Source organism: Elaeis guineensis, chromosome 5, assembly GCF_000442705.2.
Source record: "Elaeis guineensis isolate ETL-2024a chromosome 5, EG11, whole genome shotgun sequence".
Classification (NCBI taxonomy): domain Eukaryota; kingdom Viridiplantae; phylum Streptophyta; class Magnoliopsida; order Arecales; family Arecaceae; genus Elaeis; species Elaeis guineensis.
Window position 1 is genome coordinate 82858243 of NC_025997.2, and position 144179 is coordinate 83002421.

Sequence of the window (144179 nt, forward strand, 5' to 3'; positions counted from 1 at the left end):
CGAGCTTTCCAATAGGTTAGTTAGACCCATTGAAAAGTGGAGGTCGGTTGGTAGATTGCCCCTCGGCTAGAGAAGTGCCGACGTGGGTTGCCATAGATCTTTGGCTCTTTGATTGTTAGATCAAAGAAGGGCTAGAGCACCGGGCTCTGATACCACTTGTTGCCCAGCTATGCAACCAAGAGGGGGGGGTGAATTGGGTTTTAAAAATTTTAGGCTTAACTAATTACTTGTAAAAAATTATATATCAAAAGCTTGATGAATGAAGAGAGAGACTTTGGTTTGAGATTAATTACTTAAAACAAGAATGCAAGGATATAATGGAGAATTAAGAGAAACAATAAGCATGCCACAAAACAATGATTTATAGTGGTTCGGTGCCAACCTTGCACCTACATCCACTCCCCAAGCTCCTACTTGGGAATTCCAATCCACTATACTTTGTATTCAACCCGAATACAACCGTCGGAAACTCCGACACTAGCTATCCCAAGCTAGTCCACTTGTTTTCCGGGTACAAGCCGACCCAATACACTTCCGATTTCAGGTTCGGATCAACCTTTCCTTGTTTTGGAAACCCTCCAAAACAAAAACAATTACTCACAAGATAAATCAGTTTAGAGCACAAATTAAGTACAAGAATAGCTCCTTAAGTGAGCAATATAACAATAAATACGCTTTACTCAAATGAAGAAGCCCTTCTTGGATTTCCTCAAAGTGGATGAGAGATGAAGTAAATGCTTGAGGAGTTGGTGAGCTTGATTGAAGGCTTCTTGAAGGCTGTAAATGAGCTCTTGAATGAGGTTGAGAAGTTGGCTTGAGAAACTCTCTCTTGAATGCACTTGAATGCCCTCTTGAATGCTCTTGATTTTCTCTTTTTAAATCACTTGAATGCCTCTTGGATATTTGGATCTCCTACTTTTTGTTTTCCACCTTTTGAAACCTTTATAGCCTTAAGAGACAAGGGAAAACTAACTAGGCAGAAAAAGAGCCGTTAGAGCACAAAAAGCAGCATTAAAAAGCAACCAAATCTGGCCAAAAACTAGCCGTTACAGGCAAATCCCGACATATGAGTCGACTCATGAGTCGACTCATGCCTCAGGGGTCGACTCATGAGTCGACCTCTGTTGCAAAGTCCAGAGATTGGGTTTCTGGATTTTCTTGGCCCAAAACAGCAGAGGTCGACTCATGAGTCGACTCATGCCTTGTGGGTCGACTCATGAGTCGACTCACAGGTCGTGCCAAGCCAGAAAACCAGCGTGCCATGGCTAATCTTTGCATGCCAATCAGCTCATAGTTTCATGAGTTGACTCATGAGTCGACTCATGAACTTCAAACCTTCATAACTCCAAAAATATAAGTCCAAAAACCATGAAACTTTCACCAATAGATTACATATCATTTGTTCTACACGATGATGCTATCAAATCAGAGTTTTGATGAAATTACGATTTTGCCCCTGTAGAGCATAAGGTCTTTTTCACATAAAATTATTTGTATCCCTTCCAACTGTTTTGTAGTCATCAAAATCAATCTAGGAGCAACACTGACAAGCCCACTGTTGTCGGGTGCCTTAGGTGCTGATGCTGCAAGCGGAAGTCATCTGCTGTAGAAGCTCGGACGGAAACTTTCTGTTGGTGAAGTCCGGCTTCATGAGGAATCCGACAGAGGGTGACCGACAATGGATTTCGGACGCGTTGCGAGGTCCATCCGCTGAAGGAGTCTGGCGGATCCTGTGGAAATCCGGTTGGCATTGTTGAAGTCCGACTGACACTATTGGAGGTTGATGGCTGGGGAGGTACGGCAAACATCAGAGGCCGTTGGCCGTTGTAGAAGTCTAGCTGCTGGAGCCATATGTTGTAGAAGTTCATCCGGAATCTATCCGCTACGGAAGTTCAGTCGGAGTTCGGTTCTTGTAGAAGTCCGGATAGGGACCACTTATTGAAGAAGCTCGGCTGAAGTCCGCCTGCAACAGAAGTCCAAAAGGAATTCGTTTACAATAGAAGCTCGATGAAATTCGCTTACAGTAGAGATCCGGCATGGACCGCTCGTAGTAGAAGTTCGAAGTAGACCGCTTGTAGTAGAAGTTCGGAGTAGACCGCTTGTAGTAGAAGTTCGGAGTAGACCGCTTGTAGTAGAAGTTCGGAGTAGACTGCTTGTAGTAAAGTTTGGAGTAGAAATCTGGCTCTCGTAGGAGCTCAGGTGAAATCCAGAAGGCGATCGACCGTCATAGAAACTTGGATGGAGTCCGATCGCTGTAGAAATCTGTTGTTGGGGAAGCTCGACCGTTGATGAAGTCCGTAGGAAGTTCGGATTAGAGTCGATCATGGCTGGAAGAAGTCTGGAAGAGATTCGAAGAACAGTCGATCACTACAGAAAATCGACCGATAGCGTAGTTCATAGAGCGTTTGGAACAGTCTGGTAGATGGATGGAGAAGCTCATGATTGGAGAAATTCGAAGAGTGCTATGGAAGCTCAGACGGTCGGAGAAGTTCAGAAAGATGCCGCACCAGGTTGGAAGCCGAAAAAGCCCTGGAAGGTCGGTCATTTGCAATCTTCGCTGGGGGTATTTTATACCCACAGGTACCCAAGCTTTCTTGGGTCCTTTTTGGTTAGTCACAATAGTTCCTTTTGGAACCCATATTTTCTTTGTTTTAGAATTTATGGATTTGTTAGAGAGACAAGTGTATGACTTGTGACCTATTCTATCACATTTGAAGCAAGTAATGTTTGAGAACTTATTGTTTGAAGAGTTTTACATAGATATTTTTTAGAACTTTTATTTCTTTAAGGGGTTGTAGCCAAGACTAGTCTTATCATAAACGGTCTTTTGATTTTCAAGAATCATATTAAGTTTATTAGAACTTAAGGTGAATTTTTCAAACTATTGATTTTAGCTTGGCAATTTCATTCTTTAATTCAAATTTTCTTGAAACAGAGTAGATTTTTCATTTGAAATGCTCTCATTTTATTTTAGTAAAGATTGATTCTTTGATTTTAACTCTTTGTTCTTTATCCCTAGCTTCTTTAGTTCATCAATTAAATCATAAAAGGCTTCATGAAATTCTTCAAAAGTAAAGTCAATAGGAGTTTCGAAATTTATCTCATTTTCATGTGCCATAAGGCATAAGTTGGCTTATTTAATTGAGTCTTCTTCTTCGAAGATTGACTCATCACTTCCACTTCAAGTAGCCATCATGATCTTTTCTTGTACTTCTTGGGACCCTTCTTGCATTCATAGCAAATAAGAGGTTGCTCTTTATCCTTCTCTTTGCTATGTTCTCCTTTTGTGGGTGGCCTCTTCCTCATTCCTTGTTTCTTTTTCCTCAAAATTTCTTAAACCTTCTAGTAATGAGAGCCATTTTTCATCATGCTCTTCATTTTTCGTATCATCAGTTTTTTCATCAAGTTGAGCCATGAATTTGAGGGCGATTGTCCTCTTCTTTTTGATTTCTTCTTCTTGATGTTGTTTCATGCTCAGCTCATATGTCATTAGTGATCCTAGAAGCTCTTCCAAGGATAGGATGTTCAGATCTTTGGCTTCTTAGATAGCGGTCACTTTGGCTTCCCAAGTTCTTGGTAAGGATCTGAGAATCTTTCTCACAAGATCACTGTTAGAATAAGACTTACCAAGACTATTTAGACCATTTATAATATCAGTAAAATATGTAAACATTTCAGTTATAGATTCATCATGCTGCACGAGCATGTTAATTTTGGATTTCTTTACTTGATTAGTTCCTTCATAAGTTACTTCTAATCTATCCCATATTTCTTAGCAGACATGCATGTTGAAATATGATTGAATTCATTAACATCTAGAGCACAGTACAAAACATTCATGGCTTTAGTATTTAGTTGAGCCATTTTCTTATCAACCTCATCCCATTCTTTTTGGATTTGGTTGATTCTACACCATCAATTATTTTAGTGGATGTGTGTGGTCCGTTTACTATGATACTCCACATATTATAGTCAAGTACTTGAATGAAGATTTTCATCCGAGCTTTTTCAATAGGTATAGTTTGACCCATTGAAAAGTGGAGGTCAGTTAGTGGACTGTCCCTTGGCTAGAGAAGTGCCAACTTGAGTTGTCATAGATCTTTGGCTCTTTGATGGTTAAATCAAAGTAGGGCTAGAGCATCGGACTCTAATACCACTTGTTGTCCAGCTATGGAACCCAAGAGGGGGTGAATTGGATTTTTAAAACTTTAAACTTAACTTACAACTATGAAGATTATTTAACAATGAACAGGATAAGTTAGGAGAGTGAAGTTTATGCAAGGGGTAGAAATTGGATGCAGGAATGCAAGAGAATAAAGAAGTTTAAAATGAGAGCAATTAAGCACAACACAAACAAGAAAATTTATAGTGGTTCGGTGCCAACCTTGCACCTACATCCACTCCTCAAGCTTCTACTTGGAAATTCAAATTCACTAAACTGTATTCAACCTGAATACAACATCGGAACCTCCGACTCTAGCTATCCCAAGCTAGAACACTTGTTTCTCGGATACAAGCCAACCCAATACAATCTGATTCAAGGTTCGGATCAACCTTTCCTCATTTTGAAATCCTTCCAAAATAAAAACAACAACTCAAAAGAGTATAGCAGTTAATTGCACAGAAATACAGATGTAGCTCCTTTAATAAGCAAGTAAAGCTTTAAATACACTTTACACAATTTAGAAGGAAGCTCTTTCTGATTTTCTCAAGGTGGTTGGAGACTTGAATGAGCTCTTGAGGAGTTGGTGAACTTGAAATAAAAATTTATTGAACTTCTTTAAGTGGGCTCTTGCTTAGGGTTGAAATGAATGCTTGAAGAACCTTTTTCAAATCTCTTTCTTATTTTCTTCACTTCTTTGAATCCCTCCTTTAAGTGTCTTTTTATAACTTCAAATAATGGTGGAGAGTAATCTGGGCTAAAATAGAACCATTAGACCATATTAAATGAGCATTAAATATAATTAAAATGGATAAAAAACTAACCGTTGTGGAAGTTTTCTGTCACAGGGGTCGACTCATGCTCATGGATCGATTTATGGGGTCGACCTCTGTGAAAAACAGCAGAAAACTACTGTTCTGTAATTTTGGCCTTCAGATCAGTAGAGGTCGACTCATAGGATCGACTCATGCCAAGGGATCGACCCATGGGGTCGACTCACAGAATGTGCCAGCCAAAAATTTTGCATGCTGTTCAGCCCTTTTAGCCATGAGTCGACTCATGGAGTCAACTCAAAAATATAAACCTGATTTTCTTACAAAATACACTTCCAAAATATTGAAATTATCTCCAATAGATTACACATCTTTTGTTCTTGCTCTTGAGGCTTCCGAATCAGATCTTGATAAAATTATAATTTTGCCCTTGAAATATAATAAGTCTTTTTTCAAGCCAAAATCATTAGTAACCCCCTCAAATGCTTTGTAATCATCAAAATTAATTCAAGGAGCAACAAAAACACACAACTACCTCAAGTAGAAATATGCTAAGTTACAGAGAGCAAACTCTACATAATATGTGGATAACCCACTGGTAAGTCACTTAGCTAGCCAAAGACTAAAGCCTATCTTATGAAGATGGGACTTGGTACATGGTAGATTGGCTTTAGTGTAAGTGGAAGATTGTTGGATGTATGTCCTAAAAATCAATCTTGACTAACGCATATCATATTTCTAAAATATGATTTTGTACTTAAAGGGTATTTAAATTACCATTCATGTTTTATGTGTCCATGAATCATCCAAGGAATTAACAAGATGATGACACATATTCTCAAAGAGTTGAGAATTTGAGACATGTGTCATTGATGGTTAATTCTTAAATTGCTTCTGATCATAGGATCATCATGAGGATGGTGATTGATCCGGATAGACTAGTGCACGGATCGCTTCCTTCGGATAAATGAGTCTCGAGTCTGCGGTGTAGTGATATCGGAGTGAGAATGCAGGTGGTTGTTAGAGAATAATTAGCACTGAGCGTGACCAACACGAGAAGTCACATGAATGCCTGCTCATTCGTTAGTGACTTTCTCGATGCTGCAGTTGTATGACTGGTCTTTTGACTTGCGATGCTCAGCTACTAACAGTGAGGTTCTAGAGTTTGACTACACATAAACATGGGTCTCAATGAGCCCTTGTAATGGATGTTGGCGATAGTTGGTCCACTGTAAGAGTAAGGTGTGTATCTAGATAGGATCTATTGACCCTAGCAGAAGGGAGTAGTCCTATGAAATTTAAGAAGCTGAATCTTTGAGTCTATGGCCATAGCAGTATGATTAATGAAAAAGAGTTTTCATAAGAATCACATATGGACTCGAGCTGATTGAATCTATCATATGACCGATGATGAGGTTTGATAATTCATCCATGATCTGTCATTTGGTCGGGACTCATGATAGAGAGACTGTATCATACGTTAACTGCACCTAAAGGTTCATCATCTTTTATTCTACTGGATTGCCACTACATACTACTAGGTATCATTGGTAGATTATAGACCCACGAGTATCATCTTGATGATCGATGATCTTTGGTTGGCAGAGTTGGAATGGTTCCAACCCATTGAAAAGAGTTTCAATGATATTGTGATAGGGATTACAATATATCTCACTACTAGACAGAATAGAACTTATAGGATCCCACATAAAGTGGCTTTTGACTGATTAGATGGTTGAATTATAATTATAAATCATGATAAGATTTGACTATCAATTTGATTGATGATTGATCCAATGTAAAAGTTATAATTAAGTAACTCGCTAAGGAGTTAGTGAGTTATAAGAGGATTAATTAGTAATTGGATTGCTAATTAGCTCAATTTGATGGAGCTATGGAGCTTACATTAAGTCTAATTAAATTAGATTTAATTTGATTTGACATAGGTTTGATTTGATCAAATCTGATTGGATTATGAGATAACCAAATTGCATTGGAGATTGATTTCTTATTGAATTAAGATTTGGATTGGACTTAATTTTTAATTAGACTAAGATCTAAATTAGAATGTTTGAGTTTCTATTTAGACTAGAAATTCTCATCTTCATGGATGCACCAAATCTTAATTGGATTATGATTAAATTGAGTTTGACTCAAGCACCAAGAGAAAGTCCAAAAGGACTAGGACTCCTTTTCTAATTAGGTGACACCTAATCTAAATAGTTTTGACTCCAAATCAGATTTAAATTTTAATTTATTTGAGTCTAATCAATTTTTAATATGATTAAAATTGATTAGAATTTAAATTGATTTAATTCAGCCACCTAAAGAAGAGTCCAATGTGCTTTAAACTCCTTCCTCTCCATGCGCCATAAAAGACCCCACGCCCAAACCAGATTTGGACGTTAAATAACCCACACCCTCTCCCTTTCTTTTGCATGTAATAAGTCATGGTTTCTCTCCTTCTTTTTATGAGATCTGTGGGCACAAAAATCTAGTGGTGGGCGGCACAAAAAAATCCTAGAGTCCTATGGAGTTTGGACTCTAATATCCTACTCAAAATCAAACTCCCTTCCTATTCAAACCAAGCACCATAAGGGGCATTAAAGGGGGCTGATATGGATCAGGTTGACATGCCCAAAAACTAAGGGTTGTGCATGGAGAAAAATCATGGAGAGAGGCGCAGCGTGAAGTTCTTGGGTATGAGGTATTATGCTCCTATCTCTTCTTTCTTATAACAACCAAAGATTGGTTGTTAGGACATCTACTCTCCTATCTATTATCTTAGTTTGGACATGAGTTTCTCCTCTTTTTTTTGTTTAAAAATTAGACAAAATTCTTACATCTCTAGTGTAGATATTTAGAGCATGGGTTTCAGAAAGAAAAGAGAAGAAATGATTCTTCTCATGATCTCTAGCTTAGAGATTAACATCCTCCTATTATCTTTTTTTTTTTCTAAGAGTATCTTGAGAGAAAAAGATTTTCAACCGTCAAGATGCGGTCTCTATAAGGAAACTAGCATCTTAATGAGATCAAGAAGTTTCTGATCAGATCCAATTCTCGTGTGAATATCCGTAGAGGTCGGACACATGTGCGGCTTCAGAGAACCTTCGGAAGACATCCATGATCATCAGTTCGCGATGAAGATCGACTCGTGCCAAGATATGAAGTCTATTTATTTTTTTCCATTTGATTTCTGTATTTGAAACCTATCTCACATATGTCGATCCTATTTTTGATTTTAAGATTTGATCTTATACATGCTTAGATTAAATTAGATTTAATCTAAATTTTTTAATTTTCACTGCATACTTATTTTGAAATTTTTTTTTTACATGCATAAAACTATGAAACTCTAACAGGATATCCCTATTAGAGTTATATCCTTCATACAGCTTACATAATGTTAAGGAAGGGTTGTATGGGGTACTTGGCCAATGTCTTAGATACTCAACAGAAAGAGTCAAAGTTGGAAAGTATTTAGATAGTGGGGGAGTTTTTGATGTATTTTCAGAGGATCTAGCATGATTGCCTATAGATAAAAAGATAGAGTTCTCTATTGATCTAGTACCAACTATCAGGTCTATTTCTAAAGCTCCCAACCGAATGACTCTTATTGAATTGAAGAAGCTTAAGGAGCAACTCCAGGAACTACTTGATAAGGGCTTTATTAGGCCCAGTGTCTCTCTATGGGGTGCTCCGATACTTTTTGTCAAGAAGAAGGATGGGAGTCTGAGATTATGCATCGACTATAGAGAGCTGAATAAATTGATAGTTCGGAATAAATATCATTTGTCAAGGCTTGATCATCTATTTGATCAGCTTTAGGATGCCCAAGTATTTTACAAAATTGATCTATGGTTTGCCAATCATCAATTAAAAATCAAGATTGATAATATACTCAAAACAACCTTTCAGACCAATATGGGCATTATGAATTTTTGGTCATGTCTTTTAGGTTAACAATGCTCCAATAGTTCTTATGATATGATGAACAGGGTATTTAGATCTTACTTGAATCAGTGTATGGTTGTATTTATAGATAATATTCTGGTGTCTTCTAAGGGTCAGAAGGAGCATAAAAGATATTTGAGGATAGTATTACAAATACTAAGGAAGTAGAGATTGTATGCAAAGTTGAAGAAGTGCCAATTCAGGCTAGAGAGTATCTTCTTTCTCGAACATATAATCTTTAAGAAGGCATATCTGTAGACCGATAAAGATAGAGGTAATTATAAATTGAAGCCAATCAACTAATTGATGGAGATCTGTAGCTCTTTGGACTAGCTAGATATTACAGGAGATTTGTGAAATAATTCTCTCGTATACCAGTGTCTCCATCCTAGTTGACTCACGAAGGAACCAAATTTGATTAGATGGAGGAATGTGAGAGGAGCTTCTAGAAATTGAAAAGGTGCTTAGCATCAGCTCCTATCCTTATCCTACCATCTAGGAGTAGAGATTTTACAATGTATAGTGATGTCTTTAGAAATGTGTTAGAATGCATTCTAATGCAAAATGGAAAAGTCATAACATATGCCTCTAGATAGCTTAAACTATATGAGTAGAACTATCCTACCCATGATTAGGAGCTGGCAACAGTAATTTTTGCCTTGAAGATATGGAGATACTATTTGTATCGAGTACCATGTGAAATTTTGCAAAATATGAAAGCTTCAAATATATATCTATACAAAAGAGCTGAATATGAAACAGAGAAGATGGTTAGAGCGGATTAAGGATCATGCTTTGACCATTCATTACCATTCTGAAAAAACGAATGTGATGGCAGTGATATAGCAACTTTAATCACTTCACATAGCACATTCTTCAGGATCTAGAAAGACCGGATATTGAGGTATGGCTGTACAATTCCAAAGCTTTGCTCACTACTCTTAGTGTACAACCTATCTTGATTGATAGAATTAAAATATCCCAAATGATGATTTGGAGTTACAAAGGAAGGTAGAGAAGGAGGTGGAGGTGGTTATCAGGCTTGATGAGATTGAAGGCATGATTCTGATGACCTATTTTCACTAAAATCTAAGGAAAAATTTGAAAAAAAAATCGTAAAATAAATGGTGATTTCTAGAGGAATTGATAATGATTCAAAGGAGGGGAAGAGGCTTTCTTATAGAGGGGGTTTTTATGAAATATAGCCAAATCCATCGCCTCGATCTCATGGGATTGGGAAGAGAAAAAGACTCTGATCGAGAGTCTTCTTTCTCCCTTCCACTCACGTGTTTAGTATGTGCTCTGTGTTCTGTTAGGCCTTGATTACTTCGGGCCTTGCCGAGGAGCCCAAAAGGTTGGGCTATTACATTTTAAATCTCATGAGGCTTGAAACCTAACCTTTTGCATGTGCTGTGTCAACCTAAACTCAACTCGATTAAGAAATTGCATAACCCAAACTTGAACCTTACTAAACCAAATGATGAATTTTCAACACAATTTAAGGTTAGCTGGATCTAATTAGAGGTCTTGCTTTAAAGAAACCTCAAGCTGGACGAGGTAGAGAGTTTTTTTTTTTTTTTGGTAATAGACGATGTTGAGAGTTTAATTGTGCAAATAGGGGTCATTTTTTGAATCCATGCGTTTGCCCGACCCGTCTCAAATTACAAGGTGCTTAGTGACCGGGTCTTTTTTTTTTTTTTGGTAACAAGTGACCGGGTCATTTAACTCGTAGTTCTAAACTAGGTTACGTGGTCAAACCGTGGTCCAACCGCTGTTGAACCGGTACTCGCCACCGGAGCATCAAAGCGGTTCGCTCCGGTCCGGTCCACCGGGTTGCGAACAATTTGACGCCACCAAGACCAAGGTAACCCTATTTGTCCTCCGGTTTCTCTCTCCCACGCTTCTTGGTCTGCAAAGCTGCCCCACATTCTCTCTCTTTCCTCCAAGAAGTAATCCATTATCTCGGGCGGAGGAGCCGAGCGTGGATGAAGAGGCTCCTTCTCCGCCCTCGAATCCATGCCTAAGAGCCTAAGAAAGATCTTCGCCTCCGTCGCGTCCAAGGTCTCCAAGAACTCCAGCTCCGGAGCTCCGCTCCCGGAGCTCGCCACTCTTAAGAAGCTCGCGGTCCCTCCCCGCTGCGTCCCCTCGCGTTCTCCTACCACCACCGGAGCTGCGGCAAAGCCCGCGAAGGCTTCTCCTACGGTCTCGTCGCAGGTGCTGGCCCGGCTCAAGGAAGCTGCTTCGAAGAACTCCAAAGCATCCCTTCCATCTGGTACCGCAACCTTCATTTCCTTCTCTCTTGTTTTTTTTTTTTTTTTTTGTTGTTTATTAGCCTCTTTTTGAGTTTTGGATGCTTGAGCTGGGTCTTGGTTGTTCTCCAGCAGAAGACTCTGCGGTAGAGATTTCGAGGGCGATATCATCCATATTACATGGTATGTTAAAGTCATTAGCTGATAATTCGTTTGTCTTATTTCCAATGACTTTTGGATGATGTTTTAATGCATTTTAACTGCCTATACTGAACCATAAATGTTTACAAGATGGGCTTTTGGACGTGTATCAAGCATTTTTGAAGTTATTTTCACCTGCCATAATTCATGCTATGAAAAATGAATTTACACATATGATTGTGGACATTAGATGGGCAGAAGTGAGCTATATAAGTTGCTGTAGACACTCCTTTGGCTGTGAAGATGAAGGAGGATGATGCTTTCCATTGATACGCAAATAGTAGAAAGTATCTGGTAGTAGGGAATGCTTTGTCAGTTTAATCTGGAGGTTAGTGAAGGATTTACAATCTATGAGTTAAAAGGCAAACCTTAATCTAACCCTCAGATGTCTTACCATATTGATAGAGAGGGCTTCAAAGACCAGGAACTCGGTAAATCTATGAATTTATTTATTCAAATGGCGCTTCAAGCTCAGTTCCTAAAAGTACAAGCTGCATAATGATGGTGTGAAAGCATGTTGCCGATCACTCATTATACAAGGGCACATTGTGTGCTTTAAGTCGATCTTGATCTGAAAACCAGAAGGCCCAAATTGACTGAAAGGAGAGAAAGCGTATCTGTACTAGTAAAGCATGTTACAACATCCACACTGGCAATCTCAACAGATTTTTCTGTTGTAGCGTTCTTAGTATGGTAGGTGAAGCAACAGTTATGTCGAATCAAAGTTGGAATCAAAATGTGCCCTTTCACCGATTTCTAATTTATGCTTTCGGTTCATTTTATAACACGGCATTCTCTTTTCCTTTGCCTTCCAAGTTTGTTTTGTGATCCATTTGAAAGATTATGTTCCCAAGTAATAAATAAAATTCACTTTAAATTCAAATCAAAAGGAATCAAAGATTTAGTGGAGAGACAATGCATGGCATAAAAGCGACATTATAATTGTCAAAAGCCTAGCTTTTACCTCTGCCTATTCATGTAGCTTATCACCTAGATGATTGCCTAGGCAACTACATTAGAATAAAACCAATCAAGCTTTGATTGAAATGCTTCAGTTCTCAATTGCTAGAATTGCAAGTGGGTGTATGAGCAGTTTGGTTTTGGGTGCAGGGAAGCGGATACTTTATAAACACTTTTAACAAAAAGGTGCTTAGAAAATGGGTGCAAGTTTGAGATTTTGAGAAGATTCATAAGCGGGTACATTATTTTTGGCAGAAGACTCCGGCTACTATGCTTCAAATTTACTATTATTAGCAAGTGAACATTTTGACATGGCTTAAGCTATATACGATACGGTTCACAATCTCGGTATCGGACCTTGTACCTTATCATCTTAGTACAATGTTAGGACACCCGTTATAGGGATCAATTTGGCATATTGATACTTGGTACACCTTCCATACTGTGTACTGGTTTGGTATTGATTCAATATGATATGCCTAGTGCCGACACAATGCACCTATGGTCCTATATAGTGAAAATAATATGCGACTACTTATTAGCAATAAAAAAAAAAGTAAGATGCATTCTAATTTGTAATGTCAATAGCTAGTTTTTACAACCTATGTTAATTCTATCAAGGTATATAATGTTGTTAGTAGAATAGAAGACATAATGACATTTTAATGTTGTCTTAGCTCAAATGGCAGAGATTGCCGAGGTTCCCTTGTTCCAACTTGCTCAAGATTGGAACTTGGGTCTAGGGATTTCAATGAAATATCTTTCAGAATAATTTATTTAGCACTTTAATTCTTAGTTATATATGTTCTTTTTCAATACAATTTGACCTTTTTTATGGGTGCAATCTGTAACAAAAAAATCTAGGACAAGTGTATAAAAAGAATTGATACAAACAACTAACTTTTCATCTACCTGTGAAATAGTCTCAAGGAACTAACACATAGAAAAGGTGAGAAAAAGTCCTAAATATTATTGTAAAAGGAACTTGATATAAAGTCGTCCTCCATGGCTCTTCATTTCAGTGGCTCCCACTTGCCTCCACCTGGCTCTGCCCTTGATCATAGTTAAAAAATTTCAAATCATGCTAATTTGGTTCTTCTCTTTGATGTGATATGATGGAAAAAACCCAAAAGAAAAGACATTTTGAAAAAGAAGAAGAAGAAGGCTATGTATTAATGTAGCTATTACAAAGCCAAATGCAATGAATTGTTGTTGGCCTGCTTAGTTGCTTCTAGACATTGTCCTCTTCTCTTTAACTTGAGAAACTAAAGGGGGAAAAGCAGTCATCAATTTACGGAACATGGAAGAAAACCAAAAAATCAAGGGGTGAAAATTCTGCATAACTGGTTGCTGGCTGGATGTTTGGTGACAAAAGAAAGCTTTCTTTTTCTCTTATTTAGATGTCCTATGAACTAGAAAACTAGAATTTCACTTCTTCCAACTCTTCTCCCTTTTTTAGGAAAAAGGTTTTGGTGAGTTGTTCTTCTTTAAGACCCGCTGTTATCTTCCAAAGGAGCTTCAAGGTGTTGTGGATGGGATGGGAGGTTTTTGATATGGGAGGAATTGGTCACTGTTGGTAGATGGATGGCTAAGATTAAGTGATATAACCTCAAATAAGACCTTCATTGTAGCTGTAAGAATTCTTCCAACAGAATAGTTAATTTTAGGAGATTATTGGCCGTGTAATTAGGGAGTGGGTGCTTGGGATTCTCACTGGACATGTCCAAGTGGGAGGGGAAGTCTTTGACTCTTCACAATTTTCAGATATTTCAACCAGCTGGGGTTTCTGAAGTCTGAACCGAGATGGAATCTTTGAAATTTTTTGAAATCTCAGGAGTGCAATTTCCCTAAATTGCCTCCACCTGGCTCTGCCCTTGCCTTACTCCCTTCGAGCATTCATAATCATAATTCATGGATCGAGGGAAAGCTACAATGAGTGGCCAATTTTAATAACCAAACAATTCTGTGATCAGTTAAGTTCAGAAGCTGATGAATTTAGCATAACATTTGCTTATGTTGTCCTTAAAGTAGAGGGAATCGAGGTATGAGTTGGCCAAGAAGTATTTGACCCATGACTTAAGATGGCTGGATTATTCCATCCTTGTAAGCTGGTCAAGTCCTGTCCAAGCCGGTAGGTACAGTGCACCAATCTAGTAAGTTGCCTATTCGACTTGCTTCCTTATGTTCATCAAGTTAGAGGCCCAGTTGCTAGGTTTTCCAACCTTACTGGATGCATCTGTAATTAGAAGAACTGCACTGTGAGAAACTTCTGAATGTTGAAAATACCTTGATGAGCAATAACTTCTGTGTGAGCTAGTACTGCTAGCCTATCCAATCTAAACATCACCTTGAAGGTAGTCTACGCAGCCTTCATGGAAGGAAACAGATTGTGGGTCCAACGTAAGAATAACATATTTAAGAAAGGTTATGACATATTGATCAATTGAATGCAATTTTTACATAGCTGTCATAATTCATGTAATGAATATCACCATTCTTAGAAGCAAGGTTTGCCATACCATATTGAACCGAATGGTACAAGGTGTACTGTACTGTGCCGGTTTACTGATAATACGGTATTGGGGGTGTATTAACACTCAATATTCTGAACTGGCCCGGCATCAACACAGTAGCAGGTTGGCGCCGGTATGGGGCTGATACTGAGACAGTGAACCTTGGCTAGAAGGATATGCACTGTCTATTGGGCCCCACATGTCCATCCCATTTAGTGCAGCATCATTGATGCACCTCAAATTGCTTGGTTACTCTCATCCTATCTAACATCTATTCAAATGGTTGCAATAAATGAACCAAAAGAGGTTATCTGAAGTATCAAAGTGGTAAAAAAAAGAAAAGATGAAACAAGGGGTGTAAATGAAGAATGCAATAATCAGAAGCAACAGAAGATTGAAATGAAGATTAAGAAATATATGTGAAAGAAAACTAGGGATGTTGAAATAAGAAAATAATGTGAAATGGACTTGAAAAAGCTTAAACAAACACATGAAAAAGAAGAAGGTGATGGCTGATTAGAAACAAAGTGGAAATAAAGTCATCTGGTAATCACCCAGTGCATAACCAATAGGAGCTGGAAAAAATGGAGTAGGGAGGGGGAGGCTTGGTCTAGAGGATGGTAAGGGATTTGAATTCATGTGGATAAATTGAAGTGCAGTAAGACAAACAGGAGGGGTTTGTGCATGGTCTGATGATGAGGCTTAGCAAATTCCCTAAAAAGACTGGAAAAAGTGAAAAAGGTGAATTGGTGAAGGTGTGGGAGGAAAAGCTAACTAATGTCAACCTCGAAGTGCATTGAAGGCCAAGAAAAATGTATTGGTAGTTGCAGCATCTCTCTTCTTAAGTTCATCCTTCCTGGATCACCTTTTCATCTAGAATGCTTGGTCAATTGCCAAAGCTCTTTCCCGGATATGGACCAGAAAATGTTACAGCCTTACTGTTGCCTTAAAAGTTATTCATCAAGCATATCATGGGCCACCGTACGACCATCCAGAAGCATATCACCCCTTTTATTTCATATGCATTCATATAATGCTGAATCACGACCACTGAATCAAAATAGTCAAGTCACTTCTTGTAAGGTTGATGATACCAGAAAGATTTCTTTTGGTTAAGTAACAAATCTAGTTTAACACATTTCTTATGATTAAGATGATATTCTTTCCACTGTTTACTGAATTTGACTTTTCTACATATACCTATGATGGTCATTAGTGGTAAATGGTGAAATCTACCTTCAGAATTCCAAATCAAAGTTTAGTACTCTTCAATATAAATTTCATCTGTCTAATATTGGGAGCACAGGCTTTCACTTGAATATCTTTGTCATCATATCCTCCTTGTTTCAGGTAACAATGATGCAGCAGGCCAATCTTCAGCAGAGCCCATGCTAAAGAAAATTTTAGATTTACCATGGTTCTCAAACATGTCTCATGCTGGCACAGCACAGTGGAGGAAGGATGTATCAAGAGGAAGGAAGCAGAAATATAAATTCAAGAATACAGAGTCTTATCATTTTACCAAACTGATGAGAATGTGTGCAAGCAAACTGGGTACTGAGTCCACTCTTGAATTCTTTGGTAAATTGGGGAGAGAAACAGGTATCAAGGAATACAATGCCTTGATAAAACTTTGCATAGGCAGGGCAAGATATAGTGCTGAAGAAGATTCATTGGTCCAAATTCATAGGGCCTATCAACTCTTTTTGTCCATGAGAGAAAGGGGTTTTCAAATTGATGAAGAAAGTTATGCTCCATTTCTTATGTATTTGATTGATATGAAAATGACACAAGAATTCGAACATTTCAGTAAATTCTTTAAAGATGAGAATCCAGGATCCTGCTTTAGAATAGGATACTTTGAGATGTTGCTTTGGATTAGAGTTGGTGATGAAGATAAAATTTGGGAGCTATGCAGTTCTCTTGGAATTGGTCGCAATGAAGAAAACTACAGCCTAGCAGGTACTGTAATTTGGCATTGTTGAGCAGTTTTTGCTTTATTTTTTTCCATTTTGCTTTCACTTAATCACTGTTCGCATTCTCTTTTCATTTTTCTGATGGGGCTTAAAATAGATATCTTGTCAAACATTTCTTTTTTGCTCTCATTTTTGCTTTTTTAACTTGATATTTTGCTAAAATGCAAGCATCAGATTTTTCTTTTTGATTATTCATGTTTTGTCTGTCTTTTTATTTTTTTACCTAATAACCTGAACCTTTATGCTGTATCCCTTGCATATGGATTCACTATATGGATCAGCTAACAACTTATCTTTGATTTCATTTCATTCTAATTTCTATCTGAGCTTTTTTCACTGGATGAGACTGCTTTAAGACTTTATCTTAGCCTTTTTACCCAATTTGAAATCATCAACTCACCTGTTTTCAGTTTGTTTAGTGTATCCACTTCTTGTGCCATTACAGCTACATGATTCAAGTTACAACTGTAGATGGTAAATGTCTGCTGACTTGAGACTTTCTTTACAGAATATTAATATAAAATAGTAAAATAGATGGTTTATTTAAGAAAGGTTGCAAGCATGAAGAGGTAGGTTTTTGCGCCCTTGCTATAATTACAAATCTGAACAGTTGCAGACATCAAATTTAGGTGGTTGGGGTGAAGTATTGGTGCTTTGCTAGTCTCTTGAAGAAGATTCTTATGTGAGATAGTGATAAGGGAACAGATGATCTATTGGTTTCTACAGTCTCTTAATTAGTTGCCATGGAACTGTGAGTAACTAACATAAAAAATGATATGTTGGTTTTATGGAGCCAGTGAGTTCCATATATATTACTCGCATTCACTTTTCGCATATTGCTTCACAAGTTCACATAACTGTTTCTATAGCCTGGCTTATGTCTAGCGTACATCCTGTTATTAAGTCTTCTCCTAAATTTTGTAATGATGAAGAGCCGACTGGCACTTAATTGATTGAGCTTGTTTTTTCATATGTAACAATGGCCAGGGTGAAAACAATGGAAACTCCCACTTTTGGGTATCTAAAAAAGTAGTATTAGGAGACTTGGGAGTTGGGAGGGTGCAGTAGAGTAATCATATGTGCATTGTGCATGAAACAATTAATTACAAACATCTGCAGAATTTACAAGTATGACTTGTATATGAGGCATGGCATAGGAAAATACTGAATGTTTTCATTTCATCAATTTCATCTCCAGTGACTTTGTAATTAATCTTAACTAGTTTGGAGCATAATGTGGTGTAATAAGTGGAAGATATGGCATCTGTATCTGTATTCCTGATCATTTCTTCGGTCCTTATAGCTTGTTATATGTAAGTGTAGTATGTATTTACAAAAGTATACATTGTTCCCCGTAGCTATTCCTTTTGGATAAGCACTTAAAATTTATTACTAATCTTGTAAACTACTATTATATAATTTATGTTATTAGTCTTATTGGATAAGTCACATGCTACTTTGTTTGACAGAGAGCTACTTGTTGGCATTTTGTGAAAGTGATCGGAAAGAGGAGCTCCTGAAGCTGTTAGAAGTGTTAGATATCAGCAAAATTTCATCTTTTAATCATGTGGCTACTATATTTAAGTCCTTAGGGAGGACACAGTTGCAGAAGTTCGCAGAAAAGTTCATTTTGGAACTGAAGACAACAGGTATACAATTGTGTGTTTCTATATACACAAGCACTCTCTTTTTAATGTTGTTGCACAACTCTGTTCGGTAGTCATAGTTGATATTTTGAAAGAAGATTGGGTGGTATTTTGTGAAGGAAAAGAAAGCCTGTTTCTTAGGGAGAACGCAGTGGATAGTCGGGGTGCATCTAAAAATTTTCTATAACAACTTGATAAAGATTAGATCTTTATCTGATATGCAGCAGAATTTGAATCAAATCCTAAAGATTTTGAATTCAAAACTTTGCATAGGTCTGAATCCACAAGCCCTCTACTTCGCGCGTACGTCAAACTTCACAGAAAAGTGGGATGAAGCCTCGGATTGAAGCATCTTCGCAAGGCAACAAAGGAGGGGAGAGAGGTTCTGTTGTGGCGCCTCACACCAGCAAGAGGGCATGCCCAAGAGGCCTTCACGTCGTGGGAAGGTGGGATGCCCAAAGGGATCACGCCAAGGGAGAAAGAACTCTTTCTTCTCTCTCATGCCTCCTCTCTCTCCTTCTCACCTTAGCACACAATCTAATTGTTATTTCATGATAGTTAGAGGTCCTCTCTATTTATAGATGATTTTTCATGATCCATAAGACTAGGATTCTTAATTCAAACAGACTTTGAATTAATCTATAACTTATCAAAAGAGTCCTAAGGTAGAAAGGATTGATGCCTAACTAGGCACCCACATTCACTCATGCCTACACCCAAGTGTGGGGTGGCAACAACTAGCACCCCACCACCTCTTGGTCAGCCATGAGGAGAGAAAATCCCAGTAAAAGTGGACTTTAAGGATCTAATCCAAATATGGATCAATTCGAATCCAATTTGAACTTGATTCGAACCAATTTCGAATAGATTGTCAATCTCAAACTATTTAAGATTTAGGATCAAGTTTAATTTAGATTTATGAACCCAATTAAGTCTAATTAAATCAGATCTAATCTGAAATTAATTAGCATTTAAATTCAATCTTTCATTGACTTCTTGGATCAAAGATCAAATCTTGTTCATCCCCAGAATTGAATCTGAACCTCATGTCTAGTGCCAGCTAGACATAGTCAACTGTTTAATCCCGTATGACCCATAACTTAATTCTCAATCAAGTTAATCTATTCGTTTAATCAAATCACGTACTTCCAAATTGAACATATAGACTTAGGTCAATTCTTTCCTACGTTGCTTGACTTTGTACGTAATTTCATAGGTTCGAATACTAAGCCGGTAGTACAGGAATCATTTTCTGTACTAATCGAAGTTACTATCTAGCAATGATTTCCGACGTTCGAATAGGTCGAATTATCGCAAGGCAATATTCAAGAACCTATGCATATGGTTACCACATAATTCATCCCTTTAACTCTGAATGCTCTAGGACGATCTAGGGTTAAACTATCAACACTGAAGGATTATTCACATTGTATTTCAACCTTTCAAATCCATCACATGGATTATCCTGGTCAAGGTTTTACTAAATTGAAATACAGTGATGCATCAGCTCCTATAATCCAGAGGGGTCAATTTTATCTTGATCCACACACAGACTTCGCAAGTATTTGACTGTACCCAGTAGCCTTCCGTCACTGCATTAAAAATGCAGATAATCCATTACCAAAGCACAGTGAGTTGCTTGCAAGTCATTATGATGATCTTAGGTCAGAGGAACATTTATGCCCGTATGCTTTGCGAGCTGCTCTCGACGGCAGAGCACTTAGTAGGTGAGTTACTTATTCAGTGACGATGTACTCCTATATCTCATCTATATGCCATATCAATGTCTCCACACTCTTTGGTTAAGAGGACAACCAACCCATATGGCACACAACGACCTTCACTTGATAAACATCATTATCTTTTAATGACGTATCATTTGATCGTGAACATGTATAAGAATTATACGATAAATCTTCCTTTATTGATTATTTCATAGTTCTAAGGACTTCATTGCAACAGAAGAGTTTTAGCAATGAAGATGTAACTTTGTGATGAATGATGTCAAAATAACTTTTATTCATTGATTAATAATTCATATACATATTATAAAATGAGCACAATCATTCAAACAATTGGTTTTAGGACATATTTTTCAATAACTCTCACTTGAACTAAAGCCAATTAGGGCAATATCTTATATCTATGTTCCACTTATAATTATCGAACTCTTTGATCCCGAGAGTTTTAATGAAGGGGTCGGCTATGTTCTTCTTTCTATCGATCTTCTGAAGCTCGACGTCATTTTGATACACGATCTCACGTACAAGATAATAGCGGCACAGAATGTGCTTGGTACGTTGGTGTAACTTTGGTTCTTTCACCTGAGTTATGGCTCCAGTGCTGCACAATACAGCAGAACAGAGCTATCAACAGAGGGTGTAACTCTAAGCTCGGTGATGAACTTTCGCAATCACACCGCCTCTTTTGCAGCATCGGATGCAGCAATATATTCTACTTCACATTCAGAATCGGTTATAGTATGTTGCTTGGAACTCTTCCAGCAAATTGCTTCTTTATTTAAGGTAAATACGTAGTCCGACACGCTACTGCTGTCATCATGGTCTGACTGAAAACTGAAATCAGTATATCTCACAAGTTTCAAGTCAGTGTCCCCATAGATAAGCCATTGGTTCTTAGTATTTCTCAAATACTTAAGGATTGTCTTCACAACCTTTCAATGGTTTTCATTCGGATCAAACTGATATCTACTCACTATCCCGAGTGAATAGATCACATCCGGTTTCGTACACATCATGACGTACATGATAGATTCCACTGTCGAAGCATATGGGATCCTACACATACGTACTCTCCTGAGTTGTCGGACAATCCTTTTTGAAGAAAGTAATTCCATGGCCTATCGAAAGATTGTCTTTTTTGGAATTCTCCATATTGAACTGTTTTAACATGGTATCGATGTACGTGGATTGGAACAATCCAAGCAACTTTCTAGATCTATCTCTATAGATCTTCATCCCTAAGAGTATAGGATGCTTCTCTCAAATTCTTCATGAAGAACTGTGATGAGAGCTACAGCTTTACACTTTGCAAAGCTGGGATGTCATTTTCTGTTAACAGTATGTCATCCATATATAGGACAAGGAAGATGACTACAAAATCATTAGCCCATTTGTAGATGCAAGGCTTTTCTCCATTCTTAACGAAGCCATACATTTTGATCACCTTATCAAAATGCATGTTCCAACTTCTAGATGCATGCTTCAGTCCATAAATGGACCTATTTAGTTTGCACACTTTAAATTCGTCTGTGGATGTGAATCCTTCATATACATCTCTTTTTTCAGCTTTCTGTTTAGGAAAGCGGTTTTGACATTTATTTTTCAGATCTCATAATTTAAGTGTGCTGCTATCGCAAGCATAATCCGGATGGACTTGAGCATTGCCACAGGAGAGAACGTCTCGTCATAGTCAATACCATAACGTTGACAGTAACCCTTAGCAATTAGATGGACTTTATAGGTCTCCATCTTTCCGTCCGCTCCTCTTTTTCTTTTGAAAATCCACTTGCATCCTATGAATTTTGCCCCTTCAGATGGATCAACTAGTGTCCATACACCATTGATCTCCATGGACTCCATCTCGGATTTCATGACCTCAAGCTACTTCTAGGAGTCGGGCCTTTGCATGGCTTCCATAAAGGTGATCGATCCTCATCGTTCTCATCTAGTTCGATAGAATCACCATCTCAGACTAAGAAACCGTAGTATCTGTCCGGTTGATGCGGTACTCTATCGGATTTTCTTAATGGTGCCTCTACAAGCTCCGGATTCGATTCTGTGTGTGCCGGTTCTTCTATCCCATGAACTTCACCAAGTTCAATTTTGCTGGCACTAGTTCCTTCTTAAAATTTTTTTTTTCAAAAAGACTACCCTATTGCTGACGGACACCTTTTATTCTTCGGCGAGGTAGAAGTAGTACCCTTTAGTTTCCTTTGGATACCCTACGAACAAGCATTTATCGGACTTTGGTCCAAGCTTATCTATCTTTAAACGCTTGACATAAGCTGGACACCCTCAAATCCGAAAATGTGAGAGTACCGGCCTACGTCCTGTCCATATCTCATATAGAGTTTTATCGACAGATTTGCTCGGAATGTTATTCAGAATATAGCAGGCAGTTTCAAGAGCGTATCTCCAAAAGGAGATTGGCAGATCTGCAAACCCCATCATGGACTGAACTATGTCTAATAGGGTTCGATTCCTCCTTTCAGATATCCTATTATGTTGTGGTGTTCCAAGAGTAATCCACTGAGAGAGAATTCCATTCTCCTCTAGATATGTCAGAAAATCATTGGTGAGGTATTCACCTCCTCGGTCTGATCGAAGAATTTCAATACTCTTTTCAATCTGTTTTTCTACTTTATTATGGAATCGTTTGAACATTTCAAATGATTCGGATTTGTGCTTCATAAGGTAGATGTACCTATACCTCGATAGATCATCTGTAAATGTAATAAAAAAATAGTATCCTCCTCTGGCAGCTATGTTTATGGGTCCACATACATTATTATGTATTAAATCTAAAACATCACTGGCTCGTTCATCTTTTTTCTTAAAAGGTGATTTAGTCATCTTACTAAATAGACAGGATTCATAGATCGATAATGATTTACAATCATTAATTTCAAGGATATCCTCCTTGATTAACCTGTCTATCCTGTTCTTGTTCACATGACCTAGCCTACAATGCCAAAGGAAGGAATCACTGACATTATTTATCCTAGGACGTTTGTTCGATGTGTATATTATACCAATAGACTGTGATAATATATATATATATATATATATATATATATATATATATATCATGTTTTAATTGTCTACGTATAATTGTAGTATCATTCACAATGATATCACAAAAATCATCCTTTATTAAAAACTTAAAATCAAGTTTGGCCAAATGACCTACAGAGATGACATTCATAAAAAAGGAAGGACAATAATAACACTCATCTAACATGACACTATTAGACTCGAAAACAAGCTGTATAGTTCCTAAAGCTAGAACTAGAACAATGTTTCCATCTCCAACGTTTAGGAACCGTTCGCTTTCTTTAAATTTCCTTTTGATCTGCAGTCCCTGCAACGAATTGCAAATATTAATCGGACTTTCGGTATCCAATATTCAGGTAGTAGTATCATAAACAGAGAAATTACAAGGAGTTATCATATAAGTATCTTGCAAAGCAATCGATTGCTTGATTCTCTTGTTTTTAGGCTTGTTTGGGTCAAGGGAAGCTATATAAGCCGAACAATTTCTTTTCCAATGACCCAGCTTCTTGCAAAAGAAGCATTCTGCTTGTTTCTTGTCGACTTTCGACTTTTTGCTCTGCTTTGGCTTGAGATTGGTGGTATGATTTTTCTGCATCTTCTTCTTTCCTCTCTTGGAGGATCGATGACTTGCAGATGAATCTCCCACTACATGCACTGGCTCTTTCTGAAGCTGATGGTCTTTCTCGAACGTCTGCGGCAATCCTAGCAAAACATGGTAGTTCACTGCAGGCTTGATCATTCTATAATGACTCAAAAAGGGTAGGTAGGATTTTGGTAGCGAATTGAGGATAGCATCTTTGCCTAACTGTTCATACAACGGAAGCCAAGTTTGCTTAAGCGTTCAATCTACTCAATCATGTACAATACATATCAGTGACTGACGTCCCTTCTCGCATCTGGGCGTTGAATACTACGTAGGAGGTTTTATGTTTCTCCGCATCCTCAGAAGTGCTGAAGGATTCATTCAACATTTGAATCATATCCTTTGGCTGCATATTCTCGAACTTACGACTAAGTTCGTTGTTCATGGCTGCCCTTATGATGCAACGCACTGTCGTGCGGTCACTAAGCCACTTCAAATAAATATCTCTTGTAGCATGGGATACATTGGCAGCAGATTCTTCGGGTGGTGGATTCATAAGCACGTACAGGATCCTCTCGTGCTCCAAAACGATCTTCAACTTTCAATACCAGCTATCAAATTTGCGTCCAGTAAGCTTGTCGCTGTCCGACAGCGAACGGAGCGATAATGTGTTGGTCGTAGCTGAAAAGAAGAAACATAAATCTATTAGTATATGAATTATTTTTAATCCTAAAGACATGAACTTTAGTCTAAAGGTTTTTTCACTATTTTATACGAATTAATAGTCTCTATCTTCAATTCGAGGAATTACATTAATACCTTAGCGGGTACTATAATCCACACAGACTGTATTCGGATCCGAGTGTGGCTCGGCCAACCCTAGTGCATCCATGGATAGGTTCATAATCAATTGTTTCTCTAAACAACTTCTATCTATTAGGTTTTGTCCCAGACCTCTTTTAAGCAGGTGCGTGGTGCCTCCACTAAAAAATCTGGTTAGGTCCAACCATTAACATGACTACACTAAGCACATCCAACAAACGAATGTTCAGGCATGAATGTGGCTCGGCCAACCTAAGCATTGATTTGAAGGGCACAATAAGATGATCATATGATGAATGACAATTTCAATTCCCAATAGACATCAGGTGTGTGGCGCCTCCAATGCTTATTTAGCACATTGGACTCATTATCACGCTTCTTAATAGGAGGCTATGAACAAGTTATCCGCATAACTGTATCATTTTAAGGACCAAATAATTTAGAAGATTTGATTTTATTGATTTGAGAATAAAAGAAGAAATTGACTTGCAAGTCGTAAATCCTCCCACTAACTTCACCAAGTCATGTAGAGGATTAAACACAAGCTGGTCTAAAGGCATCTGAATCAGTCATACTGATTTATCTTAATGGCATGGGTTAGTTCGAATCGACTAGTGACCTAATCAAAACATAATTTACCATGTTGGTCAGGTAAGTGAGATTAGTGGGAGCGATATGTCATTAACTCGCCGTAGACGCATCTAGGTGAGTAGCTCCGAATTAATAACCACTTGATCAAAACTGTCAAACTTACCTTAGACACCAACTGGTTAATTAGTTTTGATTTGGTCCACCAGAAGATTCGGGCTCAACCACTGAGCCATGATCATGGTCCATTTAGTAAGGTCAAAAACATGGACTTATCAAGCTTCATCCATTGAGGTTGATTTAGAAAAATTTTGACTTAATCTAATTCAACTCTTGATTAGATTTAACCAATCTCTATTCAGTCCATATTTATTTCTAATCCTAGGTCTAACCCATTAGAAGGATCTAATTCATGCTAACCCATTGCCCATCGATTTATGTAGTGTCTTAGTAATCTTTAATTCTTAAATCTAAATCGTTTAAACTTAATTCTAAATTAAGTGTGTGAAACGTGTGTTTCAGTTTGTAGAACTATTCTACTAAGATTTTAAATTAAGCATACCATATATTTCATATCATGAAAATAAATTTTCATATATATGTTTAACAATTAAATATGCGTAAGTGTGATCTAAACTTCATACATACATCATATATATCATGATTACTTTTAGATCACTACCGATTACATCTAATGTAATATGCTTTTCAGATTTTAAAATAATTTTTATATCTGAATCTATCTTATTATAATGAATTATAAATCGCTTTAGATCGAATCTAAACTTATTTATGATCAAAATAATTTATAAAAATTTGTTTGCTCTTCTTCTTCATGAAATCGGATCACAATGACACCTCTACATGTTATAAGAGAATCCGTCGAGTGGACAAGAGAGGGAGATTAATCCCTTCTATCTCTTATGATCGGATGGTCTGATGATCTCATCAATCCGAGTACTAGGTTATTAAGATCTGAAATCTTAATTCAAATAGGATTACATCAACATGCAATTTGACAAATGTTTTATGTCATGAACATGATTTTGATCTCATCAACCATGTTCTTCATCTAATCTAATCAGATTTGATGTATCACATACATCATATTAGATCTGAAACATATCTTATACTGAATATAAAACATCAAATTCAGATTTGAAATCTTATAAAAAATTAATTAGATGCACATATGAACACATAAAGATTAATTTTCTGGTTAGATCTGTTTTGACGTTGTGCAGAATTTTGTTAGAATTCAGATCTGAAAATCTGTTAAAATAGATTCAATTCAGATATGAAATAAGTCTAACTTCATAACCGAAATAACAACATTAAAATTCTGTTAAAACTTATTTAAAACAGATTTTAAAACAGGTTGTTATTTCAACAAAATTCAGCAACAAGAAAAATTCTGTTATAACAAACCTTAACCAACTATTGATTAGGTTCTTGTAATCTAATTAAAATCAGATCATAAATTTTATTTAAACAGATCTAAATCAGATTTAATGTCTAACATAAAATTCTAACTACATATAATATGTAAATAAATCAGAAAAAATCAATTATGCATCTATGTATCAAAGCCTGGCACTGATATCAATTGAAAGGAAAGAAAGCCATTTCTTAGGGAGAACGCAGCGGATAGCCAGAGTGCATCTAAAAATTTTCTATAACAACTTGATAAAGATTAGATCTTTACCTGATACGCAGCGGAATTTGAATCAAATCCCAAAGATTCTGAATCCAAAACCTCGCATAGGTCTGAATCCACAAACCTTCTACTTTGTGCGTACGTCCAACTTCGTAGGACAGCTGGATGAAGCCTCGGATTGAAGCACCTTCGCAAGGTGACAAAGGAGGGGAGAGAGGTTCTGGTGTGATGCCTCACACCAGCAAGAGGGGACGCGGCCTTCATGCCGTGGGAAGGTGGGACGCCCAAAGGGATCACGCCAAGAGAGAAGGAACTCTTTCTTCTCTCTTACGCCTCCTCTCTCTCTTTCTCACCTTAGTACACAATCTAATTGTTATTCCATGATAGTTAGAGGTCTTCCCTATTTATAGATGATTTTTCATGACCCATAAGACTAGGATTCTTAATTCAAAAAGGTTTTGAATTAATCCATAACTTATCAAAGGAGTCCTAAGGGAGAAAGGATTAGCGCCTAATTAGGCGCCCACATTCACCCACACCTACACCTAAGTATGGGGCGGCAATAACCAGCACCCCACCATCTCTTGATCGATCATGAGGAGAGAGAGTCCTAGTAAAAGTAGACTCTAAGGATCTAATCCAAATATGGATCAATTCGAATCCAATTCGAATCTGATTCGAATCAATTTCGAATATGCTGTCAATTCGAAACTGTTTAGGATTTAGGACCAAGTCTAATTTGGATTTATGAACCTAATTAAATCTAATTAAATCAGATCTAATCTGAAATTAATTAGTACTTAAATCTAATTTCTCATAGACTCCTTGGATCAAAGATCAAATTTTGTTCATCTCTGAAATTGAACCTGAACTTCATGTCTAGTGCTAGCTAGACATAGTCAACTGTTTAATCCTATATGATCTATAATTTAATTCTCAATCAAGTTAATCTATTCGTTCAATCAAGTCACGTACTTCCAAATTGAACATGTAGATTTAGGTCAATTCTTTCCTACATCGCTTGACTTTGTGCGTGACTTCATAGATTCGAACACTAAGTCGATAGCACAGGAACCATTTTCTGTACTAATCGAAGTGATCATCTAGCAATGATTTCCGACGTCCGGATAGGTCGAATTATCGCAAGGCAATATTCAAAAATCTATGCATATGGTTACCGCATTATTCATCCCTTTGATCCTGAATGCTTTAGGACGATCTAGGGTTAAACTGTCAACCCTGAAGGATCATCCACATTATATTCCAATCTTTCAAATCCATTACATGGATTACCCTGATCAAGGTTTTACTAAATTGAAATACAGTGATGCATTAGCTCCTATAATCCAGAGAGGTCAATTTCATCTTGATTCATACACAGACTTCGCAAGTACTTGACTGTATCTAGTAACCTTTCGTCACTGTATTAAAAATACAGATAGTCCGGCACCAAAGCATAGTGAGTTGCTTGCAAGTCATTATGATGATCTTAGGTCAGAGAGACACTTATGTCCATATGTTTCGCGAGCTGCTCTTGACAGCAGAGCGCTCAGCAGGTGAGTTATTTGTTCAGTGACGATGTACTCTGACATCTCATCTGTATGCCATATTAGTGTCTTTACATTTTTTGGTTAAGAGGACAACCAACTCATATGGCACACAATGACCTTCACTCGATAAACATCATCGTCCTTTAATGACGTATCATTTGGTCGCGATCATGTTTAAGAACTATACGATAAATCCTCCTTTATCGATTACTTCATAGTTCTAAGGACTTCATCACAACACAAGAGTTCTAGTAAGGAAGATGTAACTTTATGATGAATGATGCCAATATAATTTTTATTCATGGATTAATAATTTATATACATATTATAAAATGAGTATAATTATCCAAATGATTGGTTTTAGGACATATTTCCCAATATTTTGTATAGTGGTTATTTTGTTAGGATCTCTTATAGTACTACTTTTGTCTGTATGCTGTTGTTTTACTATTTTTGGATCTTCCTTTAGTGTGATCATGATTGATATTAGCAATCTATTTTTCGAGCATTCCCCAAAGTTGCTCCACATGAATGCTTTAACTGTTGTTTTTTAGACTTCTCATAATCTGCAAACTGAATATTCAGTGTGCATCCACATGAGTAGCCTTGTAAACTTCCTATCTGGCAAGCTCATCTGCCAAGATCTTTGCTTAAGATACAAGCACAAACCATCATTTTGGGGCCATCTTGCTATTCCCATGCCTTTGATCTGAGTTGGATCCATTCCTTTGTTTTCAAATCACCATTAACAACATTGGCTTTTCTATGATCTAATTTCTTGTCTTCCTAAGTATGAACCAAGGGCCTTGATTTTGCCTCTTGCATGAGCGAATCCCTTTATCTGATGTAAAATCAAATTTGTTTTTGTTTATATAATTTTCTCTTTGCCTTTCAAGAATTTCAGAAAAGTTTGATGGTATCCTGCTTCCTAGGGCCAAAGTTAGTGCAAAAAGGAAAAAAAAACCTCCATCATTATGCTTTGAAGGAGTGGAAGTAAATATAGATGGTCCTGATTCTCAGCAACATAACCTAAAAAATTGCAACCTTCAGGATACTTATACCTGCTCCTTGAAGGAATTTATGATGCTCGGTTGAAGGAATAGGTTTGAACTTTGAAGGGATGTCCTATCATGGGGTTGTTTGGTTGGTGAAGTAAGTTGAGTGCGTAGGTAGAATTTTATATGCTCTAGACAAAATTGCCCCTTATGAAAATTTAAAAAATGGCTAAGCATAAAAATTTTATCTCGTGGAAACATGAACAATCAGCATACTCATTGCACCTTTTGCTTGCTTGCCTTCCATCCTAATCATCAACATCCACATGCTACCACAGGCCCAAAGTAGTCATAGTTCTTTTTAAATTTTTAGTGAGTACAAAATTGTTCATTCCAATTTTGTGAAAAATGGTTGGGTATGCAATGATTTTCTTATGACAATGTGCAGTTGCCTTGATTGCCACACCCTTACACCACTTCACCTCGTCTTGCCCTCTTACCTTGCCCCGAGGCTCGATTAATGCTATGTAATTTTTTTGGGTTTCCAAAATTGCTCCTCTTAATTATTGTAAAATTTCTATGGATGGAGGATCAACATCATCATGTGGTGCAAGGATGGATATGTCGTCTTCCCTATCCCCTCCCCATTGCTCTGCTACTAGCCTTGGGCAAATTAATTTATTTATATGCGTATACAATGTCATCATCGTTGCTATAGACATACTAATATAGTACGATGTAGACATCATTTGAACTAGCCAAATAATATTTAACAACCATAATTACAAATAGTACAAGCGAGGAGATTTAACAAAAAGCGAACATGAGTCAATCCACTTTGGAATTTGTAGTGCTGTTTGATTGGAGAGAAGGAAAATTTCTCTCAACCCGCTTAACTCGAATCTCACAAAAGAAAACTAAAGAGAGAAGAATTTCAAAGGTAGCTTTAAGTCCCTTTTTCTTTCATTGATTGATTTAAAATTGAGATATACAATCTTTATTTATAATAACAAGGTCTGCCTTTGCATAATTTGGATCAGATTCCTCTTCTTAGTTCTAATGGGACTCTTTTACCTAAAAGAGATATAACTAGTAGAAATAATCTAGAAATAGCTAAAATTTTTTAGGAGGTAGATCTCAACTTTTATATCAACTTTGTCTTTTTATTGCTCTGCCAGATTTTTCTTAGATTTGGGAGATATGCTTGGTCAATGTCTCATCAAAAAAAAATTCATTTTGACTGGCCTGTTTCAGACCCTAAACGAAGAAATTTGAGTCTGATCACTAGGGCTGCCACCCCATAAAGGGTGGGGTGTCATGTCGTAGATCTTGAAAATTTTCGGATTTAGAGAAAGATTATCTTAACCAGATGCTGTTTGATCCAGTTATGGCCTCTAGAAATTTGGCTTGCTAGTCGACTTCCTGGTGGATCTTGCTCCCGAGCTTTGTCCAGTTTTACTTATAGCAGCTAAAGTGGTCAACATCAAGTCTGGTGGTCCTTCTGAATCAGAACTCTGCCTGTTCAGCAGATTTAGCTTCCGCTAAATTAGAACTGAAGATGGGGAAATGTCTTTTTCTCCATCTCACAGTTGAACCACCTAGCTTTGCTTAGAAATGGTTCTTGGCCTTGCTCTTCTTTGCTCTTGGGTATTAGCAGTCAGCGATCCACTTGCTTTGCTTCTGCATTTGGATTTCGTGGTAGGGATGCCTCTTTCAATCTTTTTTCATTGTTGACGAAGATGGTGACTTCTCAATCTGGATCTCGATTGATTGATTGGTGAAACCAAGGGGCGAGAGGATGGCCTCTTGTGAGTAGTATCAACTTCTCAAACCATCATCACAAACTTGTTGCAAGCATTAATGAGTTGTTTTGCTTGGGCAGCAGTTGTAAGGTCAATATTACTTTGTGTTATGGAGATTAGTTTGTGACCTTCAACGTGTCTTTGGTTATTTTCTCTTGCAGCATTAACCAAGCTTCATTGAACTGGTAATTTGACCCGTACCAATTGGCTACTGGCATGTATGATATGGGTCCATACTTTGTTGTGCCAGAGCATACCAAAATAGGAAGAGGGAGGGGGAGAGGAAGGGGAGAGAGAGAGAGAGGGGAGAGGGAGAAGGGGGAGAGGAAGAAGGAGAGGGAGGGAGGGGGGAGGGATCGATTGATCTTAGGAGTTATGAGCCCCACCTTCCTAGCCTTTGATGCTGGAACCCGCTACCTTAAAAACCCTAGACGACGATGATCATGAGGTCAATGCTGGCACCACGCAGATCCTGTTCATCCTCAACATCATCTGCCTTGAGCGATGCTCAACAATTGAGATTGTGCCTTGGGGATTGCGGATTTGGTGGAGGAGGTTGTGGATGATGGAGAACTTGTTGAAGGGGGAGTTGGGTGCAATGGAGAGCCTCTTTCTGTCTCTCCTTCACTTTCTTCCTTCTTTCCTGGGTGGGGTCATTGCTATAGAAGGCAGCGGGGGCGGGGGAGGGAGAGGATCAAGATCAGGATCATTAGGGGGGAGGGCTCATTGGTTTACTTAGGGCTGAACCATCCTGGCTGCCTGAACTGTTTCGATTCTTGCCAGTTTGATTTGGTATAGCTGAAACACCTGGTTCATGATAGTTCGGCTAACCTTGACACCAACCTTCTCTCTGTTTGTCGATACCCACAAGCATGAGGTCATTTTCAATATTGCCATCATCATCTTCGAGGAGCAGCAAGTTGAACCTCATATCAAAGTGCCCATCATTGCCTTGGTGTTGTTGAGTCAAGGACCGCAAGGGGTGGTTCAGAGTGTACCATTCCGAACCTGTGTGGCATCAGGTCAGTTTGCTGGTTTGGTACAGGAATTGGTCTGTACTAGTCTGCATTGAGAGAAACTGCCTGTCTGCTTTGTACCGACTTATACCACCTGAAGTCAGGTGGTGCTATGATGCAAAAAAGTGAGGCAAAAACAGGTTGGGCTTGTTGGTTTGGCATGGGAAATGGTCCAGTCTGGGCTGAGCATAACCATCTGATTCTGCTTTGTACCAACCTGTACTGCACAATTTCAAGCTATGGTACCATGATAAAAAGCGAGGCAAAGAGGGGCTGGGAGCTGTCTCACCCTCTTACCACCACTGCTTTTTCCCACTTAGCAAGGGACAGTGCTACCAGTTTTCCACGATGTTTGTCCTATGCTCAGCCTCTCTATACATGAGCTTGTTATACACGTGAAACTTATAGGTCATCATATTATTGATGCGTCAGTTGGGTTTTGGTGTAAGGTGTGCTGAATTCCTCATTAAAAGGACGTGAGCACACATACCTAGACCTCCCGACTCCTATGGCTGATGAGAGGGTGTCCTACATGTACCACATGGACAGTAGTTGCACAAGACAGCATCCTTTCTATGGCTTCACATGACTGCATGTGGGATTCATGTGCCATTGTCAATGCTGTAGATTTAGCATGCTAACACGTAAGGGTTAGCTGATAAGAACTGCAATGGTAATAGGTCATCCTTAATTGATATGCAAGTAGCAAGCTATGAATCTGGGCAAAAGGATTTCATGCTGTCATGAGGTTTTATGCGAGCTGATATTTTATTGTATAATAAACAGAAGGATTACATGCTATCAGGAGGTTTTGTGCAAGCTAATGTTGTATGATAAACGATTTTGAACCAAGTCATCTATCTGTTAGAAAATCGGGTAGGGTTGCATGCATAGATTTCAAAATCTTTTCGAAGTAGCAGCGAAAACCATCTAAATTAAATCCTTTAACCCCACATGCAATAGATCTAATCTATATCTATCCGAGTTCTAGATCTAAGACATGCATATAATCTGAAAATTAAAATAAAATTGAGATCGGATCTCAATACCTTATGCGGGTTGAAATTCACCGCAATCGATGATCTTAGATCTGAAGGTTCCAAAGCTGCACACGTGTTCGGCCTCTACAGGTATCCCCTGGGATCAACTTTGAACTTTTCTTCTCGTTGTAGATTCTTCTCTAAGTAGGATCTCAGTCTTTTGAACTTTTGATCAATTGTTGATCTCTGACTGCAGTGTCAACACTTGAATTGCAGCCTTTCTCCCTTTTTGCTTGATGTAGAAGAAAACACCCTTCACCTTGGGCGTGTGGGAAGATGGGATGCCCAATACTTGGGTGTTGGAAAGAGAGGAAGAAGGGGTGGTGTGGAGGAGACGAGGAGGGGATTTGAATTCTCAAAATTCTATTCATTCTAAACCCTAGGAGACCATCTGTTCTTTCCAATTAATCCTCATCTCATTAGGAAATAACAAGGGAGAAAATAAGAGGATTAGTTTGCCAACTCATTGACTTGATCCAATCCTTTTGGGCCCTCAAATAGGTGCCCAGCTAAATTCAAATCAGAATGGATTTAGATTAGGTTCAAGACTATGGACTTGATCCAATCCTTATCTAGTAAGGAATCGAAGTTCAGAGAAGAATTAGGTTTAAACATGTACTAGTATGGTTCTCATAAATCCAATAGGATTTCACTAAATCCTTATCCAATTAGAACTTCATAAGTCCAATTGGTTAATTCAAGATTAAATCCCTTAATGTGTGACTCCATAGGTTCCATTCTATCTAGTAGTGATATATATTGTGATCTTCATCATAATATCATCGAAACTCCTTTCGATGGGTTGGAACAGTTTCAGCTCCACCCTTCGAGGTCATCGATCATCAAGATGATGCCCGATGAGTCTCACAATCTATCAGTGACACCTAGCAGTATATAGTGGCAACCCAGTAGAATGAAAATGTGAACTCCTAGGTGTAGTTATCATATGATTCAGTTCTTCTATCGTGAGTCCCGATTTGATAAAGGTCATGGAGAACTCGTCAGACTCCATCGTCAGTCATATGCTAGATTGGCTCGACTTGAGTTCACTTGTGAATTCCATGGAAATTCTTTTTCAGTATTCATACTTGCTTTGGCCAAAGATTTTCTAAACTCAGTCTCGCAAATCGCATAGAACTTCTCCTTTTTTACCAAAGTCGATAGATTCTTTCTAAGTGCATCCTACTTCAAACAGTGAATCGGAACCTACTGTAGCCAACATACACAACAAGGATCCGAATGGCTAGAGATCAAGGGAACGTGTAGTCCAATTCAGTAGCCTCGCTGCGAATAGTCGATGACACCGCAGGTCAAAGGACTACACACACTATTGCAGTATCGAGACAACCATTGACGAGTGAGTAGATATCTAAGTGATTTCTCGTGTTGGTCACGCTTAGTGCAAGTTATTCTCTGACAACCATCTAAACTCTCACTCCAGTGTCCTTACACTGCATATCCGAGACTTATCTGCCTATAAGAGAGGTGAACAGTGCATCGATCTTAAATTGATAGATCACTGTCCTCCATGACGATCCTTTGATCGGGAGTATTTAGAAACTAACCACTAATTAATGTATGTCTCAAATTCTCAATACTTTGAGAATATACAAAAATCATCTTTGTTAATTTTTAGGACAAATTGTGGACACAAATACGATTGAAAAAAAACTCTTTATTAATATAAAAATATTACAAGTATAAAATTAAATCCTAGAATTACAAAATGTGTCAGCCAACAATTGACTTCTAGGATACTCATCTAACAAACTCCCACTGGATCTAAAGTCAATTAGCCATATATCTAAGACCCATCTTCTCAAGGTGAGCTTCGGTCTTCTATTGGGTGAGAGGCTTGGTCAACGGTTTCGTCATGTTTTACGCGGAGTTAACTCTCTACACCTCGACGAATTTCTTCTCGAGGTATTTGCATATGATGTGGAACCGCGGCTCTATATGCTTCGACTTTTGGTGAGATCTGGGCTCCTTAGCGAGGGCTATGGCGTCATTGTTGTCGTAATATAGTACAATGGCATCACATCCAACTCCGCAATGAACTTTTTGAACCAAAAAGCTTCCTTAGCAGCTTTAGAGACGGCAATGTACTCGGCTTCTATAGTTGAATTCGCAATGATCGGCTGTTTGGAACTCTTCCAGCTAACTGCACCACCATTACATAAGAAAATACATCCCGATGTAGATTTTCTATCATTGACATTAGTCATAAAATCTGAATCGGTGTATCCCTCCACTTTTAGCTCCGATCCTCCATCAAAGATCAATAACAAATTCTTAATTCTTTTCAAGTATTTAAGGATGTTTTTCATAGCAATCCAGTGTTCTTCATCTGGATTCGTCTGATATCTGTTCATGACACTCATGGCAAGGGCTATATCAGGTCGTGTACATAACATGGGATACATGAGGCTTCCTATTGCCGATGCATAAGGGATCTTACTCATGCATTGGATCTCCTCAGGTGTGTCAGGGCATATCTTCTTGGAGAGATGAATGCCATGTCTAAGAGATAAAAGTCATTTCTTAGAGTTTTCCATGCTGAACCTCTTTAGCACCTCCTCTATGTACATTCGCTGTGAGAGTCCTATCATTCTCATAGATCTATCCCTATAGACTTTTATACTAAGAATATAGGAAGCTTCTTTTAGATCTTTCATGGCGAATTCTTTTGACAACTATACTTTATCGATGTCAGCATGGGAATATCATTCTCAATCAGGAGGATGTCATTTACGTATAATACGAGAAATGTGACAGCGCTCCTATTGATCTTTTTATATACACACGGCTCCTCGTTTTTGATGAGATCAAACGTTTTGATCACATTATTAAAGCGAGTGTTCCAACTTCGAGATCCTTGCTTGAGTCCATATGTAGATCTTTGCAGCTTGCAAATCATGTGATCACTATCACTGGATGTGAAATCCAAAGATTGCTCCATGTAGATATCTTTCTCAAGATATCTATTTAGGAAGGCAGTTTTTACATCTATCTGTCAAATTTCATAATCATGAAAAGATGCAATTGCAAGCAAAGTGCGGATAGATTTCAGCATGGCCAGGGGCGAAAAGATTTAATGATAGTCAATGCCTTTGCGTTGACCATAACCTTTCGTGACTAGCCTTGTCTTATAGGTCTTTGCTTTCCCATTCGATCTAATTTTTCTTTTATAAATCTATTTACGCCCAATAGGTATAATACCTTTAGGTGGATCTACTAAGGACCAAACCTGGTTGAAATGTCTGGAGTCAATTTCTGACTTCATCGTTTCCATCTATTTCTCGAAGTCAATATCTAACATTGTCTCATCGTAGGTTTTGGGATCATTCCTAATGTTCCTATCTCCCATAAGGAACGCTTCCTCTAAATCCTCTGTAAGAATACCTAAATACCTTTCAAGAGGACGGAAGATCTTACTTGCTCTATGAGGTGGAAGAGGTACCACATCTACTGGCTCACTATTGGGTTCAGGTTTTTGGACTCGATGCTCTTCAGAGATCTTTTCTTCGAGCTCAATCTTCCTCCCACTGCCTCCATCTTGGATAAACTCTTTTTCTAAGAAGACGGCATGACGACTCACAATTACATTGTGATCCTCATGAAGATAGAAGTAGTATCCCATGATTTTCTTAGGATACCCAATAAAACGAGCCCTAAAAGATTTAGCCTCTAACTTGTCCACCTGTTGTCACTTGATATGGGCCGGATATTTTCAAATCTTAAGATACCCAAGAGCTGGCTTCTTACCATGCCATAACTCGTATGGAGTGGTAGGAACGGATTTAGAGAGACCTGATTTAAAAGATGAATTGCAGAAAGTAATGCATGTCCTTAGAAAAATACAGGAAGATCTGTGAAGCTCATTATGGATCGGATCATATCTAATAGAGTTCGATTCCTCATTTTGGATACCCTGTTGAGTTGAGGGATCCCTGGAGGTGTCCACTGTGAGACTATGCCGTTATTTTGAGATACGTCCGAAATCCTCCATTAAGGTATTCTTCTCCTCGATTTGATTGAAAAATCTTTGTGAGTTTTTTGTTTTGTTTTTCTACTTCATATTTGAATTCTATGAATTTTTCAAAGACTTCAGACTTTCGATGCATCAAATATACAAAATCATATCGTGAATAATTATCGGTAAAAGTTATGAAGTAGACATAGCCACCTCTGGCTTGTACATCGAATGGACCACATACGTCCGTATGTACCAGGGCTAATATCTCAGTGGTCCTTTCTCCTTGTCCCACAAAGGGCAATTTACCTTTTTTTTTTTTTTTTGAAGACAAGACTCACAAATCGGATGAGACTCGAAAGTCAATGGTCCAAGAAGACCATCTTTTTTTAGTTTGTTGAGTCTGTCCTCTCCTATGTGGCCTAGTACAGGTGCCATAGATACTTTTGACTAATTTTATCTCTAAGTCTCTTAGATCTTACGGTATTCACAGTTTGCTCATTAATATTAACACTTGCATCCATATGCAAATGATAAAGACCATCAATCAAGAAAGCACGTGTAACAACTTTATTTCGAAAATAAATTGCACACATATTTTTATTGAAATGAAAATTATAGTTATCCTGTGCCAGCACAGATATGGAAATTAAATTTCTACTGGCTACAGGTACATAATAGCAGTCTTTCAAAATTAAACTAATCCCTAATGATAATTGCAGAGGGTAGGTTCCGACGGCTACAGCAGCAACTCTTGCTCCATTGTCGATCCAAAGAGTGATCTCGTCTTCCCTCAGTCTTCTAACTTCTTCAAGACCCTGCATAGAAGTGTATAGATGAGCACTTGAACCAGAATCTAGAACCTAACTAGAAGAAGAGGAAACCATTAAATTAGTTTCAATTATGAATAAGTTAGATGTACCTTTAGAAGGCCCATTCTTCTTTCTGTTATTCACAATCGTTATGTAGGCCGGACAGTTCTTTCTCCAATGGCCTTCGACATTGCAATGGAAATACTTTCCCTTGTCGTCAACCTTCTTCGAAACCTGCTTCTTGGGCTTGGCCTCGTTCTTTTACTTCTTCGCAGGCTTCTTCTTTTTCTTGAAAGAAGACTTTCTCTTAGAGGAAGTCCGCTCCACAGTCAGAACCATATTCCTTGAACTTTTCAAGATGCTCTCAGCTGTCACCAACATATTCAGCAAGTCGAGCAAAATGCTATCAATCTTATTCATATGGTAGTTCATAATGAACTGCTTATACGAATTAGGAAGAGATTGGAGGATCAAATCCATCTGCAATTCTTTGTCCATGTTCATTTCGAACTCTTGAAGCTCTTCGATGTCCTTGATCATTGTCAAACAATGATCATTGACGGACTGCCCGTCACGCATTTTCGCTCTGAATAGTCTTCGAGAGATTTTAAAGTGAGCTGTGCGACTCTGCTCATCGTACAACTTTTGCAGATGAGTTAGCATCTCCTTGGCAGTCCTCATGTCTTTATGCTGTCGCTGAAGATCATTAGACATGGATGCTAAAATGTAACACTTCGTCATGTTGTCCTTATCCATCCACTTTTCAAGTGTGGCTCGTTGATTAGGGAATGGACGAGTTGGTAACACAGGCGCATTCTGATCTAAGACATGGGTTAGTTTCTCGAAACTGAGAACGATTTTCAAATTTCAGAGCCAGTCTTTATAGTTCGTTTCGGTCAACCTATGTGTGTCAAGGATACGGACTAAGGGGTTGGCACTCGACATAGTTATCTGCAGATAGAATAGTTTCTAGTGAGATGTTTGTATTTATTAAATGTTTGTTCTAGGGTTTTAAAAACAAACAAAGCCTCCTACTATTTCCTCGAATTTTCCACACTCGGATGGAGAAACGAAAATCTATATGCGATCGATTTCTAGTGGGTGCTGCGGTCTCACTGATCCGTACGCATCTCACCTAACAGTTATTGGTGAGCATAGACCAATTAGTGGACAACACCTTGTTCATTGCTTCACTAAGCAAGATGCAGCGGGTTTGGTCTCGAAGTCCTGTGGCCTCACCTAACAGTTATTGGCACATTTCTTAGTTAAGTCAGATCCATCGTTCACCAGCAGGTGCAAAGCCGTCATTGGGACCCTCACCTAACAGTTATTGGGTCCAACCCCATCTCTATCCCAGAGCATCAAATGCCAATAGAGTGGTTGTACTTTTTCGATGCAATCGAACCACTGTAACGAGCCAAGAATGATCAACATCAGAAAGGCATCTGCATCTCTACAATGATGGAAGACCTCTAGACTGAATATTTATTGAGGAGATTTAGATTTAGGTCTCTTTTAAATCAGCAGATATGACATCCGATTGATCAAGTTCAGGTTAGCACATCCATATGTCTGTCCTACCTAGTCGGTATGGGTGAACATGAGTCAACAAGTAACCTAACACGAAACTGAATCTCTCAAAATGGTCAGGCAAGTTAAGATGAGTAAGGGTCCCCCGTTGCTTTTCTTAGACACCAACGAATTGATCAGGTTAGATAACGGAACCAATTAAATAACCATCATCTAGATACTTGTCTTAGACACCAAATTGGTCGATTAGAATCGATCAGGTTAACCTATTGAAATGGGTCCGAACCACTGAGTCAAATTTGGCCTTGAGTCAATTAATTCACATTAAAATGTGAATCGATGCGACCAACTATAACTAAATTCGACTTTGAGCTCCTTTGACCTAATCCTAACCAACCATTGATTAGGTTCAATCAATTGATCAAAATCAACAACGGATTCTAGCATGATCTAATTAGTTGATCCTAATTGTAGTTTGATCACTAGACCTAATTTGTTCAACCCATACCCACGTACAATAACATAATTTTCAGATTCTAAAAATATTTTTTTAAGATTATGTTTAATTGCATGCATTAGTGGCTTATGATCTTGAAACAGTTTCAGATGTAAACCTAATGTTATACATCACATATATCAAGTTTTAAATCTAAATTTTAAACATATATCACATATATATTAAATTACAGATCTAAAACAAGAATTACACATATCAAATACATGTAAAATCAGATTTAAAACAATGATTAAAACATCTTGAAAACAATTTTCAAAAAATCGATTCGCATCAATATAGGGGGTAAACCCTATACCAGGACAATCTTATACCAGTTTGATGTGAACTTTTAATCATTCTAATTTCAGATCTAACATGAATAAAGACATATCATATACATCAATTTTCAGATCTAAAAGATTGATTTAAATATTTTGAAAATAGTTTTCAAAACTGATCAATCTTGTGCTAGGATAATTTTTTCAATATAGAGGGTAAACCCTATACTAGGACAATCTTATACTAGCACAAGATCAATTTTAAATCATCTTAACTTTCAGATCTAAGACTAAAAATCAGATTATACATGTCTTAAAAATCAGTAGCTCTGATACCACTGTTAGAAAATCGAGTAGGGTTGCATGCATAGATTTCATAACCTTTTTGAAGTAGCAGCGGAAACAATCTAGGTTAAACCCTTTAATCCCACATGCAATAGATCTAATCTATATCTACCCAAGCTCTGGATCTAAAACATGCGTATAATCTGAAAATTAAAATAAAATTGGGATCGGATCTCAATACCTTGCACCGGTTGAAATTCACCGCAATCGATGATCTTAGATCTGAAGGTTCTTGAGCCGCACACGTGTCCGGCCTTTACAAGTATCCATCGGGATCAACTTTGAACTTTTCTTCTCATTGTAGATCTTTTTTGTCCAAGTAGGATCTCAGCCTTTTGAATTTTTGACCAACTGTTGATCTCTGACTGCGGTGTTAACACTGGAACTGCAGTCTTTCTCCCTTTTTGCTTGATGTAGAAGAAAACATCCTTCACCTTGGGCGTGTGGAAAGATGGGACGCCCAACACTTGGGCGTTGGAAAGAGAGGAAGAAGGGGTGACTTGGAGAAGGAGAGGAGGAGGTGATTTGAATTCTCAAAATTCTATTCATTCTAAACCCTAGGAGACCATCTGTTCTTTCCAATTAATCCTCATCTCATTAGGAAATAACAAGGGAGAAAATAAGAGGATTAGTTTGCCAACTCATTGATTTGATCCAATCTTTTTGGGCCCACAAATAGGTGTCCAGCTTAACCCAAATCAGAATAGATTTAGATTAGGTTCAAGGTTATGGACTTGATCCAATCCTCATCTAATAAGGAATCGAAGTCCCGAGAAGAATTAGGTTTAACCATGTGCTAGCATGGTTCTCATAAACCCAATAGGATTTCACTAAATTTTTATTCAATTAGAACTTCATAAGTCCAATTGGTTAATTCAAGATTAAATCCCTTAATGTGTGACCCCATAGGTTCCATTCTATATGGTAGTGAGATATATTGTGATCTTCATCACAATATCATTGAAACTCCTTTCGATGGGTTGGAATAACTCCAGCTTTACCTTTCGAGGGTCATCGATTATCAAGATGACACCCGATGAGTCCCACAATCTACCAGTGATACCTAGCAGTATGTAGTGGTAATCCAATAGAATGAAAGTGTGAACCCCTAGGTGTAGTTATCATATAATTCAGTTCTTCTATCGTGAGTCCCGACTTGACGGAGGTCACGGAGAACTCGTCAGATCCTATCGTCAGTCATATGCTAGATTGACTCGACTCGAGTTTACGTGTGAATCTCGTGGAAATTTTTTTCCAGTATTTACGCTTACTTTGGCCAAAGACTTTTTGAACTCAGTCTTGCAAATCGCATAGAACTTCTCCTTTTCTACCAAGATCGATAGATTCCTTCTAGGTGCATCATATTCCAAACAACGAATCTGATCCTACTGTAGGTAACATATACAGCAAGGATCCGAATGGCTAGGGACTAAGGGAACGTGCAGTCAAACTCAGTAGCCTCACTGTGAATAGCCGATGACATCGCAGGTCAAAGGACCACACACACTACTGCAGCATCGGGATAACTACTAACGAGTGAGTAGACATTTAAGTGATTTCTCGTGTTGGTCACGTTCAGTACAAGTTGTTCTTTAACAACCACCCATACTCTCACCCTAGTATCCCTACACTGCAGATCCGAGACTCATCTACCCATAAGAGGGGTGAACAGTGCACCGATCTTAAATGGATTGATCATTGTCCTCCGTGACGATCTTTTGTTTGGGAGCATTTAGAAACTAACTACTAATTAAATAATGTCTCAAATTCTCAACATCTTGAGAATATACAAAAATCATCTTTATTAATTTCTAAGATAAATCACGAACACATAAATATGATTGGAAAAAGAAAGCCTTTTATTAATATAAAAATATTATAAATACACAATTAAGTCCTAGAATTACAAAATGTGTCAGCCAACAATTAGCTTCTAGGGCACTCATCTAATACTATCAAAGTCAACAGTTATTAGTCTATCTGATTAAGGTAGTGTGATAGATCCAAATATGCTTTTTTGTGTCCATAAATACATAAGCATCGAATGGGAAAACATCAGCTACGAAAGCAAGAAAAATTTGCTAGTTTTGAGAACAGCATCATAAATGAATATTTGATTTGCTTATACATTTTATATGGAGATAAAAGTAATCTTGTATGCACATCTCACGAATTTTAGTGAGACATCTAGTATGAAACATGAAACTTGGAGTGATAAAAGTGCACTTCTCATTAATCACAAAACAAATATTTAGTTACGAAAGTGTATTCATAGGACAGAACATCGAGCTTGCATGATCAAAACTTATGTATTATGGTCTCCATGCAACGCTGTGGTACTTTCTTTGCTCTCCAAAGATCTGAAGTTGATCATACAGCAACAGGTAACTAGAAGTAAAATTTAAAAATGACACCTCAAGAAGATAAATAATAGATTCAGGATGAGGTTGATTTTTGACTGAAGAGGGTTGGGTAAATTAACCTACTTGACTAATGGTGAAAAATGATAGTTGAAGTCAGCTGGAAGAGCAAGAACAATGGGCAAGTCATCAAGCGGCAATCAGTGGTACAAGGTATCCGTTAATGGATGATACACAGAAAGAAATACAAGCAAAGTAAGAGAACTAAATTAGAACAGTAGCACGGAGGATAGATAATCAAGAAGCAATTTCTTTGCACGGTTTGAATCTTACAAGATCTAACAACCATTGCATGTGCACCACAATAAGATTACCAAGTGCTAAAACTAGGTATGCTACAAGCAAGAAAACATGAAGCCAGAATGATTTGTTGAGCAAAGGAGAGAATGATCCAAATAATAGCAATCAGACAAATCAAAAGATGACATCAAAATAATCCAAGATGCACCCAAAAGTACCCTAACCAACATGGACATGGGTGTCCAGACTTCAGATAATGAGTCAAACAAATCAAAGTGAAAAAATGGTGAATGTAGTCTATTATCAAGATTGTGGGAATACAGATTGGTATTGTTAATTTAATTCAGAAGTCAATAAGAGGATTATGTCTGTAAAGCTGTGAAGTGGACACAGCTATATCAGGAGGCATGATGTTATTGAAGTGTGAAATATGAATTAGACAGAAAAGACCCAAGAGGCCATAGAATCAACTAAACCATGCCCTTCTAGTAAAGTGGTTCTCTGTTCTTATCCTCAACTCAGCCACATATATATCAAACTTTTGTTACATTTGCACTTGTTAAATTATAGAATTATCAACCACAAAAACAGACCCTCAAGCAAGTGGAACAGAACTCAAAGAAAAAAAAAAAAACCCCCTCAAATTTTAGGTGTTCCAACTTTTTGACAACAAATTGATCTGAACTAGGCTTTACTACACATGACACTCTTTTAGAAATAATAAACAATGCCAAGTGAAATAGGAGGCACAATCATATTAAAGTGCAGCAAATAAGCATAAATTTTTTTTCCCAGAAAACATAGAAATTCCACTCAGAAAATATTCAAAATTTACCTTACAAACCAAAACAGATCTTTGAAGTTTAAACACCATAACCAAGATCCATGTCAGGCTAACAGTATAACATTTGGGAACAGCTCATTAGCTCTAAGAACTCGAATAGAATCAAAATTTCTTAGTAAAAGACTAAGAATTATAGATCACGACACCTTGAAAATAGGGAAGATGATGCCATTGTGTTCTTAATGGTGAAGAGTAAAGAGATGGCGATTGCTGATGAGGGAGGTGTTGAGGTAGGGAACAAGGATGCTGTATGGAATTGGAAGCGTGAGATGCTGGAAGAGCCAAAGCAGAGGATGCTCAGGGGTGCTGCTTCTAGGCATGAAATGGCACCAGAGAAGAGGGAGATGAGGCGAAAGCCAACAATGGAGGTGCTAGGGTAGAGGATGCTTGGAGAAAGCCAGTAGCATGTTGACCACAATTTAGGATATCCTACTTCCTGCCTGGTATCAGCTTATGGTGCTTCGAGTCATGGAGATTAGGAGGAGAGGAAGACAGTGAGGAGAAAGGGAAAGGTGAAGCTGTACAAGTCTTTTATTCCACTGGGAGTAAAATGGCATTTGGACAGAACAAAATTATTGCCCAATTCTGTGGGATAGAGCTATCCAAGGGAAGTGGCAGAACAGCTTTATACTGTGGGGTGATGGGATATCCCATGACATGGGATAAACCAATTCTCTGACTGCCAAAATGGTATTTGTCTGAATAAGTGGGGGCAATGGGAGGATATCCCCCACTATTCTGGAACCAAACACTGCCCTCATGTTTCTTAGTCAAAAGATAATCAAGCAAATTGCAAGTCAGAAAGTAGCTAAACATGCAAGGATAAAGAAACATATGAACCTAAGATACACTTGAATTGCCATTGATGCTTTTGGAATAGAGGATTAATGTTTCGAAGCATTTGATCAACATGTTGAACCAAGGATGCATAACATATGATCTTAGTACATATGTTAGCATAAGTAAGCATATGTTTAACAGCAGGTAACATTATCTTTGATTTTTGTGATATTGAAAATGTAACTCGCTGGTCTGCTTGTTGAAATCAAACTCTTAACAATTCTTTAAAAACTCTTTCAGACTGTTTTAATAATTGTTTGTTATTTACTTTTTTCTTTTTCCAGGCAGCTCTTAAAATGCTCTTGCATTTCATAGTAATTGATATGATTGCTTTGATTATTCCAGGGGCTGGAGAAGAGAATATCTCGTCATTCATTTATGATTATGCTACTAGCATACCAAATTTACCGGTGAGGAACTACTTCTCATGATGAATGATGGTAATTCTCATGCTTCTTCAATTGGAAAAAAGTTAGTGTAACTATAATCCTTGTTGGAAGAATCAATGCTTGCATAGTGCCACCTAAATTTGTCTGCATATGTTGCTGCATTGAAAAAATCCTTTTGCCAACTATGATATGCAGTAAAAAACAGTTCTAATCAGCTCGTGGAGTCTGGGAAAATCCAATCATTGAGAAACTCTGATGCAAAATTTTAATGATAATCGAAGAACATATTTGCATAATGTTGAATCATGCTCCAAGGCAAGTACTGTCAGAGATTTGAAGAAATGTAAATATAATTTACTAAAACATTATCCGGTAAGTGATGAAATTACTGTTAACTGTTAAGGTAGGCCTGCATTACCTTGCCCTTCTTCAATCAGTCACTTCTGTTCCCATCATAAATTTCATGAGGACCTCAATGCACATAAGCTAAGATAGGATAAGATGAGAAGCTACCGGACATGTAATGTGGCATGACTCATGGCCTGTAGAAGCAAGCTGAAACCTAGAACTAACACTAGGTCTAGGCTAAATGTACATGGGTATGATGTATGACAAAACTTTGTGAATTGCATGCGGGCTCTGTGTGAATTGGATGACAGTTTATTTGAAGAGGAGACTCGGTCAGCTCATGCCATGTATGCCGTGTATTGGTGGCTCTCATCAACATGCATTTGTAGGTCTAATTTGCTCTTAAACATACTACATGTCAAGTCCCCTTAAAAATATTACATGCCTATTCTGACCTAAGCCCCCTTGATACCTTCCTTTACCCTGTGAATAAGGACAAAAAAGAAAAGAGGACATAGAAATAATAATCTACTTCAACAAAGAAGTTATAACTAATGGCTTGCAATTGTGATGAGAAAGATTCAAGCAAGTATTTTCACTGTAGCAGTATTGGCCACCATATCAGTACCATACTGATACATTACATTATGGTATGGCTGTTACTGGAAGTTATGCACATGGTACCGTCATAACATTTTTTTTTACTTTTCTTCATGCCTAGCAAAGGTGCAGCTTGAAATCAGGTGCCATGGGTTGCTACAACATGGAATTGAGTGGTACAGGATGGTTCTGCCCGATTTGAATCAATTTGGACTGGTTCTGCTCAGATATGGAACCAGATCTCAACATCGTATTGGTACCTTTTCCGTGTGCTATGGTACCAGTGCGGAGCGGTAAGGGTCACACAATAGCCCTTGATTGTGCCCATGTTGGTCAAAAGTCTACCAAGTAACCGTTCACCATACTATAGTGAAGCTTGACGCTGACATGCATCGATGTTGAAAGATAAACAAGCATGCCAAGAGATATTAGCATTAGAACATAAAATATGCAAGTAAGATGCTCTTTTTGCATTTTGGTTATCTTTAAATGTGTCTATTGGTAATGTTTTTACCAAAAAACAAGTTCAGGATCAAAGCAATATGAAACTATGAAAGACACATTGATTAGTTTTCCACGGTCGTGGGTGAAAATCAATTTCAAACTTGTATTCAAACATCTGATTCAACAGGAAGAACTGAAGGAGTTTAACAGATCATGTAGGAAAAATATAAAATATTTCATTTAAGTTGTATATTTAAGAGATATTACTTGCTAAAGTCTTTTTATATATATTTGCCATCTAAATTTCCAAATATATGGAACATGGCATCTCATGAATGTATTTTAATATGCAATACTTTACTGATTTTAGAAGCCTACAGCCTCAACCAATCTCTAAAAAGATAATGCTCCCTTCGGTTGTCATTGTGTTGGGCCGGACTTATTTTTGGGAAAATCAAATTCTTCACCAGTCTAAAAGCAGCAATTGAAGAGTATGACAAGTGACAACCATCTAAGTTTTGATGCAGTAGTTAAAGTTTGGGTAATTGGCTTGTATTGGTACCATGTTGGTGTGGTATCGGCCATTATTGGTATGGTATCATATTGACACACAGTATGCTTAGTGATACTGGCATAGCGAAATCGAGATGTACAACAATATGTCCGTATGGCATGGTACCAAGGAGCATGCTGGTACCACTATGATCAATATACTTAGATATTTGGAGTTTGTTCTGATGTATCTTGACTTGCTGATACATCTCCAAGATTAATTATTTGAGCTGGACATGAGCGTCCAGGTAATGTAGAGGCTGACTGCTAATAACAAATGTCTAGTAATATCTCCTGCACTAACTAGGGAAATAATGGATACTATGTTACTAACAATTGGCTAGGGAAGTAAGTAATGAATACTAACAATAAGCTAACACTAGATTAGTTCAACTGAATAACAAGAAGCTCAAATTTGAAAGTAAAAACTATAAAAATTTTATATTTGCTTATATGTATAAGGATAGAGCTTAAAGAAGTACCCTCATACATTTGTGACACTGATATGTTTAGATTCTTGGCTTTTTGTTCTCCACATCCTGAAATATATGAACTTCATAAAAATGCAAGTTAGTTTTATTATTAAACCAAACACAATAGTTTAAACTCATTCTTAGCATCTTCCAGTTGCCCCAATACCTCCCATTTTATTGAAGCTGTACTATCTTCTTCTTCTTCTTCTTTCTTTTTTTTTTTTTTTGAAAACTGACTTAAAGGATTGTGGTTTTAATTGAACATGTCCCTTAGAAGCTTTCACATTTGATTGAATAAATACCTTTTCGATTTCCTTTTGCTCCGATCAGGTTATGTAGTTTGAGCTCATACCATTGCTTAGGTTTAGTCTGAATATAGTCTGATTAGGGAGGAAGCCAGTAATTGATTCACTAGGGCTGGAACCGGGCTGGGCTACACGCTTGCTTGAGCTCAGCCTTGAATTTTTTGGGGCTTTGTTTTTTTTTTGCCAAATCCTAGCCCGAGGCCTACTTGGGCCTGACCTGAATGAGTCCATGTCGGCCAAAAGACTGGGCCTTGCCTGGATTGGCCTGATTGATCTGAAATTTTTAGCTCAATTGGTCCGATTTGCTCAGTCAAGCCAAAAAAGATCTAATAGAAGATCCTAGTAATGAATTTGGGCTTGAATCTTGCTGGGTTCCTGGTCGTGCTTTAGGCCAACAGTGGAGCTCAGGGTTGGGCTGGGCCAAGCATCTGCTTGAGCATGGCCTGAAATTTATTCGAGCACTATTTTTAGGTCCGAGCCCGATTCGAACACTCTTGAACTGGCCCAAGGCCTCATCCAAAGCTGGCCTAGTCAGGCCATTTCTAGCCCTAGATAAGTGATTTACATGGTTCATCACTTGGTGTCTTTCTTATGATATATATATATATATATATATATATATATATATACTTTTCCCATAAGAAATGTTAAGTAATTTCATTGTCTTGTATGCATATATCCATAATGTACATGTAGAACTATAAAACTTGTTACTGTAAGTTCCTTTAACTCATCAGATTCTATGTAGATTCTCTTGTGGCTAGTGTTTGTAACCCTCAATGATATATTGGTGTTGAGTTTTTCATTAGAATGTGAGCTAACCGCTTTTATCACTAGAAAAATCACAAATATTGTGTTGTTCTTCTTGTAAATAATTTGGTTGAGCATGAGGTCTACGTATTTTCAACAATTTTGCCAATAGCTGTAGCTGCATAATTCTTTCTCCTCTTCTTATTTGTCTTCTTAGCTTGTCCTTATGGGAGCACTATTTTGCTTTGAAGGTTGAAGACACTATATCAGAATTCAATAACTTACACCAGAAACTTGAAGTGATTCCCTCCACTGCATCATTTGACAAACTCATCACACTTTGCTGCAAATTATCTAAGGTATGCATCTGGTAAATCTCTGAAAAATCATTTTCTGTCTGGCTGTTGTATTTTATGTTCAGATACTCTGAGAAACTTTATGAGGTAGTAAAATTGGAGAATTCAGATGTATAACATTAGGATGAAATCCCTTTTTGTACCTCAAGATCATAATGACTTATACGGATGATATGTTATCTAAATCTTTATTTGTTTTTAGTAATTACCATTTTCATAATTTTAGAAATGGAGTTACTACGAATGATATACTATTAGGACTTGGCAAAAGAAATCCCAAAAGGCTGTGATCACCTCTCATATATTGAGGAACATATATATGACTTTGTCACTTCTGATTAATCTCTCTACTGAACGTCTGTTTCCAATGATAATTACCTTAAGCTCACTATTTTTTAAATAAGACACCTCCTACAAAATAAAAATGAATATACCTGCAAAAGTGTCCATATTTGGATGTTGAAGGACAAATAACCTTGAAAAACTTTCAAAGAAAATTGATAATGGAATGTGGGATGCAAAAGAGATTTGTGGGAAGGCTTCCTTCAGGGTGTGATAAACTATGTTGTAAAGATGAATGTACCTACAAAAGGAAGTCAAATTTCTAGTGAAGAACAATTAATCTTGAAGACTTTGAAAGAAACTTCTTGATGGAAGCTTAGACACTTAAGACATTTAAGGAGAAGAGGCTTCTTTTTTCTGGAATAACGGAGAACAAGCAATGTCAAAGTCTTTGACAGTTTAACTATCATAACAAGAATGGCAAATCTAGAGATGCTAAAATGCAGCTTATGATAATATATATGGTCAGTCATGTTCATAAGAATGTAGAAAAGGATTCTGTACTAGGATGTGAGAAAGGAATACTGTATATGTAGATTAAGTTCAACACACCAAGAATGAGGATAATAGGATATTAGTGAAAGATGAGAATATTAAAGATGGAATGCTACTTCAAGCAATTATCAAATGAGAAGTCTACTGAAAAAGTTCATTAAACAACACAAGATAAAAGTTTGCTAGTTGTTTCATTCATTTCATGAAAGTCGAATTAGAGATAACTTAGGGAAGGACGATATCTAGTAAAATGAGATACCTACATCTTTTTATCAGATATCAGAATAACACCTGTATTCAAGGATTCAAGACTCGAGTATGCTGTGCTTGAAACACAAACTACTGTATCAACCAGTGATTGGTATGGGGGCCTCTCCTATGGTTTGGTTTTTGTAAATTGGGCTCTAATTGTCCTGTATTGCACTATGTCGAGTTTATATTGTGATGTATTGAGACTGTATCAACCAGTGATTGGTATAGAGGACTCGCCTATGGTTTGATTTTTGTTAATTGGGCCCTAACTGGCCTGTATTGCACTATGTTGAGGCATGCTTCCTTATATTGTGATGTATTGAAGCATATCAGCCTTGTACTGATCCTGTACCACTTCATACCTATTTTTCTTTTTGAATTTTTTCTTATTTGTACCAAGGTGTATCGGTCTTGTACTTTGCCAGGCATGCTAGTAAAACAATTAGATGCTTAAAGCCTTGGTGGGTAGGACAACAGTGGATGTATTCCACTGATCGACATAATTAATTTTTAATCTTTTCACACTGAAGACTACTGCTTAAATGATATGATACTGAGATTCTTTTATAATATCATGAACTGTAATGTTTCTTTAAAAAAAAAAAAGCATGCTAGCTTACATTTTTACAATTCTCGACAATATCTATTGCCATAATAGAAAGAGAAATGTGTTCTTTTAGTTTCTGCTTTCAAGGCATTTATTAATTTTTTGTAACCATAATCATAGGCATTATGTCCCAACTATTTGGTGTTGACTTCAGGAGTCATCATTTGTGAAGTCTGTGTTGATGAAGTGTTTTATTGCACTACCTGATCAGGCATATGATATCATGTTAAGTGCTTATGCCATTGTATAAGACACAAGGAGTCTCTAGTATGTAGGGTTTAAAACTGTGTTAAAAGATAGTGGTGGCAGAGACCCAAGCTAAAATTGGAAGAAGTTAGAAATATCCATAAAGTCTGCAATAACACCACGGGCAGTGTGACGAGTAATAATTGCTGATCAAGTATTCTTATAGCTGACCATGGATAGTCAGGTCAATGCTTGATGATTATTGTTATGGATCATGGTTAGTACTGCTAAATGCTGATACGCATGCATGCATGTGTGCATGTTTGTGTCCACATGTTTGTTTGTGCATGTGTATGCTTGAATTTGTTCATGTGGTTGTTTTTGCTCCTTTTCATCTTAATGCTACATGTTTCTAATGACCAGAGTATAGAATATAGCTTATCGCCGTTACTACATCATGAAGCCTTTGATGTTTGGTGACTTTATCGATCATCTTACAAATTCACATGCACAAATCTTCATGTAGAAATATACTATTCATGTTTCTTGCACCTTTTTTTTCTCTGAAATTAATTTTTTCCTAAACCTTTGCTCCCTTCCTGTGTTTTTTTCTTTTTTTTCCCCTTTGTTTATTAGCTTATTGTTAACTCTTTAATGACTTATCACAGGTTGATGCGGCCCTTGATGTAGCCGACCGTATGTGTCAGTCTTGTTCAAATGTATCAATTGAATCTTTCCATCCGATATTGCATGCTTGCGAGCAATGTTGTGAACCTAACATGGTATGTTTTGACTCTTCCATTACATTAACAACTTAACATTATTCCCATTACTGGATGTTACCTTGACGTTGATTTCTAGTCTATAGCTATATTCATGAAAAATATAGATGTTTTTTGCTCAATATTCAAAGTTGTAGCTTGTTGGCTTATACATGTGATCATTGAAAATACACCATAGATTTCTATAGAAACAGAGTATGACATCAAGGATTGAGAAGCTCGTTCTGGCACCCCTGCCATTCACCGTTCAGCACAGCATTCTCCATGCTGCATGCAGGTGCTGACACATGGCATGTGTTCACACATGACTGGTGCGGCATAGCATAGCAGGGCCAGCACCTCAATCCTTGCCATGTAAATATCCATGGTATGATTCTGCTAGACATGTGGTGCCAACTGCTTGCAAATCTGGGTTTGTGTCCCATAGGAATGCGCCCACACCTTATAAGAAGTTCTAGGAAAGACAAGGCTTTTCTGGGAAATGTGATGATTGAGGACACTTCTTGCTACTAAAAACCTATATTTTTTTGCTCTTATTTAAAGTGACAGCTGTGTCAGTTAGGGTCTGTTTGGTTGCGAGGAAACTTGTGGAAAAGGAAGATCAAAAAGAAATACTTGAAAAGTTAGTTTTCAGTTGCTTGGTTGTTACAATTCTGGTGGTTGGGAAAAGGAAAAATTAAACTTCATACTTTCAGAAAAATGTTTATTTTTCAAGTTCTTTTTTTGGTAAATTAGAAGTTAATTTTTCCAACATATATTGAAAGGGTTTTGTCAAAGCAAACATTATCAAAGCAAGTTTTCTTAAAGAAGCAAAAACCCTTTTAGGCATGCTACTTTTTCCATGTTTTGATCCTGATTGGTAAGTAAGTAACTGCAGTTGAACTTTTGATGTCATATTTTCTTTTCTTTTCTTTTTCCTTTTCAATTGGCTTAATAGATTTCATGGTTTGACTCATACTAATTGTTGTTTATAATACTGTTTTGATCTGTACTTAAATGGAAGTTTACTAGTGCAGCAGTAAAATGCACACACTAGCACTCACAAGTCACAACTCATTTCTCATGTTTTATGAAGTTTGTTAATCTTGATTAATTCTGATTAAAGTGCTACTATGCCTGAGCTTAGGTCCATCCTATTTACTTGGTGATGTGGCGGCATAACTTGAAACCAAAAGGAGACACCTTCAAAAGCATGATAAGTTTGTGCATGAAGTTGAAAGATGTAAGTTCATTATTAATATTGCAACATGCCACATCTATTTTTGTTCCTCTGTGATTTGGTACCTTCTTTCTATCTTTACTTCAGCACAAATTATGCTCATTTTGATACATGAGTTGATTTCGTTTGGTGTGCCTAGATGAATATTATGCTGAAACTCAACTCAACTTAGCCCTAGTCACAGTATAATTGGGTCAGCTGCATGAATCCTTTTCTTCCTTAGTCACAGTATAATTGGGTCTGCTGCGTGAATCCTTTTCTTCATTTCTGCTTGATTTCATGTAGCTAGTAGGGAACATTCCAATGTTTTTTTTTTTCAGGATTCATGGTCGTAGGATGGGACTATTGTTTTATGCTGGCCATGAAACTACAGCAACACTCCTTTGTCCGGGTTTGGGACCAGCTATGTAGAAGGTATTATACATCAAGAACATGGGCGGGGTTGGACACATATTATGCTGATAAGTATAAAAAATGTGATGATGATAATAGAAAAGCTATTTATAGGACTGCTAACTACAAATGGCACCAGATTTGGCTTCTAATTGCTTTCTTTCCTTTATATGTCCACAAATGTTATTACTAATATAACCGGATGCAAGCCTTTTTCTCAACATGTTCTTGTGACCCTTTAGACCCATATTTCAGTTAGCATGGAAAGTCTATGGTGATAGCATTCTAAATCAGTATCCGGAATGAAGCAGGCGCAGAAAAAATTTTAGTCATGGATTTATTAATTTACGACCAAAATAAATGCAGATGCTATGCAATTTTGAGGCAACCAATTTGTCATCATATATTGTTTTGCCTTAGATGCAGTGTTCTTTTCTCTCTTGCCCTTATTAATCTAATTTAGAGAAAAAGGTAACAATAGCTGATGGATTAAACTGGCATAAGGCATTTAGGAATTTGATTGAAAATTAAATAAGGAAATAAATATAAAAACAATATGCTGAACCAAGAGTTAGTACTCTATTGTTTCTTTGCATGAAATTTGCCGCATGAATTCTTGAGGTTCACTTTCCTAGCCCTTGGAATCGACAACAAGATTTTCAGCATATTCTGTAGCATTTCATTGTACTATTTTATACGGCTGCACATTAGACAACATGATGCAGCAGGAAAAGGAAGCGGTGATTTGATTGACGAGGTTATGATTCGAAGAGAAAAACTGGATTGAAAAATCCTTCACTTGGTGAAAGAAATCCTTTTGAAAATAATTTTGTAAATATCTCAAAGGTTGCTCTTTACAATGTATTATGCACATATTTATAGGATATGATACCCTAATCCTAACATGGGCATTAAACATGACATAGAATCATGCCTGAAATGGAACGACAACAAGAAAACATGCTAGAGTTATTCTATTACAAATATGGGAACCTAGCTAAAATTTGATATTGTCCCTAATGGCAAATTTATAAGAAAATCTATTGAAAATCTTAATAGTATCTATGTCTAAGGTTTTAAATCTCCTAGGATGGGGCTGTTCCAATTTTCCCATGCAATAGGACATGTTGTCATTGTTGGAGTTCTAGGTGATTAAGCATGCAGAATTTTTCATCTCATGAAAGTATGTAGCGAAAAAGTAAAGATTAAAACGATTTTAATCTAATACATGCTTGGATCTAATCCTACAATCACCTAGGGATCTTTCTAAGCATATTATGAAATAAATCTACAGATTTGAAATCAAAATCAGAAGAGTTCAAAAACTCTTACCTCAGATCGCTTTCCTTCTTTGTTGTCGGATCGGATCTGGTGAATGCTCGGGATTTCTATCGTAGCCGCGCACGTGCCCAGCCTCTGCTGGTATCCACACGGAGATGATTTGATCGAAGCACTGAGGCCTCCGGAGTGCTAGTACCTTGCAGGCCTCGCTCCTCGCTTGGATCTGGATCCTCTTCTAGAACTCGAAGAAGAATGCTGCAGCACGAACCCTTCATGTAGATTTGACGGAATCTATTCAGGATGCCAAGAAGAGGAAGAACTCTTCTTCTCTTCCTCTCTCTCTAAATTCTCTCTCTATCAGATTTGATTTGAGAAGGTGGGGCGTGAAGAGGAAGAAGAAGAAGGGGCGTGGAGAACTTGAGGCAAGGAAGAGTCACTCTGAAGAATAATAGCGCACGCCCTTTTCTCCCTTTCTTATATTGTCGCACAAAACAAACCCCAACGCCCAATCCAGATAAGAACTAATCTTAATTAATTCAAATTCAAATTAAAGTTCAAATTAGAATTAGATCATGATTAAATCTTATCAACAAGCAAGGGGAGGCACCAACTTGCGCCTCCTCTCCCTTTCACGCGCACAAAGAGAAGGGGCGGGATTTTTAGTGCCCCTCCTCCCTCTTGGTCGGCCAAATAGGAGAAAGAAACCTAATCTATCATGGGCTTAGGCAACCGTTTCAATTTGGTTTCAAATTGGGTTCAATTTGAATTCAATTCGAACCCGATTCGAATCAAATTCGAAAAGACTGTCAATCCTAATCTATTTAGGATTGAAATTCAAGTTCAACTTGGATAATTAAACCCAATTAGCCTTAAATTAAGTCAAGCATAATTAAATTAAATCTGATTTAAATAAATTAAGACTTGATCCATAATTTAATTAGGCTCAATTACATTGCAACACTTGCAATTAAGTCCCTTACGCTAATAATTAGCAGTTACTAAATTTGTAATTTTTACAAATTGATCCAAATCATCAATCCATTTGATTATGATTCAAGCCATTGATCAGGTCGTGCTTCTTTTTTGTGTGACCTCTCAGATTCTATTATGTCTGATAGTGAGACATATCATGATCTTCATCATAGTATTATCGAAACCCCTTCTGATGGATTGGAACAATTCTAACTCATCCCAATAAAGATCGTTGATCCGAAAATGATCTTAGTGAGTTCTCATAATCCATCAGTGATGTCTAGCAGCATGTAGTGGCAACTCAGCAAAATAGAAAAATTTGAACTCCTAGGTGTAGTTACCGTGTAATCGAATTCTTTTATCGAGAGTTCCGACAGGATGCAGGTCATGGAAACTTGTCAAACCCTAAGCATCCATCATATGCAAGATTTAATTAGTTTGAGTCCAATCGTGAATCTCATGGAAACTTCTTTCTATTATCACGTTGCTGTGGCCACAAACTTAAGGATTCAGCCTTAGGTCGTATAGGACTACTCAACTACTAAGATCGATAGATTCTTTATAAGTGCATATCCTACTCCTACAGTGAACCTACTGTAGCCAACAAACACTGCGAGGCCCCGAATGGTTAGGGATCATGTTTATGTATTGTCAAACTACAGCAACCCTACTGTAAGCAATCGAGACACCACAGGTCTAAGAACTACTCACACAACTATAGCATCGAGATGGTCATTGACGAGTGAGTAGACATTCAAGTGACTTCTCATTGTTGGTCACGCTCAGTACCATTGTTTTCTAACAACCATTTGCACTCTCGCTCCAGTGGCCCTACACTGTAGACTCAAGATCCATCTATCCAAAGAGAAGCGATTCGTGCACCAATCTTGACGGATCAATCACTGTTCTCATGATGATTCAATGATCGAAAGTAATTCAGGAGTTAATCTATAATGACATGTCTTAAATTCTCAACTCTTGAGAATATGTCATTGACCATTAACTCCTTGGACGATTTTAGGACATATTACTTTAGGATGGAAATAATTGCCCATTTTATTAATTTCAATAAATCAAGTACAAAAATATGTTCTGGAATAAATACAATGTGTTAGCCAACAATTGGCTTTTTAGGTCATACATCCAACAACCATCCCACTCCATCTTGATATTTGGGACATTCTATCCCAAGACATTCCAATCGGGATACTGGAATGATGGTAGGATGATCCTGTCTTGACATATGGAATGGTACACCATCCCGGTGTCCCACAGGACATCCTACCGAGGCTTGAATCCTTGGCTATATCTGACCTTGCTGCAGTCTTCAGCCATGAATCCATTGGCTCTTTCAATGCTTTGTATAGTCTAGTTGGTCATGGTACTTGTTGGCTGCATCTTGTGCTGCATCACAAGAGAAGAAACTCACTTTAAATTCTCCATAAATTGTCATCCAATGCTGATATTTAAAACTTGAATGCAACTCATCTCAACTCAACTAAGTTTAGTCCTAAACTAGTTAGAGTGGGCTTCATGCATCCTTTTCCTCCATTTCACTTTATTTGGGGCCACAATTTCTGAACAATGAAATGATAGTCAGTTTTTCTTATTACTTCATCCCATATGATTTTCGGTCTAATTCTATTCTCTTTCCTTATACCTATGTCAAATCACTCCATATTGATGTATCCCTCGGCCTATGTTATATTTGTCCAAACCATCTAAATGGTCCTTTCAATTTGTCCTCAATTAGGACTCTCTATCTTTTTACGAATGACTTCATTTTTATTCCATCTTTTTTTGTATTACCATATCTATCTCCACATTCTCATTTTGACCACATTCTCATTTTGACCACATTCATCTTATGCATATGTTACTTCTTAATTGCCTAACATTTTGTAATATAAGGGCCCCTTTGGTTGGGGTAATCTGGCTTGAAAAATATTTTCCCAAGCCAGATTATCATGTGTGGTACAAAAAGTGGATGAGAAAGATGGTAAAATAAATAGCGGGTCTCATATCTATTTTTTTTTTAGAGAAAAGATAAAACAAATACCCCCAAGGGGTGGTTTTTGTTGTCCCATGCTAGATTACTGAGTGGCGGTAATCTAAAAATATCATTTCTTGATGAAAAAATCCTCACTTATATTATATTAACATTATATTAATTATATTAATATAATATAATTAATATTAAATTAATTAATATTAATTATACTAATATATATTATGCTAATATATTATAAATATATTAATTAGTAATATTTATAAATAATAATATATTTAATATATTAGTATCTTTATTAATAAATATTAATCATTAATAAACAATTAACAAATATTTATTAATTATCAATAAATCTAATGTAGGATTTATTAATAATTAATATATTTATTTACATACTAAAACATACTAGAATTTATTTATATTAAGAAATATATTGTCTAAAAATATGTAATTGACTTAAAAAAATTATTTACTCATGTAAATATAGTTCAATATTCCAAATAGGCAATATTGATGGTGTTTATGTAAGTGGGCCATAAATAGCCAACACATGGACTGAAAAAAATATTATTATCCGAATTGTTTATTTAAGGGCATTGTTAAAAAATTGACAATATTCCCATATAAGATCGTCTCAAACCAAATATAGTAATCTTTTTTGATGCTATTTTTTTGAGTAATTTTTCCACCAATCAAACATGGTAAAATTTATTTTCTTCTGCAATCATTTTTTCAGATAAATGATTCGTAGGAATCATCTTATTATTCTGTAATTTGACATACCCCAACCGAATGAACCTTAAAGTATAGCCGGTTATATTGCTATCTAATAAAATTTTTCTTTCAACTTGGTAGGAATTTGCACTTTGCTGTTCTATCTACCCTACTTTAGTCCTATAGATAACATCATTCAATCTCCCCTCATGAATAATTGATCCTAAATTCTGAAAATGATCGGGAACTTACCAATCCTCAAATCTCAATCAATCTTCATCTCTATTTCTAATTTAAGGGCATTGTTAGAAAATTGGCAATATGCCCATATAAGATCGCCTCCAACCAAATATACTAATCTTTTCCGATGCTATTTTTTTGATTAATTTTTCTACTAACCAAATATAGTAAAATTTATTTTCCTCCGTGATTATTTTTTTAGATCAATGATTCCTAGGAATCATCATATTATTTTGTAATTAGACATACCCCAACTGAACGAACCTTAAAGTATAGCTGGTTGTATTGTTGTCCTATAAAATTTTACCTTCAACTTGGTAGGAATTTGCACTTCGCGGATTTATCCACCCTACTTTAGTCCTATAGATAACATCTTTCAATCTCCCCTCATGAATAATGGATCCTAAATTCTAAAAATGATCAAGAACTAAACAATCCTCAAATTTCAATCTATCTTCATCTCTGTTTCTAATTTACTAAATTAGATTCCATATGTTCGTCTTGGTCTTACTTAACCGAAATCCTTAAATTATAATGTACTTCTCTATAATTCTAACTTATGATTAACTCCAACCTTAGTTCATCCTAGGTCCGTAATCTCGATACCGCGTACCATACCAATGCAATATGGGTCGATATCGTACAGTGCACACCTCATAACAAAACAACCATGGAACCACTTTTTCCACTTTTTATCTGGGTATACCTCATTATACACTTTGATACATCAATATGGGTTGATACGTACCTCGATAGGCCCTAATGTGCCTCAATACTCGGTACAGGTAGTATGGGGTCTATATTGATCCGGATATCAGTTCGTATCGGTTTTGACCCGATATGTGGTATGCCCCATGCTAGACAATTCGGGGCAGTATAATAGTCCATGATTTCATCCATCAAGACTATATCATCTACAAAAAATATGCTTCAGTGAATATTATGCTAAATATATCTAGTAAGGTCATCCATTATTAGTGCAAAAATGTAAGAACTTAGAGTAGATCCTTGGTGTAAACGTTTTTGGAAACTTACTACTATTACCATAGGTAGTTCTCACAATAGCGACCACTCTATCATGCATGTTCTTAATCCTATTAATATAATTAATAATTTTTTTCTTTTCTAACACCTGTCATGAGACTTCTCTTGGAAGGCTATCTTATGCTTTGATAAATCAAGAAACATCATATAAAGATCGTCTCTTTTCTCTATATTTCTTCTTTAACTTCTGAAGGAGAAAAATAGCTTTCATAGTGGACTTTCCTATCATGAAATCAAGTTAGTTCTTTGATATCTGTGTCCCACCTTAGTTTGTGCTCAACCACTCTCTCCCAAAGTTTTGTAGGATGGCTCATGAGTTCAATACCATGATAGTTAGAATAATTTTGAATATTACTTTTATAATTATAAATCGGTACTATGGTGCTCTTCATTCATCAGACATCTTTTTAATCTTTAAATCTTATTAAATAAATAAGTCAACCAAGTTACTTCCACAACTCCTATACTCTTCCAAACCTCAATATAGATTCTATTAAGCCTCATTGCTTTTCCTACTTTTATCTTTTTCATAGCATTTTTTACTGCAAATATTCTAATTCTATGTAATACTTATAATTTCTATTCTCAGCAAAACTAGTAAAGTATCCTAAATCTATTACATGACTTTCATTGAATAGCTTGTCGAATAATTTCTTCATTTGATGTCACCTTCCTTGACCAAAACATTTTGGTTTTCATCTTTGATTCATTTAACCTGAGTCAAGTCTCTAGTTTTCTTTTCTCTTAGGTATTATAGTTTTATAGGTATCTTTCTCACCATCATTAGCTTTTAATTTGTGATATTACTCTTTGTATGCTTTGAATTTAGCCTCTTGTATCATTTTTTTTGTCCCTCTTAAGCCATCTTGTAGCTTTCACATGCTTCTCTATTCCTACATTTTAAGTAGTTTTCTATAGTGCTCTCTTTTAGCCTTAATTGGCAGCCTAATTTCCTCATTCCATGACTAAGTTTGCTTTTTTTTTTCCCCTTTGATCTCCTAATACCTCTGTAACCACTTCTTAATATTATTTGCCATCTCTTCGCACATGGTATTGACTTCTCCATCTATAACCCATTTTCCCTCCTTCAATTTTCTATCTTTAAAAGCCCTTTATTTCTCTCCCTGCAAATTTCACCACTTAGTCTTTGTTTTCCTGTTTTCGTTAGTCCTCTTTCATTTTATAATGCACACATCTAAAACTACCAATCTATATTAAACTCTTACTCGATATAACGTTACAATCTTTACATAAAACTTAGTCAATCTAAATCTATTTGACTAGTATTATACCTATAGTTAAATGTTATCAAGTGAGAATCCTTTATTTTAAAGCAAGTCTGAGATAACAAGGGTCATATACCACTGTGAAGTCGAGAATGGCATCTCCATTCTCATCTATATCTCCAATACCATACCTTTCATGCTTTCTTTTTAGAAACCTATACTATATTTCCCACATTCCATTCAAATCTCCTCTGATAAATATCTTTTCTCTAGTAGATAACTCTTGAATTAATCCATCCACGCCCTCCTAAAAGCATTGCTTTGTAGCTTCATCCGATCCTATTTGAGGAGCATAAGTATTAATGATATTAATAGACTTCTAAGATCAATTTTATCAAGATTATTCTATCTCTTACCTTCTTAATATCAACAATCTTTTAAACTCTTATCTACAATAGTTCCTACTCTATTTTTATTTCTATATTTTCTTGTATACCAAAGTTTGTAACTTGTCTTACCAACTAACTTCACTTTTTCTTCCTTCCCATTTAGTCTCTTGCAGGTAAGCTATGTTAGCTCTCTTGGCCATTGTATCTACTAGTTCCATCAATTTCTTTGTCAACAACCTTATATTCCAAGTTGCTAAATATATCCTACTTTCTTGGACTAACTTCTTTACCCACACCCATCCATAATCTAATCAGACTCAAAATAAAAGTGTTACTTTCAGAACGATTCATAGAATCAGATGCTATGTAAGATCGCTTGGATCCTACAACATTATTGGGCTCGAAAAGTCATGACCTATGTTGGATTACAAAGAGGTTAAAACAGCTTTGTGTTGCATCAGATAGCTAGAAGCATATAACTTATCCAGTGAAGCTTGTATTACATTTTGGTTTTTGATTTGGTCCTCGTATTTTATTACAAGATGAGTCCTTATGTTCGGCTTTAGAGTGCATCACCAACTCAAATGTGTTAGTGATCTAACTGCTCTTGTTACCATTAAACACTTAAAACCATGGAATGTTGTATTGCCCTGAAATACCTAGTTTGGATACACGGAGCCGTACTGGCATAGTTTTGCCCTTTGGTTCGAGAAATCCGGTGAAACAGAAGAGAGGGAAAAGGAGGCGAAACAAGAAAGGGAGAAGGAGACTGAGGAAAAGAGAGAGGGAGGGAGCAGGAGAGGGAGGCTGAGAGATGCCAGGAGAGGGAAAGAGAGCCGGCTTGAAAACTCTCCTCTCCTTAGCTTCTTCACAAGGCCATAGGAGGCGCTACTGTTTCAAAACAAAATAGGGGCTTTGCCCTAATCTTTTTATGTGAAGCTAATCTAACTTCACTTAAAAGGTCACAAAAAAATTAAGAATGTAGACCTTTTTCATTTCGAAACAAGGGTGCACCCTGCAAAGGAGCTCAAGAGGAGAAGAGGGCTTTCGACTTTCGAGCCCTTCTCCCTCTCTCTTCGAGCATCTCCCTCCCTCTATCCCTCCTTTCCTCTCCTCTCCTCCCTCCATCTCTCATTTTGTCTCTCTCAATCTACTTTTCCTTCACTGGATTTCCTTTGTTGGTATGCATTGAAATGGCATGACATGGTACTAGATTGTACCATACTGCTGGCCAATTAGTATAGATGCCGGTACAGCTGTATAGCGGTATAGGTACTGCATACCATGGTTTTTCGAACCATCTCAAATCGGGCGGTTCAGGTTGTGCCAAACCGTACCACTGGAAATCGATCTGATTCCGGCATAGAAAACGGCATGATGGCCGTCTCGGAGGGAGGGAGAAGAAAGAGAGGAAAAGAGAGAGAGGAAGAGAGGGTGCCGTATTTTATTTTTTTTAAGATTTTGGTTGAAGTCGGCAACCGACCACCCTTGCCGCTCTCTCACCAGTTGTCGGAGATGTCGTGGCGGCGTCGTCGTCCGTCCGGAGACCTTCGACGGCCTCTGAACACTAGGTAAGGAGGACTCCCCCTTTCTATCCTTCGGTCCTTCCCTCACTCCACCCTTATCGAGCTCGATAAGAGCTTGGATGGCCTTCGGTGGCTGCCGGAGGTCCTCTCTCCCTCTCCCTCTCCTTCTCCCCCCTCTCTCTCTTCCTCTCTTTCTTCTCCCTCTCCTCTTCTCTGCCCTGTTGGTTCGGCCCGGCATGGGCTGGTATGGAATGGTAACGAACCATACCGCCGGTCGGCTAGCATGACGTCCGGTTCCGGTTCCACGGTCCTTGCTGCATACCTTTCTCGAAACAACATGACAAATAATTCTTTCACTCTTCTAGTATTCTTATGTTGATTTGTCTATCTCATTTCCTTACATAATTTATTTCTGCTCCTCCCTATGGTCTATAGTTGCTTAGGAAACTTGATTTGTGCACTAATTTTATAACATAGCTATTTGGCCATATGTATGTCTTGAAACCTCCCCCCCCCTCCCCCACATTGAGACTCACACGTCAATTTTGTATATATCCACGATGTTGCTACTTATGTTTTAGTATCATTCCTTCCAACACTCAGGCTTCTAAACTGTTCCATTTTATATTGTTTTCATAAATTCCACCTATGAAGCTCTAGATCATTGCTCTATTATCCACTCTTAAATGCCCAAGAAACTTGTTTCAAGTTTTCTGGACAAACTCATAACTAGTGCTTATATTGTTTCTAGGTCTGTTTCATTGTCCTGTGGAAATAGTAGCTTACCAGTTCATGTTTTGTTTTCTACCACCCTGGTTTATTATCTCCAGATATATTTGATATATTAAAAAAAATTATTCTGCAGGAATAGCTTTATATTGTGTACATTCAAAAAAACTTTATGGAGGCTAGTCAATTTTTTTATTGGCATGTTAAAGTTCTTGAGTGAATGTTTTTTATGTTATATATGGTACATATTTTTATAAATATTCTGCGTACTTGCCATTGAGGGGCGATATTTAGTTCAATTGAATTCTGTGCAGTTTGAAGGTGCATACAACCTGCTGACAGATGCAGAAGAGATGAATGAGATGCCTACAGCAGGCATGTATAATGCTATCATGGCTGGATATTTTAGACAGGCAAGTGTATTAGATTAATTTATTTTTTTATTTTGAAGTTTTCATTTTTAGTTGGAACATATTAGAGAGACCTTTTGTTTATCCATTCAAAAGTTTGCTCTTGACTGGATATCATGTTACATAGACATTCTACCTATAGAGTTATTACTGCTGACAGTCACATTGTGTTACTGCATATTGCAGATTCTTCATGTTTGATTCATAAGACTTTGGATATACATTTCTTGAATAGCGAAATTTCTAAATTTTTTTCTTATTTTCATGACTGGGCTCCATAAGGGTCTTTTTTTTTTTCTTTTTCTATGTTGGAAATGTGGGATCCCAAATTCCAAGAACTAGGGTCTGCTGTTTGTTTTGTCATGACTAGGTTTCATAAGATTTCAAGTTCCAAGATTTCTACATTTAAGTGTGAGATTCGAGTTCCGAGAACTAGAGTTCTGCTGTTTTTTGGCAGGAATTTGGGGCATAATAAGTGGGTTGGTGATGAACACTTAAATATTTGTGAGATGAGTGAATGGGAGAGCATTAAAGTAGCAATAAATGTTTTGCTATGGGAAACTTGACTTCAGAGCCTTCCCCTCTGAAGTCAAGTTTGGCCTTTTTGATTGAACTGGTGTTACCATGTTCATGCTTATTTAGGGGGAAACAAACACTTGGAAGTTGGAAGTGTACTCTTTTGACTGAACTTGAGTTTGATCTCTGCAGTTATGAGGGAGCAAATAGGTCCAAAAAGTTATGCTCCAAATTGCGGCATACTGGAATTACAATTGTAGTTATTCTTGAACTTCTACATCTCTTGCATTGTTCAAACTTAAAAATGCTGAGATGCTTTTCTTGATTTTAACTGTGTTTCTCAAACCACTACTCCCAAGGGTGGCATGAGGAATAGCAAGTTTTATTATTCTTGCCTAAGTATACACTTAGGCACCATTTGGTTCATCGTTGAGATGGAGCAAGTCCTTTTGATATTTATGCCATTTCCCAGCTAGTTAGCAACTTTTTACATTGGGATAGAGCACTTTTAAATCTTAATGATGGGTAAAATAGGAATTTCAGAAAATATGACAACACTGAACCCCTTTAACTAGCTTACCCATTTAACCACAAGGCAAAATTACTGCCTGAAATGGTGGAATAACTTTAACTTGCAACTTAATTGATTTAATCCTATTTTGCTATCCCTGAACCAAATGGGGCCTTATAAAATAGAGAACATGCTTCTTGGCAGAACAAGGAAAGCTGGATTATGATTCTTATCCAAGGACCGCCGAATCAAAACTGGATCCTGTGCCAACCGGCTGATGGTATAGTTCGGTATGGATTTGTACCGATCCGTGCTGGGCCGAACCGATAGGGTAGAGAAGGAGAGAGGGAGAAGAAAGAGAGGAAGAGAGAAAGAGGGGGCGAAGGGGAGGGAGAGGAAGAGAGGGCCTCTAGAGGCCATTCGAGCTCTTGTTGAGCTTGGTAAGGGTGGAGAGAGAGGAGAGAGAGGGGGAGATCGTAATCGGATGTCTGGAGGTCGTCAGAGGTCTTTGGAAGGACAGCGACGCCTTTGTGACGTCTCCGATGGCTGGCGAGCCAGCGTCGAGGGATCCGAGGACAGTCGAGGCCGGAGAAGAGCCTCTGCCCTCCATTTGGCTTTTATTGTGCGAAGTCGGCACAGCCAACTTCAATCAAAATTATAAAAAAAAAAAATATGGCGAAGTCGGCAATTGCATTGCCGACTTCGCACGATAAAAGCCAAAAAAAAATGCGAAATAGTGGTGAACCTCTGTTTATTACCGGAGGAGGGTGGAGGCCCTCCTCTAGTCTCGCCGCTCTCTGGTCACTCAGCGCTGGTTTGTCGGTCGTCAGAGATGTCGTGGTAGCATTGCCGTCCATTCGGAGGCCTTCGATGGCCTCCAGACATCCGATAAGGATCTCCCCCTCTCTCTCCCCTCCTTTCGCCCTTATCGAGCTTGGATGGCCTCCGACGGCCGCTGGAGGCCCTCTCTTCCTCTTCCTCTCCCTCTTCTTCTCTCCCTCCTCTTTCTTCTCACTCCCTTCGAGACAGCCGCTGTGCCATTTTGTACGTCAGAACCGGACCGATTTTCCATCGGTATGGTTCGGTACGCTCTGAACCGTCTGGTTTGGAGAACGATGCTCTTATCCCTGCATATATTTTTCTATGTACATAGCTTTGGGGGACCTAGAGAACTTGAAGTTAACATATTGACTTTTGATGGAGTAGGGATTAGGTGATAGTTAGGAATGGCAGATGAAACAATTTAGTTTTTATATCCATTTTGACTTTCACCATCTACCAAGTTAGATCTCAATATATGAGGTTGCTAAGCAATTTGAATAAAAAAAAACACTAGCACTAAATACCAAAAGAAAAAAAAGACATGAGAATAGACAGAAATACTCTATAATTCCTAAAACAACTATATCATGACTCTGTGTGATGCCCCATAATCGCCAATCAAGGTGCTAGGTCATTGATGTTGATTCACAAACTTGTATGCCTTTTTTAGCACCTCGTTTAGGGATGAAAACCTCATGATTCCTATCGCTTGTTAAAATAAAGGTGGAGCTTAGGAAAGAAAAAGAAGAATTTGGAGTTGTTTTTACAATGTATCACAACCTCAAACAAACTTATGCTCATTTTCCCTAATTATCCATCTATATTCAAGTGGGTTGTGTTTGGTTGGTCACTTGGTCGTAGTTTATTATTTAGCATACGTCATTCAAGCTTGTATGGGTTTAGAATATGGAACTAGGCCTGAGCAATATTTTAAAAGACAACGATGGTATGCAGATGGTTAAGGGACCATGTAGTGCATATGCATTATATGGGTCACATATGCAGGCACAAATGCAGTTTGGTATTTGAAGCATTTTTGTAAATAATAGCAATATTAATCATAGTGACATCTAACAATTAGTGCGTAGTACTTATTAGTTGTAATAACTATGGTATAATTAATTAACTTCAGTGCAAAACTTTAGCATAATTAACATATTGGCATTGTTAATATACATCCAACCTACTTGAAACCCACAACCAATCGACCATGAGCTTGAGTATGCCTTATTCACCTGGCCTCAATAAGAATGGCAGCATAGGTGGTCACACAACCATGTATGCAGTTGTATAATGGTAATTAGGCTGCATATGCAGCCACATAATCCTAATCCTACTATATATGTATCCACAAAATGCTAATCAAGCCGTCTATTTGGTCTATATGCGGCCCAACCACATATAATGGCTGCATATACATGCGTTCTTAGGCAGTATTTTTAAACATGGATCTGACCATTTATTCAATGTAGTTCTGTAGGATCCCTCCAGAAAAATTTAATGATCAAAGCAATGATTTGTATTGCATGTATCAACCTGGCAGTGCTCTGTATTTACTCTGGTGGTTTAGAATCAGTACACTACATTTATCGGGACAGTTCTGAAGATGAAGCTACGGGCCTGTAGTGCCCAAACTATCCTGTATTGCCTGTATTGACCCTGTACCACTTGCCACATCCCTTTTTCCTCATTTGGACTGGCAATGCACCAGCTTAATATGGTACATGCTGCATACTGTACCTGCAGATGATTAATATGGTATATACCTTGATTTTTTAAATATTAGATTGAAGTACCACATTGTAAAGTAAACGTTTCATTTATATCCACACCAATGTATGTTTTGCTCAAGAAATTGGTAAGCATGTAATTGTCTAGCATAGTCTGAAGCATGAACCGTATGATATGGACAGATATGGTATCATACCTTCATCTTTGGAAAATTCTGACATAGGATGACAAATTGATCATGTCATGTCTAAAGATTCATGCAAGGTCGGTTTATAAGTGACATCCAGGTTTGTGTTGGAGAGTTGACTTTTTTTTTTTTTTTTTGTAATTTGGCTTCATGAAACTGTAAGGATAAAAATTAGGTAAGAGTTTGTATCGAGTTGAGGGCCTCCTAATCCCCCTCGAACTGGTAAAATTGAAATCGATTTATCTTTGAAAAATATACAAAGATATCAAGGACTTTATGTAATAATAAATATAAAATTTCTAGTCTATAGTTAGGTTGAAATTGATTTATCTTTGAAAGTTACACAAAGAAATTCAGTTTAAAAAGAAACTGATTCACATGCCCATTCAGTTCAATGTCAACGTCTGGTGCATTCTTGTCAAATTGGCTTGTTTCTGATTTTTTTTACTTTCAAACACTCAATATATCTAACCTGCATATAAAAAACTACATTATAGTGTGCAGAATCAGAAAGTTTCCTTAGTACTATGTTTTTTCCCCTTGGCATCATTTTGATTAATTCATTGCCTACTACATCCATTCCTTGGACTAATTGAATAACAAAGTACTTGTGTTCTGTTTTATTATAGTTGTGTCAGACTATTGCACTATTTTAATGTTCATTCTAATATTTTCTTGCACATGACCATCTAGTTTTTGCACCACTAAGCTTTAGACAACATGTTCCTTGATTCCTATGGCAAGATCCACATCAACAATGTATAAAGCAAGGTTTGCCAAACCGTCCTAAACCACCTGGTTTGGGGCGTGCTGAATTGTATCGGTGACCGATCGGGATGGTTCCGGCATTTAAAACAAAACATTGGTGAGGATGGGGGAGGGAGAAGGAAAGAGAGGAAAAGAGAGGGGGGGGAGGGAAGGAGAAGGGAAGGTCGGGGAGGCCGCTGGAGACCTGTCGAGGCCATCGGATTGCTGCTAAAGCCTCTAGAGCTCCGCCCTCCTCCAGAGAGAGGAAAATAAAGAGAGAGGGGGGAGGGAGGGAAGGAGCGGGAGAGGCCGTGGAGGCCCCTTCATGGTCGGATTTCCCTTCTTGGCCTCCACTGGGTTGGAAGAGGGGCGTGTTGCCGACTCCATTGTGAATCAGCAAAAAAAAAAATTGAAATTACGATCGTAATAGGGGCATCACTTATATTTCGATCCAGTAGTGGCCGAGGAGGCAAATCCGGCCATCTGAGGGCCTCCCCAGCCCTCTGACAACCACCGCTAGCCTCCTCGCCCTCTTTTGCTCTCTCCCTCTCTCTCTTTTTCTCTCTTCAGTTCTCCCTCTCCCCACTCTTTTTGCTATGTTGGTTCGGGCTTCGCATAGAATGGTATGGGGCAAGGTTTGCCATACCGTGCTGAACCAGCTGGTACACCCCATTTCGTACCGGATCGATGGAAAACCGGCATGATTTGGCCAGTAAAATCGGTACACCGACGGTACCGAAGAAAAAAGAACAGAAAGTGAGAAAGAGAGAGAGGGGAGGGGAAGGAGGGAGGTGGGAGCCGTCGGAGGCTGGCGGTGGCCGGCTGCGGCCGTCGGAGGGCTTTCGAGTCCCATTTCGCCCGATAGGGCTTTCAAGAGAGCAAAAAAGAGAGAGCGCTCGGAGGGGGGGCGGAGAACCTACCGGACGGATGGTGCCTTCGTTGCGAGGCTCCCGATGGCCGGCGAGCCGACACCGATGGCCTGAGGGCAGTCGAGCGGGCGGAGCCCCTCCACGGCTCCGTCCCCTTTCTTTTTCGAAACAGACGACGTCTGTTTCGATTTTTTTTTTTTTGTTTTAAACTTATAAAGTCGGCAACTGGGTTGCCGACTTAAGAATTTTTTTTAAAAAGACCAAAAATCGTGAAGCCGGTAAATTGTTTGCCGACTTCACTTAAAACTATATTTTTTAAAAAAATTTGTGAAACAGAGGCGATGTCCCTGTTTCACGCCTACAGCGCCGTGCGCGTGGACTGCGCCCTCTGACGGCCACGACGGCCAGTCGGAGGCCGTTCGACGGCCCCATCGGCTCCTTCCCCTCCCTCTTTTTTTTTATTCCTCTTTCTCTCTCTCTTTTTCTTCCGGTTCGGATCGTCGGTTCGGTACAGTATGAAACCATATCGAACCGTACCGCCGGTCGGTCGAAACGGCCGGCGGTACCGGTTCAGCATATGGGGGCATACCGAACTATGCTGCTGGCCGATTGGTACTTGCCCTGATACTGGCATAGCAAATATGGGTACAAAGTCATATTCCAAAAGCCATTGGGATTTATAGTTCTTGAGTGGACGATGCTCACAATATCTGTTCACTACCAAGATCAATGTTACTTCTCCAAGAGTTTCAACAAACTAAGAACTTCTGTTCAGGACGAAAGAATTTATTATTTTAATCTTCTGAGCCATGTGATCCCCTTGGATGTTTTTACATGATCATGGGACTCATGATTTTCATCTTCATCAAAAGCTTGCCATGAAGACTAAGCAGAGGCAAGTTCTCTCTTGATGTGACAATATTTTTGGTCACTACAGAAGGGCTATCACAATGCTTAAAATCTTCTAAGAACTAAGAAGGTTGTTAGAATCCCTAAAATCTCTCAACTTATCCAGAATAATGCTAATTTGGCTTTGATCTATTTGTTAATTGGTTGTTATTTTGTTTCTTTATTTGTTGAGATTTGATCCTCTAAATATAGTTATCCCTTATTCTTTGGGATTGGGATTTGATCCTCTAAATATGGTTATTCTTTTATTCTTTGGGATTTGATCCTCTAAATATGGTCATCTCCTATGTATTTATACAGCTATTATGCCATTGTAAATGATAAGAAAATACAATTAACTTTTTCCTCATGGTATCAGAGCAAGGTTCCTTAGACACCTTCTGATTTTTTTTAAGACCTTCATTGCCTTCGATCCTATGTCTCTCTGGCCTTTGTTGCCGTTACTAGCTATTGCTCGTCCCATTCTCCTCCGTCGCTGAACCATGTCAGAAGCCACTACTACAGCCTCTGAAATTGTGGCCAGTAATTCTACTAGACTGATTCGGCAATCCCACTACTCATGGGGAACTCCAAAGCATGACTTCTTCCTGCGGTTGGATGGAAAAAACTACCTCTAGTGGTCACAGATCGTCAAGACATTTCTCAAGGGGCATGGCAAAATTCGTCACTTGACTGAAATAGGATCAAGTTCTATCGATCTCAAGTTTCCAGCATGGGACAAGGACTCTATGATTATGTCATGGCTTTGGAATTCCATGCAATTGGATATTAGCAAAAATTTGATGTTTTTGCCTACTGCTCGGGATATTTGGGACACCGTTCGCCAAACGTACTCCAAAATGCAAGATGCTGTTGTTATCTATGAAATCAAGACCAAAATCTCGACCACCAAGCAAGGTAATCTCTCTGTTATAGAATATTACAATCTCATGAATGGATTTTGGCTTGAGTTGGATCACTACCAAGATATTAAGATGCACTGCAGTGAAGATGCTAAGGCCCTTGTCAATTTGGTGGAAAGGGATCGTATTTTTTAATTTCTTGCAAGACTGAACGTGGAATTTGATCCACTCCGTGCACAATTCTTGGGAAGGATCGGTTGCCTCCATTGAATGAAGTTTTCTCCTTTATTCGTGCTAAAGAAAATCGACGATCTGTTATGTTAGAAACTTAGTCCACCGAAAGTTCAGCAATGATCTCTACGAAGACTCTGGATGGAGGCGGCAAGTCGACTTCTCTTGGCCAAGGCTATGGTGACAAGTCAAATGATAGCTCCTCTCCAAAACAATCCATTCGAGACAATTTTTGGTGTACCTATTGTAAAAGCCACGCCACATGAAGGATAATTGCTTTAAAGTTCATGGCAAAGCCCAAGTTCTCAGTCGCAATGGCAGATTTAAGAGTCAGCAAAGGGGACTAGCCAATTGCACAAATAAGGAGGGACCTCCACCGGATAAACCAACCTTGAAAAAAGAAGAAATCCGAGATTTCAGCAAAGATGAGATTGAAAAATTGTGAGGTTTACTCAACTTCCTCTCTAATTCCTCTAGCTCATGTTCATTGACTCAATCTGGTAAGTGTCTCATTTTTGAAATTTTTAATGCCAATCCTGTGAACAATTTCGGCTCCTGGATCGTTGATTCAGGAGCTACTGACCATATGACCAATATTCCCACCAAATTTGATATCTATAAGTCAAGGCCAGGCAATAAGATAATTACTGTTGCTGATGGCACTCCAATAATTATTGCAAGATAGAGAACTATCAAATTAACATATTCTCTTTCCTTACAGAATGTCCTCCATGTTCCCAAGCTGTCCACCAATCTCATTTCTATTCATCAGCTTGCAAAAAATTTGAATTGCCAAGTGACATTCTTTCCTACTCATTGTGTGTTTCAGAAACAGGATTTGGGGAAGATGATTGGATTTGCTGAGGAAAGGAATGGCTTCTATCTTCTTGAAGGTGTGAATGGTTCTATGGATGAAGGGGCTTAGTTGACTCTCTCGTGCTTCTCCAAAAATATCCTCTCTAATCCTTCCACCTCATCCAATAAATCTAAAATTTGGCTTCATCACCTTCATCTTGGACATCCAACATTTCAATTACTAAAGACAATGTTTCTTTTACTCTTTAAAAATGTTCCTATTGATAGTTTTTATTGTGATACTTTATACAATTGCAAAACATCATCGTGTGTCATTTCCTTTGAGTAATACAAAGCCATTCCATCCTTTTTTCTTGGTACATACTGATGTTTGGGGATCATCTAAAATCCCTAATATCACTGGTGCTAAGTGGTTTGTTTCATTTATTGATGATTGCACGAAAACAATTTGATTATTCCTCATGAAAGAGAAGTTTGAAGTTAGCCACATTTTTTTCATTTTCTATAAAATAATAAAGACACAATTTGGAGTTCCTATTAAAAGATTTCGATCGGATAATGCTAGGGATTATTTCAACCTAACTCTATCCACCTTCTTGCAAAATGAAGGCATTATCTATCAGTCTTCTTGTGTTGACACATCCCAACAAAATGGAGTGGCTGAATGAAAAAATAGGCACTTATGTCACTCGAGCCCTCTTATTTTAGTCCAATGCTCCTAAAAAACTGTGGGGGGAGGCTGTTCTAATAGCAGCCTATTTAATAAACCGAGTGTCTTCACGACTTCTGGATCACAAGAGTCCTATAGAGCTTCCATCCGACTTCTATCCACATTTTCATTATTCAAACACTCTATCACTTAGAGTGTTCGGTTGTTTGTCTTTTGTCCATATTTACCAACAACATAGGAGTAAGCTTGATCCTAAAGCTCTCAAATGCATATTTATAGGCTACTCAAACACACAAAAAGGATACAAATATTATCTACCCTCTATCCGAAAAGTTTTCGTTTCCATAGATGTCTCCTTTCAAGAAAATGAACCATTTTTCCAACCTTCCCATTCCTATCGTCAGGGGGAGAAGACTAATGTAGGTATGGAATAGGGTATCATTTTTGATAATTCAGTATCTCCTATCTCTCTTTTTTTGCCTCTGCTGGCCTGTCCCCCCTTGCAGGTCTCTTCTTCTCCTCCTCCATCAGTACCTCTATTGGAATTACAAGAGGAACAGCAGCAGTAGCCAAGCTCTAAATCACTAGCGAAACTACTAAACATACTCGAGAAGGAAGTTCAATCCAGAGCTGAGACAAATTCATGAATCTGAGCCGGATCCAAATAATAAAATTTCTGTTTCTCTTACTATTATTGAGTCTGATCCTACAGACCCTACACCCTAAGATTTGGACTTATCAATTGCTTTGAGAAAAGGAACTAGAAATTGCACCCATCATCAATTTCACAATTTGTTTCCTTTCATAGACTATCTGCACAACACAAAAGTTTCCTCACTACTATAAACTCAATTGACATTCTCAAAACCATGCAAGATGCATTAAAAAATAAGAATTGGGTACAAGCCATGAAAGAGAAAATGAATACATTAGAGAGGAATAAGACTTGGGAGATTGTCGCTCTCCCTAAAGAAAAACAACTGGTGGGATGTAAATGGGTTTATACATTGAAATATAAGGCTGATGGGTCTCTTAAGAGGTACAAAGTGAGATTAGTTGCGAAAGGATATACTTAAACCTATGGAGTGGACTATCAAGAAACTTTTGCACATGTAGCGAAGATGAATACTGTGCGAATTTTATTATCTATTGCTGTTATATTTGATTGGTGTTTACAGCAATTTGATGTCAAGGATGCATCCCTACATGAGGACTTAGAGGAGAAAGTCTTCATGGAACCTCCATCCAGATTTGATGGGAGTTTTGGGGCCAATAAGGCATGTCGTTTAAAAAGGGCACTTTATGGCTTGAAACAATCACCCAAAACATGGTTTGGGAGATTTACAAAGGCCATGTTGAGAATGGGATATAAACAGAGTCAAGGGGATCATACATTGTTTATCAAGCACTCAATTAAAGGTGAACTCACTACTCTATTGGTCTATATAGATGATATCATTGTGACAGGGAATGATGAAGTTGAAAAGGAGTCCTTTAAGAATCATCTAGCTCGAGAATTTGAAATCAAGGAACTAGGACACCTCAAGTACTTCCTAGGCATTGAAGTAGCATACTAAAAAGGGGCATTTTCATCTCTCAAACAAAATATGTGCTAGATCTACTCAAAGAGACAAGGAATCTCGACAGCAAAGCATTAAGCACACCTATTGATCCAAACTACAAAATAGGAAGGACAGAAGAAGGCAACATAGTGGACAAAGGAAGATATCAAAGACTTGTTGGAAGATTGATCTACCTTTCTCACACGACCAGACATCGCATACTCAGTATGATAAGTCAATTCATGCATAATCCAAAGGAGGAACATTTGCAAGCGGTTCATAGAATCCTCCATTACCTCAAAGCAACACTAGGAAAGAAAATTTTATTTAAAAAGAGAAAAGTATTGACTTTAGAAGCGTACAAAGATACAGATTATGTAGGATCCCAAATAGACAGGAGATCAACGTCTGGCTATTGCACCTTCTTTGGAAGAAATTTGGTTACATGGAGAAGCAAGAAATAGAATGTGGTTGTGAGATCCAGTGCTGAAGCTGAATTTAGATCTATGGCTCATGAATTGTGTGAACTTTTGTGGCTAAAAATAATTCTGGACGATCTCAGAATTAAAAGAGAAGGAACTATGAAGTTGTGTTGTGACAACAAGTCTGTTATAAATAATGTGCATAATCCTGTTCAACATAACAGGACTAAGCACATTGAGATAGATAGACATTTTATAAAAGAAAAGCTGGACAGTGGCTTGATTAGCACCCCTTATATACTATTAGATTGTCAATTAGCCGATGTTTTAATAAAAGAACTACTTACAGCTAGATTTCAGAAATTTACAAGCAAGTTGGGAATGGAAGATATTTATTCACCAGCTTGATGGGGAGTGTTAAAATCCCTAAAATCTCTCAACTTACCTAGAATAATGCTAATTCAAGTTTGATCTATTTGTTAATTGATTTTTATTTTATTTTCTTATTTGTTGGGATTTGATCCTGAAAATATGGTCATCCCTTATGTATTTATACAGCTATTATGCCATTGTAAATAATAAGGAAATATAATTATCTTTTTCCTCAAAGGTTTCAATGGCATTTGTTGCACTTCAGGTTGAAGATAAAGTAGATTGTTTCAAACTTTCAATTAAGCATGACTTTTCCATAAACTTATTGGACTTAATGTGATATGCTTTCACCATTTGCATGTTATTAACTCCATTGAGTTGTTTACATGTGTTCACCAAAATACATTCATTTTTATGATTAAAGAATTTTTTTTTTGTTTGCTGAAGAGCTTGAAGTGATGTTTTTCCTAAAATGCTATTAATGCGAATCCTATGAAGGAGGGAGCTAAATATATTATCTGCATAAAAGACATATAGAATGAAGGAAAAAGGAGGAGCTTAGAAAAAGGTTAGTGTGGTTAATCATATATATATATGTTAAAATGGAGGCTATCTACGTTGGCAGAGCCTCCGTCTGCGACGTGTTTTATTTTTTCCCGAGGCAGTGCTTTTTTTTTTTTTGCTTTGAACCTTTCGCCTCCCATTCTTCTCATAGCTTCCTCATCCCCCTTCTCTCTCCCTATCTCTTCATATACTTTCCTCCTCAGTGGCATGAATGCCTCTAGTCGATGCTTTGGGCGGCATTGGCCCTCGATGTGTTGGCCCATCCCCCCTTCCACTGCTATTGGTACTGTTGGAGGGCTTGAAGATGGTGGTCAAGATGGTCGTGACCGGAGTTTGAGTCAGCGGGGAGGGAGGTGTCGGAGTTTGAGTACACACCGCGCAGCGTTGCGCACCTCCACGCCCTTGCCTTTCTCTCCCAGGCCCGAACCTGTATTGCCTCCATCGTCGTTGCCGACCTCTGCCTCAAGGCCTCCGAGTACTGTGCCCAGGCAGCTTGGACCCAGAAGATCTTGGAGCACATTGGCCTCACCCAGGAGCAGCTCTCCCCCAACACAATCACCTCCGCTACATGTGCAAAAAAAGAAAAAGAGCAGGCACTGCTGACGATCTCCATGTTAGAGAGCTCCGTGTAGGCTTCTGTCGCCGTGAGTTCCTCGTGTCTGTCGTCTCGGCAATCATAACAGATGGTTCCCCCAATCTCGTCCCTAGCTTTTCCCAACCCCCACTATTGAGCCCCCTTCCCCCCTTTGTTTAGGTCATTGGTGACCCCAACCAGAGATCTTTCTTGCCCCCATGTTCTCTTGCTTGCCTCTTCCCTCTCCCTTGCTGACCCCAATTTCAAGCATTGTACCATCTCAACTTCTCTGACTTTGATGCCATAGGTATCTTCTTCCTCCCGACCGTCCGGGTGGCCTCTCAAAACATCAAATGGTGCAAAAGGTGGGATTGGGGGGGTCTGATAGGGTGGCAGCCTGAGCAGTGGAGAGGAAGGGTGGGGACTCCATCAATCGAAGTGTCCATTAGCTTCCTTCTACTTGCATCATAAAAAGTTTCAAGGTGGTAGGAGGAGTTCGGATCGTCTGTTCAAGCTTCAAGAAAACAATTATGTATAAGACATACAAATTTCCTTAACTTTAAGTCTTTAATAATAAGCTCTATGCTAGGTTTAATTCTTTCAATGAGCCATGAAGTTTGATTCTTGTGACCAGGGAAAAGACTGCTATCATAATTTATGTTGGATGGGCACGATGCTTACCTTTTATTATTATCAATATTACTTTAAAAGACAGTGATCTAGCTTCGTTCAATTGATGACTTATTTCCTAGCAACCTTCCATATCTGATTGGTTGTGTCAAGAAACATCATGCTATTGCACAAGGATGAATTATTACTGTTCAAAAGCTGAATCATTTCTGGAGAATTCTCTTGATTTTACTCTGTGAATCCACTAATATTTGGAGGAAGACAGTCCTTGATGGCTTAATGAAATACTTCAACTTTTAGCAGTCAGGAAGATTTTCAGTTATCTTGCCCACTGAAGATGTTCAGCTTATTTACTTTGAGTAATGTAGTTTTAGTTTAGTTGCATCATTTATCGGAAAGTTGGGACTTTTTAACCTAACACTCTTTGTGATTCTTAAAAACAAGATCATTTATCCCAAACTTGCATTAGGGATAAATTTGTAGTATCTAGATCAAACAAAGGGCATAAACCATTCTTTGTAGCTTCAATATGCAGCATGGTCAGCCCACAACAACAAGGTTTGAGGAACGGAGGCACTCTTACAATCCAATCAGCCTATTTATCCAATGCCCCGGTGTATCGCACCCCTCTGCGAAGTTATAATAAAATAGATAAATAAAATCAAATATTATTTTAAAAAAAATCTCATGCCATGCATCCATGGGGTTATAATCTAGTATTTTGAAAAACAGAAAACATCAGATGGTGTGGAAGTCAGTTGGAGGCCTTAAGTTCTTTTGTTTCCATTACTGAAACCTATTCCGAGATCAAGATTTCTTCAGTTTGTCTTCATAGTTTCATTAACGTCCATGCGAACATTTTTCAGATAAAAGCGTTGTGTTGTAGATGTATGTACCCGTACCAAAAAAGTTGTCTTAAAAATTCTGAATCTGTTGCATCATAGTCTTCCTGGATCGTTGAATTGTTTATTTAGAAATTGCGCAGCAAGCATCCTCTCATGGATTTGGGGAGAGTGAAGCTTATAGAAGAAGATTATAGTTTTCTAGTACTATAAGCTTGTGGTTTATTTTCCGATCTTTAATTGAGAAATCTCTTTAAATGTTAGCTCTTGTTTTGTGTTCTTGCATTTTGTTGGGGCCTTATCTCCCATATTTTTACATCTCATCTCTGATTGATTTTGTTCTTGATGGTTCCTTTCTTTCAGAAAAATAATTGTGGAGCATTGATGGTTCTCAAGCAAATGGAAGATGCAAATATAAAACCAGATTCTGAGACTTTCAGTTACTTGATATCTAATTGTGAATCTGAGAAGGATATTGGCAAGGTTTGCTAGCTGTAGAACATTGAAACTTTCATGTTCCAGTCATTTCTTTCTTGTTATGGTGGTAAACTTTCTATTTTTTTGGATTTGTGAATTATATGGAATACCAAATCTTCTGCCATTCAGTTTCAGCTCCATTGCTACCATAGTATAGTGTACATGCATCTCCAATTCCATTGCTCTACATGAGGATCTATAACTTCTAACATGTGATAACAGGACAGCTTCTGTAAGCATGTTTCTGTGGGGACTGTCAGTCATGGCACATTTGTATTAATTGCAACTTATCATCAATGTTATTGTCTCACTCTAAAATATCATCACTTTGCAATGGAGAATGGTTGGAAGGAAGCTTAGAAGATAAGGAGTCTGCATTATAATGGACATGAAGCTCATAAAAGCTATTCTTTTGACTTGTGGGATGTAATTTTTATAAAAGGTGCAGAGATAGATGTTGAACTTGTTACAAGATTAGAGCAGCATGAAGATGCTTCTGAAGTGTTTCTATTGACATATGCAAATGAACTTAAAAGGGTACTTGGTGCACATCAAGATTTTATGTGTTGTACAAATTTAGAGTATCAGGCGCTAAATAAAGTGCATGAAAAAAGATTAATGGAGCAGATTTGAGAACTCTAAGGTGAAACTTGACATAGGAAGGTTGGAGTTAAAAAATGAGGAATGCAAATCTTACTAAAATCTATTCTACAAGAAGATATGTATGTTTGTATGTATTTTGAAATTCCTTGGTCCTGGAAGTTGACCAAGGGTTGCCCCTATAATAAGGGCATCTTGTTAGTCCAAGGGCCAAGGAGGGTGGTTAGGCTTATAATTATTCTGACTTATGACCTAGGTAGTATAGAAGAATTTGAAGAGGTTTATCTAACATAGAATATAGCTTTCATATAATGACAGCAGAGAAGGATCTTTAGACCAAACCTCAAATAAGTAGACCTGTAGGGTAAATGGATGTTAATATCTCCAGTAATGTAGTCTCGGAAAATAAAATCAAGGCTATCTCGGTATAGTAATTAAAATAATGTAAATAATGGCTGCCATTTGGCATTTTCATTATTCATTCAGAACAATGTATGGTGTTAGTTCAGAGAAATTTATTTTAGTTTGTTAACTGTGACAAGAAAATCATGTAGTGCCATTATTTAGCCATCATGGTCCATTTTTACCCATTGCAGTGGCTAATAATGGTTGCCATGGACAGCCATCATTTTGTATCCAACATAGTTCATGTAGGGTGAACTGGGCAAACAACACTCGCTATTTCTGTTATAATGGTAAAGTATGAATCTGTAGGGCATTCTCTTGGTGTTATTTATCTCTTGAATGCAATATTGCAATAATAGCATAAGTAGCATAGGAGAGGGGATGGAAGTGCCATGGCACACCTTAGTCTCTTCACCTATTTCACCGCCTCTAGGGCATGGTGGTGATGGGGAGGGAAGACGTGGAGGGGGAGTAAGGAGGCTGCCCTTGTTGGCAACATGGGCGAGCACCTACATCATGGCATGCTTTACCCGCGTGCTCTCATCTATCACCACCATCATCCTCTTCTTCGCCACCATCATCTCTCCTCCAACTCCCATGGCTCCCATCTTTTGCCACTCTTAATTCTCTTTTTTTCCCTACATCTTAGAACCACCTTTGGAGTAGTAGTCCTAACCTTGATAAATCTCACCACCAGAGCTCAGCTACCTCAGAAATGCATTGCCTCCACTCTCCATCACTCTTTCTCCTTTTTTTTATGGTAGGTCCTCTTCTCCTTTGTTGCTCCACTCTTATCTGTCTCTACCTAGTCTAGACTTGAAACAAGTGAGGGTGGTGAGGGACTCGTACTACCCCTTTATTAGCATTCTTTATAATAATAATAATATAGATACAAGGGCGATGGGAAGGTGACAAAAGTATTCAGAAAGGGGGGTGGGTCATGAGTGGGGATAAAACGCTAAAGCTATAGGTCATTATGTCACGATTGTGTACGTCTAGAGAATGCTTAATTCTTTCAGCTCAATGGGATTGGACAGGTGGGGATGGAGGGTTAGGAAGGAATCTTGTGATAGTTTATATAATCAACTACTTTGGTGTTTTAATTAGTTTGCTCTATGACAAGGTAGTTTCCTAAGCCTTTATGGGTACTTATGTATGGTTGAGTGAAAAGTTTGCCCATTTTGAGTGATGATTGTACACAGTTATTCTAGATAGTACACAATTAATCCAACATGGTACATTGTTAATTTAGCATGGTACACAATTATTCTAACATGATCTATAGTTATTCTTGTATGGTGCAAGGTTAATATAGAATGGTGTATAGTTATCATGATACATAGTTAATCTAACATGGTACACGGTTAATCTAACATAAATTAACTATGTATCAGGGTAAAATAACTTTATACCATGTTTATTTAATGGTGTATCATTTTATATTAACTGTGCATTATATTGGATTAACTATATACTAGGGTAAAATAACTATATACCATATTATTTGTGTATCATAATACAATATTTGTGTACCATGTTGGATTAGCTGTCTATCATGTTGAATTAACTATATACCAGGCCAAAATAACTATGTACCATGATACTTTAACTGCATATCAGGATATATTAGCTATATATTATGTTTATTTAACTGTATACCATGATACATTAACTATATACCATGTTGGATTAACCGTGTACCATGTTGGAATAATTATGTACTAAACTGAAATAACTGTATGCCACACTTATTTAACTATATACCATGATACCTTAACTGTGTACAAAGGCAACATAATTTTGTATCATGTTTATTTAACTGTATACCATGATGCATTAACTCTACCTTGTTGGATTAACTGTGTACCACATTGGATTAACTATTTACTAGGCTAAAATGATTGTATACCACGTTTGTTTAACTGTGTACCACATTCAATTAACTATGTAAGGCTAAAATAACTGTGTACCATGTTTATTTAACTATGTACCATGATATCTTAATCATATGTTATACTGGATTAACTGTGTACTAGATTAAAATAACTATATATTATAATACATTAATTGTGTGCATGTTGGATTAATTGTGTACCATATTCTGGAGGGCGATGTTGTTCTGTCCATCAATTCTCTTCTAGTCATGACTAGTTGACCAGTTAAACTGCTCAAGTATGTCACTGTGCAGGCATAAAGAAAGAAAGGGAAAGCAAATGCTTATCATACATATGTTAGCTCACGCTATCAAAGTTATTATACATGACCTGACAACAAAAGAAAGCTTCCTTAAGTAAAACAACTACAACCTCAATGAACCTCAAATATTGTATACCCATATGTAATCCGTTATTTTCTTAATATCAGCTTTACCACTCTTAAATTCTGCACCATCTCCAATACATCCACATACCAAAGTACGGGTCATGCCCTTCTCAAGAATTGCAAAGATAAATAGAGGAGACATATTTTTTTCATAATAAAGGTTGAGAAGGCATGAGTTTCCCAGCCAGCTTTACCTGGAGATTATTTTGGAGAAGTAGGTGATGGGAAGGTGGGTGGAGGGGGTTAAAGGCGAGTCTTTGGGGCCAAGGATGATGATAGGTAGGCCAAGGGGGGCGATGTTGGGCCAGAGCATGAGGACGGTGATGATGGGCTTGGGATTGGAGTCATTAACCTACTTGGAGATCTTAGTAATGGCCTAGAGGGGGTTGATGGCGGTGGCGATGGTGCCAAGAGAGGATAGCGAGGAAGCAAATGGAGAAATGGAGCGAGTTGGGGGAGAAGATGAGGAGGATGCCAAGGGAGATGAGGTTGGTGGCGGTAGAGGAGACGGTAGAGCGAAGCTGGAGGAAGGTGCGGGAGTAGCTGGAGTCGGCGTCAGCGAGGGTGAGGCGATCAAGGAAAGCGGCCATGCGGCAAAAGAGGAATGGGAACATGGAAATGTTCGAGTCGGAGGGGAAGGTGATGGGAGGGGGGGCGCGGAGGGAGCGGTGGATGCTATCGAGGTCATAGTTGGATGCCATCACCATTGGAGGAAGGAGAGAAAGAGCGAGTTACTACCGTACGATGCGCATTCAACTGGCCTAGATTTAACCATGATTATTGTTTGATTGAGCAATTTAATGTTGTTTATAAGTCTAAGGTCGATAGGGCGCTCCATAGGGGTATTCTTGGCTTTTTCATGCTTAAAATCTCTCTTTAGGGACCGCAAGTTATATAATGGTTCACCTGTGGACCAAAACTATGAGTCTCAGTCTACAGGAGCTTTTTGTTATAGCGCAGTCTATGGAAGGATTGTGAAATAGCTACCTGTATTTTATTTCTATAACCACAACTAATCAACTATCCACCTGCTGTATAAACTATTGTCTGACTAACGTCCTAATGCATGTCATCTTTTTCCATTCTACATGCTTCATTTGCATCAAGCTTAATGCCAATCACTCTACTTACAGCTTTATCTTCATTATTTTCTCTTTTCTTCATTCATTTCCCGTATCATTTCTTGATTACTTTCACCTTTAATGCTGTTACTTCAGGATTTTCTGCCAGCTTGCTTGTTTTGTCTTTTCTTTTAAGGGCCCGTTTGGATGATTGGGCCAAAAATCTTATAGAATTCATACTCCTAGTTATTTATAAATATAGGCCTAGCTCAGCCTGTAATGCAATTATTTTGCCGGTTATACTAGTCCAACCCACGAATCCCATAGGATTTTCATCCCAATTATCCAAATAGGCCTCAAGGGAGTTATGGAATATTTTCGTTGACATATGATTGTGAGTTGCTGTATGCTTCGACTTCTTTTCCAAGCCCACATTATCATCCTCTCTTGCTGCCTTTTTTTTGTTCCAAATACCCACCCTAACATTCTAGCGTGCGGTCGTTCCATACAAAAAGCCGATATCATCCTCTACCCCATTTCTTTAGTCAAGTCTCGTTAGGTAACTTGTTGCTATCAATCCTTCCCTCGAGAACAAGATCATTGTTTGGAATGGATGTATTTTTCCTTTTACTTTCAGCCAAATGATGATGCATGCAGTTCATGAATCCTCTCCTATTACATTAGAATTATCCTTTTGAGGATAGTGGGAACTGGGAAAGAAAACTAGATTATAAAGGTATAAAATAAATGCTATCAACTAAGATTTGCGGAACCGATATTGGGATCCATGTCAGTCGATCGGCGGTACGAATCGGTACGGATCCGTATCGGATCGGATTGGTACGAACCAACATAGAAGTGAAGAAAGGAACCAAGGAGCAGAAAAAGAAAGCGGAGGGGGAGGGAGAAGGGGGGAGGGAGGGAGAGGGTGGCCGGAAGAGATGCTGATGGTGGCTATAGGCAGGCTGCGGGCATGCTCTGGGAGCCGCCAATGTCTCGGCTTCCTCTGATAAATCATGGCTGAGAGAAAGAGAGATGGAGAGAGAGGTGGGGAGCGAAAGAAAAGGAGGGAGGGGAAGCCGACGAAGAGGCCGTCGGATGAAGATCATGGCCTGTGGCGGTTTTTTCTCTTTTAAAGGCCGACTATAGTGAAGTCAGCATTTGCTGGCTTCATTATTCATTATCATTCTTTTTAAAAAAAGTGATGAACAGGGCAGTCGCCCTTGTTTTGTGGCTGTGGCTCCGGCTCTGGCTCCGCTTGCACTTTTTCCACCGTCCAGTGGCCACCTGCTGCCCTCCAACGGCCTTTCTGTCGGTTGCACCTTTCTTTGATATCGTCGCTCCCCCTCTCTCTATCTCTCTTGATTAAATGCCCTATCGGAGGATACGGAACCGCGGATGCCTCCATGGTCCTCCGATGGCCTCGACGGGCCACCGCCGGCCGCACTTTCCCTCCCCTCTCTCTCTTTCTCTTCGTCTTTTTTCCTCTCCCTCGTTCGGTGTTCCGATTTGGAAGGCCAAACCGTCCTGGTTTTGTAGCCGGTACAGTTCGAAACTGCTCGGTTCAGGATGGTTTGACGAACCATGCTATCGACCAAAGAATAATAAGTATGTACCCAAAAGCTCAAACTTTTTGTTAGCTATCAATAATATGTCTAAAGAAATGTTCGAGCCAAAGTGCTGAAAATGCCAAAAGCCTTCAACTCAATGCACCTTTTGAGCTATGTCCATAATCATCTTACGCACAACTAAGACAATTCAATTAGTCATAGTTTTGCAGAAAGGAAAAGCATATCATTACAACTGGCTTGAATAGGCTCTAGAGCTTTTCTATCAGCACTTGCAACTCAACATTCACATTCCAAATGATGAGTGTATTTTTGTGAGACTTGATGTGGATGTAACTTTGGTATTATGTGTTTTATATGTCACCTTTCTTTTTTTTTTTTTTTCTTTTGAGGTCTCAAGATCTTGCATCTTGTTGCCCAACCTTCATTGTTGATGTAGGACAGTCCATGGGAAGGAAGAAGATAGCGTTGATGGACTTCAGAAAGCTGGGATTAAATCTATGGCTAGCTGAAATTTCTTTTCAGATCTACAATTTCATTAAACATGACCTAAAAGTCATGCTTCCTAATGGAATACATGTAAAGGGTTATTAGGATTTCACCTATCATTTGAGGTTGTAGAGTTTGAAGAATAACATAAGGAAAAATTCAGAAAATTATAAAGAAGACGAGATGGAAGAGGGAAAAGGCAAATAGATGAGATATCCACTCACTCTTGGGCAGCAGGCTCCAGGATTGAGCCTTACTTGAGAGAATGAAAGTGGATGAATAAAGAAAAGACAAGAGGTATGCAAACTTACCAGGGCCTCGCACCTGACTCCATGTAGTAAAAAGTGGAACTGAAATGGGGGAACAATTGCTGCCTTCATTCACATGCATCTTCATCATTACCTGAAAACCTTTATGGGTCTCTTGCGAAGGCGGTGTGGGAGTGGGGCAGCCACCATTTTAGATGGCCCAGCAGTGGCTTGTGACCAAAATGCTGCTCCCTTTATAACTGAATTACGAGCCAGTGATTGCTTTATGCTTGGTAAATTGTTGAGCAAGTAAAAAAAATAAAACAAAACATCTTAATGTTCTTCTAATTTAATGGTTCAGCAAAGTAATAAAAGAATAAGGAGTTTAATGAAAAATGACATGGATCCAACTATTGACTCAATTAATAAAGCTAAGACTAATTAGACATGAATCAATTAATAACATTTGTTTGACTAAACTAGAGCAGCTAATGATTACTGGAAGCTTTTAGTCTAGAAATCATCCACAAGCTTGCCTTCAGTGATTGCATCAGTTATTATTTAAGTGATCACAATTCTGTGATATGCATTAAGCTTTCTCAATCTAATTTTGTTCCATTTAATATCTCATTTGCTTTATAGCATCTTATGTAACAATATCGAAATGAAATGATTCACATATGGCCCAACTGTCTTACATATCAATGTTGGATACAGAAAGGCTGTGATAGATGGCTCCTGTATTACCTCACAATAAAGATCTCATTTTTCCTCCTTACCCCCCAGATAAAGTGGCCACTTGACTATCTAGTGGATATTGTTACTGAAAAAAACGTCGAACACTATGAATGGGTAATTAGATTGCCTAACCATTTATGTAGTTGCTTTAGCATATTGGCAATCCATTTTGCAAAACTTACAGTGCTGTTATTCTGTTAGGTTACAAACGCAAAGGTGTATCATGGTGCTGTTTCACAGCATGGTATTTCTAAGCAACACTATGATATATTATGGAAATCTTGAGGTTTTTCTTAACAAGGATAAATTAATGGATTAATTAACTTGTGTACATGTGCAGAAAATACTAGAGAAGGCCGTAATAATTAGAGAGTCTCATATTTGTATCGATGGCTAAAAAGAAAAGGGAAATAGATGAGAGGGCTAAGAGAGCTTTGATGGTGTTTGTGAGGATCTTTAATGTTTTTGTTGACTGATAGAGTTCGTGATAAGAATTTTGGGCAATAAGTTTAGGGACAAAATCTCATTGTTAAGCTAACTGTTTGTTGTAATGCATCTATCTAGTATTACTTTTGTTTGAAGCTTCTACATCTGACATTTCCTTTGTGAGTATGCTGTTTCCATCTTTTCCTGAGGCACTTTGCAGCAACATATCAACACATGCTGCATAAATCGTATTATGTTATCCTCTTTATGTGTTTTCTTTTTTTTGGCAGACTTCATACGTTCTGGCTTTTGTGGGACAGTAATTTTTCATACAATCACTATGCTTTCTTTTCTTCATAGATTTCAATTCTGAAGATGATGACCCTTTGAATGAGAAGACATTTCTAAATTATCCCATGATGTAACATCATTGCATTGCATCAATCTATTGAACTGCTCCTTACTCCCTAACCCTTTTCTTCATCATCTTAGGTAAGATGTAGGAGAAATGGCAACCCAGGAAGCACCGCTAACTATGTCTTCACTTGAGTCTTACAGGAAAATAACTGTTACCGCTGATGCAAATCATGCACTTACTGCCCTTTGCTATTGTTATTGCCATTGATTCTTCCATTCTTTACATGCTTAATGAAAGATGCATTTTAAGTTGCCATCTAGTTTATGACAATGGAGGTGCAATTCTTGGGCAGAGTATACAGACCATAAACATTGTCTGGATTGTGATGCATGTAGTTATGCTTCCTATGCTAATTCTACTTTTCCCTTATCTACCTTTTTTATACACAATCACATAAATTATCTTTTAGTTCTGTGCATTTAGAGTCCATCACATGTTACTTATTAAATCTTCCAGCACAATATGCCAGTCATCATAGAGACTTAGACATTCATCCACACCTTGACAGAATTTTTGTTATTATTTTGTTCTTATTGTGAATTTATATGAATACCTGGGATGCTACAGTCATTGTAGCTTATGGTGAGTCACCCTAGTCCTCTAGCTAGAGTTCTGATCTTTGAACTGCTTGCAGTATCGTGAGGAAATGCAGCGTGCTGGGCTTCAAGTTACAAAGCATGTCTACATGGCACTTATAAATGCATATGCAAATTTTGGAAATTTTAAAATGGCAAAAGAGGTAATTCATGCCATTTATATGCGCACTTATGTTCCAGAAATTTTTTATGACATGTATGTTCCTATAATATTGCATGAGGTTGCAGGTATCTGATTTGCTTCTTTCTCCCTCAATCCAGAACACGTTTCCACATATCGAAGGTTATATTTGTTAAGAAACATCTAACATTTAATAGCGTATGATTGTTCAATGCATTGGAGTCTGTTTTGATCTCCCAATCTCAATATTAGAGTATCATGGTATCTAAATGGCAAACATGGATGCTCAATAAATACAATGCTCAAAACTACACCCGACCATATCTAGTTATAAGGACCTATACAACATATGCTACAACGTGAATGGGTACCGTTACAAATGCGGATATATTTCTTTGGGGTTGTGTTTATCATGCTACTATTGCTTAATTTGCTATTAAGTTTTGACCTCCATGAAGCAGTATAAGTCAAGGATTCAGGTCGCAGCGGGACGTCACGCGGGACATCAGGACGGGGTACCATCCCATGTGTTGAGACAGGGCCGTCCTGCTAGCATCCCAGTGTCCCGATTAGGACATCTTGGGACATTCTCTATCCTAAGTGTCGGGACGGGACAGGATGGCGGTGGATTCTATTTTAAAACCTTGAGTATAGCTTCTGTACAAATAAATGTATGCATGAATTACTAGTGGAATATCCAACATTGATATCCATGTGGCATATATCCACAATAGATGCACTTGCTTGATGAAATTTTCATGGCATTACTTCATGTGTATATCATAGTCCTAATGAACCATTCTTGCCAAATTCATGCTGTGTTCTTGTTGAATATGTATGTTGTTCATGTGAGGACCTGTTTAGGCATATGTTTAGTCCCACATTGGTTGTGCATTGGAGAGATATTTGGTACTTATATAGGGCCAAGGAACCCGTATAATATCTTTTTACTTGCCTTTTTATCCAAGTCCTAGGTTTTCACAAATGGTATTAGAGTGGACCTAGCTTATTACTTATGTAGACTAGGGGACTTTATAGCACAAGCCCTTTTAAGGTTGACCACGTGCTGGTTGTGATTTTTGTGATGGGACTTTGTAGCACGAGCCCTTTTGAGGTTGACCACGAGCTAGTTGTGATTTTTGTGATTTTGTGGCGAGCATGTGAGGGCTTAAACAAGGAGAGTATGTGAAGACCTATATAGGTGCATGTTTAGTTCCACATTGGTTTTGGCGGAAAGATCTTGTGTACTTATAGGACCAAGGAACTTATGTAATAACTTCTAGCCAGCCTTCTTGACGATGTTCTAGGTCATTAATAATTCATAATGTGGTCCATGGAGACTTATTATTGGTAGCTGGAAGCTATCTGGCTTTTAGAAGTCTTTCTGGTGCTGCAAGAATAAGCTATTGTGATATGACCAAAATTCTATTAGATATCAACATAGCATATGGATGTGGCAGTGAATTTATCCTTCTATTGTATTGTTGGATTTCTCAAGCAGGGTAATATATATAATTATTTTTTGGATATTAGATTAAGTTTTAAAACATACGCATACCATTTGCAAACTATTTGTGTATGAAAATTTGGTCATATGAGATACATTGATGACTTAAGGTATGAAATAGGCTTGGTTGGGTCTGGTTCTAGCTTGATCTGGAACCACTTGAATTGACATCATATCTAAGGCTCAGAAGTAGAAACAACATGCTCACTTGGTGCCTTTCGTTTTCAGGTCAATTCATTGGGCCTAAGTTTAAGAGACTCCACCTATATCTTGCACTAATTTTCCTGGGTCTTATAGTGTCTGTTTGGGTCCAATTGGTCAAGCCCAATTATGCATTGATCTATACCTACTCGACTTGAAATTCACATTTTTGTTTGTGACCAAACACAACGAATGGTTCTCAACTTTGGTATCGGCCAAGTTCAGTCTAGTTGGGTATGGGTTGAAATTAGGTCACATGGCCTGCTTGCACGCAAGCTAAATGCTCATTGAAGAATCTTAACATTAATTGAAAGTGTATAATTATTTTCATCATGGCTATACCACCTTTTCGAAGACTTAAAAGGAAGACAGTTTCAGGCTTGGAGCATTGGTTATCTTTTGATAAAAATAAAAGGACAGAGGTAGAAGAGAAATTTAATGTTACATCTTTCCTCTGGTCTGCCTTATTAATGGGGAAAAAACTTGTTCTTCAGCCACCAAATTTCCAAATTTTCTTGCAGAAAAGCTAAATATTCCTTCTTTGCTTGGTAGCCTGAATGTACTTTAGCTGCTGCATGTGCTTCAGAATCTCTCATTTACTCACACGTGCACCTGCTTCCCAAGCACTTCCCTATTTTAAGTGCTTCAAAAGATTCACTTATGTGTCCATCCTTGAATCTGCTCAAGCACCTGTCTCCACTTCAGGTAACTAAGGTCCATAGTGGGTGGACCGGTTGCCATAAGCCACAATATGGAGAAAAAATGGAGAATCTTCATTTATTCAGTTGAAATAAAGAACCAAGTGTAATGGTGGGATTGCGAAGATGCTTGTAGGTTAACATTCTAAGTGACCAAGTGTTCAACAATTGGATTTGTTAGATTAGGTTTAAGACTCCTAATCAAGCCCAAATAAGCCCCTCAGCCGTTGGATCACGACCGCAACATCCCAGAGCCGTCCGATCACGATCAGTCCACAGAATAGTGTCGTGGACCGTGTGAAATGCGTGGGAAACGCCCATGCGGTCCATGCGCTGGGCCGTGGACCACTCGGTCCACGGTGGATTGGGGTACAGGCCCCAGGCGCGGCGCCTGGGCCTGGGCCGGCCCGCGTGCGCGGGCTTAGGCTGCGCCCCGCGCGCGCGCGCCTGGGCCGGGCCGCGCCCTGCACGCCTGGCCCGAGTGCTGCCGCGCACTGGGCGGCATCCCGCCTCTTGCGGTCGCACCTCCGTCGCTCCGTCGGCCCGCAGCCGGCGGTCCTCCGTCACCTCGAGTTCTGTGCAAGCTTCAAAAGCACGTATCTCGGCCATCCGGACTCCGTTTGAGGTGATCTTGGTCTCGTTGGACTCCGTTTTTCGTCGCGAACCTCGTTGTGGGCTCAATGTGGACTGAATCTTAAGGTGTCAAATCCTAACAATCTTCACCTCGACTCGATATTTGGCCTCCTAACTCCGAGAGCTTCTGGATCTTCTCGCCCCCATGTCCTAGGGCAATCGCCTGCTGATCATGGATGGGCAAACATAGGAGTCGAGCCAAGCCGCTCGATCCTATCTCTATCGTATGCTGTGCTCCTGATCTGAGATCTACTCGGGGCATTATCCTGCGGCAATAGGAATCTCACCTTGCGACATCGCCTTTCCTCCTCCCGAGTCTCTTGTCTCGTGCCCGATCCACCTCCACCTCGCTCTGGGCTCCACTTGGTTCCCGAAGCTCCACCTCATACTGGGCTTCCCATCAGGTAATAATGTCCTCTGCTCCCCTTCTTCCCCTCCAGCACAATCCTATCGCCGCGTAGCACCTTCAAGATTTTTCCACCAACTACCATCCTGTAGTCTCTCGAATCTAGTCTGCTAAGTGAGATAAGACTCCTGAAATCGGATATGTATCGAACCTCCTCCAATCTCCTCACTGCACCATCATGTGTCCTCCAGCTGACCATTTCGATGCTTTTGATCGTACAGCTCGATCCATCCAGCAGATATATAGTGCCCTCACTGTTCTCCAGGGAGTCAAACTGCTCTCTGCAACAATATGATGGGTGCATGCAGAATCTAATATTCACTGCTGGAAAAAAGTAGATATCTCGTCAGATATCTCCAGGACATCTCCCTCTGAATCACTGCTGGCTGTCGTCACAGCAGCCCTGTTCGATTTTTGAGTTGAGGGCAATCTCTGGCTAGATGCCTCAACTCCTCACACCGGTAACATCTGGTCTTGCTCAAGTCCCTCCTGGACTTGCACTGTCCTCGTCGCGATCTCCTGTCACTCTGTCTACCGCCTCCTCCAGAAGCCATCAAAGCTGAGCTACCGCCACCTGAGCTCGAAGTCGATTCTCCCTCCTGAGAACCTCGTTTTAGAGTATCGTCGTGGTGACCTCGTCCATTTTGATGGTGCTCTTCCCCACCAGAAGAGCAGTCACCAAGGACTCATACGAAGGTAGAAGTGATGCTAGCAAAACCAGCGCCCTGGTCTTCTCAACATTCTCACCAACGTTGAGGTCGGTGAGGATCTTCTGGAAGTGGCTGAGATGCTCCTGCATGCTCTGTCCCTTGGTCATCCACAGTTGGTAAAACTGCCTCCAGAGGAAAAGAGTGTTGGTGAGAGACTTTGTTCTGTACAACTCCTCGAGCTTCGATCACAGCACCGTCGGAGAAGTCTCACTCAGCACATGGATCATTACCTCATCCGCTAAGTACATGCGGATGGTACTCACCGCCTGCATCTATAGCAGTCTCCAATCCTGCACCTTCATGGTGGTTGATTTTTCGTCGCACAAGAGAGCATCGATCAACCCTTGCTGGATGAGCACATCCTTCACCCTTACCTGTCACAAGGAGAAATTGCTCTTACCATCAAATTTGTTGATTTCCATCTTGATTGGTCCTATCTTCTCCATCTTCAGTCTTACTCACCATCGCTGCAATCTGCGTCCTTGTACCGCTTCGTTCTGATACCACTTGTTGGGTGGATGTTTGGCCCGGACACCACCTCCCAAGATCTTTTCGGTACTGCACGATGCAGCAGGAAGAAAGAAGAAATAAAACAGAAAACAATCAAATACGTGGATCAGCCAAAAATGGCTCGCCTCCATGGGGCATGAAAATTTCACTATGAAAAAAAAATTTACAAGAGATCTCACCCTCAACCCTCGTACACTCAATTTCTCCCTCACAAAAAGTTCTCCTCCACAAAAATTCTCTATCTTGGAAAACCCCCCTAAACCCCTGAAACGATCGATGTCCGCTGTCCAGGTGCCCTGCTCCTCCTCTCAACGTCCTCGCATCTCTCTCTTCACGGGATTTTTCTCTTCATGGGATTTTCCGCACCCATGCGAGACCTCGGGGCATCGTCCACAGGTCTTCACAATAGAAACCACCACGGGTTATTGTTCCCGTGAGAAACCAAGCCACTCACACCCACTGTTGACAGATCAGGGGCTTTTAAAGACCTTAAAACTCAATTAGATTAGGTTTAAGACTCCTAATCAAGCCCAAATAACCCCCTCGTCCATTGGATCATGACCGCAACATTCCAGAGCCGTCCAATCGCGATCAGGCCACGGAATAGTGCCATGGACCGCGCGAAACGCATGGAAAATGCCCACGCGGTCTACGCGCTGGGCCGTGGACCACCTGGTCCACGGTAGATCAGGGTACAGGCCCCAGGCGCGGCGCCTGGGCCTGGGCTGGCCCGCGCGTGCAGGCCTGGGCCGCGTCTGCGCTGGGTGCCTGGGCTTGGGCCGTGCCTGGGCCGGGCTGCAGCACGCTAGGCGGCATCCTGCCTCCTGTGGCCACGCCGTCGCCGCTCTGCCAGCCTGCCGCTGGCCGCCGGCCGCCGGCGATCCTCCATCTCCTCGGGTTCCGTGCAAGCTTCAAAAGCACGTATCTTGGCCGTCCGGACTCCGTTTGAGGTGATTTTGATCTCGTTGGGCTCCGTTTTTCGTCGCGAACCTCGCTGTGGGCTCAATGTGGACCGAATCTCGAGGCGTCAAATCCTAATAGAACGAAAGATTATATCATCAGTTTTCTTTTGAATTAGCATGTTTCTTATGGGGAGGGGGAGGCTTTTTCTAAAACCCCATTCCACCAAAGAAATTTTGATAGTGATAATTTTTAAGAAAAATGTTGTTTCCTGCATTCACGTTAAAATACAACAATATGTTGTTCTTTTGTACAAGAAAATCAAAAGAATGTGTGGAGGATGCCTTATCTTGCTTGGAATATATTCTTGGTTTCTATTTGTCAAAAATCCAACATTTGGGACTTGGGTTTGCAAGACCCTCCTTCCCACGAGCTCTCCACACACAAAACTAAAGTTGGAGCCCTTCAAATAGGCCAATTTAAAAGGGCTCTACTTTCTTTGTGGCTTGGCAAGTTTGATATTATTTGGTGCTTAGTGATTTCAAGCAGTTTGCTTGGTACTCAGTGCTATGCCCTTGTCAACTGCTGGAATTGACCTTATAACTATGGGTTCGTGACTGGATGCCAAATCATTATTTGATTGCTTCAAGGGGAGGCATGGAACATAATTGATCAGGAAACAGAGTGGGGTATATGAAAGATAAATGATCATGGGACAGTGTTCCTTCTCCATGATGAAGATGCTCTATTTCAAAAATAATTCTTGCAAATGATTGTGAAGTTCTAGCAAGAACAGATTCAGTTTTTCATTTATTAGAATCCTGTCAGATTTTACAGCCAAGTTGTCCTCATTACTTCATGATCTCTCTCTCTCTCTCTCTCGTTTGCTCTCTTTTACTCTTTACATTTTCCTCCCAGTGACAATTGCTCCATGTAAATCTGCAAGATCTCACTCTTCAATCATTCATCTCTAGCTGCTCCATGTATCATGTAGAAATACTGTAGGTCAATGTTATTTGTATTTCAAAACAACAATCGTGCAAAGTAAAATACCAACCAAACAGCCACCTTAGTAGTGGATAATCATTTTATACCGATGATAGTCTCAGTTTAAATTTACAAATTGACTTTAGGTTGATCAAATATTGTTGTGTTAGTTTTCCCTTCAACAAGAGCAACTTCTAACACCAGAAATTAAGCTTTCAAAATTAGCTTGAACTGTAGAGCATCTAACTTGTTCTTGCCTAATGATCGTAACAGTGTCAAAAGGGCCTGCTGGAATTACCAAAGCAATAAATGAATCTCTGCAACTTTTATTATCTTCACTGTAAGATTGATTCCCAGCACAGAAAACACTAAAATATTGAATTTGAAAGATATGATAGGTAATTTCCTTATCTCCTGAAAATTTCTGCTTAGGATGCACCCTCTCTAGAGATCTCAAGCTTTTCCATATCTCTGGAATTATTTCAAGCTTTTCCATATCTAACCGCTATTGTTAATACTCAATTTAATCAATTGTTGGTCACATTTTTTTTAAATTTGTACAACTCTTTTTGCTCTTCTAACATATGCATTTCTCAACTTTTCCTTCCTAAATTTACCACACATCCACCTAAGCCTTTTTGATTCTGCTAGACTCTCCTTGTTTTCCTGGGACTTTATTGCCTAATATTCTAAGACAAGCAGCAATTTAGGATTTATTATTATTTTGTAGAATTCCTTTTTAGGTAACCAAAATGTTAGTCTATCATAGAATACTAGAAAAGCACCACTTCTCTTTTTTTCTCTAGTTTTGCTATATGTGTCTTCATTTATTACCTAGCATGTTTCTGACCACTGGATGGATAGGCTAGGGATTTCCAAATCATGGTTTGTCAAATTGGTACCTGGCATTGTACTAGGAAGCAATTGATTCAGTAGGTACCAGTTACTGTACTGACCCGAGTTATACCACGATCAAGGGGATGGAGATGGAGAGGGGAAATGGGGAGAACAAGAGGGGGGGTGGGGAGCAAGAGAGAATGGAGAGGGGAAGAGAGGAGGGATGCTATCGGATCATCGTTTTCATTGTTCGGGTGGTGGTACAACAATGACAAAAGCCTAGCTGAAGCGACTGAGAGAGGTGAGCGAGAGAGAAACAGAGGGCTTCCTGGAATGGGGAGGGCAAGAGAGAGCAAACAGGGAGGGTGATAGAGAGAGACTAAGAGAGAGGGTTGCATAATAGGTCATCGGTGTCATCATATATATACACATAATATACATACATACATATCTTGTTTTCATATCTGACACTTGGGCACTTTGGCAGCCTAATGTCCAGGTAACATGGACAAGTTCACTAAACTGGTACTAGAGATTGTATCGGTTGGTGACTGGTCCGGCATGGCATGGGTCCTTGCCATGCTGTTCTAGGACATCAAAATAGGGAGAGGGAGGGGGAGGGGGAGGGGTGGGGAGGGGGAGAGAGAATGGGAGAAAACACTAACCTTAACCCTAACCCTATGAGAGATCGAGAGAGGGAGAGGATTCTACTCACATGTGAACCGTGTGTTGTAGGCTTCGAATCAGGACTAGAAATTGATAGATGCGGTGGCAATGGTGGAGTCCCTCAAGTTGGGTGGTCGTGCTCTTCGAGTGGTGGAGTGGGTCTTAGGGTTCAACTGGCCATGAGAGAGAGTGGAGGAGAGCCTCAAAGGATCCTGGAGCACCGAAGTCGAATGGCAGAGGGTCTTTGAAGCATCGAAGATGAATTACGGAGAGCCTCAAAGATGAACCCCATGGTGGGGGGTCTTCTCAAAGTATTGAAGATGAACTATTGGGAGGAGGGGGTGGAGGGTTTTCTTACTATTTAATAATAATTTATAGATTTATATGGTGAACCCTACCGACCATGTGAGCTATTCAGACTTAGCATTGGTTCAGTTTGGTATAGGCTGAACCGTCCAGTTCAGGTGGTTTGGCCATTCATAGTATGGTATGCTCCGCACCAAGTGGTTCGGGGTGGTACGGCAGTCCATGGTGACTCCTAATACTTGTCACTCTAGCATACATATCCTCAATGATTTTGATGCGCCATTGTGATAAATCCTTAAAGCTCATTAAAATCTTTCTTGGTATCTTTTTTCTAGCTTTCTTCACAGTAATGAGGACTGTATATAGACTTTTTTTCTTTCTCTGATTTTTTCTATCAATTGCTTTAGAAAGTAGACTTCATAGTTAACCTTTGAAGCATCAATCCAAACTTGTTTTCTGAGGTTGTCATCATCCTTTGTTTTATCCTCTTTTAATTATTTTAACATCTCCTACATGAAAGAGGAAACTAGAATGGGAACAAGTGAATCTGCAAGCTTTATTAATCATGGCATTAGCTAGCTGTCCTTAACGAGAAATAAACTGTCCTTAAACAAGTTTCAACCTTAACCTTGAAACTACACCGACAACATTCATTGGTGCATGTTCATATCCTCTTTATAGAAAACTACGATGATTAGAAAAATGAGATTCCTTAGCTTCATTTCTAAACTTGGGGGTGCTCACCAAGGTGATCCGACAAAGTGTTCCAAGTGGCTGGTCTCCACTCTCACTAATTTTCTTCCCAAACGGTCGTGTTGGGAGGGAAAAGGGGAAGATAGTTGTGGTGTCCAAAAGGTTGCCCCTACTTTTTCTCTTTAGCTTTACTTTTATGCACAAAGCATTCCTAAGGGATTGACCACTAACTGGGGCCAAATATAATTTCGAACTGCTTCTCTATCCGCTTTTTCTTTGATGCCTTCTTGGAGGTGGCTTATCAATGTGATAATTTCTTGATGATCAACCTTTAAATACTCATTTGACCAAAATTATGAGGCTTCTGCTTCACAAACCTGCATGGTTTATTTTGTGATGGATTTGGAAACTCTTGTTCAATTCTCTCATTCACCTGGTTAATCTTCCTTGCATGCCATCCTGGGCTTTTAAAATCTTTTTGAAAGTTGCTTTCTCTTTTTTTACTAACATTATTTTCAGGTTCCACTGCTTATATCCGAAATATTTCTGACACCATCTTGTTTAACCACAGATTGCCTTGGATCGTGACATTCCAAACAAATTCCTAAACGAAATTAAAAGTGTACTTGTATCAGCCCTTTCTTCAAATGGGCAGATATCTGATGCACTTAGAATATATGATGAAATTAAGCAAGCGGGATGCAGCCTTGAGCCCAAAGCTGTCATTAGCCTCATTGTAAGCGCTTTGCTACTGTCAACCCATACATTTATTAAACAGAGGACAAACTCCAATGTTCTTTTAATGCATAATGAATATCTTCTTTTCCAGGAACACCTTCGAACTGAAGGAGAGTTAGATAGATTGCTTCAGCTTCTAGAGGAGTTGAATGATTCAAGCAGTTGGTTTGATGGCTGCAGTAGAATAGCTTTGTATTGCATTCAATACAACATTGCAGAGTATGTAATACTAGATTTTATACTATGAATTTTTTCTTGTACTTAATGCTTTTTTTTTCTTTAAACAGTGCTGCTGTTAAATTACTTAAGCAGCTCCAGAAGAAAGATGAATCAAGTACATATATTGTTATTGATCAGGTCTGGTCTCAACTTCTCTTTTAATTTGATATAAGAATAAGTGTAACAATATATGTATATTTCTATCATCATAGTATTTGGTCGTATTATACAAGGTTTTAAATCCTGTGGGGCGGAGGTGTCTCGGTATCTCTATGGAACGAGTGACGTCCGTTGTCTTATCCCATCCCGACAACTATCCCGATTATGCATCCCGATATATATCCTCCATCTCTCTCCCTTTCTTTTTTTTTCTCTCTTTCCAATTTTTCTTTCCTTCTACTCTTTTGTTTTCTCTACCTTCCTTTCTTTTTGTTCCTATTCTTTCTTTTTTTATCCTTTTGTTTCTTTCTTTTTTTCCCTTTTTTCTTCTCTCTTTCGCTTCTTCCTTCGTTCCTTCATTTCTGTCTTCTCCCTTGCTTTCTTTGTTGTTTTCATTTTTCTTCTTCTTCTTTCTGTTCACTTTTTATTTTTTATCTTCCTTTCTTTTTTCTTTCATCTTCTCTCCCCTCACAGATGGGTTTCGGAGTTCCGACCTTGTCCCGTTCCTATTTTCTCATGGGAAGAGGATGAGGTGGCCAGGATGCCCCCCATCCTGTCGGGATGTAAAACCTGGCATTATATGTTGCACCCGTTACAAAACTAGAAAGTAAATTCTAAACTTTGGTTCTATGAAGTGCATGCTAGTTTCAGGTTAACCTATTATGGTATGCCGAACTATGTCCTAAGGTTTCACATATATTTTATCTTAGAGATGAATACACTTCTCTATCCAGATCTCTCCATCTTTCTGTCTACTCTTTCCATGTCTAGGTGAATCCTAGATGGCTGTTTCATGTAGAGCATAGAAGACAAATCCTCAAACAAATACAACTATTTGTAGCATGGTATTTCGTTCCAGTCCGAACCGGCCTGTACATCCCGTACAATAGCGTATTGGCAGGAAACCGGTCCGGTTCAAGCCTGATTTTCGAAAAATGGCCTAAACTAGATCGAACCGATCGGTTCGGTACGATATCGGCCCGAACTGTCCGATATCGGGCAGTTCGATTCGGTTCGGGGTCGGTTCGGTTCGTTTTTTTTCTTTTTTTTTGTGCTGTTGGGTGGAATTTTTTTTGATTTTTTTTATATCCGGAATGATATGGTACAGTATCATATCGGTCGGCAATCGGCACGGATTCTGGTACCGAGTCTGCAAACTTTGATTTGTAAGTATTTCACTAGTAAATTTTCAGATCACCTTCAGGAGACATAAGATGAAGCATAAAAGCTGATAGTTGCATGGTAGCAACAAGGATATTTCATATTGGTTTGCTGGTAACATGGTAGTCGCAAGGATACTTGGGGTTGGTTAGTAATATGGTATTAGAGCTCAGACTTGCTGGACGCCGTGCATTTGAATCCCCTTTGTTTGATTATTTATTTAATTATGCCTTGTTAATTCTTTTTTGTCTTGAATCATAAATCTCTCCATGTGCGTGGTCTGAGCTGAACATGTGGGAGGTGGGTTTGAAGCATGATAACATTATTGAACATTTCTGTATCAACCTAAGCTTTTGGTTTCAATTGGTTAGTTAACATGCTATTATAGCTTAGGTTTGCTGGAGGCTACAGGTTTGAATCACTTCCATACCAGTTATCTATTTAATTATTCCTGATTATTTGTTATTCTAATTCTAGTGTCTTGACTTAGTCATCCCTCCACTTCTGGCTGCTTGTGATGAGGGATGTTATGATACATTGATCCTTTTCCTATAAGCTTAGTATTTTAGGGTCCAGTTATTGGTTGCTATCAGAGCGAAAATTGTAGGCTCCAATTCACATTCTGGTCCATTGATTTATGCCACATGTATCATCTCCAGTCTTTTCTTCTCTTGATTCATTCCTGGTTATTACTTGGGTCATCCTTGAGTCGTTTGTGACTCATTTGTGCCTGCATGGTCCAGGGCTGCATGTGTGTGAAGTTTAAGCATGATACACATTGTTGATCCTCCTATAAGCTTAAGCTTTTGAGGTCTCATGATTAGTCAACATGGTAACAACCAAAGGTTATGGATTCAAATCCCCATTTAGGCCCACTTTTCATCATACCATTTGTTTGTTATCTTGAGTCTCTTCTTCTCTTGAGCTATTCCTGATTGCTACTTGTGTTGTTCTTAAGTTGTTTTTGATTTGTTTGTGCCTTCATGGGCCACATGTGAGGGGTGGTGTTAAGGTCTGTAGGTTGACAATTTATCTAAGCCAGCGTTCGTCGAACCTTCTCGAATTGGATGGTTCAAGATGTTTTGAGCCGTACCGGCTGCAAATCGGGACGGTTTGGCTAGCCAAACTAGAACATCGGATGAGAAAGAGAGAAAGAGAGAGAGACGACGGGAGGGAAAGAGGGGAGGATGTCGTTGGAGGGCCGTGGAGGGCTCCACGGCTCGGTGTCGTTCGATGGGATATTTAATAGAAAAAGATAGAGAGAGAGGAGAGACGGGACTGAAGGAAGGTGCAGCCGGTGGAGAGGCCGCCAGAGAGCCACTTGTGGCTACTGGATGGTGAAAAATGTGTGGGCGGAGCCACGGCCATAGAACAGGGGCGATCGTCCTTGTTCATCACATTTTTTTAAAAAAATAACGATGAATGTTGAAGTCGGCAAACTCATTGCGGGCTTAACTATTTCAAGATTTTTTTTTTCAAAAAAGGAGAAACAGTAAAGCTGGCAATGGGTGTGCAAACCCATTGCTGATTTTATTATGGTCAGAGGCTTTTAAACAAAACTCGTGAAACAGGGGCGATCGTCCCTATTTCATGCTTGTGGTGCCGCAAGCCACAATTTCGCTGTCCGGCAGCTACGGTGGTCAGTCGGAGGCGCTCCGATGTCCTTTCCACTGGCTTCCCTCCTTTTCTTTCTCTCCCTTCTCTCTCTCTCTCTCTCTCTCTCGGTCGAGATTTGGAGGAACTGGAGGCTTTGGCGGCCCTCTGAGCGCGCCTGTAGCCTGCTTGTTGCCACCAGCGACATCTCCTCCGGCCACCCTCTCCCTCCCCCTCCCCCTCCCCCTCCCCCTCCCACCCTGTCTCCTCTCTCTCATTTCCTCGGTTCGCTTCTTCTCTTCTGTGTGGTCCGGTCTGGTACGGATCTGTACCAACTCGTACCATCGGCCAGCCGATATGGGTCTCGATTTCGGTTTCGTGGATCTTAATCTAAGCAATCATCCATGAGATTATTATCTCAAGTTGCATAAAACATATCTTGACATCTAAGAGCCTTGCTTAACAACAATTATGTTTTGGAAGATTTTCATAGCTTCCAACAGAAATGGAAATATTATCTACAAAGATAGAGAACATGATATTAATGGTCATGATATGTTATTAGACCATCTGGGTTGTCCAAAGCCATTCAACATAAGAGCTAACAAATGGAGATTTAAGTCCTGGAAACCCTGAACTGATGTGGGCTTTTATGATGTGAAATTTGTGATTAAAATTTATTGTTACTTTGCTATTTGTTTTGTGACTCTTGAGATGTTCATGCAATGCAAGCAACCAAGTTGTAAATATGCTAGCATTATGAGTTGAATATCCTTGCATAGGAGATTGAAGGTTAAAACAAGTGGCCATGGCCTAGCATGTAGGACAAGCTCAGGAAACAGGACCGACTGGGGCTTTGGAATGAAGACAAAGGACAAATGTTGGTTAGGGTTAATGGGAAAAGAAGATAGAAAGCCAGGGACTGGACATAAAATTAAAAAGACAATTATTATGCAACAGTCCATCTAATGTGGAGCTATTCCTGCAAATTGAACTTCAACTGGAGTTGGAAGTGCGACACAGAAAATAGGCTTTATTGTTAAAGGGAAGTAATCTATGAGCTTTTTATGGGCCTGTAGAGTGTAGACCTTGTTTCACCACTGGTTGGATCTAATCTCTGATCTCTGGCTGGCCTGCTTTCTGGCCCTAATGATGACAGAGTGCTGCAAAGGGGAGGTTTGGACATTGGTGATAAACCAGAAACACTCGAACAGGGGAAACATAAGTTGGAGTTCTGATTTTCAAAATTCCATATTGACACTGGAAAGTAAGAGCAGAAATAGAGAAACAAGTAGAGGAGAAGGGAGCAGAACTAGCTGTAGAAGAATTGAGAACTAAAAGACTAAAGCAGAGGAAGGCAGAAAGATGAAACCTCATGGCCTCATACCACTAAGAAATCTAGCCCTCACACGTCCATTGTAGAATGACACCACAAGAGAATAAAGGGGAAAAAAACAAATGATGTCATTAACTTCTTCATCCAGTGTGTATAAACTAAAGATTTGTACATCCTCTATTGTAGACTGCCCGTTCCTAACTTGCTGCTCAAATTAAGACCTTCCTAAAATTCAGAAAAAGCAAAACCTTCAAAAAAGTGCAAGATTTGGATTACCCTCAACCCATAATGGATGACCTGTTTCATAGTCTTAGTGATCTGAAATGAATACCTTCCCAAACTATACATCAAACAGAACTCAGATATTAATCCTACTTGGTATAGAGATCAGAATGCTACCACAAATGGAGCCTAAGAACAAACCTACAAACTACAATAAAATTGAAAAAAAAATGCCTGTGCTATCAATCCTCTTCAAACTTAGGTAATAACACTCCTGCATCACCAAGTGATCAATAAGGCAAACTTTCTAAGACAATTAATTATAGAGCATGCTGAACAATGTTTAATGGTAAACCAATAGCAAGGATAAGCAAAGAAGTGCCTTATCAAGAACAACGTGCACTAAAATTTTTGTCAATGAACCTCAAGAAAGTGCTGATAGAAATGGATATCCATAAGCATTGTATGCATTTGAGGTGTTAAAACAAATCAAGCAAATAGTTAGTTTACATATTCTGGGTTAAAGTAATCTTGCAGCAGAAAACAAAATATCTAATGATGGTTATCATGGTTGTTGATTGAGAGAGAAAGCAAGCTTCACCGACCTGGTAGCGGAGGTTGTATGGGCTGGTGATTGGTTTAGTATGGTATGGGTTTGTAGTTTGTACTGTACTATTCGGGGCATACCAAAAATAGGGAGAGGTATACGGAGAGATGGAGAGAGAGAGAGAAGCATGGAGGGAGGAAGGGAGGGGCATGCTAGAATGTTGGTTGGGGGGGGGACACCCTAACTGAGAGGAAGGAGAAGGGAGGGAGGGAGAGAGAGGTGGAGACTTAGGAGTGGTGATAGTGGTCAGGGAGGGCGAGATGAGCATGAAACCCTCGCAAGCTAATGAGGGAACTGGCAAATCTTGGGAGGGCTTTTGAAGCTGAACAGAGGCAGACAGATGAGGGCTTTGATAAATCAAGGTTGAACCAACCTGAGCGGCTGAAAACTGTCCTGGGTTAGCTTTAGTCTGGTTTGGTATGGGCCAAACCACCTGGTTCAGGTCGGTCCTGCAGTCCATGAGATAGAGTAGTAATCAAAATGTTTAGACTTCAATTAACTATATTATTGTTTAGATCATCTTTGCTTTATCAATTCAAGTCTCTTCACAACCTTGACATTCCAGGGTAAAAATTTGGTATCTGCATGAATGGGTCATAATCTCACAAGGAACTGAGTTATGATTGCCCAAATGTTTCTTGGCGAGATTAGGAATATAAAATGATTTTCTACTTAGCCCATGTTTTAGTTCAAAAATTAGAGCTTGAATTTGCTATATAAATGGCTCAGATCAATCTATTTGTATCAGGTTCAAAGTTGTATTTCTCATCCTTGAGAACTGACAGAATTCAATGAAATATCTCTATCATGCTCTTTTTCCATTTAATCATGGTATATCTCCATGTTACTTGGTAGTATATGTTTGAAGGCTTCAGGGTTCACCCTTGCATTCGATTTGGATTCAAACACAAAATCACTTTCTTATATGTATTCACAAAATTAAATCTAATCCTTTTTGACATCTGATCATCATGATCAACTCTTGCTAAGGTGACTTGAAAGCTAAAAGTTGTTGCTCCTTCACCTGAAGCTGCAGCAGATTTGGGTGCAGATATGGAGAACCAGTTCTCAAAAAAAAAAAAGAAAAAAAAAAGCATAGAGAAATATATTGTAAGATGATGGAGGGATGTGTTTTGGGAGAGATTCCAAAGTGAATGCGGCACCCCAGCTAGAAGTTTCCTGCTACTATAAGAGTTGGATTGGCAAATGCAGAATATGATCAAAAGCTTCAACAAGATTGTGATCAATAAGCCATTAGTTATTTTGGCTGTTCTATCTTTAAATTGGAGAAGTGAGTGTTTACTATGAAGTTTGATAAATTTTAGTCATTTTGAAGATGGTGGAAGCATAATTTCAATAAATTAGATCAATTAGTGAAAGATCCATCTGTTAATGGTCTGAATTGTAAGATCAGTGGTCCATCAGTTGAACTTTTAACCAAACATTTCATATATGGAGGATTTCATCATGGAAGAAGTAATCAAATCATTGAGGAGTTCAAAGTTTTCAAGAGCAACACCCCCTGCAAGATCAGGTTGTTAACACAGTTGATGGCTGTGACTGAATACAGGTTTCATGACCCATTTGCTTCAACGGAATGGTGTTCAGTCTCCTCCATTGGAGGATTGCTGTCCTTTCTAGTCAATTATTCCAAGTGCATTGGGGTTGTCCTTTGATGATTTGATTGCAACTCACAAGATTTTGCAATATTAGTTTTTGCAATCAAAAAGAGGCAATTCCCTGAAGTAGCTGGAAGCTAAGTTCATTAAGACAGTCTTGGGGTGAGATTCTTGGAAGGAAAGCAAACTTATGTGATCATATTTAGAGTAGTTATTAGGTTCAAGTTAATTTATTTTTCTTATTTTATTTCAACCACAAACTTTTAGGTGCTGTGACTTGGGAATCGAACCTATATGTTAGCTGTCTTTCTAGAACTTGGCATGTGCAATCCACTTGAAAGTATAAACAAGAGAGATCAGGTATATTGTTAAGTAATTTGTGGAGATGAAGAAGATGGAGGGATAGAAAACACAGATATGGAAGAACAAAGGGGCAACTGGGTTCAGATATAATTTTAGAATACATACAGTCTCCTGTGCCTGGATGAGATATGTTTTCTAGTTGTCTTAGAGGCTCACCAGACAAGTCTTTCTAAACCAAGGTGTGATGTCTTCCATGTTCCATAATGGGTTTAGGTATTTGATTGTCTTTTTCTGCTGTTTCTAATTATAAGTTTAGCTTATCTTTGGAAGTAAATTAGTAACATTAATAGCTTGGTATAATTCTAAATTTCTTAGGTTGAGTTTGGTGCATTGCCAGGCAATTTTAATCTGGATTATCCGGTAATCTGGATTATCCGCAATCTGGATAGATTGTCAGTAACGTTGATTACTGTGTTTGGTACACGTAGGTAATGTTGCAGTAAAATTATTGAGAATCTTGATTGACATGTTTGGTATGACAATCAGATTACTGGTAATGTAATATCAAATTTTCAAAATATCCTTAAATCAAATTTATTAAAAATTACACCCCATGCATAAAATTTTTAATTTTTCAAAATAAAAGAACAAAAATATATTATATATTATAATATATAATATATATTATATTATAATATATAATATATATTATATTATATTATATATAATATATATTATATTATATTAATATTTTTTTATTGTTTTTCTTCTCTTTCCCCCACATGCCACAACCCTCCCCAACCCTCGGCTGCTCCACCCCGGGCCCCCCGGCAGTTGCGTCTCTAGCACCGCCCCCGGCCCCTCGACCGTTCGTGCCACCCTTGCACCGTCCTCTAGCCCCCCGGCGAACCTGCACCCTCTACACCCTCTACAGTCGCCTCCATCACCGCCTTCACCCACCAGTGCCGCCGCCCTCACCTGCGCCGTCGGTCCCCCGCATCCCACCCCCCATAGCCCCCTGCGCTGCCCCCTGGCCACCCGCACCGCCCGTCGGCCGCTCACGCTGCCCCCGTAGCCCCTCGGTGAGGGCTACATCGCCGTGCTCCTTTTATTTTTGAACGGCCGGCCACTCCCGCTGCCCCGCAGCCGCTCGGTGAGGGCTACGACGGCGGCCCACTGATCAACTGGTTTCTGGCTGTCGCCGGCTGGATTTGTAGAGGGCGCCAGTTTTGGCCCCCCTTTTTCCACTGCCCATTGTAATGAAGAAGACCATGGGATTTTTTGAGAGTATTTTTGTCCAAAAAAAATATTGCAAGATTACCAAATATGTGGTAATCTGGATAGCTATTTCTCCCCAAGGTAATTCAGATTACCTCCTAAGAGGTTAGGAGGTAATCTGGATTGTCAAGGCAATCCTGATTGCCACTTAAAAAACATACCAAACGCAGTAATGTGGTGGGCCCATGTTAAATTGCCGGCAATCTGGATAGATTGCCAGTTGCCAGCTACCAAACGCAACCTTAAGGTTTTGAGTCATTATTGGCTTAGATCTATAAGGTCAAGGCCATTCATGAGAAATCAAAAAGTGACAATTATGATTTTTGGTTTTATCTTCACTATTATTATTAAAGATCTGTGGATCTCCACGTATTTTTTCCAGCAGAACAGAACAATACTCATCCTTCCCCCTGGCTCATTTATGGTGCAGCCTTTTATTTAATCACATTGATTTTTAATGCACTTAAAACTCAGACCTGTTTTAAGATTTAATCATTAATGCCCATATTTCCATTCCCACAACAGGTTGGTGATAGTACCAATTCTGATAGATGCTCCTCAGTTTTCTAAGGGATGAGAAGATGCTAAAAGACAAACAACACATCTTATTGCAACCAGTTTTGCAGTTATTTGGATTCTTTCTGTCGTCTGTATTGGTCATGCAATATACTTGATGTTATAGTGTTCTAGTCAACCGTCAATATGATGCCTCCACAAATGACTGCTTATAAGTTGATTTTTTTAGCATAATCAATATTGGAATCAGAACATGAAAATCTATGATATCAGGTTTTCATTTGGTGTTCTAGAGAGAATCGTGCTTGTATGTCTACTTTATTTATTCTTGCTTCAATGATGGAACAGATATTTAGCCAAATATGGGAGACAGAATCCACAAATTTAAATATTGGTTTGGAATTACTCCGAGCTGTTAAAGAAGAGCTTGATCTTCATCCTTCTCGAACAAGTCTTGATTTTCTTCTTAGTACCTGCGCAAAAGTAAAAGATTCACAACATGCATGGTTCATTTGGTCCGAGTATAGCAATGCTGGCCTGCCTTACAACGTTTTGACCTTCTTGAGGTATGTAATTAGCTTGTTAAGGCCAGTAATGCTTATCATTTTGTCTTTTAGAAATTTGCAATGCATTCTGAAATACTCAGGTTTATTTAGAACCTCTTGATCAAGAGGTGAATATCATATAAATGTTTAAAATATATAATAAAGTTGGACTTTCTTTCTATTATGAAAACCCATAATCAGTTCTATTTTGCATTTGAAATCCTATTGTATGACAGATAACACTGTTTAAGGAATATTTGTTGGATTTGACCTGTTTGTGATTTTTCAACTTGATTGGTTGGCTTTCTGATGGTGAATTACTTTGCTTGAAATTGACTACTTGAGAAGTTAGATGTTGATGCTCAGAATTACGTTGCTTTCTTTTGTGTTTTTTTCACGTTTCTTTGTATTGGGACAACAGAATACTGTTGTATAGAGAGCAGCTATGTTTGCTCTGGGTAATGGAGGAATACTTAAAGGGTCCTATGTCATGGTTTCATATTGCAAAGCATAATGGTGTATCAGCAGTTACATGTAGTCTTTTGGCTCCCTCTGTTTTATGCAACCCCCTATACTTTCTGATCTGTATTCAGACACACAGGTTGGTATCTTATGGCCTATGGCAATAAAGTTCGAGATGGAAACTGACTAAATATTCTAGAGAACCATAACTTACTCCTAAGGACCAACAAAAAGATTCCCACTTCACGAATGAGCACTCTGTAACTGCATTCTGATTGAGTTATCTACACCTTGATATGAAGTTCCATGGACTGAAAACCAATCAGCTTATACTTTTAAGTTGTTCAACATTTTAGAAGCTTCCCTATATTTTCAATTAAAACATTTAAAAATCAAAATTAGTTCTGTTTGTTCTCTTGTTTCTGTAAATGTGTGTACCTTTTCATGGGAGTCGAGATGGCCATGGGTTTTTCGTTGTTAATGAAAAGGAAACTCATGATTGAATACTAAAGCAATCGTGTATTATAGTTTTAGGTATTTGAAAAGAAGGGTGTATTAGGATATTGTATTTTAAGCATTAGACATATGAGGGAGTGGTTCTAATGATACTGTACTTCAACTAGAATGGTTTATTTTCTTTCCTTAATCTCATAGGTTAATTATTTCTGATATTTAGGAAGCATCAAATTGGTAAGGCTAAGGGTTGTTGATATTGTGTGGCAAAGGAGATTTCAAATTTTGAAGTACCGAATCTTTAAATCTTCTCTGATTTTAATCCTGAATTTGTAAAGAAATAAATCATTGTTTGCTAATTTGGATTTCATATTTGGTAAGTAAAATTTTTTAACGAGTTGTTGCATCACTTCATTACTGGATGCTATAATTGACAATCTAGTTTTGGGAAAACTTTGTCAAAATCCATACTAAATGATTAAGCCGATGATGTATGCCTTGTTTTTCAAGATAATTTCCTTAAATGGATGACTTGGATCTTTTGGAGCATGCAGATTCCAAGTAATGGGGATAAATCTCAAGAAATAAATTTGCCCAACTTAGCACTGAAAACCTTGAATAAATGGTAGAATAGTTCTAGAATTTAGACATTTTTCCAGTGATAATTTTGTTTTTATTGCAAAGCCCAAGTATGAGGTATCTAATCGCCTGTAGCAAATGAATAATTCAGAAATACCAAATTTAAAGGCTATACGTGCCTCAATGCATTCATGAAGGCTACCACTGTCAATGGATTTTTGTTAAGTTTCCTAATGATTCAAGAACTTGGTCAGATTATCCTTATAAGGGTGAACTATGTGATAAATCTTCATAGATTCATGGAAACATAAATGACTTAAAACTAGGAGGCCACATATACATGGTTGTTAAACAAAAAAAGAAAGAAAGAAAGAAAGAAAGAAAAAGATGGCTGCGTGACAACATTATTTGAATTACATATTACCCTGATTTGATGTATTAATGTTGTAAAGTGGTTGTTGTGAACTGTTTGAGCTATTTTTTGTAATTTTAACAGCTACACATCCCCTAAGGTAAACTGCTGTTACACCTACATATCATATTAGGCATTTTGCTAGTAATGGCCAGAACATGGTACCATGCTAATATAGAACTGTAAAACTGGCTGGTGCAACTTAAAGCCAATCCAAGCATACTGGCTGAATTAAATATGTGAGCAAATGAATAAGAAACTGAATAACTATTGTATGAAAAGAAGTATCAAGATAAAACTTAGTATGGGTTCCCCTTTTTAACTATATCTGCAAGAGTTACATATAGAGTATACGAATATTGTCATTTGCCTGAGGGTCATTATGGTCTTACAAAGAGACCAGGCTATATCAGTCAAAGAAAATGAAATAAACCTCAGGTTCTCTTTTAACAACATCTGATGCTAGAGTTATGCATGTGGATATTGTGTGTCGTGTCCAGTGAGGTGGTAGGAACACAAACTAGGCAATACGCTAGTATAGGCTGGTGAAGTCCCAGAGACTTCTCACAACTGGTTGTCAACTTGTTTAAACCATGGATCAGTTCGAATGTGATTATTCACATTGGCTAACTCTGGTAGGAGAATTAGCCGTGCCATACTCCTCCGTCAGGTGTTTGATTGCATGTCTATTGCCATTGGTGGTTTGGATTTTTTGATGCAATATAACCTCTTTTGAATGCCAAGACATGTTTCAGAAGATAGCAGTTCTACACCACATTCAAAAATAATTTGAAAAGCAAGAAAAATTGTTTCACAACGTATATTTTTTCCAGTTATCAAACTTGTATTTGAAGTTGGGAGATGTTCTCTCCGTCAATCTTAAAACTTGAGTTTGTGCATTTAAAAATTCTATTATATATTACTACTTTGAAGGTCCATGTATACGTGAATCCCCTCAAATAACAAAATATAATATCTCCAGTTCTCATAGTTTTGATCATGTAATATGTACTATTGGATTATCTCATAATAGATGCTATTGGTCTCTCTCAAACACAAGTTATGATCTTTTAACACATGTACAGGATGTATCAAGCCCTTCTGGCATCAGGAGAGTGCAAAGCTGCAAAAAAGATGCTGAAAGAAATAGAGGAAGAGGATCCTCATGTTCGTTCTATTATCAAGTCTTGTAAAATGAAATATAGGAGGACTATTTCGGAGAACGAGGATAGGAATTAAGTATCCTATCAGATGTTGTTTTTCATATAGAACATGGCGGGCTATGAAGGCTCAGGTTAGAAGACATATTTATTCTGATCGAAAAGAGGAAAGTCTTTCCTTCTATGAATCTCTTATACCTCATAACTTAAACCATTCTAATAGTCTGAACCATGGCTTACAGCTCTGGAATGACCTAGTCTGCCAAAATGGACGAATGCCTAAAAGTTTGTTAAGATGCTCTTTACTGTCTCAAAGAAAAGAATTTGCTTAAGCCAAGATGCAACTGACAAGTCCATTGCTAATCTGTCTCAAAGAATCAAGTTATAAGACAGATTTGCAAGACAAGCCAAAAATAAGGAACTTGACCCATGAAGATGCTCTTTACAGTACCTTGCTCATTTTGTACCAAGCAATGAGGACCAGCTTCACCCCATAAGTTAATCCTTTGCTACTGCTCATTCTGTGTTGTTTCTTGATGATAAGATTTATTTTCTTGTTGCAGCATGACAATGTCTGTATTTAAGGCACAAGCATCTGCCAATGACATGCTACTGGGTTTTCTTTGGAAGAAATTCGTGAATTTGTCTGCATGTTTGCATGTAAGGAATCTTTGTTGCTTTATGAAGTACATCTCTTGGAGAGTTTTTTTCTCTCTCTCAGTTAACTCACTGCACTGTTTTTTTCCTATGCCAATTGTAAACGTGGCTTCATTTTTTTTTTCCCAATAAACAAAACATATCTTTTGCAAAAGAGGAGGCTATTTTCATATTCTTCTTATTGGAAACATAGATATGTTTGGATCACTGTAAATGACATATAGATATTAGCTGATGCAAAAGTCCTAACAAGTGTCTCTGTCCCGCATTGGCTGACATGTATCCCTCAAGAAATCAGTAAGACCATATCATGTCAGTTGCTGATCCGCAGCTCTTGTTTGGGCACAAGAGGTTATGTGTTGTCAAATTTAATGGTGCAATTTGCATCCTCACTAGCATTCATCTAAGCTAACAAATCTTTAAATATTTTATGCCTTGTATTCCTCGACAGGTTCACTCTGATTTCTGAACAGATGAAACATTTAATCCCAGATTAAGTTAGGGTTCTTTTAGTATTGCTTTTGCTTTTCCTGTTTTCACAAAACCTAGGATGAAAAATGAAGTAGACTGAACATGTATGATCAAGTATTTCTGTGTTTTGAGATTGTTTGTAAAAGCTTTAGAGCTTTTGGTAGTAGAAAAATCCTGTGCAAAATGTCATGCGGTATTTGTGGAGAAATGAAAGCCCAAAAACCACAATTATGCCAAACAGGCGCTTAATATGCAATTTGCGGTCTCTATCGCATTCTTCATATGCAGGCAGTTTGGTTGAGATGTTCTTTTGATATTTTAAGTCTTGCCCTCTTTCTAGCCATGATTTTTTTTTTTTTTTCCTTGTTATTTTTTCTTGGAACTCATGATTTGTTAAATAGTTAATGATCGAATATGTTATCCACGTAACTCTTGAAACCGTGTTCGTTTCAGTGACAAGAGAAATGGGAATAGCAGAAATGCCTATAGAAATTTTTATACCAAAAAAATTATTCTAGTTTATGTTTGGCTATAATTGTTGGAGTAATTTTTGAATGAGTTTCTTTTGTTAATAAAAATTAAAAAGTAGGTATAAATGAAGCTTCTTTTATGACCAAGAAGTAGCTTATGGTAGCGCTTAATTATGCTTGTCATTGACAAGTTTGGAATGGTTACTCGTTGCGTATATCTGCCCATGTTTTAATAGGCTAAAAGTGGAAGCAAGATGGTTGAGCCTAAAAAAAAATACAGGGTATAAGCTTTAACATGGTTTAAACGATAGGCATCAAATTTTTAATGGAATAAAATATATGTAACGTAATATCAATAGGTATATCAGTCATAGGTTGCTTAGCATCATTGATTGCCTTTGTTTGATGATCAGGTAGTTTAAGATGTGAGGTGTGGGCTAGGACGCAAAAACTTCAAGGACAACAGGGGTAAGCAAATGAACTAATTGAATTGACACCTACTCTAAGGACATAATTATTATTTAACAATTAAAGAAATTACTATTTAAATTTTATTGTTTAACTGAAATGGATATGACATGACGATGAAGAGCCACTAACCTCTTCCTTTGTCTTAAAAATCATCGTGGGGGCCACGTTTCAATTTATAAATGTAAGCCTTGACTGGTGATTCCGAAGTGGAACCTTCAAAGCTCCTTCTTATAGCCTTACCTTGAGCCATGGGAAGTATTTTAAGCCTCAAGTTGCATTGTTTCAAAATGACAAATTCATGATGCCTACCTTTTAAATACTGTTTGGCGGATACCAAACTTATTTCAAGGTTTATTTCAGGTTGATGCCCGAACCAGATTGCGGCCTTCAGGATTTTTAGTACAGGATGAGGATAAATCATGTCATGTTGCCGATTTGGCCAGCTAATTCTCAAAGAATGCAATTATGATTTTAGATGGTGGTTGTGTTCACGTTCCAAATTCATCACCCTGATTGGCCACATGGTACAGCCCTGTATTTTTTAGAGTAAGGCTCAAGAGAATATATAAGGTTTATAAGTTTGTTATAATCTCAGTATCAATAAATAATGATAATCTTAATGTTAGATGTACGTCATAAAAGCTAGATTGGTTGATACATGTATATATTTTAAAAATATAATTTTATAATTAAAATTTTGAAATAAATAAATTTGGGTTATTTTTATTCATATTGTGTTTAAATTATATTCATGAATCATCCGAAAAATTAACGGATAATGACACATTCTCAAGAGTTGAGAATTTGAGGCACGTATCATTAATGATTAATTTTTAAATATTTTTGATTAATGAATTGTCATGGAGACGGTGACTGATCTGAATAGATCGATGCACGGATTGCTTCTCTTCATGGATAGACGAGTCTAGAGCTAACAGTGTGGAGATACTGGAGTGAGAGTGCATATGCTTGATAGAGATCAAGGATACTGAGCATGATCAATACGAGAAGTTAGTAAGATGATTATCCACTCATTAATGATTTGCTCAAAGTTGTAGTTGTATGGATAGTTTTTTGACCTATAGTGTCTTGGCTGTTCATAGTGGGATTGCTGTAGTTTGACAGTACAAACACTTGGTTACCTAGTCATTCGAAATCTTGAGGTATATGTTGGTTACTGTAGGTCTATTATAGAAATAGGATGTGCATCAAAATGGTATCTATCGATTTTGATAGACAAAGAGAGGTCCTATGCAGTTCATGAGATTGAGTTCTTAAATCTATGGTTATGGTAGGTGAATGATGAAAAAGAGTTTCCATAAGATTTCATAATGAACTCGAGTCGATTATATTTGGCATATGACAGACGATCAGGTTTGACGAGTTATTCTTGATTTGCGTCATGTCGGAACTTACGATAAAAGAATCTGACCACATGATAACTATACTTAGAAGTTCATTTTTCAATTTTGTTGGGTTGATACTACATACTGTTAGGTATCACTGGTGGATTGTGAAATCAATGAGAATTATTGGGTGATCAATAATTCTCAATTGACTGAATTAAAAGTGTTTCAATCCATTGAAAGGAGTTTCAATGATATTGTTGATGGAGATTACAATGTATCTCGCTACCAGACTGAATTGAATCTATGGGATCACACGTCAAAGAGATTTGATTTGAGATTGACCAATTGGGCTTATGAACTCTTGATTGGGTTAAGATTTGAGAAATCTTATTAGGTTTAGGCATATCATGCTAGCACATGGTTAAATTCAATTTTTTTTGTGACTTGGACTACTTATTGGATAAGATTTGATCAAGTCAACGCATGTTCTTGTGAGGTACCAATTGTTGGCGTTAATTCATCATAATTTTCAGATTATGGTGCCTGAAGGAAGAGTCCTGCTTATGAGCTTTGAATAGTCAAAGCTTCATGAATTTAAATCAGGATGAGATCCTATTTGAATTCAAAATTAAATTAAAAATAGGTGCCACCTAATCCTGAATTATGATGGTTATACGATAGGAAAGGAAGGCTGAAAGGGGGCACATGCCCCTTGCTTTTTGCATGAAAGAAGATAAGAGAGAAGGGGCACACGCCCACCTCTTACTATGCCATGGCCTTTGAAATTCCAGAACCCCAACAAATTCTTGAATTGGCTTTGTGGATAAGGATGTGTTGGGGTGCCAAGAGTTGGTGCCCCCTTGGATGTTTGTGCGACAATATTCAGATGGGGCGCACACCCCATCTGATTTTCTCGTGGAGAAAAGGAAGATGAGGGCTAACGCCTCTTAGGATTTAAAATGTGGATAAGATCCACTTATGGATAAGGTTTGTTGGGGACGCCAAGTGTTGGCACCCCTCTTGGGATGCTTGGCATGCATTCAGATGGGGTGCACGCCCCATCTGATTTCTCATCGGGAAAAAGGGGCGACACCCTTTGTTTGTGACTGGCGTTAAAAATTTCAGAGGGATAGGGTATTCCTTGTGAGATAAGGAATTAAAAGTAGGTTTGAATGTCAAACCTTTAGATTTTTGGGGTGAGGTAAAACTCTACCCTAGAGGCTTATAAATAAGCCCTAAGACCCTCTACTGGATACGATTCAGATCAGATCCCATGCCTACACCCTGCCTCAATCCTCCCTTATATCCCACGCCCAAGGAGTTGGGCTTTCCTCTCCACATTTACACGCCCAAGAGTTGGGTGATCATCCTTTGTTTTTCACATCCCATGCCTGGAGAGAAAGGGTTCTCTCCATCGATCTTCTTCATCCTTCCCTGCTACGCATCTGGATCAAGGAGTTGATTTAGATCTAGAGCACATGGATCTTGCTTGAAGAAAGAAGATCCAGTTCGAGAGGAGCATCTTGGATCGGTCTCGATGGATATCCGTAGAGGCTGGATGTGTGTACGGCTCATCGTGGACTTCATCGGATTATCACGATCACCATATTGCAGTGAATAGCTATCCATGCAAAGGAGAAAAAAAATTAATTTAAATATAATTTAAATTTCAGTGACTTAAAATATATGTGATCGATCCTATCAGTCTATAGATTAGATCTACTTAATGCATGTTAGATAGATTAAAGTATTTTATCTAAATCAGAAAATTTTTCGCTATGTTCTGATTTCTGCATGCATGTTTTCAGATATGCGATATCTTTCAAGTGATATGAGAGTCAGGTTGTTGTTTCACATACATTTTTAAGATCTGAAATTCAGATTTAAATATTTGCTAGGATCTATTTTTACATTAGATGTAAATAATCCGGATATGTATATGTAATTTGTGTAGATTAAATTATTAGTAGCCTAGTACTCTTCAAAATTCATAGTAAAAACTGTCCTGCCATAGAGGACTATGATGGAGGGGTGTCTGTATGAATCAAGAAAAAGAACCGCGAAACTAATCTATTTTATAATGCATAAGATGTATGTTAGTAAATCTAAAATTTATGTAGTTATATATGGGATACATAATCTGTTTTGATATGCATGAGATGTATGTTGTTAAATCTGACATTACATGAGATGCATGTTAATAGATTTGAATATTGCATGAGATGCATGTTTATTAGATCTAAAAATTACATGAAATGTAGATTTGAAGATACATAAAATGTATGTAATTCGATCTCAATATATATGAGATGTATAAGTGATCAAATCTATTTTAGATCAGATCTAAATTGATTGGATTAGTCAAAGTCATCCGAACATACCTAGGATAATATGAGATGAGACCATTTAAATTAAATTTTTTTTTATGAAAAAGAATTAAATAAAATTAGATTTTATTTATTTTGATTAATAGATAATCGAGTTGTGTGCTTTGTTGATACACATGGTGATCACAGTGGATCACTACGGCCCTTGCCGTAGGGTTGTATCACGATCACATGATAAATAGTTGCGATTGCAATTCAATAGTGAGGAGCCAAAAATGAACCTAATCTCGAATTGGTAGATTAATTTGATGTCTAAAGAAAGTATCTAGATGGTAGTTATTTAATTAGGATCATTGCCACCGACAACGGAGAGCCTCCCACCTATCTTCTCTTACCTGATCATTTTGGAAACCAATTTCGATTTGGGGTGCTTGGAGTTGAGTCCACTAAATTTGCGTTGCACCATGAGTCTGATCTTGGTTAGACCAAGCTAGGATCTCACTGGTAGATCCATTGTGATTGTGGATTTATATGGGATGTAAATTAGCAATTAAAAGATTAAAGAGATCTAAATTAATAACCTTCTCAATAATATTAAGTCGAGGAGTCTTCGATCGTTGTAAAGTGTCGTGCCCTCTCTGATATTGACTGTTCTCGGCTTAATACAGTGGTTCAGTTGCATCAAAAAAGAAGTGATCACTTTATTGGCATGAGATGCTGCGAGTGGAGATGGGGTTAGGCCCAAGATCTGTTCGGTGAGGGTCCAATGACGGTTTCACATGTGCTTAATAGTGGGTCTGACTTAACTAAGGAATGAGATCAAGATTTGTTAGGTGAGATCTTAGGACTTGAGACCAAGTCCACTATAATTTACTTGAGAAGCAATTGACAAGAATTGTCCACTCATTGGTTGACACATTCATCAAGATCTGTCAAGTGAGGTGGTATGCCAATCTGTGGGACTGTAGTATCCACTAGAAATTTTAACTCATGAAGGAGTTTTCGCTTCCCAACCCCAGGAGTACAGGATCCGAAGAAATAGTGGGAGCTAAGTTTATTTTTAAAATAAATTTTTTTAAAATAAACTAAAATCAATTACAAAAGTCAACTAGAAACTTCTTCTCTTTGTAGAAAATTGTCTGCCTTTAATAGTCTAGCCAATATCTTAGAAATTAACCGATTGCTAGATTCCAATTGTAAGGATTAGCTAAGGGATTTGAAAGGTGTTTTGAGTTCTGAGAAGCTAGGCTGTGTCTTAGATTAGAAAATGTCTATAGGGACCTTGAAGAGTTTAAGGAACACCTTTAGAAGGTATGTCTGATCTGCTCGTGATCTAGACTAATCTTATGGTTTTTTCTACTACTAGTTGGATAATAGACTTTGGTTCTAGCATACACTTGTGCACTTCAATATAGGATCTTAAGGAATATAGAAGGTTGAGGCTAGAAGAGATGAGTAGACAACGGAGCAAGAGTTGCTATTGTGGCCGTAGGGACCTATTCTCTTCAATTACCGTCTAATTTCTATCTAAAATTAAGAGACTGTTACTGTATACCTAACGTGAGCAGAAATTTGATTTCTGTTTCATGCTTAGCACAGGACAATTATGAAATTAGTTTCAATAGGGACCATTATACCATTTATTTTGAAAATAAAATGATTGTACGTGGTCATTTAATCAACAGTCTCCGTCATTTGCATGTCAATGCAGATGAATCGGTTAACTTATCCGAGCAAGCAGTGAGTGCTATTGGATCTAAGAGATCCAGAGATGAGGTTAATCTAAAGTACATGTGGCACTTGAGGCTAGATCATATCGGGGAAGAAAGGATTAACAGACAGATAAAAGATGGTCTTTTAGACTCGTTCTCGGATGAGTCATTTCCAGTATGTGAATCCTGCCTTCAGAAAAAAATGATCAAGCTATCTTTTGTAGGATACAGGAAAAGGATCACTAAGGTACTAGCTCTGGTACATACTGATATGTGCGGCTCATTTGATGTGCCGGTCAGAGAAAGTTATCGCTACTTCATCACTTTTATCGATGATTTTTATGGTACGGATAGGTGTTTCTTATGAGATATAAATTTGAAATCTTTGAAAAGTTTAAAAAATTCAGATGTGAGGCAGGGAAGCAAATTGAAAAATCACTAAATGTACTTCAATTCGATCAAGAAAGAAAATACTTGAGTAGAGATTTTTTTGGTTATCTTAAGAAAAGCGGCATAGTCTCTCAATGGATTCCATCTGAAACACCTCAGCTCCATGAGATTTCAGAACGAAAAAATTGAATCCCATTGGATATGGTTCGATCCATGATGAGCTTCACCGACCTTTCTTTATTTTTTTGGAGACATGCTTTAATGATTACCAATTGCTTAATTAATAGGTTCCTTCTAAATCCGTTCCTACCGCACTATATGAGATATGACATGGTAAGGAGCCAAATTTTGGTTATCTTAGAATTTGGAGATGTCCAGTTTATGTCAAACAGTAACAGACGGATAAATTAGAGGATATATCTATGAGAGCTCATTTTATAGGATACCCAAAAGAGTCTTTGGGATACTATTTTTACCTTCCGAAGGATCACAATATGATTGCGAGCTGGCATACCAAATTTTTGGAAAGAGATTTTATTTAGGATGGAGGTAGTGGGAGAAAAATTCAGCTCGAAGGGAGTCTCTAAAGAACAACGAGTCATAGAGCCTGTGAAACAAGCTCCACCTTATAGATCCACTAGGATCATACGTCCTCTTGAAAGATACATCGGTATGCTGGAAGAGAATGTAGAAGAAATATTTCTCATGGATGATATCGATCATATTGATGATCCTAAAACCTATGATGAGATAATGTCAAACATCGACTTTGAAAAATGGTTGGAAGTGATGAGGCCAGAGATTGACTCAATACATATCAATCAGGTCTGGACCTTAGCAGATCCATCAGTAGGAATAGTTTCTGTTGGGTGTAAATGGATCTTTAAGAGAAAGATCGGTTCGGATGGAAAGGTGGTGATCTTTAAAGCAAGACTTGTGGTTAAAGGTTATAGTCAGCACGAAGGTGTTGACTATCAAGATATCTTTTTATCAGTAGCCATGCTGAAGTCCATTCAGACACTGCTTACTGTTATAGCAGCTCATGACTATGAGATATGATAGATGGATGTGAAAACTATTTTTCTGAATGGATATCTTAAGAAAGATATCTATATGGAGCAGCTTCTGAGTTTCATTTCCAATGATGGGAATTACAAGGTCTGCAAGCTGCAAAGATCCTATTTACGGACTCAAGTAAGCATCTCAAAGTTGGAATACTCGATTCAATGATGCGATCAAATCGTTTGGTTTCAACAAGAATGAGGAGGAACCGTGCATGTTCAAAAAGGTCAGTGGAAGGGCTATAACATTTCTTGTATTGTACGTGGATGATTCTTCCTACTTAGAAATGATGTTCCTATGATGACTTCTATGAAAGTTTAGTTGTTTAAAAAGTTCTTTATGAAAGACTTTAGAGAAGCATCATATATTCTGGGAATAAAGGTCTATAGAGATGGATTTAAGAGGATGTTAGTTTGTCACCGCAACTGTACATAGAGAAAGTGCTGAAGTGGTTCAGCATGAAAAATTTCAAGAGGGGTCTATTGCCCTTCAGACATAGAGTTTATCTCTCCAAGAAGATGTGCCCTAGCCATCTGAGGAGATTCAGCATATGAACAAGATTTCTTATGCTTCTGCTATAGAGAGCCTCATGTATACTATACTATGTACTCGATCTGATATTGTTCTTGCTGTGAGTGCCATAAGCAAATATCAGTCAAATCCAGATGAGGAGTACTGGATTGTTGTGAAGAATATCCTTAAGTACTTGAGAAGGACTAAGGACCTTTTTTTGATCTTTGAAAGAAGAGACTTGCGGGTACAAGGATATATAGACAGTCTTTATATCTGACATTGATGATAGAAAGCTTATATCTAATTTTATGCTCTTATGTAATGATGGTACGGTTAGTTAGAAGAGTTCCAAACAATCGATCATTGCAGATTCCATCATGGAGGCAGAGTACATCATCGTATCGGAGGCTGCTAATAAAAGATTCTGGTTCAAAAAGTTTATTGCAGAACTGAGTGTAATGCCATCAGATGTCGTTTCACTTTTCTACGACAACAATGGTGTCATAGCACTTGTTTAAAAATTGAGGTCTCACCAGAAGTCGAATCACATTGAGTGATGATTCCATCTTATTCATGAAGATCTCGAGAAAAAGTTCGTTGAGATGTAGAGAGTCGACTCCACAGAGAATGTGGCTAGCTCACTGACAAAGCCATTGAGCCAACAGAAGATTGAAGCTCATCTTGAGAAGATGGGGCTCTGATTTATGGCCAATTGATTTTAGGTCAAATAGGAGTTTGTTAGATGTATGTCCTAAAAGTCAAATTGACTGACACATGTACATATTTTAGGAGTATAATTTTATAATTAAAATTTTGAAATAAATAAATTTAGGTTATTTTCATTCACATTGTGTTTAAATTGTGTCTATGAATCATCCGAGGAATCAACAAATGATGATACGTACTCTCCAGAGTTGAGAATTTGAGGTACGTGTCATTAGTGATTAATTCCTAAATGCTTTCGATCGATAGATCGTTACAGAGATGGTGACTGATCTGGATAAATCGGTGCATGGATTGCTTTTCTTCATGAATAGACGAATTTCGAGCCGACAGTGTGAGGATACTAGAGTGAGAGTACAGGTGTTTGATAGAGATCAATGATATTATGCATGACCAACACGAGAAGTCACTAGGATAGCTATCTATTCGTCAGTGACTTACTCCAAAATAAAGTTGTGTGGATAGTTCGTTGACCTATAGTGTCTTGGCTGTTCATAGTAGGGTTGCTGTAGTTTGACAGCACCAACACTTGGTTACCTAGCTATTCAAAATCTTGAGGTATATATTGGCTACAGTAGGTCCATTGTAGGAATAGAATGCACATCAAGATGGGATCTATCAATTTCGGTAGGCAAGGAGAGGTCCTATGCAGTTCATGAGGTCAAGTTCTTAAATCCATGGCCATGGTAGGCAAATGATGGAAAAGAATTTTCATAAGGTTTCATAATGAACTCGAGTCAATTAAATCTGGCATATGACTGACGATCAGGTTTGATAAGTTATCCTTGATCTGCGTCGTGTCAAGACTCATAATAGAAAAATCGGACCACACAGTAACTGCACCTAAAGGTTCGTTTTTCAGTTTTGCTGGATTGTCACTATATACTGCTAGGTGTCACTGATGGATTGTGAGATCCATGAGAATTATTTGATGGATTGTGAGACCAATGAGAATTATTTAAAAGTGTTTCAATCCATTAAAAGGAGTTTCAATGATATTATTGATAGAGATTGTAATGTATCTTATTACCAGACAGAAGTGAACCTATAGGGTCACACATCAAAGGGATTTGATCTGAGATTGACCAATTGGGCTTATAAAGTCTTGATTGGGTTAGGATTTGAGAAATCCTATTGGATTTAGGTATACAAAGTTAGCACATGGTTAAATCCAATTCCTCTTGTGACTTGTACTACTTATTGGATAAGGTTTGATCAAGTCAAAGCGTGCTCTTGTGAAGCGCCAATTGTTGGCATTAATTCACTGTAATTTTTAGATTATGGCGACTGAAGGAAGAGTCCTTCTGCTTATGAGCTTTGAATAGTCAAAGCTTCATGAATTTAAATCAAGATGAGATCCTGTTTGTATTCAAAATTAAATTAAATAAGGGCACCATCTGATCCTAAATTATGGTGGTTATACGATAGGAAAGGAAGGCTGCAAGGGGGCGCATGCCCACTTTCTTTTTGCGTGAAAGAAGATACGAGAGAAGGGCCGCATGCCCCCTCTTGCTATGCTATGGCCTTTGAAATTCAAGAACCCCAACTAATTCTTGAATTGGCTTTGTGGATAAGGATGTCTCTTGGCACCCCCTTGGATATTTGTGCAACAATATTTAGATGGGGCGCACGCCCATTTGATTTTCTTGTGGAGAAAAGGAAGAAGTGGGCTAATGCCCCTTAGGATTTAAAATGTGGATAAGATCCACATATGGATAAGATTTGTTGGGGATGCCAAGTGTTGGTGCCCCCTTTGGGATGCTTGGCATGAATTCAGATGGGGTGCATGCCTCATCTAACTTCTCATCGAGAAAAAGGGGCGATGCCCTTTGTTTGTGACTAGCATTAAAAATTTCAGAGGGATAAGGTATTCCTTATGAGATAAGAAATTAAAAGTAGGCTTGAATGTCAAACCTTTAGATTTTTGGAGTGAGGTAAAACTCTACCCTAAAGGCTTATAAATAAGCTCTAAGACCCTCGACCGGATACAATTTAGATCAAATCCCATGTCCACACCCTGCCTCAATCCTCCCTCATATCCCACACCCAAGGAGTTGGGCTTTCCTCTCCACATTTACATGCCCAAGAGTTGGGCGATCCTCCTTTGTTTTTCACATCCCACGCCTGGAGAGAAAGGATTCTCTCCATTGATCTTCTTCATCCTTCCCTACTGCACATATGGATCAAGGAGTTGATTTAGATCTGGAGCATCAAGAGCACATGAATCTTGCTTGGAGAAGGAAGATCCAGTTTTAGAGGAGCATCTCAGATCGGTCTCGGTAGATATCCGTAGAGGCCGGACGCATATACGGCTCGTCGAGAATTTCACTGGATTTTCACGATCACCAGATTGTGGTGAATAGCTACATGCACAAAGGTGAAAAAAATTTAATTTAAATTTGATTTAAATTTTAATATTTTAAAATGCATGTCATCGATCCTGTTAGTCTGTAGATTAGATCTACTTAATGCATGTTAGATAGATGAAAGTGTTTAATCTAGATCAAAAATTTTTCACTGTGTGTTCTAATTTCTACTTGCATGTTTTTGGATGTGCGATATCCTTCACTTAATTCATAATAAATTTTTCTAATTAATAAATAATAAAATTTATGTAATTATAAAATTCAATCATCCATTTGGTATCCTTGATGCTCTATCTTTTTTTCTTCATTTATGATCTCAATCATAGTTAAGTACAAAGCATCCTGCAATTTTGAAAGGAAGAGAGTAGAGATGGTGTAAGCTTTGGTAAGAATCCCTCATATTTATAACAATATAGATAAAGTATATTTAAGATAAAAGTTGGAAACAAACAATAACAAAATGTAGGCAAAAATTATAAATCCTTATTCTAACTATTTAGGATAGCACAGATAAATCTATATAGCTATGCACGTATAAATGTATGTTATCAAAAATTCATATCATTCAAGAAAAGCATATCACATGCGTCATCAATTTAAAACTTTTGTCAATAGTGGTTTCATATATTTTATCTTCCATTGCTATCCAAATTTTTGATCAATAATTATCTTTTTAGTTAGGGCTATCCATAATCACATTTTCGCCTATGACTAGCAAATCATAATCCCATGCCTCAATTCATGATGCTAAATCATAATTTCATGTTTCGGCCCAGAGCAGCAAATCATAATATCAAGATTTGGCCTATGGTTAGTAATATATAATATCTATATTTTGGTTTGTGGTGACAAATCAAGGTGTCATAATTTAATCCATGATTGACATGTGGTTAATACAAATCCTCTTGACACGATCTTAATTATTCAATATTGCCAATGTTGGGCGATGGCAACAGTACTAGTCCAAAAGCCTCTATTAGGGTCGACCTAGGTTCATAGAGTAGAAGCCTGGGATTCTCCAATAAGTCCCCTGGATCATGCACAGGGACATAGGAAAAAGAAAGGAAGAGAGAAAGTAGAGAGGGAACTATCGCCTTTTTGAAACAAGGGGAGGCTCCCTCTTTCTTAAAACAGGGGCGCAGGAGGCTTGTCGTAAGGGTGGCGGTGACCCAAGGCCGTAGCATCAATGATGATGGTGAAGAATAAAAAGAATGGCAAAAGGGAAGGATGATATTAAATCACAGTTTGATCAACGACGAATGCCTTGTTGAGCAATTTCAGAGGAATTAGGTGGCAGTGGTGGACAAAACAAAAAAGAAAGAAGAGGAGAGAATTCAAGCCAAAACAGGGAAGCGACTGTTCAACAAAAATTTTAGTGACTTGGTGGCTTGGATCGGACTAGTGGCAATAGCTGAGAAACTGGAAAAAAGATGGAGAAGAGTTAAAAGTCATCACCTCGATTCTAGTGAGGTATTTGCAGGAACTCGGCAAAGATAACCCAAGGATTAGCAGGAACTCGGCAAATCCTATGGAAATCTCAACAAAAACTCAAAATTGATGATAACCCAAGGGCTTCTTGATAGCGGGATGCAGAAAAGAGGAGAGGGGCCTTCTTTTATAATCCTCTATAGAAATCCTTGGGGAATCTCAGTGAAAACTCAAAACCGACAATGACCCAAGGGCTTCTAAATATAGGATGCACAAAAGAGGATAGGAGGTCTTCTTTTGGGACTCGTTTGATTGACAGAAAATAGAGGGGAATAGAGGGGAGAAGAGGCACTTCTTGAGAAGCGGAGAAAAAGCCCTTTGTTTAGTTGGAGTTTTAAGAGGAGAGAGAGAAAAAAAATATTTTTCATGAAAAATCACTTTCTACATTTCATGAGAAGTGAAAACTCATGGAGAGGTGGGTTTTGGTACTTTTCATGACATGAAAACTGGTGGTACTTTTTTCTTTCCTAAAATACCCTTTTAAGATCCATGGCTAAAATTTAGTAAAATATCAATGGATAGTTAGGATGAAATACTGAATAGTAATATAATATTATATTAATATTATTTTAATATTTATATAAATATATATTATATAAATATAAGATTAATATTTATTATATTTTAATATTTATATTAATGTAATATTTTTATTAATATTAATATAATATTTATATTAATATAATATTATATTTATATCTATATTAATAAATTTATTATATTAAAATATTCATATTATATTAATATAATATTAATATATTAGTATTATATTAATATAATAAATTATTATAGTCTCATATTATATTATAATATATTAATATTATATTTATATTAATATAAATATAATATTAATATTTATATAAAGTTTATAAGTAAAAATGTGTGGTTTTATATCTACTAAAGATATAATAGATATTTTACATAGTTTTTTCAAAAAAATAAGTGTTCATCCAAATATAAGCTATTTTATAATAAGTCATCTTCCCATAATCAATCAAACATATCAAAATTCTATTTCTAGGAAGTAACTTCCTATAAAATTACTTTTCAGAAAGAAAAATTTTTCCCACATACCAAATGAGTCCTTATAGAAGAGGTTTTTATAGGTCTTATTGCCGATATCCATGAAGTCCAAGTACATTAGAAGGCCATGGTTCCAAAACCTGAATACCCACGGCTTGAACAGTAAAAAAACATGTACAAATGCAGATCACCTGATCTGAGGCCCTTACAGCGTTAGCTCAATGTATCCCATCCATGTAGCTAGACATCACACAAGAACATTATGGCGAGATGATTTATAATGTGGCCACTAGTTACCCTTGGTTTTTTCTGAAAACTATTTTTCTTAGCTTTCGTGCAAAAGCGCAACGTCTGTACCTTCACATTTGTTTCTCTCAAGAATATGATAATCCCATCGCTGATAGATCGATGCAAGTTTCTTTGGAGCAGCCACTGATGCGGATCCTGATCGCGGTAGAAAATTTTGAGATGACGACCAATGCGATTTCAAGGCATATATATACAGTGATTCTAGGCACTGCAGTTGTATACAAATTTGAACGATTTGGCTGGATGCAGTTCAGTGGCAGTAGGGGGGCTTCTGGATGCTCATTCAAGACCTTGTTGGCAGTTTAAATGCTTGGGTTCTCCTACCTATAGCTAATTGGACTCTTGAATGTGTATGTTTTATTAATTAATTATACACAGTACACTTAAAACTTACAAATCCATCACGCCTTCAAAATTTTGTTTTCCAGACTGGATTCAAGGCCCATATTTTCTTGAGTGAATAATGGAAAATATGGCAAATAAAATTGTAATAGCTATGCATGAAAAGTCACACCAATATGGTGAACTTTCTAAATATATTTCCTCAGCATGAAAAATCATGAAGGTCTACATTTTATTCGGTCATACTAATGTGGGTTAGTTTGGTAACTTACATATATATATATACATACATACATACATACATAGATATAGATATTTGTAGGGGTAAGGTTCAAGATGCACTTGGTGTAACTCTTATGGAGTTGCATCTTTTTTGAATTAATTGATGGAAGTTCTGTATCAACAATCTAAGTTAGTGGATATGATCTATTATTTCTAAACTACTTACACATCAAAAATCATATTATGTGGAGATCTCGACCTATATATCAAGCAATATATATATATGGAGATAAGATTTAGGTTATACCCCGAGTAACTCTTATATGGTTAAATCTTTTTGAATTAAATAATAATCAGATTATATAGAAAAATGTAATTCGTTCAATTCACTCAATTTGACTCTTTCAAAACATTAAAAAATAGGTTATTTTAGTGCTTCAATTCAATCAGATTATCAGGACTTTGGATTTGAACACCAATCGGTTCCATCTGTTTATGGTTCAACTTCATGACAGTTATTTTAGTGCAGAGCAGCATATCGGGTGACTAAGCTGATTCCTTGTAGGAGACGTGACATGTGTCCAATTTTGTGCGATTTTTGTCTCCCTTGGACAACTGGATAGCCTGGGAGGGTCGCTCGTCCAAGTACGTTTGAAGTTCAGCGACGACGACTTTCTCCGTGCCTCCACTTAACTTCTTCATCACGTTTAGTTGATTATTTTTCTGAAAAAGATGTTATGTGGATTAACCACCTCTTCACTTACCATGGTAATTAGCGGTCTTCCCTTCCAACTAGCTTTCAATCCTCTTGCAATATTCTAGCTGCAGCTATACCTAAATAAAGTCCAATTATATATACATAGCGAGAGCGAGAGAGAGAGAGCACATACTATTATATTTTTAAAGAATTCTGTGATCATATTTTATAGTATTTGTTTTTTTCTTTGATCCATACTTTTAATCTTCTTAAACCACCATATTTGTTGTATCTGTGCACACAATACAACCATTGGTAAACAAAGAATTTTCTTTTTTATCAGCTCAACAATCCCTTGAACTTTTTTCTTGTTCTCTTCCTTGTAACGATTTTTATTCACTTTCTTTTTTTTTGGGGGGGGGGGGGGGAGGAAATTTATCACTTATTAGCACCTCTCCCAAAATTAAAAATAAAATATAGAAATGGAAACTAGATGAGATATATGCAGCCTCTTTTGCAACAAGCAAGCATGCACATCTGAGAGGTACAATTTTGCCTGTGCTTAACATCAAAATGGTTGGCCTTGTACACCGCAAACTTCTAGATATTCAGACTTCCACTTTACCCCAGGAAAAAAAAAATAAAAAGATTATATCTATCTGCATTTTGACGTCAGGAAGGTGATTAGGAGGCTGCGAGATAAGGGTTGACATGGTCGGCATGTTAAAGAAAATGAGGGGCAAAACAGACAAAGAGAAAAAAAAAAAAAGTACAGATGCATGGTACCATTAGGAATTTACGTACGTCTCTCCCACCCACCACAAGAAGGTCTCTCGCTATTCTACCTTGCTCTATTGGCAAGTGTTTTCCTCCCCTGATAAGTCTCAAAATTAAATAGAACTTTTAACCGATGGATCTTCCAATAGAGGAGCTCCATGTTATTATCAATTAGTCAACTTAAATCATTTTCACTTTTTACTTCATATTCTTCTCTCCATGTTATCTTTTGACCTAATTAACTTACGTGAGGTCCTCCCTCTCGCATCTTTTATTTGTTCTTCTTTCTGCATCGCTTATCTTTCTAGAGTGTATTTTCTTCCTCTTTCTCCTTAGTCTTCTGATGTACATACTTTTACTTATTTTAATAATATTTGGTGGCTAATGGAACCCAAGTTCCTTGGCTTCCTTAGAAAGGAAGCAAAGATATGGAATTTGAAGGCGCTTGGTGTATCTATGTTCTAATCCTTTATTGGAAGGTCAAAGTAGTGTCGTGCTGGCTCGGGAGAAAGAAATATGTGAAATTGTTACCAAAAAAAAAGAAAAGGAAATATGTGAAATAGAGTGAGCCACGAGTCCATTAACAGAATCCTATCTGACTCTCAGTCACATTCCTTGATCCGGATTTGCTTTCTGAAGTAGGACTTGCCGTGATCAAGAGGAAGCTTCCAAGAAGCTGACGGCATCGGACCCATCATGGTGCGTAGCACCCACTCTAGAAACGGTCACGTTTGCCCACCTCCACAATTACACATGACCTGGTCAAATAGTTTTCTATCTAAATTTCTTTTCTGTCGTTACAATTATGATTTTTTTTTTTTACTAATACTTTGTACAATCAGCACTGCAGAAAATTTGTATTTCTTAGAATTTGTTTGGATGCATGGGTCCCAAATTTCATGGGATTCGCCGGTTGAAGTAAGACAGCTAGCTAAACTAGGCTACATTAGGTATATATTTATAAATATTTAAAAATTTATTAAATTTTTTTAGATATTTAAAAATATAAATCTAATTCGAGCTGATTTAACTAATTTATCGGTCCAATCCATATATCTCGTAGTATTTTAGACCGAGACATCCAGATAGGCTGTTGAAATATCCATGTCCTGAGATGCTATTGATGATCTCATGCATCACGTGTTGTGTGGCCCTCATCAGGGGGGGACAATCCATGTAACACGGAGCAGAGTGCAGGCGCGCGCGCGTAAAAAAAAAAAAAAAAAAAAAAAAAAAAAAAAAAAAAAAAAACAACAATACAAAAAGAAAAAGGGAAAAAACTGTACTTATCTCAATCAATTGTCCACAAAAAATTATAAAAAATAATAAAAATTTTTTATAAAAATTTAATCTATGATAAATACTATAGACTAAGTTAATAAAAAAATATCATAATTATTACAATCATCTCAACACATCTATTTTACCAACTCGAGCGGCATCATCCATCGCGGCGACCCAGCTAAAATGCACAGGGGCAAGAGGAATGTACGTGGGACCTCAGGCATCCCTTTCTGTAACTATCTATAAACATACAAATGAAAATGTCTTTTTCTTTACTTTCCCAAAATGTGAAGAACAATAGACTAATGGCTAATGAAAGAGCTTTCAATCTGTTCTTCAAACGCATCGTGGGTCCACAATCCCCATTTGCTTTTATCTTTGAAAAATTCTAATCAAGGTTTAAATCCTTTAACAATTGCTAAGCTAAATCTAGCTTTCTGAAATTAAAGACATATGAAAGGCAATACTTTCATGCCCTGCCCCAATGGTCCAAGCCGAGCATATGACAAACAGCTGCACGTATATAGATTGTAACCCTATAGAATATGTAACGCTTATCTTTTCATTCATATATATTTACATTATTTCAAATTTAAATGACGATAAATAATTAATCTAATTTTTCAAAATAATCAATTTATTATTACTAAATAATAATTAATAAGTCTAATCAATTTTTTCAAAGAAATCATAATTGCATAACTTTTAAATTCTAAGCGCTTTATTGCTTAGTCTCAAGCCCCGACTATTCCACTGTATTTGAAAAAATAGAAGAGAGTGAATGGGCTTTATATATTAACTAAGTTGCTAAAATCTCTAATTTAAATAAATATAAATTTTTGGTTTGCATGATTTTTCAGAAATAAAAGCATGCCGATGAAAAATATCTTATCTATCAAAAAAAATTCAAGATATATAATGTATTTGGCCAAAATAAAATTTTTCAAAACCACTAATGATGGACCATCCATTTTCACTCTCCTAATCTCCATGACTATAGTCACAATCGTTTTGTATCGAGTCTTGAAAGAGATTTGATTTTGACTATAACATGCCATCTCAACCACCCTCTGGATCTAATACTTGAGTATAATCTATCACTAATATAGGTATTCCACAATGAGATGGAGTCCGTAGTTCTTTTAGTGTAAAGGAATCGGTCTCTATCTTACCGCCTTACTATTTTGATCTAAGTTTCCACTTGATTAGGTCTAAGTTCCTCAATTAAAACTAATTCATCAATTAAGGGAGAATTAGACTAATTAAAGAGAATTAGGTTCAATCTGGGTTAACCAATAGAGATAAAAAGTACAGAGACAGAGACTTGATGCGGTCTTAATCTAAGCCTAATCTACATGGAATGGGTCGACTAACATGAAAAGGAGAGAAATATTTAGTTTAGGGCTAATTGGGAGTTTTGGTAGGGTGGCAAAATATAACCTTACTTATCAAGCTGATCCGCTTTCAACCCATCTTAAATAGGTTTGGACTTGGCTTAAACGGGTTCAGATCGTAAATGAATCGATTTGTTTAACCTATTTATTAAACAAATCTGGTTTGGATTTAAATTTCTCAACCTGCCCAACCTGTTTATGATTTTTATTTGAAATATTTGGGCTGTGGGCCTGTAGCAAAATTTGAGTGGCCTATTTGAAGGTTCCCACGGCTATGAATCGGGATCCACAAAATTTCAGTAGTCAGTTAAAACTTAAAAACTCAACATGAAATTTTAGCTCATCCCCTTCGATGAGTTTGACTTCACCTATAACGACATCTTGGAGCTCAACATCTGCAGGATCTCTCTCTCTCTCTCTCTCCAGCTATTCCGAGAATCTCAAACTCAGTGAGGGCAACTGATCGGATGGAGATGCAGCAGGGGCGAAGGTCAAAGAGGGCGGAGCATGGCGAGGGTAGAGTCGTAGAGATTGGAGATGAGCAGATTTTTTTTTTAAATTTTTTTAAACTGGATCAGATAACCTGTTTATTAAGTAGGTCGAGTTAAAATTTTAAAATATGATTTTTTTTAAATAAACAGGTCAGATCTGATTTAGGATTTTTTAACTCGATCCGTATCTGATCCGATCCGTTTATATCCAATCCGATCTAATTGCAACTCCTAGTTTTTGGACCCAATCTACTTAGTTTAGATCCAATCAAGTGTTTCTATTTCGATATGGATCTCGGTTCAAGCCTAATCACCGGCTCAATTTCTATGGTCCGAATCAACCTTCAAGGAATAGGGTCTAGAGCTAGTTGGATTCGGACTCAATCAAAAAAGTAAGACCATAAGAGGGAATGGGTGTCATTCCTTTCTTCTCCTTTTTCTTCTTCTTCTTCTCCTCCTCTTTCTGCCACCCCCCCCTCCTTTTCTTCATCCTTTTCCCATGGCCAAAATAGGAATTCTTTTTCCAATGAAAGGGAAGATGCAATGGAGAGGAAAGGAAGGTAAATTTTGGGGCGGGGGGGGGGGGGGTCTAGAGGTGTCATAGTTGGCATGGCTGGGGTTTGCGATAGCGGCAACTAAGATGGCATTTGTCAGTGACGGCCTAAGAGTAAGGTTGAATATTGGATGGGTTGAAAAATCATAAAAAAGGGGGCTCAAGTCTAGGAAGAATGGAAGAGGGTGAGGGGGTCTTTTGCTGGCAAGTGGCAGTAGCAATAGTCTCAATTGGTAATGGTGGAATCTAGTGGCAAGATTGTGGTAGATCTCGAAACAAGAAAATGAGAGAGGTTAGGGAGGGAGCCAATTATTTTGGATGGCAGTGCTTGGTTATGACAGCACAACGATCATTAGAGATGAGGAAGAAATGAGACGAGAGGTTAGACAGTGATCATCTAACGAGGGTGAGGAGATTTGAAGAAGAGGTTCTAGAAGAGATATAGAAGGCAATAGACTCAACAAATAGTTCGTTGGTTGAAAGCAACCCCAATGACTAGCAGCCGATTCGCAACGACCTCACAACTTCCCAATGACCACCATCCCCCAACATGTCCCAATGGTGGGAGCTTGGGTAGAGGATCATAATCATGATTTTCTATTTTGAGCTCAAAATTTTTTTCTTTTTTTTGGATATGGGTTGAAGTCGGCTAGGTCTAATGGGCCCATTTTGGTTCGATTCTCACATTTTTTCTTCTTTAAAATAAAAAAAACATCCTTGAAAGTTGAGAATTCTAGGCCTTCTAACGTTAAAGATACTTAGTCCAAAACTTACATATATCTCCATGTCCTTGCCTAGCAATCTTATAAATTGAATACATGTGACACCCTCAAGTGATTGCAAGCAATCCGACCTCTCCAATCAATCACAATGCTCATATGTGTTTTTATGCCCAAACATAGACTCTTCCTATGAATATTCTACAACTCAGCACTTTTGTGCCAACTTTAGAATTTTACTTCTTAAGTTACATTTAGTCTAAGATCCCATTTTTGCTTGATCAAAATTAGTGCAATAACTAGATTTGTATCCGTTATCAAATGCTTCTTATCACATCTAAGGTTAAAATATAAACTAGCAACATTAGTATTAAATAAATGACCAAGGGAACGATATTAAAATCATCATCCTGATGTGAATGCAGATTGATTCAAATTGGGTCTGGATCAATTAGATGTTAAATTCTTATGACAAGATAAATTAAGATTAATTGTATTTAGAATAGAGCTTGAAAAAGATTTGGCTATGATGAAGTTTAAATCCCATAGGAGAATCTATCACAACCACATCATGACCAGTTCAAGAATCAACAATATTCACCTTTTCTTTATTAATAAAATTCTCTTTTATTAAAAAATCAAAATTTTCATATAACACTTTTCAAACCACAATCAATATTTTCAACTAGTTTTAAATAACTTAATTCACCATACCTCTACCATGCAACTCTGATCAACATTCTCCAAAATTTTTTGAAAATCCAAGCAAAGATTTTATCCTTCCTTTCCAAATACATTGATTCATAATTAACCCTCAAGATAATTGTCATATTTTTACCATTGTAAGATTAAGAAATTAAATGCTAGATCCAGTTTGATTGAGCAAACTCTAGATTTTCTTGACAGTTCTATTAGACAATTAGAAATTGATCTCTCTTTTTTTCAAGAATATTAACTTTATGTACCAATAAATTAAAAGATCCCAAATTAACTTGCTTGTGAGCATATTCAATATTCTAGAATCTTCTTCTGCATCTAGGTCAAACTCATTTAAGCTTTTAAAATTATTTCATGGAATTTTTCTAGCAGTCAACAATAATGGCAGAAGATCCATGATCAACTCATAAATTAAATTTTTGACTTTTGAATGATTTTACACAAAAATCTATTTAGTTGGTTTGAAGACTTACTAGAAACTCCACCAAAACATAGGCTATTATAATTTCACCACAAGATCAACTTCACCAATACGAAAAATATGTTTATTTGCAGTATTACAAACATATATATTTTTAACTTATTTATCATGATCTTATAAATCTACTAGAGTATCAGAAATAGGGAGACTAGTTTGCTTTAACTTAGAAGATCCACTCAAAATGTCCAGCAAAGATTAATTATTCAAGATAATTGTTAACTATTTCATCCTGCTAGTAATAGTCCCGCCCTTTTTTCCAAATAAAACTATATTATGTTCCTTAGCCAAATCTTGTTTAATCATAGAATTCTTTCTTATTCAAAATATTCTTAAGTAACCTTTTAGATTGCCTTTCTTCCATTTTCTCTTTGGAACAATAAACTAACTCTTCCAATTCCCCCAAATTCCAAATGGCATCCATGATTTGTTATATATTTTTTTCGTAATCCAAAATAATTTTTAATAAATTCAAAATTGCTATCACATTCTACAATCTTATTATATTTAGATTCCCAAAATATTTTGAATTATAATACATCTCTTCTATATTATTCAAGATATATCTTCATAGATCAATTATTTGACCATGATGACATTCCTCCTAAATCTAGGCTTGGTGCACTTAGCCAAGAATTTTAATTATGCAAGAAAAAATCAAATATTATAAAACAATTAAATAAACCTTTAGTATCAAAAATTATTTCAAGATATCCAATCAAAATCTTAATTTTAGCCCTCATTCTCACTAACCTAAATTTTCATGATCTTGAACCTAAATTTTGATACCACGTTATCTATCATACCCTGACGTGATGGCACAAGTCGAGCACATGACAAACAATTGCATATCCATAGAGTTTAACTCTATAGGATATACAATGCCTATCTTTTTATTATATGTGTCACAACCCAATCTGTTTGGGCCTAATCCACTTGACTGGCCTAAACATTAGAAATTCAGCCCAAAAGGCATATGCCAAAAATTAAAGCATAAAAAAAAATTCAATGAAAGAAGAAGACTCCCATCAAATGTCTTCTTCCTCTCGATTCATCGGACAAATTCAATGCGAAGAAGGATTCTCAGCATCCTTTCCCATCCTATTTAAAGACCTCCATGCCTCCTTTGAACCCCACCATCCTCGGCCTTCAAACAATCACCGAAGATCTTCAGCAACTTTCCTTTCTTTCCTCTTCTTCTTCATGGAAGCCAGTCATTGTGTTTGCTGAAAATGCAACCCATCATCATCAAAAATTAGATAAGACTCTTAAATCCTTTGATTAACCCTCCTTGCCCTCTTAGTTTTAAATCGGCAATTGTTAGATTTTTTATGAGAAAACTAATCTCTATTTTTCTTTAAATTTTCATGATTTTGTCTCCCTTTTCTGGCCATCTTTGTTGCCGATCATTGGTGGCAAGCCTCTCGATAGTGCTATTATCAACCTAGCCACCACCAGCCATAGCCACAACTAGCAGGAGGCTTTTTGTTCTGGGAAAGAAGGGAAAATTAATCCCCTATTTCACCAAAGGAAGAAGAGCAAAAATATAGAATGTAAAAAAAAAAAAAAAAAGAAAACAAAGAAAAGAAGAAGAAAAAAGAAGAAAAAGAGAGTTTTTTTCTCTTCTCTCTCTCTTAACTAGCTCTAGTTTCTCCCTCCACTTCCTCTCTAGAAAGTTGTACTTTCTCCCTCCACAAGTTCATCTCTCTAAAGTGGTTTGATTCAGGAAAGGTGTTCTATCATTGATTTGATCGAGTTTAGTGAAGGATTCTGATCCATGATTACCAAGCAACATGCCGGCACCCATCTTGATCAGATCAGATACTATTAGAGTAGATCATTCATAATTTTTATTAAATTATTTATATATTAGTTTAATCATAATTTGATTAAATTATCTTAATCAGATTGGTCAGGATGTCAGATAGTGTCATTTGATTAGTCTAGTTTTATTTTATTAATTTCTTTCTCTTCCAAAATTCTCTCTCTACCTAATTTAAGAATCGAGTAAAGGATCCCCAGCTCTGTTGTATTGAATCCGAATTGATCCAATAGAGAGACTTTGAATCATGCTAATTGTCAGACAATTCCACACCATTTGAGTCTTTGTCAAGGATCATAAGATCTAAATTTTTTGGTCTGTATCGAATCTTTGCATCTTTAATGAACTTAATTAAATAAAGTTATTTGATTGAACTAACCTCTAATCATAGATGGTATACTGTTGCCCAGCTATGCAACCCAAGAGGGGGGGTGAATTGGGTTTCTAAAAATTTTAAGCCCAACAGATAACTTATGAAGAACAAAATAATGGCTTTAAATCAATATTAATTAACTAAAGCAGTATTGCAAGGATATAAATAAGATAAAGCGATAAAGCACACCACAAACACAAGGATTTATAGTGGTTCGGTGCTAACCTTGCACCTACGTCCACTCCCCAAGATCCCACTTGGGAATTTTAATCCACTATCCTTTGTATTCAACCCGAATACAAAACGTCGGAAACTCCGACACTAGCTATCCCAAGCTAGAATACAGGACGTCGGAAACTCCGACCCTAGCTATCCCAAGCTAGAACACTTGTTTCCCGGGTACAAGCCAACCCACAACACTCCGATTTCAGGTTCGGATCAACCTTTCCTTGTTTTGGAAATCCTCCAAAAACAAGAGCAAAAACTCACAAAGAGTAAGAATATTTAGAGCACAGATGAATACAAAAACAGCTCCTTAAATGAGCAAATATAACAATAAAAGCTTTACTCAAATGAAGAACCCCTTTTTCAGATTTTCTCAAGATGAATGAACGGTTGAACGCTTGAGAAGAGGTTGATTGTTGATTGAAGATCTCTTGAAAGCTTTGAACGATCTCTAGATCAAGGTTGAAACGATAGGCGTGAAGAATTCTCTCCTTGAAAGATCTTCCTTTTCTCTTTCACAATCTCTCTGGTATATTGTGGATCCTCTCTCTTTTTCTCTATGGATATTTCTTTGATCTCAGGCTTTTTCTTGCAAATTTCGGATCCTCTCTTCTGTTCTTCCCTTTTTCCTCTCTTTTCTTCTCTTTGGATATTTCTTTGATCTCAGGCTTTTTCTTGCAAATTTCGGATCCTCTCTTCTGTTCTTCCCTTTTTCCTCTCTTTTCTTCTCTTTGGATATTTCTTTGATCTCAGGCTTTTTCTTGCAAATTTCGGATCCTCTCTTCTGTTCTTCCCTTTTTCCTCTCTTTTCTTCTCTACATTTGATTTCACGTTTGATCCGCTATTTAATCTGCAATTTCTTTCATCATTTAAAGCATTTTGTAGCATTAGAAGCAAGAGAAAACAATTTAGGCAGATAAAGAGCCGTTAGAGGATTTTTAGGAAGCATAAATGGCAATTAAAACGGGCAAAAAAATAGCCGTTGCTGACATTTCCCGTCGCAGGGGTCGACTCATGAGTCGACTCATGCTTCAGGAGTCGACTCATGAGTCGACTTCTGTTGCAACAGACCAGAAGATCTGATTTCTGAATTTTTCGGTTCAAATCAGCAGGGGTCGACTCATGAGTCGACTCATGCCTTGTGGGTCGACTCATGAGTCGACTCACAGGTCGTGCCAAGCCAAAAAATCCAGCGTGCCATGAGAATTTTTTTCGTGCCATTCAGCTCATAGTGCCATGAGTTGACTCATGAGTCGACTCATGCACTTTAAACCTTCATAACTTCAAAAATATTAGTCCAAACACAATGAAATTTTCACCAATAGATTTCAAATCATTTGTTCTACCAAATGGTACTATCAAATCAGGATTTTAGCAAAATTACGATTTTGCCCTTGAAGAGCATAAGGACTTTTTCAATTGTTTGTATCCCTTCAATCTGCTTTGTAATCATCAAAATCAATCTAGGAGCAACAATCTCCTCCTTTTTGATGATGACAAAACATATGAACAAAAATATTTATGTTAATGCATTAATTTCAAAAGAATCCATTATGGGTGTATATGCTTGAAAAGAGTATGATTCTTTTGGCATGTAATATAAATGCAAAAATAGTTTGTCCATTTTCTTAAAGATTTGAAAAGGGTATTAGATCATTTTGAGTTCAAGATATTTCAGAGCAAGAGAAGATAAATAACTTTTTCTATGTATCAGAGCAAAAATAATTTTTACAATGATATCAGAAAAGATTTTATAATGTATCAGAGCAAGAAAATTTTAATGTATCAGAGAAAATTTCATACAGTATTAGAGCAAATGTTATAATATTTTAGAGAAACCTTCACACTGTATCGGATCAAATGTTATCATGTATCAGATCAAGTTGAAAGAAATTGTAGGATGAATCAGAGTAAAACAAATTTCTTATTGATGTCTCAAGGTGAGTAAAATTTCAAAAGCAAGTTTGAATATCAGAGCATATATATAAAAAATACTTATTTGCATTGTACTCATGTTTTTGCTTTTGATGGATTAAAGTTCTGTCTGATACCAAATTTCTCTGTCTGATACCAAATTTCGATACCAAAATTTCTCAAAGTTTTGTTTAATCTTTCAATCCTTGTTTTTGTCTAATTTCTCCAATATTTATTTAATTTTTTCAATATTTGTTTTAATTTAATTTCTCCCCCATTTTCTCATAATTTAGGGTTTTGCTTTTTGTCTAATTTCAATTTTTGTTTAATTTTAATTTCTCCCCCTTTTTGACATCATCAAACATAGTTAACTCTTTCTTTTCCTTTTCTGAAAATATTCTTTAATTTCTTCCTCTTTAGAGTTTTTCACAGATGTTTGCTCCCCCTCAATATAGCAATTATCAATAGCAAACAACAATAAGGAGAAGATAATATTTCAACAGATGTATCGGAGATTGAAATATAACCAAAATATAATCATTACAAAGAGGTAGAAATATAGGTAAAAGATGATTCCATTTATATCATAATTGTTTCAATACATAAAATTCAACCAGCTAAATGTCAATACATGGCCCCAAGGTATAGATCCTAGAACAAGATACTAACTCCTAGAACCTAGTAAAGATCAAGATAAGTCAATGATCAAGACAAATCATGGATCGGAGTCATCAGATATAGTATGAGGAGATGATGGATCAGAAGTGCGTCCTCTACCCCGTCTGCCTCTGCCACGAGCAGGAGAACGAGATGAACTGGGTGGCTGAGAACGCTGAGATGCTAGGGACTGAACAGAAATGGTGAGTCTAATAGAATCAAGGACGTTCAGTGCTCTGGAAACAGATTGAAGTAGAGCAGTGAACTGGGTGGTAGCATGCTCACTCGATCCTCTGATCTCTTTCCTCAGTAGCTCATATCCACCTTCTAGTGCTCCTCTGAGCCTTCCAGCCTCTGCAGTGAGGTCTGTGACCTCAATAGTAGACTCCTGTGGCTGGGGATGGGCCAATGCAAGGACTTGCCCCTGCAAGTCAAGAACTCAGCCAGTAAGTCTCCAGACAGTATCCTCAAGCTGCTGTATCCTGACGGACTGATCTGAAATCATCTGAAATATAGTGGAGATGTGGGGAGTAATGGTCTGATCAGAAGAAGTAGCTCCAGGTGCAAAAGAAGTACTACTCCACTGGCTAGACAACAAAGAAGCCACACGCTGAGATATATGCTCGATCTGATCGTCAGCCAGTCTGAACTCTGAATGAGGTGCTCTGCTCTCTGGCTGATACACTGGTGTGGGCATCCTAGTAAACTCAGAAGGGCCAGCCTCAGTATCATGAATGAACTGGGTATCTGGTGAAGCTGCCCTGAAATCATGTACAGGAGAAGTTGGACCTTCTTCTTCTACTCTGCCTTCAGTTCTGTCTTCAGCTCTTTCCTCAGCTCTCTCCTCAGCTCTTTCTTCAGAGCCCTTGATCCAACCACCAACAGTCTTTGTAATTCCCATTCGGTGCAGGCTGTGTTGGTTGAAAGTGTCCACATGTGAGAGCTTGGTAGGTGTCTCCCCTTCACAGCTAACTCCAAACCTCCTAAAAACTCTAGTAAGGGCCATACCATAAGGCAAGTGTGCCTTGGATCTGTTCAAAGTTTCTCTCATGGCCTCTATCATAAGTGTAGGGAGGTTTAAGGGGGTCTGAGTGATGATATGAAACATGACACATACATCTCTGCCAGATAGTAAGTCATGTCTACCACTCCTAGGAAAGAATAGTTTTGTCACAATCTGATGCAGGACCCTCATCTCAATGGACAGTAGCTTTGCTTCCAATCTGTTTAAACTTCCTGAAAAATCTTCTCCTAAGATAATTCTGATCCCTTCTTCTTTAATTGGGAGTTCCATATATGAGTATCCTTCACTAGGCAACTGAAGTATCTCTCCCAATATCCTAGAATCCAAACAGATGTCAATCCCCTTTACAGTTGAAGTCACAGATCCGTTTCCATAATTTAGGTTCTGGTAGAACTCTCTGACTAGATCAACATAGGTGACTTCCTTAAGAGAGCAATAAAGTTCCCATCCTTGATTTTTGATCTTGGTAGCAAAAGTAAAGCCTTCTTTCTCAAAGAACCGAAAATCTATATTTTTCTCGGTTTCTACTTTTCTATCAGAAAGAAGATTTACACTGGGGCTTATGGAGGGTTGAGAGGGACCTTGAGCAGGTACTGAAACTGGATTGAGAACAGTGGAAGACTGAGCATGCCTTTTCTTTCGGACAATTTCCTCAGGCTCTCGGATTGATTTCCTTCTTTGGGGAAGTTTCATCTTTGGAGCCATATCCAATAAGGTAGCAGACAAGAAGACTTGAATTCAGTGGAGGAGGGATCACTAAAGAGTAAAGAAGAATTTTGGTGGAAAAAAGAAGTGGATTTTGAATGAAAGGTGAAGTTCTAGGGCACGTTCCACCCGCGCCAAACACTGCGAGAAAGCACAGAAAAATCCTTTTCAAGGAGGCGATTTTTGGTGGAGAGAAGGAGGGAGAATTGCCTCGAAATTAATCTTTGAATTTGGAGCAAAACAGAAGTTTGGAGAGGACGGCTTTCGGAAGGAAGACGACGAGAAGATGAGTCGTCTCATAAACAGGTTTCCCGTTTTAAAAACAATGAACCCGATGGAAGTTGGTGGGATTTACAAGTTTGCCATTGAGTCGACTCATGGGGGTCGACTCATGAAGTTCAGAAAATCAGAAAAAATGCAAATAAATTCCAGAAAAATTCAAAATTTTGGGAGAAAGAATTTTGCTCAATGATAAGTTTTTAGAGTGATAAACCTGAGCTTTTGGAACTAGGATAGATGTTGAAAATTGAGCTCTAAGAGATTTTGACATCTATTCTTTGGAAATTGAGAAATTTCAGACAAATGGATCTAGAATTCCTAGATTTCTCCTAATTTCACAGAATCTTTCCTCACTAAGGGCCTTTGTAAAGATATCAGCTAATTGATTTTCAGTGCAAACATATTCAAGAATTATATTTTTGTTTTGAACATGTTCTCTTATAAAATGATGTTTTATCTCAATATGTTTAGATCTTGAGTGTTGTATTGGATTTTTAGATAGATTTATAGCACTTGTATTATCACATTTTATTGGTGTTTCATTAAGTTTGATTCCAAAATCTTCGAGTTGTTGCTTAATCCACAAGATTTGAGCACAACAACTTCCGGCTGCAATGTATTCGGCCTCAGCCGTAGACAGTGCTACCGAATTTTGTTTCTTGCTAAACCATGAGATTAGGTTAACTCCAAGAAATTGGCAAGTTCCACTTGTGCTTTTTCTATCTAATTTACATCCAGCAAAATCAGCATCAGAATATCCTAACAAATTAATTTGTGAGTCCTTAGAGTACCATAACCCTATAGTTTGTGTACCATTTAAGTATCTAAGGATTCTTTTAACAGCATTCAAATGAGATTCCTTAGGATTAGATTGATATCTTGCACATAAGCAAACACTAAACATGATATCAGGCCTACTTGCAGTTAAATATAATAATGAGCCAATCATACCTCTATAGTATTTTAAGTCTACGCTTTTACCTTCATCATCCTTGTCAAGCTTACATGAGGGACTCATTGGTGTGCCAATTGGTTTGCAGTTCTCCATTCCAAATCTTTTGAGTAGTTCCTTGGTGTACTTGCTTTGGGTGATGGAGATTCCCTCTTTTGATTGTTTGATTTGGAGTCCGAGGAAGAAGGTGAGTTCTCCCATCATGCTCATCTCGAACTCTCCCTGCATAAGCTTAGCAAAGTCTTGACAAAGGGATTCATTAGTAGACCCAAAAATTATGTCATCAACATAAATTTGTATAATTAGCATATCATTTTGGTTTCTTTTAATAAATAGAGTTGTATCCACATTGCCTCTTGAGAAACCATTATTTAGTAGAAATTTGCTTAGCCTTTCATACCATGCTCTAGGTGCTTGTTTTAGACCATATAAAGCTTTATTTAATCTAAAGACATGATTGGGAAAAGCATGATTTTCAAATCCAGGGGGTTGTTCTACATATACTTCTTCAGAAATATATCCATTTAAAAATGCACTTTTAACATCCATTTGAAATAGTTTGAATTTCATAAAGCAAGCATAAGCAAGTAGAAGTCTAATAGCTTCTAATCTAGCAACAGGTGCAAAGGTTTCATCAAAATCAATTCCTTCTTCTTGATTATATCCCTTAGCAACCAGTCTTGCTTTATTTCTAATTACATTTCCATGCTCATCTAATTTGTTTCTAAAGACCCATTTTGTGCCAATTATTGAATAATCTTTAGGTCTTTTCACTAAGGTCCAAACATTATTTCTTTCAAATTGACTGAGTTCTTCTTGCATAGCATTAATCCAGTTATGATCATTTTCAGCTTCTTCAAAAGTTTTAGGTTCAAGTTGAGATATAAAAGCACAATGATTAAGTACATCTCTAAGTGAAGAACGTGTTTTTACCCCATGCATAGGATCTCCGATAATTAATTCCTTAGGGTGGTTGTGAACATACCTCCATTCCTTGGGTAAGTCATTTGTACCTTGAGGTTGTTCTTGAATTTCTTCACCTTTCTCATTTTGTTCATCTTCTTGATCCTTGTCTTCTGGAGTTGCTGAATCTTTTAGAGTGATCTCCTTCATACCTTCTATTAGTGGATCTGCATCATCAACACCCTTATTCTTCCTTGAAGGAAGATCGTTAGATTCATCAAAGACAACATGTATGGACTCCTCAACTACTAAGGTTCTTTTGTTGAACACTCTAAATGCTTTACTAGTGGAGGAGTAGCCTAGAAGGATTGCTTCATCTGATTTTGCATCAAATTTACCAAGTTTTTCTTTGCCATTATTTAATACAAAACATCGGCAACCAAAAACATGAAAATAGGCAATATTTGGTTTTCTTCCTTTCCAAAGTTCATAGGGGGTTTTCTTTAAAAATTATCTTATTAAAGCACGATTTAAAATGTAACATGCTGTGTTAATAGCTTCCGCCCAAAAATATTTTGGAAGGTTGCTTTCACAGAGCATGGTACGGGCCATTTCTTCTAAGGTTCTATTTTTCCTTTCAACTACCCCATTTTGTTGGGGTGTCCTAGGAGCAGAGAAGTTGTGGCCAATTCCATTTTCATCACAAAAATTTTCAAAGTCATGATTTTCAAATTCTGTTCCATGATCACTTCTAATATTTTGAATTGAAAACCCTTTTTCATTAGTGACTTTTCGATGAAATTTCGTGAAAATTTGAAAAGTTTCATTTTTGAGAGCTAAAAAGAAAACCCAAGTAAAACGAGAGTAATCATCAATTATTACAAATCCATATCGTTTTCCTCCTAGACTAGTGGTTTTAGTTGGTCCAAATAAATCCATATGTAAGAGCTCTAAAGGTCTAGAAGTTGAAATAGTGTTTTTGGATTTAAATGATATTCTAGTTTGTTTACCTAATTGGCATGCATCACAAATTCTATCCTTTTCAAAATTTAATTTTGGCAAACCGAGAACTAAATCCTTTTTGATTAATTTTGAAAGAGAATGCATGCTAATATGTGCAAGTCTACGATGCCACAGCCAACTAGTCTCATTTATTTTAGCATTTAAGGAAACTAGGCATTGCATGTCTAATTTAGTTAAATCATTCAAGTCTACCATATAAACATTGCCATGCCTATGTCCTATAAATTTAATGCCATCGTTAATAGGACTCGTCACAATGCATACAGATGATTCAAAACTTACTTTATACCCTTTATCACAGAATTGACTAATGCTAAGTAAGTTATGCTTTAAACCTTTAACAAGTAAAACATTCTCAATGTATTTGGAGGGAGTGATACCAATGTTACCTATCCCGATGATCTTTCCTTTGCCATTATCTCCAAAGGTGACCATCCCTCCATCCTTAGCATCAAGCGTGATGAATTGTGATTCATCACCAGTCATGTGTCTCGAGCATCCGCTGTCAAGATACCATTTCCTGTTTCCTTCTTGGGATGCTAGACACACCTGCAAGCACAGATCAAGTTTCTGTCTTAGGTACCCAAGCTTTCTTGGGTCCTTTCAGGTTAGTCAGAATGGTTCCTTTTGGAACCCATATTTTCTTTGTGTTTGCATATTTGTTAATAAGACATGTGTATGATTTATGTCCTATTCTTCCACATTTAAAACAAGTAATATTTGTAGGCTTTTTGCTTGAATAATTTGCATAAATATCCTTCAAAAATTTTTGTTTCTTCAGGGGTTTATAACCAAGTCCAGCCTTATCATATATAGCTTTCTGATTATCAAGGATCATATTTAGCTTGTTTGAACTTAAGGTGAACTTATCTACTATAGATTTCAGTTTGTTAATTTCATCCTTAAAGTTTTGATTTTCTTGAATCAATGTGAATTTTTCAATTGAAAGAATTTCAGCTTGTTTCACTAAGGACTGATTTTCCAATTTCAGCTCTTTGTTTTTCTTCCCTAGTTTCTTTAATTCATCAATTGAATCATAGAAAGCTTCATGCAATTCTTCAAAAGTAAATTCACTAGTGGATTCAGAAGTTACCTCATTTTCATGTGCCATCAGGCACAGATTGGCTTGTTCGGTTGAGGTTTCCTCGTCGGAGCTTGAGTCATCACTCGCACTCCAGGTCGCCATCATTGCCTTCTTTTTGAATTTCTTTGGACCTTTCTTCAATTGAGGACATTCGGATCTGAAATGTCCTGGCTTCTTGCACTCGTAGCATATAGGGGTTTGATCTTTCTCCTTTTCTATGCTTTGATCCCCTTTTGTAAATTTCTTTCTCATCCCCTGTTTCCTTTTTCTTAGAAACTTCTTGAATTTCCGGGTGATGAGAGCCATCTCCTCATCCTGATCTTCATCTTCAGAGTCATCTGTTTCATAATCAGGTGAAGTTGTGGATTTGAGGGCAATGGTTCTTTTCTTTTTGATTTCATCCTCTTGATGTTGC

At 37.8% G+C, this 144179-nt stretch overlaps 1 protein-coding gene across 7 annotated transcripts; it reads left to right on the plus strand.

Annotated features, from left to right (window-relative positions):
- The first annotated feature begins 10780 nt into the window (after positions 1 to 10780).
- LOC105033322 (pentatricopeptide repeat-containing protein At4g04790, mitochondrial) lies at positions 10781 to 110527 on the plus strand. Of its 7 annotated transcripts, XR_003798893.2 has the most exons (17): positions 10781 to 11161; positions 11271 to 11321; positions 16163 to 16774; positions 18258 to 18437; positions 45407 to 45471; positions 49174 to 49281; positions 51829 to 51942; positions 53069 to 53164; positions 64001 to 64099; positions 78277 to 78396; positions 87300 to 87404; positions 97008 to 97172; positions 97266 to 97393; positions 97462 to 97531; positions 106536 to 106753; positions 109724 to 109932; positions 110041 to 110527. XR_003798893.2 is itself a non-coding variant. In XM_010908066.4 (16 exons), the coding sequence occupies exons 1-16, from the start codon at positions 10906 to 10908 to the stop codon at positions 109875 to 109877; spliced, it is 2541 nt and encodes an 846-aa protein (XP_010906368.1). In that variant the 5' UTR covers positions 10781 to 10905; the 3' UTR covers positions 109878 to 110527. The 7 variants fall into 7 exon arrangements, 5 of the variants coding, with proteins under 5 accessions (XP_010906368.1, XP_073114085.1, XP_010906370.1 ...); XM_010908066.4 differs by having other exon boundaries at positions 109724 to 110527; XM_073257984.1 differs by having other exon boundaries at positions 97266 to 97366; positions 109724 to 110527.
- The last annotated feature ends 33652 nt before the right edge of the window (positions 110528 to 144179 follow it).

What these genes read in the sequence shown, in the direction of transcription:
- LOC105033322 (XM_010908066.4), top strand. Translation starts at nt 10,906, where the DNA reads ATGCCTAAGAGCCTAAGAAAGATCTTCGCCTCCGTCGCGTCCAAGGTC. An exon ending in CTGAGAAGGATATTGGCAAG is followed by an intron (nt 78,397 to 87,299) that starts GTTTGCTAGCTG and finishes AACTGCTTGCAG; the next exon opens with TATCGTGAGGAAATGCAGCG. An exon ending in AAGCTGTCATTAGCCTCATT is followed by an intron (nt 97,173 to 97,265) that starts GTAAGCGCTTTG and finishes CTTCTTTTCCAG; the next exon opens with GAACACCTTCGAACTGAAGG.